Source organism: Cnephaeus nilssonii (assembly GCF_951640355.1).
Source record: "Cnephaeus nilssonii genome assembly, chromosome: X".
NCBI lineage: Eukaryota > Metazoa > Chordata > Mammalia > Chiroptera > Vespertilionidae > Cnephaeus > Cnephaeus nilssonii.
Window position 1 is genome coordinate 121,197,906 of NC_137071.1, and position 105,489 is coordinate 121,303,394.

The following is a 105,489-nucleotide window of genomic DNA, read 5'->3' on the forward strand; positions in this document are numbered from 1 at the left end:
TTACCACCTGCCTGCTTGCTCCTTACCGCTTGGCTCACAGCTCCTTAGCAGCAGGCTCCTTACCGCTCAGCTTGCCAGCCATGAGCCCAGCTTCTGAGTGGCGCTCCCCCTGTGGGAGGCACTGACCACCAGAGAGCAGCTCCTGAGTTGAGCATCTGCCCCCTGGTGGCCAGTGTGTGTCATAGTGACCGGTCGTTCTGGTCATTCCGCCATAATGGTCACTTAGGCTTTTATTATATAGGTGTGTGTGTGTGTGTGTGTGTGCGTGTGTGTGTGTGTATTTAAGAATGAAGTTCTGATCCATGCTACAACATGGGTGAACTGCAAAAACATGATGCTGATTGAGTGGGAGGAGCCAGTCACAAAAGACACCGACTGTATGAGTCCATTCATATGAAATATCCAGAATAGGCAAACCCACAGAGACAGAAAGGGGATCGGTGGCTGGCAGGGGCCTGAGAGGAGAGGAATGGAGAATGACTGCTAATAGGTACAAGGTTTCCTTTTGGGGTGATGAAAATATTCTGGAACAATAGAGGTGATGGTTGCACAATATTGTGAATGCACTAAATGCCACTGAATTGTGCACTTTGGAAGGAACAATTTTGTGTTATGTGAATGTCACCTCAAAAAATAGATTATATATTGATTGATGATAGAGGATAGATTGATACATGATAGACAGGAGAGAGAGGGGCATAGATGAGCGAACACACCACCTAAAGCAACCCAGACAAGACATGCTGAGGCCTGAAATCCTGGACAGATTAAAGAGAGATTAGAAGAAAGTCAACAGGCATGGGGGAGGGGGCAGGTCAGGCACTGGGGACAGGGCAGGGGAAAGTCAAGAGGACTCCTAGGTTCTGGCTTGGGTGGCCTGGTGGGTGACAGCACCCTTCACTGAGAGAGGGTCAGGTTGGGGAGTAGCTGTCACCCAGTTAGCACTTGCTGGGCCTGCGCCTGCAGCCCCCTGGGCAATGATGAGTAGGCAGCGGCCAGGGGAGTTTGCAGCTTGGGTGAACTCTAGCCTTGAGATCCTCCGAGGCATCCAGGCATCTGCAGGAAGGTGTTGGTTGAAGATCTGCATAGACAGCCTGGGGAAAGGGGGCTTGGTCTCATGGGGGGTGGGGAATGCGAGATAGACTGCATTTTATCCAAGTTTTGAGGTTAGGATTCGTTCCTGATTCCAGGGAAGTAGTAAATGAAAAGGTGGAGAGTTGTTGCCCAGCTCAGTGGTTGAGCATCAACTTATGACCCAGGAGGTCATGGTTCAATTCCCAGTCAGGCACATGCCTGGGTTGTGGGCTCAATCCCCAGTGTGGGGTGTGCAGGAGGCAGCCGATCAATGATTCTCTCTCATCACTGATGTTTCTCTCCCTCTCCCTCTCCCTTCCTCTCTGAAATCAATTTTTTCTAAAATTTTAAAGAAGGTGGGGAGTTGTTGAGTTGTTCCTTCATCTCTTCCCAAGATTGTGTAAGTCATCCCTACCTGAACATAAATCCTTAAAAAAAAACAAAAAACTTAAATAGCTAGAATGGTTCTGTGGTCTGCCACCAAATCCTAATTGATATGGATGAGAAGAGACAACCCAGCAAATACCATCCTAAAGGAAGTTAGTGAAGAGAAATTAATATCAGACAAAGTAGACCTCAGGGCACAAATATTTTTAGGAATTAAAGAGGTTGTTGCGTAATGATTAAATAAATAATTCATTTGCAGCATTAACCATTGTGAATGTGTGCGTACCTGCCTAATGACAGAGCCTCAAATGTATATCAAACAAAAAAGGAAAAGGAAAAATTTATAAATCAGTACATTCACCACAATAAATTATACCACCTCTCACTACAATTGGCAGCTCAAACAGACAAAACTAGTACGAATATAGGGGGAGGGAATGAACAAACTTGATGAATGGGCTTTCCAAAACTAGAGACTACACATTCTTATCAGTTCACCTCGAACATTTACTATAACTCACCATGTCCTGAGCCACAAAACAAATCTCAATAAATACTGAAAGAATTGGTATTGTCCAGATCATGTTCCCAAGCTGCGATAGGATAAACTCATAAATTGGTAACAATACTAAAATTAAGTCCTCCTAAATGTTTGGAAATTTAAATGTACATGGAAATCTAAAAACAGAACTGATCAACAATGAAAAAAACTACACATGAAAACTCATGGGATGTAGCCCTAGCAGTACTTAGGAGGAAATGTATAGCCTTAAAATGAGTAAGAGGAGCACCAACTCAGGAAGTGAGAAAAACCACAATAGAATAATCCAAAAGAAAGTAGAAGGAAGGACTCACACTTCCTGATTTCAAAACATATTACAAAACTATAGGAATTAAAACAGTGTGGTACTGGCATGAAGACAGACAAATAGACCAATGTGATGGAATAGAACCCAGAAAGAAATCCTCACCAGTATATAGTCAACTGATCTTCAACAATGGTGCCAAGACCATTCAATAGAGAGAAGACAGTGTCTTCAATAAATGGTGGTGGGAAAACTGAATAATCACATGCAAAAGAATGATGTTTGAGCCTGGCTGGTGTGGCTCAGTGGTTGAGCATTGACCTATGAACCAGGAGGTCACGGCTCAATTCCTGGTCAGGGCACATGCCCAGGTTGTGGGCTCGATCCCCAGTGTAGGGCATGCAGGAGGCAGCTGATCAATGATTCTCTCTAATCATTGATGTTTCTGACGCTCTCTCCCTCTCCCTTCCTCTCTGAAATCAATAAAAATATATTTATTTTTAAAATTATGTAAGTAAAAAAACAAAAAGAATTCACAAAGGGAATCCAGAAAGAATTATTAGACTTAATATAGGAGTTTACAAGGTTGTTTGATACAAAATCCATACACAGAAATTGTGTCTCTATATACCAGCAACACAATCAGAAGGTGAATTTAAAAGAAAATAGCATTTATAATGGCACAAAAAAACCAAGTCTCTAGTAATAAATCTAACAAATGATGTTCAGGTCCTTTCGGGGGAAATGTATTGAAAGGATCTTAATAACTAGAGAGATGTACTATGCTCATACAGGGGGAAACTCAATATTTTAGAGATAGTCTCCAAAGTGATTCAAAATTCAAAAAAATCCCACCGGAGTTTTCCCTGGAACTTGACAATCTGTTCCTTAACCTTCTAAGGGAAACTAGAGGTCCTAGGATAAATGAGATAATTGTGAAAGATGAGGAGGAGAAGGAGGAGGAGTAACAAATGAAGGAGGAGCACAAGGAAGAGAAAAAGAGAAAGAGAATAAAAAAGAAGATACTCCCAAGAATGAAGACTTGTTTAAAGCTCTAGTAAGTACAACAGGGTAGGTAAGTACACCCAATGAACAGAAGAAGCCATGCTCACATAGACATGGGACGTGACATATGACCAAGGGCTCACCACACATTTGTGCAGAAGCATGGGCTGACTAATGGGGTATGGACAATAGACACCTATATGGAAAAATATAAAACATGATCCCTACCTCACACCATATACAAACAAACCCATTCTACAGATTAAGGTCCTGAATATGAAAACCTAGAAACATATTCAGAAAAGAAACACGTGCCTGACTGGTTTGGCTGAGTGGATAGAGCGTCGGCTTGCGGACTGAAAGGTTTCAGGTTCGATTCCGGTCAAGGGCATGTACCTTGGTTGTGGGCACATCCCCGGTGGGGTGTGTGCAGGAGGCAGCTGATTGATGTTTCTCTCTCATTGATGTTTCTAGCTCTCTATCCCTTTCCCTTCCTCTCTGTAAAAAAAATCAATAAAATATATTTTTTTTAAATTAAAGAAAAGAAAACACATGAGGAAATCTCTATGCTCTTGGGTAGGGGAGGATTTCTTAAACAAGACAAAAATGACAAACCATAAAATAGAAGATCAATAAATGTAATTATATTCAAATTAATACTTCATCTAACGATGCTATAGGCAAACTGAGAAGACAAGTACTGGGCAGGGAGAAGACATAACAGACCAAGGACTGGTATCTAGAATATGTGAAGACTCTCTCAAAATACTAAGGAAAAGACAATTCATATAGAAAAATTGACAAAGATGTGATCAGGCATTTTGCAGAAGAGGAAACACAAAGAAGCTCAATATTACTAGTACTCAGGGAATGCCAATTAAAAGCCCAGCAAGCCCTGACCAGTGTGCTCGCTCAGTGGTTAGAGCATCGGCCCACCCACCAAAGGGTTGCGGGTTCAATTCCCAGTCAAGGGCACACATACCAGGTTCATTCCCCGCCAGGTACATGTGGAAGGCAACCAGTCAATGAATCTCACATCAATGTTTCTCTCTCTCTCTCTCTCTCTCTCTCTCTCTCTCTCTCTCTCTCCCCCCCCCCCGCCCCCTTCCTCCCTTCCACTCTGAAAAGCAATAGACAAAATATCCTCAGGTGAGGATTAATAACAACAACAAAAAAAACAACAAAAAATAAGCAGCAAGGCATAACCACTTCACATGCCTCATATTGACACTAAGTACTAAGTAATAGGTAAAAGTATTAAGTACAGGGTTGTAAAGTGTGAAGAAAAAGAAATGCACCAGATAAGTCCAAATTCTCCCTGATTTGCTGACCTCTGCACCCTCAAAGCCTACCCGACTAACCTTGTGCTCCAGGAACAGGGAAACACCCATGGGCATGTCACCTGCGGACAGCCTCAGCAGTCCCTATCTCTCCCCCTTCCAAAGCCTGCCACGTTCATGGTCTAGGGCCACGTGGCCTCATGGTTAAGTGCAGGGGCCCTGTAGTTGACTCTTAGACTTGCCACTTACTAGCTGTGTAACCTTTTTATTTATTTATTTTTAAATATATTTTATTGATTTTTTACAGAGAGGAAGAGAGAGGAAAAAAGAGTTAGAAACATCGATGAGAGAGAAACATCCATCAGCTGCCTCCTGCACACCTCCTACTGGGGATGTGCCCACAACCAAGGTACATGCCCTTGGCCGGAATCAAACCTGGGACGCTTCAGTCCACAGGCCGACGCTCTATCCACTGAGCCAAACCGGTTAGGGCCCTTTTTATTTTTAAAAATATATATTTTATTGATTTCAGAGAGGAAGGGAGCGGGAGAGAGAGATAGAAACATCAATGATGAGAGAGAATCACTGATTGGCTGCCTCCTACACGCCCCCTACTGGGGATAGAGCTCGCAACCCAGGCAGGTGCTCTTGGCCGGAATCGAACCTGGGACCCTTCAGTCTGCAGGCTGACGCTCTATCCATTGAGCCAAACCAGCTAAGGCTTTAATATATATATATTGATTGATTTCAGAGAGGAAAGGGGAGGGAAAGAGAGAATACATCAATGATGAGAAAGAATCATCGATCGGCTGCCTCCTGCACACTCCACACTAGGGGTCAAGCTGCCAACCCGGGCATGTGCCTTGACTGGGAATCGAACCGTGATCTCCTGGTTCATAGGTCGACGCTCAACTACTAAGTTATACCAGCTGGGCCTAGCTGTGCAACCTTGTGTAAGTTTCTTAACCTCTTATGGCTCAGTTTCCTCTCCTGTGAACTGGGGGAAATAGCTATACCCCCTTCTGGGGCCAGGAGAAGGACTGAATGAGTTAATATACCTGGAACACTTAGCCCAGTGGTTCCCATCCTTTCTTTGGCCATGCCCCACCTAAGCATCTCTGAAATCCTGATGCCCCCCTGTGACATATAATTCTTATTATTCAAAAAGTGAACTCCTAGTCACGTGGAAGAAGCCTAAAAGGCCATTCACTTGGTCTAAACAAGCTTCCAAAGAACATGGCATCCATGAAAGAGAAAAACAAAAGAATGAAAGGACAGTTGAAGTACTGAGGAAGAAATCACTAAGAAATTGTTTTTAAAAATGATAATAATAATAATATGAAGTGATATGAAAAAATAGCAAATAGTTTCAAAACATATAATAGAGAACTGAAACACATAAATATGTCACTATATATTTATACACTGAGTGGCCAGATTATTATGATCTCTGAACGCATAATAATCTGGCCACTCAGTGTATATCCTATATAATAAAAGGCTAATATGCAAATTGTCCCCTCGACCAGGAGTTCGACCAGCAGGCAGGCTGGCTAACCGCCCATGTCCCCTCCCCCTGGCCAGGCTGGCCAGACCCCACCCATGCACAAATTCATGCACCAGGCCTCTAATATATATATAACTCTCTATATATACTGAGTGGCCAGATTATTATGCATTCAGAGATCATGATAATCTGGCCACTCAGTCTATATTGTATATGAGGCCCCTAGAATATGAGGCCCATAGAAACAAAAGAAATACAAAAAATTCACTGTTAATAACTCATTCTCAAATTGCCCCCCTTAAAACTCAAATTGGCCCTGACTGGTTTGGCTCGGTGGATAGAGCGTCGGCCTGGGAACTGAAGGGTCCCAGGTTCGATTCCGGTCAAGGGCATGTACCTTGGTTGCGGGCACATCCCCAGCAGGAGGTGTGCAGGAGGCAGCTGATCAATGTTTCTCTCTCAGCGATGTTTCTAACTCTCTATCCCTCTCCCTTCCTCTATGTAAAAAAATCAATAAAATATATATTTTTAAAAAACTCAAATTGCCCCCTTGTGGGGCGTGTGCCCCACGTTGAGAACCACAGACTTAGCCCAGCCCCAGACCTCCTGAGGAGGGCCATAGTCACAGCACTGGTTTAAGGTTCGCTTAAACCTCACTTCCTCTTCCTGAGACCCTGAGTGCCTGTAATTGTGACTTCTCCTCCCTGTGCCTCAAGATGCCCTCCACAGATGGGCTTTTCTGGCTGTGGGGCCTTAACTATTGGCAAGTAGTTCTGCCTGAGACCCAGAAAACACTTGAGCATGTGGAAGTGGGTTTTGTCTCTGAACGGTGCCGATGCCAGGCTCGAGCCTGGCACCCAGAAGGCACTTCCTGGAAGGCTATGGAATGCTCCTCTGACAACTCAGTGGGAGGGTACCACCCGGTTCTCACCTGCTCCAGCCAGGTGCCCACAGCCTGCCCTCTGCCATGCCTATCAAGGCCAGCAGAGGGCAGCAGCAACCGCCCTGTGCTGTTGGGCAAAGGGGTGGATGGGGAGGGGCTGGGCTGCCTCATCCGCCAGGATGAGCCCGGTTGGGCACGATTGCATTGTGGGGAGGGAGGCCGGGGCTCCACGGAGACGCACTTCTGGCACCAGCTGCTCCTCAGCCCCTGCCCGCGGCCCACCCAGGTAGGCAAGAACCAGGGCTGGTGAGAGCAAGGGGTGCAGGGGCCTCTGGATTGGGGAGCACCACCTCGGGCTGTGCTGGGACCTGAGAGAAGCAAGGGGTCCACAGGGCCAACTAACTCTCATCCGGGGAAAGGCCTTCAGGGGCCAGCCCCGTGATGGTACCTCCTGATGCCTAAGGGGCACAGCGCCCCACAGGGAAGTAGGACCCCGAACTTCTGCCCCCAAATGGAAGAGCTGGCGCTGCCAAGGGCAGGGCACAGGGTAGGGAGGTGGCCCGCCTGGCTCCCTGCCCCCACAGCCACCCAACTGGCCCAGCCAGGTGGCAGCAAACCTGTTGCTGCCACCTTGCCCACAGCCTGCTGCTGCAGCGCACCGTGGCGAAGGTAGGGTCTCCAATCTCTGCACACCTGCCCCTGCGCCCTCGGGCACAGCCCTAGCTCTGCTGGCTTGGTGTGCACACGGTGCCCTGTGAGGGTGGCAAGGCAGCCAGCTGCCAATGGACACTCCTTTCCCCGCCCCATGCACGGAGGGGGATGTAGGCCCTTCCTGGGATGGTGTTTCCTTGGGGGAGGGGCAGGGGCACTGCCAGCGACCGGTTGCCATGCCTGAAGCTCAGGGTTGAGTTTCTGCGGGCCATGCCCCCCACCCCTTCCCGTGCACCCTCTGCTGGCACTGCGCACCACCACCAGGATGTACCTGGCACGACTTTGCCGGTCCCCCGAGGTGGGGCTGGATGGGCCAGTTCTTCTTCTGGGCCAAAGGGGTGGGGGTGTTGGGGGAGAAAGTGTCCTGGACGCCTTGCCTTTGTCAGCGTCTCCCCTGCCCCCAGTCCGGACAAAGGCAGGCATTGAGGGCCAGGGCTGGCACTGCAGCCAGGCACCAAGGCTACTAAGGCTGAGTCTGGCATTGCGGGGACTGAGCGCCCTGACCCTCCCGTGGGGGCTCCGGGGCCTCCCCTGAGCCGTTCACAAGGAGGAGCTCGCTGGCTGACACCACAGGGGTGGGGCCGGCTGTGTGGCTCTCAGTTTTCTGACTGGAGGAAACCCTGTCCCTTTGTCCCCAGATCCCAGGGGGTGTCTCTCTGAGGGTGGGGAGTGGCAGGGAGCCCCCTGGCCAGAACAGCCGGGGTGGGGTGCGGGGAGAGCACCAGATAGTGGGTCCCTGGCCTCTGGACAGAGGGGACATTGTTGAGGTGGAGGCAGGGCTCCCTCGGCCCGGCCACTATTGACAAAGCTGCCAGCTGTGGTGGAGCCTGGCCACTAGGCCCTTGCCCACCACCCCCCCCCAAACCTCCCTCCTCCCCCAGGGCCAGTGTGAATGGGGCCAAGCCTCAACTGTCTCCCTCCCACTCAGGGCAATGCCCCCCACAGCAGTCTTGTGCCTGTCACCACTGCCCTGGGGCAGCTGAAGTGAGGAGATGTGCTTTCCGCTGCTGCTCCCCTTCTCAACGGTGAGTGCCCGGGTCCCCAGCCCCCAGAGATGTCCCTGGGAGGGGTGGGCCAGCTGAAACAGCACCGGGGAGCCTGGGTGTGGGGCTCCGATGTACTGCACCTCCTGGCCACGGTCCCTCTAGCCCATCACCCACATGCCACGGACGCCACCGCTGATATCCCAGGTCTAGAGGAAACGGCCCTGCCTTTCAGCCAGGCCTGACCTTCCTGTCTGTGTGAGCGAGATAAAGAGCTCTGACGCAGCCACATGCCTGCGAGCCCGGGCGTGCGTCTCTGCTGGCGTCTCTGCTGGCGTCTCTGCTGGCGGGCATGGGACACTGAGCAACTGTGGGCCTGCCCCTGGCGCGCTCACATGCACAGTTATGCGGGATCCGGGCTCAGCTTGCCAGCCAGCTCTGTCCCCTTCTCTGTGGCTCTGGGCTTGGGGTCAGGAGGAGGGTGGAGCGAGAGTCCGCCAAGGCCCACAGGCTCTGCCCTGTTGGCATCTCTCTCTCTCTGTCTCTCTTGCCTGGTCACCGAGGCAGCCGCTGGGGCTGTTGGGCAGGGGCTGCTGCTCATGGCCCCCCGCCGGGAGGCAGCGATCAGGCTCCTGCCCCCAGCAGGCCCGTGGGAGCTACCTCCAGCCTGGGGTCCAAATGGCTCCAAATGGGTGAGGAGCTGCGCCTATGGCTTCTCTGTGTGGAGCTCCCTTCAAGCTCTTCGGCCTTCCTCCCCGCTACCCTCTCCTCACTCAAGCTCTCTTCCTGGCTGTCTTCTTCTCACTCCCCCCTTTTCTCTGTCCACATCCACACTCGGGGTGCCAGGCCCCAATGGACCCCGGCCGCTGGGGCCCACGAAGCAGGGGACAGACCTCCTGTACCCATGTTGTCTCTTGGTGACCTCCCCTCACCTCCCCCAGGCCCAGCTCCCCCCAACCTCTGCTCTGACCACCCCCTAGCCCTCTGTGGCATGACCCTGTTCTCATTGGCCCTGGCTTGCCCCCCCTCCTTGCCATCTTTGGGGAGAGCTGGAGTGGTGTCTCGGCCTGCATTCCTCCGACTGCCTCAGTTTCTCCCTGGCTCGTTCTCCTCTCTCTAACACCCCCTGTCCACGCTGGTGAAGGTCCCTCTTTGCCATTGACCCAGGGCCAGTTTCCCTATCGCTGATGGGGTCTCCCTGCTCTCGCCAACCCTCCCAGCTCTTGCCCCCATGCCACCTCTCTTGTCCGGGTGTCACTGTGTCCTATTTGTGTTCTTCAGGATCTGTCCCCATTCAACAATCTAAACACATACATTTAAAGTGGAAGATGAAAGAATTCTTTCCTTGTGACCCCCCCACCCCACCCCCCATCTCTTGGATACTCTCTTTGTCACTCTTTCTGTTCTCTTCTCTCTGTCCCCTTTCTGGCTCCTTCTGGCTCTGTCTCTGTCTCCATGTCTCTCTCTCTGCTCTCTCTCTTCTTTTAAAATATGTTTTTATTGATGTCAGAGAGGAAGGGAGAGGGAGAGAGAGATAGAAACATCAATGATGACAGAGCATCATGGATCGGCTGCCTCCTGCACGCCCCACACTGGGGATCGAGCCCACAACCCGGGCATGCGCCCTGACCAGGAATCGAACCGTGATCTCCTGGTTCACAGGTCAACACTCAACCACTGAGCCACACCGGCTGGGCTGTCTCTTCTTTTTGCTTCTCTCTGCTCTCTTTCCTTGTCCCTGCTTGATGGCTCCCTCTCTCTGCCTCTCTGTGCTTCTCTCCCTCTTTTTATCTCTCTTCTCAATTCTTCTCTCCCTCTGGTGCTCTTTCTCTACCCCCTCTTCCTCTGTCCCCCTCACCGCCCTGACTCATGCCGGCCAGGGGTGGGGAGGCAGTGCTCCCTCCCACTGGGCCTCAGGTGCTCGGCTCTCCCCCAGGCCCCTGTGATGGCTCCCTGGTCTCCCTTCGGCCCCCACCTCCTGCTCGTGCTGTTGCTGCTGTGCCCACCGCTGCCCCCGACTCAGGCCCATCGCTTCTCCGCACTCAACACTACCTTCAACCACTTGGCACTGGCGCCCGGCCGGGGCACAGTCTACGTGGGGGCGGTGAACCGCCTCTTCCAGCTCAGCCCGGAATTACAGCTTGAGGCTGTGGCTGTCACCGGCCCCATCTTCGACAGTCCCGACTGCGTGCCTTTCCGTGACCCGGCTGAGTGCCCGCAGGCCCAGCTCACTGATAACGCCAACCAGCTGCTTCTCGTGAGCAGCCGGGCCCGGGAGCTGGTGGCCTGCGGGCAGGTGCGGCAGGGCGTGTGCGAGAAGCGGCGCCTGGAGGACGTGTCTCAGCTTCTGTACCAGGCCGAGGACCCGGGCGATGGGCAGTTTGTGGCCGCCAATGCCCCAGGAGTGGCCACGGTGGGCCTGGTGGTGCCTGCACCAGGCCGGGACCTCCTGCTGGTGGCCAGAGGCCTGGCGGGCAAGCTGTCAGGAGGGGTGCCGCCCCTGACTGTCCGCCAGCTAGCTGGGCCGCAGCCCTTCTCCAGCGAGGGCCTGGGCCGCCTCGTGGTGGGAGACTTGTCTGACTACAACAACAGCTATGTGGCGGCCTTTGCCAACGCCCGCTCCGCCTACTTCGTCTTCCGCCGTCGTGGGGCCCGGGCACAGGCCGAATATCGCTCCTATGTTGCCCGAGTCTGCCTGGGGGATGCCAATCTTTACTCCTACGTGGAGGTACCCCTCCACTGCCATGGTCAGGGCCTCATCCAGGCTGCCTTCCTCGCCCCGGGCACCTTGCTGGGGGCCTTTGCCACAGGCCCTAAGGGGACACAGGCGGCCCTGTGCGCCTTCCCCCTGGCAGAGCTGGACGGCAGCATGGAGCAGGCCCGGCGCCTGTGCTACACAGCAGGCGGCCGGGGCCCCAGCGGCACGGAGGAAGCCACCGTGGAGTATGGCGTCACTTCACGCTGCGTCACCCTGCCCCCTGTAAGTGGCTGGGCCCGGGCCCCACTCTTGTCCTCTCACCTGAGGCTTTGCCCACCGTCTTTTGGTGGTGGCTCTGGTCTTCTCTCGCTGCCTCATCTGGCCTTGCCTGCCTCGCTGTCCCTGTCCCTCGTGGTCCTGCGGCATCTCTCAGCCCAGGGCAGGGGCTGCCATACGGAGTCCTGAGCAGCAGGCAGCTGGACACTCCCATGTGACAATTATCCATGGCCTCTTGGTTAGAGGATGTCACGAAGGGGCCGGCTTGGTCTCCAAGTCTCCTAGCTGGTCTTTCTCCCTCTCTGCGGTGGGCTTGGTCTCACCGCGGGGCTCCCTGGCCCTACCCTCCATCCTGCCTCGCTCTCTTCTCACTGGCCACCTGGCTGATCTCCTCTGACTAGCTCTGGGCCTGGGGAAGTACCTTCTGCCTTTTCTGAGAACTGATTGTGCCCTCCCCGCCTGTCCAGGACTCCCCTGAGTCGTACCCCTGTGGCGATGAGCACACCCCCAGCCCCATCGCTGGCCGCCAGCCCCTGGAGGCCAGGCCTCTGCTGCAGCTCGGGCAGCCCATCAGCGCCATCGCAGCCCTCCAGGCAGATGGGCACATGGTAGCCTTCCTGGGGGACACCCAGGGCCAGCTGCATAAGGTGAGGGCCTGTCATCTCCAGCCTCCCGGCCCTGCGGTCTTAACACTTCCGGGCCAGGCCCTGCAGCAGCTCAGGGCAGCCCCAGGTACCCTCCGCCTCAGCTTGTGTCCTGGCTGGCTGGGTGCCACCTGCCTGACGCCCAGAGACATGACCTAGGATGACTGCCCAGGTGCCTCCTAGGCAACCCCAACTTCTCCAGCCAATAGTGGGAGCGAACAGCCAAGGTGGATGAGGGTGGCATGGAGGCAGGGTGGACAGTGCCTGGCCCGCAGAGCCAGCCTAGCCCCAGAAGTCTCTCCGAGGCAAACTCTTGCCTTCTTGTGACCTGTTTGCCTCCCCACAACTGCCTTCCCGCCCCTGGGGCCCGAGGGCCTCACCTAGGGTGGCTCTGCCACTCTAGCTGGGTGATGCGGAATGGAGGATGCAACATGGGCAGAATGGACGCCCATGGGCCTTTCCCACCCTCTGTGGCCTGGGATCCCCAGTCTGGAAAAGAGCACATGCCCTGAACAGTCGACCTGGGGCCATCTGAGAGGGGGCCTTGGCTCAGCGGGCTAGCCCAGCCCTGTCCTTGTCATCCCCCAGGTCTTTCTCAATGGCTCCCAAAGCCAAGTGTATCACTCCCAGCAAGTGGGGCCTCCAGGCTCAGCGATCAGCCCCGACCTGCTGGTGGATAACAGCAGCAGCCACCTCTACGTCCTGACTGCCCAGCAGGTGAGGGGTGGCCCAGGGGTCTGGGTACATGAGGCCTGAGTGCCCGCACCCACTGCTTCTGTCCCTACTGCCCGTCCAGGTGGACCGGGTACCCGTGGCGGCCTGCCCCCAGTTCCCCGACTGCACCAGCTGCCTCCAGGCCCGGGACCCGCTGTGTGGCTGGTGCATCCTCCAGGGCAGGTGAGTGCAGCGCCTACGCCCAGGTGTCGGCTGACGGGTGGTACATGCTGGGAGGCCACACCTGGAAGCAGCTCTGGGCATGCCAGGAGGCCAGTTCGGCTCCCTGTGGTAAAACTTGGGCCGCGCCCGGCGTGGCTCAGTGTTTGAGCATTGACCAAGGAGTTCACGGTTCGATTCCCTGTCAGGGCACATGCCCAGGTTGTGGGCTCGCTCCTCAGTGTGGGGCGTGCAGGAGGCAACTGATTAGTGATTCTCTCTCATCATTGATGTCCCTATCTCTCTCTCCCTCTCCCTTCCTCTTTGAAATGAATAAAAAATATTAAAAATAAAAAAGACTCAGGCCACTACTGAGTTCCTCCATCCTGTCCCATCCCACCAAACCAGGACTCTGCTCGGCAGACCCTTCCCACCATGGCCGAACCTGCTCACTTCTCATTCTCCTACCTCTACCCTGGGCCAGGCCTCTGTCACCTCTCTCGGGTGTCCCCTCCAGCCCATGCTCTGCACGGCAGCCCCAGGAATCCCTCCGGCACCCCTAAGTCAGATGCGTGTGCCTTCCTTCAGCAGCATGGCCTCCTCTTACTGTCAAGGCCAAAGCCCATGCACTGACCACCGAGCCCTGGTGCTTGGCCCCTTCCTCTTACGGTGCTCCAGCTGGGCCATCCTTCCAACCCCTTTGCGGCCAGTCATCCAAATAGCCTGAGACCCATGCGGTGACCCAGTGGGCCCCTGCCCGCAGGTGTACCCGCAAGGGCCAATGTGCGAGGGCAGCCCAGCCCAACCAGTGGCTGTGGAGCTATGAGGAAGACAGTCGCTGCCTGCGTGTCCAGAGCTTGCTGCCGGCCCACCACCCCCGCCAGGAGCAGGGCCAGGTGAGGCTCCGGTACCACGTGCCTGTGAGGGATGCCCCCAGGCTGCACGCACCACCACCACCACCACCCGCGTCCTCCTCTCCTGCTGCCTCTACTCCCACTCACTGTACTCTGGCTTCATCTCTCTCAGCGAGTTGCCCTCCCCACCCCCACCCCCCAAGAAGCCCTTGCCTGCTCTGTTTTCCTTGCACATGCCCAGGTCACCTTGTCTGTCCCCCGGCTGCCCACCCTGGCTATGGATGAATACTTCCATTGTGCCTTTGGAGACTACGACAGCTTGGCTCAAGTGGAAGGGCCCCACGTGGCCTGTGTCACCCCTCCCCACGACCAGCTGCCACTTAACCCTCCAGGCACAGGTGAGGGGTCCCTGGGCTGGGTGGCCGGGGCAGGAGCTGGAGGGGCAGAGCCACATGACCTATTCTGCTACCACCGTCCCCTCCTAGACCACGTCACCTTGTCCCTGGCCTTGATGTTTGAGGATGTGGCCATCGCTGTCACCAACTTCTCCTTCTATGACTGCAGTGCTGTCCATGCCTTGGAGGTGGCTGCCCCGTGAGTGCTAGGCCTGGCTGCCGGGTAAGCGTGGCGATCCAGATAGTGCCCAGCCTGAGCAGCCCCCTGCCCCTCCAGGTGCCGTGCTTGTGTGAGCAGCCTCTGGCGATGCCACTGGTGCCCCCAGAGCAGCCGCTGTGTGTACGGAGAGCACTGCCCAGAGGGCGAGAGGACCATCTATAGCACCCAGGAGGTAGGTGGGCCCTGCCTGTTGGGCTCCCCTTCGCTGCTCAACCTCCCCCCACCCCAATGGCTGCAGGGCTGCGTGTGTGGGCCTCTGCCTTTACTGCCACTGCAGACCCACCTCACCCTGTGCCCTGCCCAGGTCCCTGAACTTCTGAAGGGCTAATGGATCTTCTTTCCCCAGGTGGATGTCCAGATGCGTGGCCCAGGGGTTTGTCCTCAGGTTGAGGGCCTGGCAGGTCCCCTCCTCGTGCCTGTGGGCTGGGAGAGCCGCTTGGCCCTGCGAGTTCGGAACCTTCAGCATTTCCGAGTAAGCCGTCCGGTGGGCAGGGAAGGGGGACAGAGTGGGAGGTGGCTGACCATGTCCAGGGTCCTGACAGTGTCTACCCCCAGGGTCTGCCTGCCTCCTACCACTGCTGGCTGGAGCTGCCCGGAGAACTACAGAGGCTGCCAGCCTCCCTGGAAGAGACGGCTGGGGATGCGGGCCTCGTCTACTGCCAGGCCCAGCAGGTGAGCAGCCATCCACAGCCTCCTCACCTGCCATTGGACGCCTTCTGCAGCCCTCCCAGCTGGTCCCATCCCTTCAGAGGCTCACGCTCTACATCCCTTTGTCACGAGGCCTGCTCTGTGTAGCAGGAACACCGTGCCCACAGCCACCCCCCCAGGCTTGCTGTCTGGTGGGAGATGTGGGCACTGAACAATGGCACCCATTCTGGGAGGAGTGTCCCAGAGGAGGCAAGGGTCAGCGGTGTCTTGAGTTGGGCTAGGCATGACCCACCCTCCACCCACAGTTCCACCCCCCCATGGCCCAGCGGGAGCTCCCGGTGCCCATCTACGTCACCCGGGGTGAGGGTCAGCGGCTGGACAATGCCCGTCCTCTTCATGGTGAGTTTGGAGGCGGCAGGGCAGGCCGGGCAGGGTGTGCAGCAAAGGGGAGGCGCCTCAGTGTGCTGCCTGACCTTCCCCAGTGACCCTGTACGACTGTGCCGTGGGCCACCCCGACTGCAGCCACTGCCAGGCAGCCAACGGGAGCCTGGGCTGCCTGTGGTGCAGCCACGGCCAGCCTGCCTGTCTCTATGGGCCACTGTGCCCACCTGGGGCCGTGGAGCTGCTGTGTCCAACACCCACCATCGACATGGTCAGCCCCCCAGCCCCAGCCCTGATCTCCACCCCCAACTCCTCCCCAATGGCCCAGTCCCTCTCCTCCTCCCCCCCCCCCCAGCCCTATCTGCCTTGCCGTGCCCCTCACTGTCCTAGCCTCACCCAGGTCAGAGGAGCTGCCTCCGGCTGGCCAGCTGGTCAGGCACGCCCCACTGCAGAGCAGGTGTGGCTTTGGGGATCCCATGGCCACCTTCCTTGCTGCAGATCGAGCCCCTGACTGGCCCCCCTGAGGGCGGCTTGGCCCTCACCATCCTGGGCTCCAATCTGGGCCGAGACTTTGCGGACGTGCAGGACGCCGTGAGCGTGGCCGGCCAGCCCTGCAACCCTGACCCTGCTCTCTACCGCACCTCAGCCCGGTGAGGCCTTCCGGGACTGGCCACCCAGAGATAAGGGAGGCTTGCAGCCAAGAAATGAGGGTCTGGGTCAGATGTGCCAAGGGAGGGGGCAGCTGGCAGTGAGAGGGGTGGAGGGGGTAGGCTTTAGGCAGTGGCTGGTGGGTGGCTCCCAGCTCCCACCAGGGAAGTGCCCAGCACATCAGGGCCCTGAGCAACTACCGGGCCTCTGCTCCCCAGGATTGTGTGTGTGACATCTCCGGCCCCCAAAGGCACCACAGGGCCAATCCAAGTGGCCATTAAGAGTCGGCCACCAGGCATCTCCATCCAACACTTCACCTACCAGGTCAGTGCCCAGCCTGAGTTGGTCTCCACGCAGGGGAAGTAGGAGGGAGGGGCAGAAAGGCAGGGACACCCAGGTGAGGCTTTCAAACTTGACCTCAGCGTAGCCGGGAGTGTTGCTGCATGTCCAGTAGGGAAGCTACAGGATCTGAGTGGAGGACGGGCTGGGACAATGGCGCCACAGTGCAGACACCGCTGGTAGCAGCTGTCCAGGAGGGAGGCGGGCAGCAGAAGCAATAAGAACAGAGGGTGGCCCTGACTGGGTTTGGCTCAGTGGATAGAGCGTCGGCCTGCAGACTGAAGGGTCCCAGGTTCGATTCCGGTCAAGGGCGTGCGCCTTGGTTGCAGGCACGTCCCCAGTGGGGGGTGTGCAGGAGGCAGCTGATTGATGTTTCTCTCCCATCGATGTTTCTAACTCTCTATCACTTTCCCTTCCTCTCCGTAAAAAATCAATAAAATATATTTAAAAAATAAATAAAAGAACAGAGGGTGGTGGGCCAGTGTGGGGCTCGGAGCTGTTGGGACTTGCTGCAGGCCAGGGGGCTGGGGGAGGGGGCAGGGACGCCTTCAAGTGTTAGCCTGAGCCTTAGGCACCTGCTGGGGCCATTTAGGGAGCCAAGAAGCCCAGGGCAGGAGCAGTGAGGGGCAGGGGCAGGTTAGCACCTGCTTGGCACATGCAGCATCTGAAGGAGGCAATTGGATCTCAGGGTTTACCACTCAGCGGGGGCCCGGGTGGTGCAAGCGATGGCAGAGGAGGCCATCTGGGAGGGGCAGACCCAATGAGAGAAGACCCCTCCCTCCCCATGGGGCAAGGCGGCTGAGAGGAGAGTTGTGGGGCTACGGAAGCTGAGCTTAGGGCTTCCAGGTGGGTGCTGTCGTCTGTAGCCCAGGAGACAGAGCTGAAAAGTGGGCCAGCACCCCACAGCCCAAGAGCTTTGGGGGCTGGAGCTGAGGCAAGAAAACGCCAGGAAGGGCTGCCATGCCTGCTGGTCTACCATGCCTGCCCCAGCCTGCCTTGTCCCCCAGGACCCCATCCTGCTGAGCCTGAGTCCCCAAAGAGGTCCCCAGGCAGGGGGCACCCAGCTCACCATCCATGGGCAACACCTCCAGACAGGAGGCAACATCAGTGCTTTTGTGGGCAGCCAATCCTGTCCTATGTGAGTATCTCTCTCCTCCCTATTCTGGCCGGGCTGCTGTCAGCTGGGGACATTCCCTGTGGGCCTCAGTGACCCCTTTTGTACAGCACAGGGGGTGGACTCAGGGCTCCCCAAGGCCCCCATGAAAGTTCAAGAGAAGCCTGGCCAGTGTGGCTCAGCGGTTGAGCGTCGACCTATGAACCAGGAGGTCATGGCTGGATCCCCGGTCAGGGCACATGTCCGGGATGCGGGCTCGATCCCCAAGTGGGGGGCGGGGGTGTGTGCAGGAGGCAGCCGAACAATGACTCTCTCATCACTGATGTTTCTATCACTCTCTCCTTCTCCTTTCCTCTCTGAGATCAACTGAAAAATATATTTAAAAAAAAAGAAAAAAGAAAGTCCAAGAGAAATGGTCACTGCGACCACCCTTGGTGGGCTCTGCCCTAGAGGGAGCCAGAGCGGGGCTCTTGTGGGGTGGCCAGGCTGAAGCTAGAGTCCAAGATGCCAGACCCCCTCCCCCCTGCAGCCAGGAGCCAGTGTGTCCTGAGGCCATTGTGTGCCACACCATGCCCCAGGCCGGCCCAGGAGAGGCTGTGGTTCGCGTGGTCTTTGGCCAGGCCCAGCGCACACTGGGAGCCAGCCCTTTCCGCTACACAGCCAACCCCCAGCTCACGGCGGCAGAGCCCAGCGTCAGCTTCCGAGGGTGAGGACCTGGGCCACCAGGGCGACCTGTGTGTCCTTCCTGGGAGGTCCGGAGGTGGGGAGGCAAGGCTGAGCTGGGCTGCCTGCTGCCCCCACCCCTGCTGACTACTCTCCTGGCACAGGGGCGGGCGGCTGATCCGAGTCAGGGGCCAGGATCTAGACGTGGTGCGGCAGCCGCTGCTGTCCGTGTGGCTGGAGACCGCGGCGGAGGCGCAGGCTACGGGGGCCCAGCCCCAGGACCTCCGGAGGGGCTGTGGGGCCCCTGCTGAACCCCCGCAGGCTTGTGTCCAGCTTGAGGGGGGTTTGCTGCAGGTGAGCCCCCACCGGCAATCATCGGGGCTGCCAGTGGGGCGGTGCCCAGTGAAGCGGGCAGGGCGGGTCACCCTGTTCCTGGGAGTGAGCGGGGGAAGCCCCCAGCTCATCCCACCTCGTCCTGGCCCCACAGTGCTCCACCGTCTGCTCCATCAACTCCTCCAGCCTCCTCCTGTGCCGGAGCCCCGCTGTGCCAGACGGTGCCCGCCCCCAGCGCGTCTTCTTCTCCCTAGACAACGTCCGCGTGGACTTCGCCAACGCCAGTGGGGGCCAGGACTTTCTGTACCAGCCCAACCCCCGGCTGGCCCCCCTCAGCCGCAAGGGGCCTGCCCGCCTCAAGCCAGGCAACGTCCTAGACGTGGAGGTGAGGGCTTCTGTTACCATTGATGCACAGCGGGGGGCTGTGGGCAGGGCTGGGCAGCCTGGCTCAGGCCCCTGGTCTGTCTCCCAGGGTGAGGGCCTCAACCTGGGGATCAGCAAGGAGGAGGTGCGCGTGCACATTGGCGATGGCGAGTGCCTGGTCAAGACGCTCACACTCACCCACCTGTACTGTGAGCCACCCCTGCGGGTCCCGCAGGCCGCCAACGGCTCCAGTGCGCTGCCGCAGTTTGTGGTAAGGCTGGGCCCTGGGTGCAGGGGCAGATGGCCAGTGGGGCAATAAAGGCCCACACTCAGGAGCCTTCCTCCTCACTCTCCCCCCTCCCCCGCCAGGTACAGATGGGCAACCTGCGGCTGGCCCTGGGCCCAGTGCAGTATGAGGCTGAGCCTGCACCGCCTGCCTTCCCCGTGGAAGCTCAGGTCGGCTTGGGCATGGGCGTTGCTGTGCTGACAGCCGCTGTGCTACTCCTGACTCTCATGTACAGGTAAGGTCCTCCGCCCCATCACCACCCCCTTGTGCACCTGCACGAACTTCCCTCTTCACTTTGCTTTGTTGTTGTTTTGAATATCTTTTTTATTGATTTCAGAGAGGAAGGGAGAGGGAGAGAGAGAGAGAGAGAGAGAGAGAGAGAGAGAGAGAGAGAGAAACACCAATGATGAGAGAGAATCATTGATCGACTGCCTCCTGCACGCCCCACACTGGGGATCGAGCCCGCAATTGGGAATCATACTGCAACCTCCTGGTTCATAGGTCGATGTTCAACCACTGAGCCACACCAGCCAGGCTCCTTCTTCACTTTGGGAAAGGGTGCCCCATGGCAGGCCTCCCAGCAGGCAGCTCTCCTGGCTTGGTGGCCTCTGTGCAGGCAGGCCTGGGTCCGTGGCTAACACCCGGTCTCTGGGCTGCAGGCACAAGAGCAAGCAGGCCCTGCGTGACTACCAGAAGGTTCTGGTGCAGCTGGAGAACCTGGAGATCGGTGTGGGTGACCAGTGCCGCAAGGAATTCACAGGTGAGGAGGGGGCGGTGGGGAGGGGGCAGAGGGCCCACTCGGGCCTGAGCCCACACCTTGGTGGCTCCCGGTCTGCAGACCTGATGACCGAGATGACTGACCTCAGCAGCGACCTGGAGGCCAGCGGGATCCCCTTCCTGGACTACCGCACCTACACCGAGCGCGTCTTCTTCCCGGGCCACGGCAGCTGCCCGCTGCAGCCCGTGTTCGAAGGGCCTGGGGAAGAGGGCCACCGTGTCCCCGTGCGCCAGGGCCTCACGCAGCTCTCCAATCTGCTCAACAGCAAGCTTTTTCTTCTCACAGTGAGGGCCACGAGGACGGGCCAGCGGCGGGGGGGGGGGGTCTCCTGAGGGGTGGGGGGCTGGGCTGGGTGGCAGGGACAGGCACAACGTGGGGGGCGGGGAGGACGCACGGGGTGAGGGGCTTCGCAGAGTGAGCAGCAGCTTCCCTGCCACCACCCAGCTCATCCACACGCTGGAGGAGCAGCCCAGCTTCTCCCAGCGAGACCGCTGCCACGTGGCCTCGCTGCTGTCCCTGGCGCTGCACAGCAAGCTGGAGTACCTGACTGACATCATGAAGACGCTGCTTGGTGACTTAGCCGCCCATTATGTGCACAAGAACCCCAAGCTCATGCTTCGAAGGTTGGCTTTGGCCTGACCTTGGTTGGGCCTGGCAGCAGGGATGGTGGCTCCCCCCTCCCCTCCCCTTCCCCCTCTGCTCTGTCCTGGGGTGGGCGGGGCCTGGAACACCCAGGAAGTGGGCTAGGACCTAAGCCACTGGTGAGGAAGGAGATGACACGGAGGGTGACAGGCGGAAAAGCTCTGCGTTGCCTCCAGTGCCGCCTGAGCTCGGGGACATGGCCCTGCAGCAACCTCTCTAACCCGAGGCCTGCTCCCTGCAGGACGGAGACCATGGTGGAGAAGCTGCTCACAAACTGGCTGTCCATCTGTCTCTACACCTTCCTGAGGGTGAGGGGCGCCCCAGACTGCACCTTCTCCCCTTGCTCCCTTGAGGGACTGTCGCCTCATTAACCTGCACCCCAATTCCCTCAGGGCCCAATGAGGGGATGGAAAGGGAAGGACTTTGACCCCCCCCTCCCCCCGCCCGCCTCCCAGGGCTGGATGTGAGGCAGAGGCCAGCTGTCATGATCCGCCCTCATTCTGTGCAGCTGGCTGCTCCTCCCCCCCCCACCCCCAAGCCCTCTGCACTTCCCACAGCCCACTGATGCTGGCTCGTCCTAACTGGTTGCAGGAGGTGGCTGGTGAGCCCCTGTATATGCTCCTCCGGGCCATCCAGTACCAGGTGGATAAGGGTCCTGTGGACGCCGTGACAGGCAAGGCTAAAAGGACCCTGAATGACAGTCGCCTGCTTCGGGAGGACATGGACTTCCGGCCCCTAACATTGATGGTGCTGGTGGGCCCTGGGGCCGGGGGGACCTCAGGGAGCAGCTCAGCGCAGCACGTGCCCACCCGGGTGCTCGACACAGACACCATCACTCAGGTCAAGGAGAAGGTGTTGGAGCAAGTCTACAAGGGTACCCCGTTCTCCCAGAGGCCCTCCGTGCACACCCTAGACCTCGGTGAGAGAGAGCCCGACCCCCCTCCCCTCCTGGGGCACCTGTAGAGGCTCAGCTCTGCCTGGCCCTGAATGGCAGACTTGGGGGACGGGCTGCAGGCTGATGGGCTTCCCGGGGTCTCCCCCTGGATCCCCCCAGAGTGGCGCTCGGGCCTGGCTGGTCACCTAACCTTATCGGATGAGGACCTGACCTCAGTGACCCAGAATCACTGGAAGAGACTCAACACCCTCCAGCACTACAAGGTTCGGGGTGGGCACGGGCTGGGGAGCAGGCCTCCTGCCTCTGGATCGGCCAGAGAAGAAACCCAGCCTCTGCTCCCCTCCCGTCCAGGTCCCAGATGGGGCCACAGTGAGGCTCATCCCCCAGCTGCACAATGGAGGCGCCGTCTCCCAGAGCCTGGCCCAGAGCTGCTCCTCCGGGGAGAGTGAGTCCCCAAACCCAGATGTGTGCGCATCTGTCCCCGGGAGCTTGAGGCGGCCAGGCAGGAGTCCTGGCCATACCATCACCTGGGGCTCCCCATGCCTTGCCAGCGGGACAGCCAAAACTTGAGGCTGAGCAAAGGGCCTGGGGCAGATGAGGGCAGCGGTGTGTCCCAGTCAGGGAGCTCCAGGGCTATGGGGTGTGGTCTGAACAAGCCCCTGGGGGGCACCCTCCTTTCCACATCATTACCATGGGCTCCTCCCAGCCTCTCCCACCTTGCCAAGCGGGGTGGGGTGGGCAGCAGGGCATAGGACTGAGGCCGGCACATGCGTGTCTCCAGACATCCCCATGCTGGAGGACGGCGAGGAGAGTGGGGTCCGCCTCTGGCACCTGGTGAAAGGCACCGAGGAGCCAGAAGGGAACAAGGTTCGGCGCAGCAGCCTGCGGGAGCGGGAGCGGGAGCGGGCACGGGCCAAAGCCATCCCGGAAATCTACCTCACCCGCCTGCTCTCCATGAAGGTCAGTGCAGCTGGGAGCTGGGAGCTGGGCCCCGGGGGAGCCAAGTGACAGGAAGGCTCACCCAGGGGCCCCTGACTGAGGTGGGGAGCGCGCATGCTCCTGAGAGGCTGAGGGGCAGCGCCACGCCCACTGATGGAGCCCGCTCCCCTGCCTTTCCAGGGCACCCTGCAGAAGTTCGTGGATGACACCTTCCAGGCCATCCTGAGCGTGAACCGGCCCGTGCCCATCGCTGTCAAGTACCTGTTCGACTTCCTGGATGAGCTGGCAGAGAAGCATGGCATCGAGGACCCAGAGACCTTGCACATCTGGAAGACTAACAGGTACCGTGCCGATGGGAGAGAGCAGAGCCAGCCCATGGCATCCCAGAGGGACAAGGACATGGCCATGATGAGGGCAGTGGGACCTGAACAGGAAGCCAGGCTCGATTTCTGGCCACCCCCCAGCATGGACTCACGGGACCGCTCCCCAGGGAGCCCAGGGCCGGGCCCAGGCTGGTGCGGTGTGCTGGGCTAGCCACGCCTCACACCCACGGCTGGCCCTGTGTCTCCAGCCTGCTGCTCCGATTCTGGGTGAACACGCTGAAGAACCCACAGCTCATCTTTGACATACGGGTGTCAGACAACGTGGATGCCATTCTTGCCGTCATCGCCCAGACCTTCATCGACTCCTGTACAGTCTCGGAGCACAAAGTGGGCCGGGTGAGAGCAGAGCCAGCCCATGGCGGGTGGGTACAGAGCCCTGGGTGGGGCTGGGAGGGATGGCGCACAGTGGGGACCAAGGGGAGGGGCATTGGTGGCGCGGTCAGGGTGACAGGGCCAGAGATTCCCCCACCTCCCCACTCACCGCCCCCCCCCCCCCCCCAATCCGGAGCAGGATTCCCCGGTGAACAAACTGCTCTATGCCCGGGAGATCCCTCGCTACAAGCAGATGGTGGAGAGGTAGGTGTCAGGGTGCACGGCGGGGGTGGGGGGGTGGGGGGGGGGATGGAGGCTGCCTGCCCCTAACTGTGTCCCCTCCTCCAGATACTACTCTGACATTCGCCAGAGCTCTCCGGCAAGCTACCAGGAAATGAATTCAGCTCTGGCCGAGCTCTCGGGGGTGAGGCAGGGCCCAGGGACGCACCTCTCGGCGTTTAGGGGACAGGGTGTAGGGGGAGGCTTGGGGCTGGAGGCCCCGGCTGGGGACTCACACCCTCCCCAATGTGCTGCCCCCCAGAACTACACCTCTGCTCCCCACTGTCTGGAAGCCCTGCAAGAACTCTATAACCACATCCACAGGTATTATGACCAGGTGAGGCCAGGGTGCTGCGGGGGAGGGGCACTCCCCTGGGGGTGGAGGAGGCGGCCAGGCCCACCCCTGCAGGCAGATGGGAGGAAGGGCTTGGTTTCTGTTTGTTTGTTTGTTTGTTTGTTTTTATTGATTTCAGAGAGGGAGAGAGAGATAGAAACATTAATGATGAGAGAAAATCATTGATCAGCTGCTTCCTACATGACCCACCCTGGGGATCCAGCCCACAGCCTGGGCATGTGCCCTGACCAGGAATTTGAACCGTGACCTCCAGGTTCATAGGTCGATGCTCAACCACTGAGCCACGCTGGCCGGGCTGGTTTCGGTTTAGATTCCCCAGGGAGGCCCGGGACAGCCCTGCTGAGATACAAGCAGGGCTGGGTAGCACTGGGTCAGTGGGCAGAGGGCTGGGGGCTCATGAGGGGTGCCCTCCTCTGCCCCGGGCAGATCATCAACGCCCTGGAGGAGGACCCTGTGGGCCAGAAGATGCAGCTGGCCTGCCGCCTGCAGCAGATCGCCGCCCTGGTGGAGAACAAGGTGACTGACCTGTGAGCTCAGGCCACAGTGGACGCCTGAGGCCCATCAGCTTGGAGGGAAGCCAGCAGGACCCACCACCACAGTGCCTTATGCCTTATGATTCCTGGACCAAGCAGAAGAGGGGCTGCAGAGAGTGGGGGGGGGGGGCAGGGGGAGGGTCCCTGCAACCTCTCCTCCCCCACCCTTCCTCCCTGCCCCGGGCTTTTTTCTAATTTATAGCAATCCTTCCCCCTCCTCCTCATTATATTTATTTGCTTGCTGGAAAGTTGCATCTGGAAATAAAATCTTTTTAGAAAAAGCACAGTCCCCGGCCCCTTCCTTCCTCTGGAGTCGACACAGCCCTCTCCTCGGTGCCATGGCTGTGACTTCCGTTGCCTGAGGAAAAGAGGGGTCATGGGGCATCCCCAGGCCTTGCTCTCCTCCCTCCCTTCGCCTCTACTGCCCTCTGCAGGAAAAGTGCCCCTGCCCTCCCACCCCCATCTATGCCCACCCCACCCTACCGTTCTTTCCTGGCACAGGGACACAGGACCAAGTGTCCCCGATCCTGGGCTAACCATAGTCACTGCTAAGCCCCCGTTTCATTCTGAGTCCTCAACAGTCCCCAGCTGCCGGCTCTACCTTAAAAACATTTTTTTAAAATATATATATCCTATATAATAAAAGCATAGTATGCAAATTGTCCCCTCGACCAGGAGGTCGTCTGGGAGTTCGACCAGGGGGCAGGGCCGGCCGGGGCAAGGGAGGGAGGCCCCAGCTGGCAGCTGGCAGCACTGGCGACCGGACTCCAGAGAGGAAGGAAGAAGGAGAGAGAGATCAAAACATCAATGATGAGAGAGAATCATTGATCAGCTGCCTCCTGCACACCCACACCAGGGGTTGAGCTGGGAACCCGGGCATGTGCCCTGACCGGGAATCGAACCGTGACCTCCTGGTTTATAGGTCGATGCTCAACCACTGAGCCACACCAGCCGGGCCGGCTCCACTCTTGCCCCCTCCCTTCCATCCTGGGAGCCGCCAGAGTGACCTTTCAAAAGTGCCCATCAGTCTGCCAGAAACCCATAATTGGCCACCCCAGGCCTCCCCTCCTCTCCCCCACCCCCAGCCACTCTGTGGCCAGGCCAGCCATGGAGGTCGCCAGCCCAGGAGGTTTCCAGCCCATCCTTTTGCCAGCCTTACCCCAACCAGGCCCTTTGTCACCCTGGAGACTTACCCTTCCGCCCCCTTTCTGAGGACCCGATTCTTCTTGGTCCCCTCGGATGCAGCTGCAAGGTCACAAGATCTGCCTCTGACCTGGACATCCCTTTGTCACCAGCCCGCTAGAGCCGTGGGCTTGCTTGCTCCCCACTAGAGGAGGACCCCTGAGGGCAGGGCCAGTGTGGACAGCTCCCTGTGCCTCCCACTCGGGCACATGGCACATGTGGGTGGAGACAATGAGCGGGGCCGGGAATGGCAGGCCTGAAACAGAGCCGGAAGGAGACTGCACAGGGTCTCGGTGCCAGAGGACTGGCTGGACAGGTTCCCAGGCTTCCATTCGGCCGGCACCTCGAGTGGGAGGAACCAGTTAGTTGCCTTCAGCTCATGTCCCTGACTCTTGCCACACCAGGGCCCCCAGTGAGCCACGTTCCGGAAAAGGAGGACATGGGGCTCCCACCTGTCTTAGGGGGTCAATGAGACACAGGAAAAGTGGGAACCCGGCTGAGAGTGGGCAGGGAATGTGGTGCCCATGGGACTATGAGGGGTCGCCTCTGGGAAGGCTCCCACAGGGCCAAGTGGGAAGGCAGAGAATGTCCCCAAAGGGTCAATGGTGCTAAGCATGGGGGTGGGGTGAGGGGGTGGGGAGTAGGGGCTGTTCTTGGCCTTAGAACTGGCTCTCCACTTCCACGGAGCCCTTGCCTGGCTGCCCCCCTCAGCTGGCTCTGGAATTCAAGAACTCAGCCTGGAGTCCGGTCGCCATGTCCCCTCATGGGTAACCCCCTTGGTCCTGAGGTGTCTGTGGGGCTGCTCAGTATGGAGGCTGGGTCACACCCTGTCCCCGCGGTGGCCCCTCTGCCAGCCCTGGGGCAGCAGCAGGAGGGGACTCATCCTGGGGGCCGGGCTCTCCCTGGCCGCTGTGGCCGCTGCACTGCCCCCTCCCCGCTGCATACCTTGCCCACAGCTGAGCAGCTGGGAGGCTATTTATAAAGGCGGGTGAGATCAGCGGCCGAGGCTATAAATTCGCAGGCCGAGACCGGGCCCCACAGGAGCAGCAGCTCAGGGCGCCAGAACTGCAGGCCCTAAGGCCGGGATGAGCGCCAGCACAGGCGGTGGCGGCGGGGACAGTGTCAGCAGCAGCAGCAGGTAGGGCTCAGCCCGGGCGCCTGAGGGGGGCGGGGGTGGCCCTGGCGCCTCATGTGCTCACTGCTCGCCTGCCCCGCTCGCAGCTCACAGGCCTCCTGCGGGCCCGAGTCCTCGGGCTCTGAACTAGCACCCGCTGCGCCCGCACCTCGGATGCTGCAGGGGCTGCTGGGCTCCGATGACGAGGAGCAGGAGGACCCCAAGGACTACTGCAAGGGTAAGGGTGAGGCCTGGCCTGGGGCACAGACTGCCAGGGGCTGCCGTGGGGGGCAGGGGAGGACAACCCAGGAGAAAGAGGGTGCTGGCACCAGCCCTCATGGGCCGGGGGCCACAATGGTGGTGCCCCCCCCCCCACACACACACACAAAGCTCTATCTGCTCCCTTCCCCAGGTGGCTACTACCCTGTGAAGATTGGTGATCTGTTCAATGGGCGGTACCACGTGGTGCGCAAGCTGGGCTGGGGCCACTTCTCTACCGTCTGGCTCTGCTGGGACATCCAGTGAGTGTCCCCGTTGCCCCCTGGGTCCCAGTGCCAGCTGGGATCCTGCCTCTCGGCTTGGTTGGGGCCACCGTGATGTTTGCATGGGTCTGGCTGGGGCTGGCAGCCAATGCGGGTCTCGGTGTTGCAGGCGCAAGCGCTTTGTGGCCCTAAAAGTGGTGAAGAGCGCAGGGCATTACACGGAGACAGCTGTGGATGAGATCAAGCTCCTGAAATGTGTGAGACACCTCCCCTACCAGCTCCCGGCTCCCCGTGAGCTGCCCAGGGCCTGGCAATGTGGGTGCAAGGCCTGCCGGGGCTCCTGGGGCAGGGCGGGACTCCCAGAGGCGCAGGCTCCCGCTGGCTCTACCCTCATGGGAGGGCCGGGAGGCGCTGTCGAGGGAGGGGGCCAGCAGCCTGGGTGGGAACGGGAGAGGGGCCACGGCTGCTGGGAGCAACTGGCGAGGGGCAGGTTGGAGCCATTCGTGGCTGCTTGCTTTTTGCTCCAGGTCCGAGACAGTGATCCCAGTGACCCCAAAAGAGAGACCATTGTCCAGCTCATTGATGACTTCAGGATCTCAGGGGTTAATGGAGTCCGTATCCTCTGTAGGCTGAGCAAAGCGCTGTGGCAGTGCCGGGGCCAGCTTGTTGCCTTCCCAGCTACGAGGGCCTCCGTTTGCAAATCTGCATGATGGGGGTTTATGCCTTCCGGGGACACTTGTCTTCTAAAAACCCTCACTACTTTTTCATGCGGGGGAGTGGGTACTCAGGTGGCTGAGTTATCCCCAAATAGCCGGGGCTGCCTCTGTGGCACACCTGGGCACAGGAGGGGGGCGGGTCTGAGAGGCCTGTGTCTGCTCAAGTGCCCTCTCTCTAGGATGACCACAGAATGTACCATCCCAACTGGCACATCCTAGGGACACTATGACCCTGGGACAGCGGTGATCACCAGGACCACCCAGGCCCGGCTCTGCACTGCCTGAGCCTCATTGCTCCCCCATCCCAGCTGAGGTTGCCTGGGGCCTGTGATCCAGCTGTGTGCCCGCCAGCTATCCTTCACTCCCAGCCCCAGATGTGTGCATGGTGCTGGAGGTCCTGGGCCACCAGCTCCTCAAGTGGATCATCAAGTCCAACTACCAGGGCCTGCCCGTGCCCTGCGTGAAGAGCATTGTGAGACAGGTGGGCATCCGGGGCCCCCGTGTGAACAGCACTGGGCAGCCTGGGCAGGGCTGGCGGTGCTCAGGAGTGGCTCCCCCCAGGTGCTGCATGGCCTGGACTACCTCCACACCAAATGCAAGATCATCCACACAGACATCAAGCCGGAGAACATCCTGCTGTGTGTGGGTGACACCTACATCAGGCGCCTGGCTGCTGAGGCCACAGAGTGGCAGCAGTCAGGGGCCTCGCCCCCATCCCGCTCCACAGGTACGAGCCTGTGTGGGGCTGGGGCTGGGCCTGTGGGCCTCACCCCTGCCTGAGTCTCTGTTCCTTTCTCCCTCCCCCCCATGCCCCTCCTCCCCCACAGTGAGCACTGCCCCCCAGGAGGCCACGGTAAGTTGGGGCACCCCTTTTCCTGTGCATCTCCCCAAGTCCTCAAAGCTTGTCTCCTCAGCCTCCCCACTCTCCCCAGCACTCCTGCAGTGGCATTTCCAAAGGCTGTTGGCTCGGATGAGGGTGATACACAGGGTGGGTCACGTGTCCCCTGGGTCACGTGGGTCACGTGCTACTGTGCTCAGGGGAAATACCCCACATCTTGGGCCAGGAGGGTCCAAGGCTTCCCCCAGGGGAGGCAGGCCCATCAGCTCCTCCTCAACCTTGAGCTTTGAGGAGGGAAGGCAGAGATGGGCAAGAGGCTGGTGCCAAGGGGTGGGCTGGAGGGGGGTCGTGCCATGTTCTAATGTCCTCAGAAGCCCAGGGGCCGGAAGGTCTGGTCCCCTATGGGGTGTGTGAGCCACAGACAGAGGTCTGGGATGGTCAAGGGACAGGGAACAGGAACCCTGGGGTGACCCTGGCTCTAACGGCAGCCGGGTAAGCTGTCGAAAAACAAGAAAAAGAAGATGCGGCGCAAAAGGAAACAGCAGAAGTGGCTGCTGGAGGAGCGGCTGCGTGACCTGCAGAGGCTGGAGGCCTTGGAGGCAGCGGCCCAAGCTGAGGGTGAGGAGCTGAAGGCACTGGAGGGGCCCGGGGGCTGCCAAGCATGGCCACCAGGTCTTCGGCTCTCATACCTCCTCTGCCCATGTCCCCAGACTCTGGCTCAAGACTAGAGGGGGGCAGCGGCTCCACCTCTTCTTCTGGCTGCCACCCTGGGGGGGCCAGGACCGGCCCCTCCCCAGCTTCCTCCTCCCCGGCCCCAGGTGGCAACCGCAGCCTCAGCCCAGGCTCCCAGACTTCAGGCTTCTCCGGCTCCCTTTTCTCTCCTGCCTCGTGCTCCATCCTCTCAGGCTCATCCAATCAGCGGGAGACTGGGGGCCTCCTGTCACCCAGCAGTAAGCCGGGCAGGGCCAGTGGGTAGTGGGGCAGGTAGGGTGGGCAGGGCCAGGCCAGCTCAGCCTCTCCCTTCTCGTCTTCCTCAGCACCATTTGGTGCCTCGAACCTCCTGGTGAACCCCCTGGAACCTCAAAATGCAGACAAGATCAAGATCAAGATCGCAGACCTGGGCAACGCCTGCTGGGTGGTATGAGTATGGCTTGGAGAGCAGAGCTGGGTGCCCTGCTGTGAGGGTAGAGGGACAGGCCCACTTCTGGGGAGCCCCAACTCGGGCCTGTGGGGCAATTGATCATTTGTTCAGCAAGGGCTCACCCAGCAGCACATTTGACTAGACCCCACGGTCTGCCTGGCACAGCAGATCCAGGGCAGACCCTACAGTCCTGCCCAGGCAGAACTGGGCCCATGGCAAGGGGCGGGAGCCACTGGGAAGGGCTGGCCTCTGCCTCAGATCATCCGGCCAGTTCCTCCTGGGACTTTTGGGAACCCCGAGGCTCACAGTGAGCCCCACCGAGCTCCTTGGGTACGTGGCCCAGAGGAGGTGGGAGATGAGAGAGGCTGGCGGGGGCAGGCCAGCTGTGGCCCCAGCTCCTCCCCAGGGCTCCCCTTTGCCTCCAGCACAAGCACTTCACTGAGGACATACAGACGCGGCAGTACCGGGCCCTGGAAGTGTTGATTGGTGCCGAGTACGGGCCCCCGGCCGACATCTGGAGCACAGCGTGCATGGTAGGCCTGGGCTGTCCCCACCAGGGGCCAGCCTGCTGGCCCGCAGCCTCAACCTCTCCCTCTTCCAGGCCTTTGAGCTAGCCACCGGCGACTACTTGTTCGAGCCCCACTCTGGAGAAGACTATAGTCGTGATGAGGGTAGGGGAGGCATGCCTGGGCTCGGCCTCGGGGCCTTGGGGCTTCGCGGCTGCCTCCCAACCTTATCTCTGTCCACAGACCACATCGCCCACATCGTGGAGCTCCTGGGAGACATCCCCCCAGCCTTCGCCCTCTCCGGCCGCTACTCCCGGGAGTTCTTCAACCGGAGAGGTGGGGCCCCACAGGCTCAAGCCACCTGGGTTGGGGGTGGGGGGTGGGGAGGGGGGCAGGAACCTTGGGTTCTGAAAGAGGGGAGACAGGCCCCAGAACAAAGGCTATGCTGGCAGAGCCTGACCTGAGTCCCACGCCCGCCCCAGGAGAGCTGCGGCACATCCACAACCTCAAGCGCTGGGGCCTGTATGAGGTGCTCATGGAGAAGTATGAGTGGCCGCTGGAGCAGGCCACGCAGTTCAGTGCCTTCCTGCTGCCCATGATGGAGTACATCCCCGAAAAGCGGGCCAGTGCAGCCGACTGCCTCCAGCACCCTTGGCTCAACCCCTAGACCCCGCCAGCTCCTGCCCCAACCCTCACCTGTCAGTGCCTTTAGGGAAAGTGAGACAACTCACTGCCTCCCAACTAGAGCTGCCCTCGCCTACCCCAAGGGCACAAGCTCTCACAACCCCCCCATAGCAGAGCAGACATGCTGGGGACAGGCTCACCTTTGAGAATGTGTTCTGCCCCTGACCCTCCCCCCACCCAAGGGCCCTGAGTGCGAAATGTGCGCGTTTCTTTTCTTAATAAAGTGTGAACTGAAGCACCGGCGTCCTGGAGTGACAGAAGCACAAGGCCGAGGGCTAGGGCAGAAGCCAGTTTATTCTGGATCTGCCGTATAAGCCAGCTGGGGTGCTGGGGTTGGGAGGGGGACAGCCTAGGCCTCCACAGCCCGGCCGTTGATGATGCGGATATGGCGGATGATGTCCTGGATGGCTTGCGACGTAGTGCCCTGGCCCCCAATGTCTGGGGTGTGCATCTGCGGGACAAGGTAGCGGTACCAGCTAAGGCCCAGAGCCTTACCCTACTTGGTACCACCTTCCACTTGGGGGCAGCAGGAAGTGCCAGGTCACCACCCCTGGCCCCTCGGGCATCACACCAGCTCAACCCAAGCTAGAGGAAGGGTTTTGGGGTGAGGGAAGGCAGGAGAGGGGGAAAAGGGGAGCCTCACGTTTTCATTGTCCATGGATGCCAAGACAGCCTTGCGGATGGAGGTGGCGTAGGAGTGGAGCCTAAGGAGGGAGAGCAGCCTTCAGTCCTCAGGACCGAAGGGGCCGGTTAGGAGGCTGATGGCCGGGCATGGAGAAGCCACTTACTTTAGGTGGTCGAGCATCATGCAACTGGCCAGCAGCGTAGCCGTGGGGTTGGCAATGTTCTTATTGGCAATACTCTTGCCTGTGTTCCTTGTAGCCTGGAAGAGCCAAGATGACAAAGGGGGTAGCAAATGTGAGAATGTAGGGAGTCTGTTTCTCTTCGTGTGAAGCATCCAGACAGGCAAATGCATAGAGGCAGAAAGCAGATCAGTGGGTGCCAGGGGCCGGGAGGGGGAATGAGGAATGCCTGCTCATGGGGACAGGGTCTCCTTTTGCGGTGATGGAAATGTTCTGGAACTGGACAGAAGTGATGCACAACACTATGGGTGTACTTAATAGCCCTGAGTTATTTACTTTTAAATGGTTTCACTATGTTATGCGAATTTTATCTCAATTTTTTTAAAAAAGGAAACCAACAAATGGGTCAATAAAACGTGGTTTATCTATATAATGAACTATTATTGAGCCATGAAAAGGAATGAAATGCTGACAGTCTACAAATAGATAAACCTTGAAAACATTATGCTAAAGGAAAAAAAAACATTCATAAAAGGCCACATATTATATGATTCCATTTATAGGAAATGTCTAGAACAGGCAAATCCCTGAGACAGAAATCAGATCAGTGGATGCCAGTGGCAAGGATGGGGGGTTGGAAAGCAACAGCTGACAAGTATGGGGTTTCTTTTTGGGGTGATAAAAATGTTCTGGAATTAGCCCAGCTGGTGTGGCTCAGTGGTTGAGCATTGACCTATGAACCAAGAGGTCCCCAGTTCGATTCCCAGTCAGGGCACATACCCGGAGTTGCGGGCTCGATCCCCAATGCAGGGCATGGAGGAGGCAGTCAATGGATGTGTGTCTCTCATCAATGTTTCTATTTCTCTCTCTCCTTCTCCCTTCTGCTCTCTCTAAAATCAATAAAAACATTTAAAAAAATGTTCTGCTAGCAGTTAACAGCTGTGCGTCACTACAGGTTGCCCAGGACCAAACCAGAGAGGGTCAGACCAGCATTACCACCATTTGTCCACCATCCAGAACTGAAATGTCATGGCTGACGTGTACACATAAGGAACTGTGTGACATTAAAATTGGGTCTCAAAAGAACTGTTGGCCCAGAAAGAAACTCACTACAGACTGATTCATTTGCCTGTCAGCATAACCATTATTGCTTGTCTCATTTTCGGTTCTTATAAGTGTATTTCTAATAGCACATGATCTCACTCATCTAGGGGAAATAATGAACAACATAGACTGATGAACAAGAACAGACCCAGAAACAAGGAGGCATGGATCAGACTGTCGGGCCTCAGAGGGAGGGGAGGGGAGGGGAGGGTGGGGGTAAAGGGGAGAGATCAACCAAAGGACTTGTGTGCATGCATATGAGCCTAACCAGCGGTTAAGGACAACAGGGGGGTGGGGGCATGTGTGGGGAGGGGTGTGGGCTGGGAATGGGGGGATGAGGACAAATATGTGATACCTTAATCAATAAAGAAATTTAAAAAAATAAAATAAATAAAAATAAAAAATGTTCGGGAATTAGATAGTGGTGAACTGTGAATATTCTAAAAACCACTGAATTGTACACTCTCAATGGGTGAAGTGGATGGTACATGAGCTATGACTCAAAAAGGCCAGCAGCTCTGGCACCACCAGCAGTACTCACCGTCTCAAACACAGCGTACACATGGCCATAGTTGGCTCCAGCCACAAGGCCAGGGCCCCCGACCAGCCCTGCGCAGACGTTGTTGACAATGTTCCCGTAGAGATTGGGCATCACCATGACATCGAACTGCTGGGGCCGGGACACCAGCTACAGGGCACGGAGGGGGGCAGAGAAAAGCTTGAGCATGAGAAGCCCGGGGGGCCTAGAGCAGGAGGCCCTGGAGCCCAGTGGCCAATTACCTGCATGGTGGTGTTGTCCACAATCATATTCTCAAAGGTGATCTGGGGGTAGCGGGCTGCCACCTCCTTGCAGCACTGGAGGAAGAGACCATCGCCCAGTTTCCTGTGGGGGACACAGGACACCAGCTTGGCCACTGCAATGGTCAGCTAGAAGGACAGGGTGTGCAGATGACCACGGAAGGCTGGGTTCTAACCTCTAGCCAGTCCCCCTTCTGCAAAATGGGCAGAATCCTACTCCACCTCCCCCAAGTGTGCACTGGGGTGAGGACATAGGCAACAGGGAACAACCCTAGGCATGGCCCCTTAGTAGGTGGCCCCGAGTCCATGAGACCAGGCTGAGCAGGCTGCTCGTTTCAGCTGCTTCAGGACAATTAGCAGAATGGGCAGCAGCATGGCAAGGCAAGGGCGGGGAGAGCATACATAATGTTGGCCTTGTGCACGGCTGTCACTTTCTTGCGCCCAGTCTCATGGGCCAGTTTGAAGGCGTATTCAGCAATGCGCAGGGACTTGGTCTTGGTGATGATCTTCAGGCTCTCCACCACTCCTGCCACACTCTGAGAAGGGGCGGAGAGAAGAGACCCGGGTCCTATGGGATCCTGCTCCTAGCACAAGCTTCTCCTTGGGCACAGCCTTCCTTACCGCTGACACTCACTGGGCTCTTCCCCGTGACCCAAGAGGACAAGGGGGCGGCCTGGTTCTCACTCACCTCGTGCTCCAGGCTGCTGTACTCGCCTTCTGTGTTTTCCCGGACAATGAGGATATCGATGTCCCTGTGCCGGGTCACCACTCCTGGCAGGCTCTTGCAGTGGATGACGTTGGCATAGAGGTCTAGGCTGGTGCTGGGGGCAGAGAGAGAGAGAGGCAGCTGGCCAGTGCCACCACTCTCTGCTGGCACAGCCCATACTACCCTTGTGGAGCCCCCACCACATGTACTTGGCTCTCACCGAAGGATGTTGTTGCGGGATTTGTAGGATGGTGGCAGGTTATGGTTTGTTTCAATATTGCCTGCAGGACAGAAACAAGACAGGCAGTCTGAAGAGGGGACCCCCAGGCTCAGTTGTGCCACCATATTCTCCATCCTGACCCAGGGGATGCACACCAAAAGCAGCTCCAAACAGAGAAGATGGCTTTCGGCAACAGAAAGACTTCACATAAAACTAGAGTGTAACTGCATACATGAGCCCCATGAGGGCAGAAGGGAGTGTGTGTGTTCACTTGGCTGATGGGTTCTGCGGACCTATAGCAGCACCCGGCCCATACCAGACACTCAATAAGTACTTACTGAGTGAATACACGGACAAGGCTTGGCAGCTAACCAGGTCTTTCCAGACCCTAAGAGGAAAATGGCAAGACCAGGGTCTGGCTGGATAGAAAGTGACCACTCCTGCTTACTAACAGGCTAGTGGGCCAGGCTGGTGCCAGCAAGGTGACCTTGGCCAAGGTTACTGCTGGGCCCTGCATCAAGGTGCCACAGAAGCCCCACCTCCGGGGCAGGAAGGAGCTGCCTGGAAAAGACCATGGCTTGGCCGTGGCTGGACTGAGGGCACCCCGAGCAGCGGGGGCAGCAGCCATTGGGAAAAGGCAGTCAGAGGGTGCCAAGTAGAAGAGGCCTTTCTCAGGGCCCATGAGGGCCACCGGCCCCTCTGAGTCACGCTCTGCCTGTACTGCCTTCACCCAGAGTGCCTCGGGCACCCTGTGGCTGGCATGTTAGCCCCTCCATTTGACTGCCAGGGCCTTGGCCTCTACTCCGGTTCACCTTTGCTCACACACTCCTCACACCAAGCAGTGATGGATTAAGAATCTGGACCAAACCAAGGCAAACTCAGGAGGGCTAGAATTTGTGTCTGTAACATCCATAGCTGTGCCAGCTGGAGCCAAGGTGGCAGGCAGAGGTTGAGAAATGCATCTCTGTGACATTTGGTTTGTAAAGACAGACTCTGAGGGTCAAATCTGACCACAAGAGAGAAGGTTGCCTCAAGAGGGAAGAAGTCAGCCCAGCCGGTGTGGTTCAGTGATTGAGCATCAACCAAGGAACCAAGAGGTCCCCGGGTTGATTCCTCGTCAGGGCGCATGCCCAGGTCACGGGCATGATCTCCAGTAGGGGATGTGCAGGAGGCAGCCGATTGATGATGTTTCTCTCTCATCATTGATGTCTCTATCTCTCTATCCCTCTCCCTTCCTCTCTCTCACACAAAATCAATGAAAACATATTTTAAAAAAAAAGAGGGAAGAAGTGGGTGGGAGGCAGCCCATCACCCACACAAACTAGTGCCACTAAGATCTCAGAATCGTGGCACGGACAGGCCCCTAGAAACTTCCATGCACTCTCCAAGCACAACGGTCCCCTCTAGCCAGAAAAGCCCGAAAGTCAGAGCTATGGGGCCCCAGGGACAAGTATCAGCTCAGAGGTGAAATAATCACGCACAGCACCCCACCCTGGCCCCCAAGCTCACCCTTCAGGGCCACGCGGTTCCGGCGGATGGCCATGATGGCGTTGCGGATGTCCTCTTCGTCAGCATTGGAGCTCACGTGCACTTCTTCAAAGTCCACCGGCACACACGCGTGCCTGGGGCAAAACAGGGTCAGGGCAGCTGGCCTGGGCCCCTCCACACCTCTTCTAAGCCTGTCTGGACCCCTGGCTGCAGGGGCCTCTCGCCCGCTGCCGCCCACCCTGACCTGGCTCTGGCTGACAGGAGACTGGGTCCACCGGCCACAACTGATGGGGGCTTGCTTGAACTCCACAACACAGTTAGCAGAACTGGTGCTACCTTCCCCAGCCCAGACCGGCCTGCTGGGATCGCCAGCACCGGATGAGAGGCCTGGGCTTACAGCCCTCCTGCCACTGGTGCACTGAGTGCTTGGGCAAAGTCCCAGCCAGTAGGGCTTCTGGGCTTACAGCCCCTCTGGCACAATGTTGTCAGGGTACCTCCAGGCTGAGCCTGGAGCACAACCTTCGCTAAGGGGACACGTACCGGGGAGGGGCCTGGGGGCTCCATACCTGAACACAGACTTGACGTGCAACATGAGCTCCGGCCCAATGCCATCGCCTGGGATCATGGTCACCGTGTGCCGCCCGCCATACTTAGCAGATGGAGGCTGGATGGAGAGGGAGGATGAAGGCAGGCCCTTAAGTTCCCTTCCTCCTACCAGCACTGACCTGGTGGGCCAGCCAATCGTGAGGGGCCAGCTTGGCATACCTTAGCGCTGCACCCCACCCCATCCCGGACAGGGCTGCTCACGGGGACTCCTGGGTCAGGAGGAAGCAGGAGAAGGAGTCCCTGCCCCCACCTGGACTTCGGTCAACCCCAAAGCAACGAAAAGCCCCAAATCTAATAGGCAGATGATAAGAATACTCACAATTGTTTGTTGCTAGAGGGGAGATAGAAGGAAGAAGACTCAGATTAGCCAAGGTTGGAGAACAAGGCTCTGTCTTTTCCCTGGGGATGCTGTCTAACTAGCATAGCGCAGGTAAGGAGGTAAGGAGGGTGGGTGACCTCTGGAGACCATGCCTTGGAGGGAAAGGACAGAAGGGAGCAAAGAGGCACAACACACACAGGAGCACATGCACACATCTACACATACACACACACACATGAACACAAATATACATACGTGCAAGCATGCACATGCACACACACCCAGGCAAGTACTTACTGAGATGCTCCTCCGGGGGGCCTCGTTGGCACCCAGAACCTGGCAAAGAGAAACCAGATGCCAGAAAGTCAATTTGGCACAGGAGAGAGACTTAACCCACGAACACTGTCCGGTGAGCAACAGCACACAGCACATGCCCAGACAAATGGCTCCAGAGCCATTTCCCAGGGACCAGCCTGCTGAAGCACCACGGAGGGTGGTCCTAATCCTTTATGCCTCCTTCAGCTGCATGGTCAGTTTTTCTTTTTTTGTTGTTCATCCTCCCCCGAGGGTATTTTTCCATTGATTTTTGGAGAGAGTGGAAGGGAGGGGGAGAGACACAGAGAGAGAGAAACATCAATGTGAGAGAGACACATTGATTGGTTGCCTCCTGCACATGCCCCGGCCAGGGCCGGGATGGAGCCTGCAACCAAGAAAAGTGCCCTTGACTGGGAATCGAACCCACGACCCTTCAGTCCGCAGGTGACGCTCTATCCACTGAGCCAAACCAGCTAGGGCTGCATGGTCAGTTTTGAAAAAAAAATCTGTCTCCTTCCCCCCCTTAGGTTGTTTCTGATTCCTTTTTGGACAATTATTACTGTTCAGTGATGTCTGTAACATGGAAAAGTTGGCACACTAAACATGGTACAATAAGGAAATCACTATAACAAAACGGAGGGCCACCACAATGATCATTTGATCTTTATTTCTTATTACAAAAGTAGAACACGGAGAAAATCTAGAACGTGGAGATATGGGGAACAGAAGAAAAAGAGCTCCCAGCACCCCCTCCAGAGACAAGCACTGCCAGGAATTGCCCTCCAGAATCAGAAATCCAAATTCAACCATATTTATACTAGAGGCCCAGTGCACGAAATTCATGCACAGGTAGGATCCCTAGGCCTGGCCTGCTATCAGGGCCAATCAGGTTCCCTGCCTCCCAGCCTCCCCGGCTCCTTCCCTCGCTCTGCTCTGCCTCAGCCGCTGGTCGCCTGCCATGTTCCGCGCCGCCCCCTGGTGATCAGTGCATGTCATAGCGAGCAAGCGAACTCCCTGTCTCCTGGTTGAATTCCTGAGGGGACAATTTGCATATTAGTCTTTTATTATATAGGATATGGGGGGGGTTAAATTTTCATTCGAGGATATTTTTTCCATTGATTTTTTAGAGAAAGTGGAAGGGACAGGGAGAGCAGAGAGAGAAACATCAATGTGAGAGAGACTCATCGATTGGTTGCTTCCTGTATGCACTCTGACCAGGGCTGGGGATCGAACCTGCAATCGAGGCACGTGCCCTTATTGTTAAGCTGATTGACTGGAATTGAACCTGCAACCCTTCAGTCTGCGGGCCGATGCTCTAACCACTGAGCAAAACCAGGTAGGGCTCAGCCATTTATAGAAGAATAACAGACACCAATCTTTTGGAAGGCTTTCATAAAGGATTGCAAAACTGCTTCACGGCTTACATGGATGGCAAATGTCCCCAACTCTGACTCAGAGGAGCCATGTTTGGCCACATCAGTGCCATGCTTGACAGCTCCAGAGCAAAAGCCACCAAGCCAAATAGGACAGGTGCTGAGAAGTGACCAATCTGGAGTCCCCACATTGACCTGGAGGAAGAAACCCTCATCCAAGGTCCCCCGGCAGGGTGGCCACAGGCCCACACACTTTCCTCCCTGCTGTGCCCCACCTGGGCACACACCCGGGTGTCCCTCAATCCACAGAGGCAGGGACAGGGCCGAGGTCCTCCTTGTCACTTGGGGATGCCCTGCCACTTGCCTGGGGAGCAGCAGCAGAGCATTCCAGTCAACAGCAGAGTCACCATGGCCATTTCTCCAAGAGCCGTGCCTTCCTGCTAGAAATCTGGAAAGCTCAAGCAGAGGCTGACCATCCCCACCCGAGTCTCCTAGCCAGTATTCACAAGGCACCCACATGCAGGAGCTCTGAAAGCAAGGGTGTGCCACTCACCCACCCAAGCCAGGGGCTAAGGGGGAGGAGGGGTGACTGCTAGGACAAGATGCTCTGGGGGTATCTGCTGATTCATGTGGCCCCTGGATCTGTAGCCACAGACATATTCAGAGCATTTCTGTCTTCCTTCTAGTACCTGTCAGTATTTGGATTCATCTTGTTTTATAGGCTCTCGTGCAACCTTGTGAAAGGACACTTAAATTGCTCTTCCCCCAGGAAGCCTTCTCGAGTGCCCTGAGGGTGTTGAGCTATTGGTACCCACCCCCACCCCGGGCCTCCCAAAGCCCTACCTCAATTCCTCCCCCTCCAAGCACAATCTTCTAGAAGGCTGTCTCTGCCTCGCTCCTTCCCCAAACCCTAAGTCCCTGAAAGTGGAGGCCAAGTCTGTCCTGGCCCCTACTGTCACCCCAAGACCCAGCAGAATGCCTTGCCCAGAGCTAGGACACAGAAACATTTCCTGAGTGAATGAGCACATCAGAAAACGAAGGAAGAGATGGAGGGCTCTGGGGGCTAGTGAGACCTCAGTTCAAATCCACATCCACTACTCTGGGCAGCAAACACCTTAACCTTGTTCAGCTTCCCGTCCTCGCCTGAAACCCCCAGAACAGAGGTGCTTACTTATGTGACTACTGAAGGATTGGCCAAGAGGAGGTATGCGAGGTGTTCAGTGCCTAGCTGGGCACACAGAGCTGTGCAAAAGCATACCTGCCCCTTTACCCCAACAGCCCCTCAGGCCAGTGGTGTCCAATGGGGGGGGGATGCTGGGCTGACCCCTGTAGTCCTGACAGTAATTCCTCCTGGGCTTCAATCCTCTGAAATCCACTGGACAGGTAACTCAGGTGTGGTGGTGAGTCATCCCTAGCACCAGGCCTGGCTCTGCTTCTGTGCAACTCCCCTCCCCCACCTTGATCACATCACCATCGGGGTTGCACCTCTTCCTCACCTGGTCCCTCTGCTAGATGTTCCTTCTGCTTTGGCCAAAGACTCAGGGGGCGCTCAGGATAGAGACTTCCCGAACCTGGCTCTGACAGATGCAGGCACCTTCCTTCAGGGTTAAGGAGGTACTGCCTCACATCCAGGTCCAGTGAAGCTACCCATCAAAGGAGCTTGGTATGCAGCAGGATGGGATATACGCACAGGCTTCCTGCTCATTCCTCGAGTGTGTGTGTGTGTGGGGGGGTGTGGACTGTCAGCCCTCGTTCATTTTTTAAAAAACATATATTTTTTTTATTTTAGAGAGGAAGTGAGAAAGAGAAACATCAATGATGAGAGAGAATCATTGATCGGCTGCCTCCTGCACGCCCCACACTGGTGATCGAGCCCGCAACCTGGGCATGTGCCTTGATGAGGAATCAAACCGTGACCTCCTGTTCATAGGTCGACACTCAACCACTGAGCCACGCCGGGCTAGACTCAGCCTTCGTTCTTTAATGGTGCTATAAAAAGAAAGGAGTCCAGGGTGATATGTGTTCCCACCAAAGGGCCCCCACACTCCACAGCTTACTGAGGCTTCTCTCTTCAACATGTTTGTTGGATTAAGGGTCAATGGTGGCTACATGTTTTCCCACAGGATTCCATTAGTGGGAGCAAAACTCTGGGGTTAATTTCTAAAGGTTCCCATACCCAGGACAACCAGTCTCAGGGCAATGCACTACCCGGATTGTTCAACAGCCCCCCATGCCCACCCCACATGGACACAAGCACACACACACAAAGGAGGTCAGGGAGGAGACAAATGTCTTCACCAAGACCCTGTGGGAGCCTAGCTGCCAGAATCGTCAGGGCCTCTGGAAAGTCTCTCAGGTGGGAGGAGTCAGCTTTTTAAACAGCATTTCGTAAAGGGTATGCTGTTACAGGGCCGTGTTCCCGAGGGGCCAGAGAGGGAAAGCATGACAGGGGATGTGTCCACAAGGGTGTCAGCAAAGTCGCAGGGTTCTGGAAGGTCAAAGTTGGCTGGATCCTTTGAGACAGAGGCGAAATTGAAGCCCAGATAGAGGAGGGGCCTGGCCTAAGGCCACACAGTGGGTCAGTGGGGTAGCCAGGCCTAGAGATCATAACTTTTGTCCTCCAGGCCAGTCCAGGCTCGCTGATGCTTCACGCAGGGATTTAATGATCCTCATTTACGTGTGTAAAGAGAGAGGAATCAGACCAGAATCCTAAAGGAAGGATTCCGTTAGCGAAGCCCCAGAGGCCTCCCACCCAGCCAGCCTCACAAACCCTAGCTCCTTCCTATTCCAAGCACCTGCGGTGGGGAGAACTGGGGCTATAAGAATGTCAGGAGGAGGGTTGGGGGTCCTGGCAAGTCCATTTCTCCATCTCCACTGGAACATGTGGCAAAATAGTCCACAAGAAGAGAAACCCCAGGAACGTTGGCAGGTGACGGATTTCCAAGGCAGCAACAACAAGGCAGGCCCAGATTCGTGACTGCCTCATGTGGGGTCCCACAAAGGCACTAGGGAGGTGATACTCGGGCCAAGGCCCACTCTTCCCACCTGTCTGGAGCACCCCCACCACAAGATGCAGAAACCAGGGGAAGCCGGACCAACATCACTGACAACCGAGGCGGCCAATCAACTCCGGCGCGCAGCCCTCTCCCCGCCCCCAGATCCAGTCCCACCGAGGGGCAAGCACCCCCAGCGAGCGCTGCGACTGTCCCTGCCGCCCGCTCCCCCGTCTCACCTCCCAAGGACGGCAGAGAAGGGCCGGCCTGAGCACTGCCTTCGCAGGGCCGCCAACAGCCATTGCCACCTTCAGCGCCATGACGGAAAGTGAGAGCAACAGCACGCCCCTGCAGGCAGACACGGCTCTCACGAGAGTTCGGAGGGTTGCAAATCCGCGGAGTGGGCGTGCCCTTATAGCGCGCATGCGCACGACTTGCCGGTTCCCACGCCCTTTTCCGGTGCCGAGAGCGCAGCCGCCGCCGCCGCCATCTTTGGGGGGCACCCAGCTGGGCCACAGGTCCAGTGAGGGGACACGTCAGTGCCGCCAGCAACGTCACAGGCCCGCCCGGCCTGCCGGCGTCTGATTGGCTGCCGCGTCCTCTTACGTGTCGCGCTTCCTTGTCTGCCCCTCGTGCTCAGTGGAGTCGCTCTCTTTTTACCTCGGCATAGAAGAGGCGATGGTGGCGCTGGCATCTCTCGGCGCCCTGGCGCTCCTCCTGCTGTCGGGCCTCTCCTGCTGCTCAGGTAGCGGCATGGCAGGAGCTCGTTTCTGGCGAGCTTCTCTTCCACTACTGGTGGTGCGTGGCGGGGAGGAGGGGTGCGGGGGAAGCGGGGTACTACTGGGCCTTCTTCCTCTGAGAGGCAGGTCGCCTCGGGGCGCGACGACCAAGGCCACCAAGCGCTCCTGCACCACACATGTTTACCCAGCAGCCAGGCTGCCGGAAGAAACAAACAAACCTTTCTCCTTTCTGCTCCTGCGAGGAAGAGTTTCAGAGGCTCTCCCGTGCACCCGGCCCCCTCTCCAGCAGGGAAAGTGACACAAGACTCTGCTCCCTCTCCCAGAGTTCCTGGTCTCGGAGGAGGGTCGTACAGGAGCAAAGCTCTAGCGCAGGGTGATCAGGGGGAGAAAATGGGCTGGAGAAGAGGAGCCACCTGACTGGGCGCGGTGGGGCCAGGCCTCCCCAGGAAGGGAGCTCTTAAGTGAAGAGGGAGAAGGGACCGACCAGGCAGAGTGGCCATGAACATGGGCGAGTTAGATCTGAGCTGAAGAGGTTAAGGTAAGCGGGAGCTTGGGTGTCAAGCCAGACTGTTGACTTGAGTTTTTACCTGAGGCCCTGATGTAACTTTATAAAGTAAAGGGCTTTTCAGCAGAGCAGAACCACAGTCAGATCAATTGGCGTTCTTGAGAGATTAACACCTAGTGGCAGGGTTGAGCTCAGTCTGGAGTCCGGAAGTGTGCTGAGGAGGATGTCCTTGCAGGAGCCGGAGCCTCCTGGGGGCTGGGCTGGGGAGGGGTCGCTTTCTGTGCATTCACTTTACCGGCCCTCCTTCAGACCAGCGCCCTTGGTGTCTGCACCAGCCTAACTGGCCTCCTGCCTGCACCCTTCTCACTTATCTCTCAGGAGTTCCCCATGTTGTAGCCAGAGAGGTCTGGAAAGGACATATCTGGCTGTAACACGTTTTGGTGCCAAGCTTAGCAGGGCACAGAAGGATCTTCGGGATGTGGCTCCTAAGAACTGCCCCACCAGTGTTCCCAGGCATCTTCCCGATGTCCAGACCCCAAATCTTCCTTGATTGCCTCAACCTAAGGCAGAGACACCACATTCAGAGAGCAGTTGGCTGAGAACTTGACCATTGGTAGCATTTGCTTGGCGCCCTTTGACTTCGGTGGCACCCTTTTTTCTCTAGCTTCTAGCCATGCGGAGATGGCTAAGGCAGCATTCTTTCTCAGGGCAGCCCTGTTCAAGGGGACCATTTGTGCATCTGGATCCAGAACCTCTCCCATTTCCTTCCCTCGGGAAACATTGGGGCTACCGTTGGCCTTGTGTCAACAGTAGCTGGAGGCAGAGACCCCCTCCATCTCGAAAGCCCACGTGCTTTGCCAGCAGCACCACGTTGGGTGTCTGTGGAGGACACTTTGAATAAACTGCCCAGGGTTCTTCATGGCTCTGAACTGAGGTCAGCTTAGCGCCCCCCCCCCCCCCCCGGGCTTCTAGAGAGTGCTACAGGCCAAAGGCAGGCTGTAGCCCCAAACCTTTGCATGGCTTCCCTATCCGAAGGTCTACGGACAGATACGAGTTGTGCAGTGAATCCATTCAGCCCCCTCCCCCCACTCACCTGCTCTTTTGCCCTTACATTGAGGTTCCACCTGTACAAAGCCTTCCCATTCCCCACCCCCCTTGCCATTGCACTTCTGACTTATTTAGACCTGTTTCCCATATCCTACCTGGCAGGGTCCAAAGGATTCCATGTGTCCTTAGCTGATGAGGTGTGATAATTGGGGTCAGGGTGGTCCCTCTGTCCTCCAGCCCAGCATGCACAAGCTAGGCCTTACCCAGGCCTTCTCTGCCTTCTCCCCACAGCAGAGGCCTGCATGGAGCCCCAAATCACCCCTTCCTACTACACAACTTCTGATGCCGTCATTTCCACTGAGACTGTCTTCATTGTGGAGATTTCCTTGACATGCAAGAACAGGGTCCAGGTAAGGGAGGCAGGGGGGTTCAGCCAGGAGGGTACTGGGGTGAGAAACGGGTAGTGAGCCTGGGACCTTGGGCGTTAGCGACTCAACTTGCAGACCCGGGGACCCATGTGGACTTCGATTCACTAAGGTCAAATTCTAGCAGGTGCTCAAGGAACATTCTCCTAAGCTACCTGGTTTTGCCTAGGTGCAGTAATGTAGGTAGACACTTTGCTGTGTCTTAAGAGAATGTACGTGGTCCAGCCAGTGTGCCTCAGTGGTTGAGCATCAACCCATGAACCAGCAGTTCACGGTCAGGGCACATGCCCGATTTTCGGGCTCAATCCCCAGTCTGGGGCGTGCGGGAGGCAGCTGATCAATGATTCTCTCTCATCACTGATGTTTCTCTCTCTCTCTCTCCCTCTCCCTTCCTCTCTCTGAAACCAATAAAAACATTTAAAAAATAATAATAATGTACGTGGAAGTGAGAAACAGCCAGGGGTCAGTCCCTCAGGCTCCTGCATCCTTTTCTGGTTGCTCTTTGCCAAGGTATATGTCCATGTGGGTGTTCCATAATTTTAAGACTGAACAGACCTGGCTTCAGCCCCTGACCTTAACCAGCATCCCAAAGGCCCGAAGAAGGAAGTTGGGCCTTTTGGGGTACAACATTTCTTTGGACAGCTCATTGGGTACCCCTTGGCCCCAGCATCCCCTTACAGGCTCAGAAATAATAAGGACATGTCAATCATCTCATGCTGATCACAGTTAACAGGCTTGCTGTGGGTTAGAGGGGCCAGGCCAAAAAAAGGAATGTACCTTCCCCCCAGAATTGAGGAACCAGAGAAGTAGTGGCAGTTATCTGTGGGTGTTGGCTTCCTGGCGAGGCTCTGGGTTGTGCCAGGGCTACCTCCATGATTCTCACATGGTATCCCCTGCCCATAGGCCACAGGTGCCGCTGTGGGCAGCACAGTGGGGCCTCTACCAACAGCCATATAGGGGAGCAAATGACTCGCCCCTTGTCTTCCCCCCAGAACATGGCTCTTTATGCTGACGTCAGTGGAAAGCAATTTCCTGTCACCCGGGGCCAGGATGTGGGACGTTATCAGGTAAGGGATACTTTGGTTGTCATCTTGTGACCGGAAGCCCTCGAGGTGGCCTGGTCAAGCAGGGTCAGAGTTCTTTGTCTTGGGCCGCTGGCGGTGGTGCTGTGTTAGCACTGGCAGCGGGACCCTGATGTGTTCATTGTGCCTACCCTGTGCCAATCACCCAACCCAGGTGTCCTGGAGCCTAGATCACAAAAATGCCCATGCAGGTACCTATGAGGTCAGATTCTTCGATGAGGAGTCCTACAGCCTGCTGAGGAAGGTGAGTGCCACCTGCGGCTCCTCCCCGGCCTGCCGGAGGGCGGGCACACCCTCCCTCCACAGCCCCTCCACCCTCCAGCCCCTCTTCCAGGAGCTCTGGGGCCACTAGGGGCCTTGCTTACAGGGAGCAGGATGGCTGGGTGGGGTGCCTTCCTATACACCTGCTCCGCCTGTGCTTAGACCTTGTGTTTTTCCCTTAACCCGTCTCTCTCCTCCCCTCTTCCCTGACTCAAGCCAGTGCTCCCATCTCTCATACCCCACCCCACCCGGCAGCACCCCTAACCCCAGCACCTCCCTTGCAGGCTCAGAGAAACAACGAAGACATTTCTATCATCGCACCCCTGTTCACAGTCAGCGTAGACCATCGGGTGAGTGGGCTGAAGAGGCTGGCCTGGGCTTGGGAAACAGCAAGCACACAGCAAGCCTCATACTTTCGGGGTGTGGGGGGCGGGCAGGGGATGGGCCGCTCGCCTATCCCTCCCCTGAGCTTGCTTTGCTCTCTTTTCTTGCAGGGCACTTGGAACGGGCCCTGGGTTTCCACCGAGGTATTGGCCGCAGTCATCGGAATAGTGATCTACTACCTGGCCTTCAACGCCAAGAGCCACATCCAGGCCTGAGGGCAGTGCCCTCAGCCCCCCGTGCTTCTTTCAATAAACAGTTAGAGGCCCCTCACTTGCGTCGCTGCACCTTGCCTTCCACACAGATCAGGGCTGGGCAGCCAGCATCCCCTGGGCCACACGACAATGCAGCGCTGAGCGGGGACTGGGCTGAAACTCCCGTCTCATGGGTTTGCTTTGCTCTTTGGTATTGCAGGCTTGCCTTCCCCAGCCCCCCAGCTAAGCCTTCCCTGCCTGGCGCCCCGGTGACTAGCATCTACCTGCTGTCTCCTGGTTGCCTGCATGGGTTTGCCCCTCCTCCCAGCACATGTGGTCTGGCAGAGGACTGCCTTGTTCTCTCCTGCCCCTCAGTCCCTCCGGCCTGCCCAGGGTAGGGCCTCTGACCGCCTGCCATTTGGACAGCAACTGCCTGGCTTCCCCCAAACCCAGCAGTCAGCAACACATGGAGACAGCCCTACACGGCCTGCAATGGTTCCTGTGTTTGCAGCCCTGGGCATGCGCCACACACTGAAGTACTCTCCGTGCTTACATTGTGAGTGGCCATTTCACTGATACAGTTGAAGCCAATCAACCTGGCAGCAGTCTGGGGTGTAAGCATTCTAAGCGCCACACCCCACCTTCTCCATGTTGCCTCTCAATGTGCTCCCACTTCATGGTGTCGGGTGGGACACACAGAAGGCACAGAAACAACCAATGGCCTGGACCCCTACTTCTGAGGAGCCATTGCCATCGGACACCAGGCATCATGCTCCAGGTCAACCTTCAGCTCTCCTGCCCAGCCAAGGGAGTTTCACCGGTGTCACCCATGGCTGCAGAAGTGCGCAGAGCCCCGGGGTCCAAAGGGGCTAGATGGCAAGTCCTAGGGTATCCTTCCCACGTACATGTCTCCTATGGGATCTTGGTGAGGGGTCTTTGAGCCCATCTGGCAAACCCTTGGCACCCTGGTGCTTGATCACCATTGCCTGTTCCAGAAAAGAAATGGCAACAGTACCAGCCTCCAAAGAGGCTGCACTCTCAAAGGAAGGTAGGCCCCAAACTTCCCTGGGGGGAGGGCAGGGGCTCAGTGCCTGGGCTCTGTCCTCCATAGCAGTAGGAAGGGCTGGGGGCATGGAGAGCAAGTGGCTTGTGACCTAGAACTACCTGGGGACCTCCTCCAGACACCAGCCTCTCCCTACTCGGGATGGGAGTGACTGGAAGGAATGGGGAGGCTCTCAAGAAGAGCTGGGTCCTCACTCCCAAAAACAGTACAGCTGAGTCCCTTGAGGGCCAAGCCAGGCTAGGGTTGCTGGCTGCTAGGGTTGCTGGATTCCATAGAAAGACCAGCAGAGGGAGCTTAAGGGGCACCTGCTGGAGGTGGTGGGTGCTGGCGAGGCAGGCAAGGTAGACCGTGGCAGCTATGTGCCACCCAGGGGCACTTTTGGATCCTGGCTCCACTACCCTGCCTGATGGCAATAGGACCCAGATGTGAAGTCACTGTTCCAGGGTGTCAGAAGCCAAGGGCTGGCACCACCTCCAAGAATCAGTGAGAGCGGAGCCACAGCGCGGGCTTTCAGGGACTCCAGGTCCCAGGCCTGTCTTGGCCCACATCCCCTGAGTCCTAGGCCTCCATGCAAATCCTAGCTGAAACAATGGGGAACCTCTGGAGCCATTAAAGTGGCCGCCCAACAGTTGGAGAGCTGCGCCCAGGGAATGGTTGGCTTCTGTCTCCCGCTCCCCCCCCCCCCCCCCGGCCCGTTTTCTGTGGCAGGAGAGCCCCATCCTCCTCTAAGGGGTCATGTTCCCTCCAGAGAAACAGGGTCACAAGAATCTACGTACCTAGTCCTCAGCAATAGGTCTTGAAGGGCTGGGCTGTGAAGGGAGCATCTCATGCCCTTACCCTTCTGCTCCCTTCACTTCTTTTCACCAAGCCCTATACTCCCTCCCCCTTGATGGCGTTCCAGTCTGCAGTGTGACGTTGGACCTTCCCTCCCAGCTGCTCAGCACAGTAGCCGGACAGATGTGGCCCACTTGGGAACCTGCCTTCCCAGCAGGGGAATGGGCTCAGAATCTGGGAACGTGGACTCCGATTCCTCACTCATGCCCATCTCAGCCAATTGGCAGAGTTAATAAGAGGTCTACATCATTTTTTAAGAGAATTTAAGTGTGTCCTTGCCCACTTCAGCTGCTGGCAGCAGCCAGTCTGTTCAGAAGCTTCCTTCATGGCCACACTGCCCACTCCAAGGAGCGTCACGCACAGAGCAGGCCACACCTGGAGATGGCCTTCAGGGCCCTGGCTCCTGCCCAGCATGTAGCATACCAGTGGTTTGCTGCACTGAATGGAACATCTGGCTGCACCTCTGGAAGTCTAAGAGCCAGAAGGGCCCTGTGGCCACCCAGGTATTCATCCACCTCATGGCCTAGACCAGGGGTCCTCAAACTACGGCCCGCCGAGGACATTTATCCGGCCCGCTGGGTGTGTTTGCCGCCGCTGCCTGTCCTGCTTAGCAGCCGACTTAGCAGTGTGCATAGGAATTTGTTCATAGTTGTTGTTTTTTTTAAACTATAGTCCGGCCCTCCAACGGTCTGAGGGACAGTGAACTGGCCCCCTGTTTAAAAAGTTTGAGGACCCCTGGCCTAGACTTTTACTCAGCATCATCTACGTGCTAGGCACTGGGGTCCCCAAATAGGGAAGGTAGTTTGTGCCTTTGAGAAGCTCCCAGCTCCTTGCCCCTGCTCCAGTTCTTCTGGAGCAGGGGGAGGGGGTAGGGTGGAGCCCACTTCTCTCAGGTTCCAGAGATGAAGAAGTGTTGGCCTCATTCAGTCCTGAGCCAAGCCTGTCATCCTGCATCTGTGCACCACCCCTGAGGCCATGTCACACCCTTGAAATGATTTAAGTGACCCTGTCATACCTCCTGTCAGGTAGAGGACACTGACATCAAAAGATCTTGCTGTTTCCCAGCCGGCGTGGCTCAGTGATTGAGCGATGACCTATGAACCAGGAGGTGACAGTTCTATTCCCAGTCAGGGCACATGCCTGGGTTGTGGGCTCGATCCAAGTGGGGTGTATGCAGGAGGCAGCCGATCAATGATTCTCATCATTGATGTTTCTCTCTCTCCCTCTGAAATAATGGGGGCTGGGAGGAGGGGGGGGAGAAGGGGGGGTAAATGGGAAATATCTGTAATACTATCAACAATAAAAAATATATTAAACAAACAAAACCTTGCTGTTCCTCAGTGATATGCCACGAAAGCTGAGAGACAGCTTTCAATTGGCCCCAGTCCTCACCTGCCCTGCCCTTCACCCCCCCCCCCACACACACACACACACACGCCCCTCTCCCACCCAAGCTCGATCGATGAGAATAAACACAGGGAGGCCCAGAGTCACCATAAAAAGGCAGCTTGCTTTATTGTGATGCCAGTGGGGGGCAGGGATGGGCAATCTGTCTGCCTCCAATCTGAGGCTCTCTGAGGCTGAGGGGCCCTGGAGAACTGCCCAGTCCACACCTGCAAAGTGGGGTGCAGGACATCTCCCCCAGTCAGCCCAGCTGGCCTGGCACGGCTCTCGCTGGGCTCCAGGCAGCTCCCTCAATTCCATGTGGGTCTTGTCACAAAGCTCTTTTGCTATTACTCGTGGGCCTTGGCTTCTGGACCCCTCACGACCCTCAGAAGAGAAGCCACACGCCACATGGAGGCAGGCACAGCCCTGGGCTCAGGTATTTCTTCTTGGATGGATACTGGCCCCTCAGGCCCCAGTCTCGGCTCTACCTTGGTCACAGAGGAGGTAGCCTCCGGGGTGAGCCTTGAAAAGCCCTTGTCCCCACACCTCAGAGCGGAGGCCAGCAGGAAAGCTGCTTCCCATTCTTCCCTTCCTTCCCATCCCTTCCCTCCCATCCCTACCCTCCCTCTCTCTTACTCCCCTCCCACCCCCCTCCTTCCCAGCCCTCACTAGGGGGGGTTCCACCTTTGTCAGGCTGCCTGAAGGAGCTGCTAGCCCCCAGGGCAGGTGCACAAAACAGAAAAACAATTGGCAAGCACAGAAAGGGAGAAAAACCACAAAAACAGGGTCGCCTTTGTCTACAAATAGTGGAGGCTCCCAGCATGGGGGAGAGACGGCTCAGCTCAGGAGCTGGACATTCTCTTGTGCTTAGGACAATCCTCTTTACCTCTCCTTTTCAGCTCAACACACTGAGAGAGAGCTGGGGGGGGCGGGGAGGGGGGGAGTGTGTGCACGTGCATGTGCCTGGGCTAGTGTTGCACACACAAACACGCGCACACACACAATGGAAGAGGTGCCCATTCTCCTTGGGGGCTTCTCTCTGGTAACAAAGTCCTGTGCACAAATACAAAGACAGGTGTGTGCACACCTGTGCACAAAGACACACACTAGATTCTACGGGAGAGGAGGGGGGTGGGATTCCTGGAGGCTCACTGGACCTGGGCAGGGGCAGGGGGCCCGCCCTGTATCGCAGCTGGCTCCCACCTGGGCAGCTCAGACGGTGGTGACGGAGAGCAGAGGGTTATAGACTCGCTTGCCGTCAGCTGAGCGAGTGCCATGGGCCAGCATCTCCTGGATGGTGATCCAGTTGTCTAGAATCTTCTTATTCCGCTTCTTCATGGTCTTGCGGTGGCTCAAGGCGATGATGTTGAGCTCAGCCTTGCTGTCGCCATTCTGCTGTTCCCTCAGGCACTCCAACCGGCTCTGCATCATGAACTCACGGCGCTTGCGCTGCTCCCGGGCCCGGATCAGGTGCTGCTTCCGCTCCTCCTTGCTCCAATAGCGGCCCATCTTCATCTCGCTGACCGCATCGTCGTCCGTGGTCATGCCACTGCGCTCCTCGCGGATCTTCAGGGCCCGGGCTTTTAGGAGGCGATCACGCACGGGCCGCTTGGCCACATAGCGGGTTCCATCGCTGCGCACCTTGACCTTCCACTCCATGCGGGGCCCTTCACTGGCTGCGGCCACAGCTCCGCCCACCCGAGGGCCACCAGCCAAACTCAAGGGGCCGTGGCCCAGATCCTCCAGGCAGCGCGGAGGGGCCAGCTGCAGACAGCTTTGGTAGTGCTCGCCCTCCTGGCCCTGGCCTCGGTGGCGCCTGGAGAGGTAAGGGCTGCCCTCGGGGCCCACGCGCTCCAGGGTGACCCCCATCTTGGGGCTGCGGCGGACGCGCTCCTCTGAGTGCTGTCTCCGGCCCACCTCGGGATCCCGGGAGAGGGATCGGAACTTGCCGGGGCTCCCCTGTGGAGGAGCTGCCTTGGGGTGGGTGGCGACAGGGGGGCTCGAGGGGGTCCGATTCAAGTTGGAGTTGCCAGCAGCGGCCCGCCTCAGGGGGCTCTCCTGCAGCGGCTCGGTGAGCAGTGGGGTGCTGCGGCAGCTCTCCCCCGTGTTGTAGGCACTGGTGCTGTCCTTGTCAGACTTCTCGGGCAGCTCAGAGATGTCGGGCAGCTCGCGCTTCTTGGGCTCGCTGGCGCCCAGTTCGTAGACGCTCTCCTCCTCCAGCAGCCAGGCCTTCATGCAGCGCTCCCGCAGCTGCTGCATCTTCTGCGCCCGCAAGATGTTGCGGCACTTGAATTCCAGGTGCCGCAGCTCCTCCTCCAGCATGGCCATCTCGTGGCCCAGGCTCTCGTTGCGGTTGACATCCAGGGCGCTGTTGCCACCGGAGGCGCGGGCGAAGAGGAGGCCCAGCTGGTTGCCATTCTCCAGGTGGCACTTGATCTCCAGCAGCTCCCGGTAGCGCTCATACTCCTCATCGGTGAGGCCCGGGACCTCAGCACCCCCCAGCCCAGCCCCCTCAGCCAGCAGGGAGTCCATGCTGAAGTGGAAGTCGCGGCTCTGCAGGGCGTCCCCTTGCAGGCCAAACTTGCGCAGGGTGCCGGGCGTGTTGGTGGTGCTCAGGGGCTCATCCCCCAGCAGGTCGTGCTCAGAGCTCTCCTCATTGCGGGTGCTCTCGTCAGTCCGACCCACCCCACTGTCCAGCTCCTGGCTGTTGCTCAGGCCTGGGCCCACATCCGGGGCTCCTGGCTCCTCTTCTTTTCCGAGCTGGGGTAGAAAGATGAACCCTACTCAGTCTGGGTCCCATTAGCAGGGGCGCCAAAAGAGGATGGGGTGATCAGAGGGGCTTTGGGGTCCAGCCCACCTCCCACACCCCCCCCCCGGCCCCTCCTCACCCTCCCTTCCTGCTGGCCCTCCCCATGACCTTGCCCTTCCTCCTTCCTCACCTGCTGGGCAGGGGGGGATTTCAACTTCCCCTCATTCTCTGAGCCCAAGACATCCAGGAAGTCATCACGGTCACTGTCCTTCATTCGCTTTGCCAGCTGCAGAGACAGGTCCATGATGTCCCTACTGTCTTAAGAACCTCCCCAGCCACCCCTCCAGATGCCTCAAGGTTCCATACCCAATAGAGTTAACCCTTTGCACTCGCTTTTTTCTCAATTCCTTTATTCTAATGCTAACCGTGTCGAGTCACACTCGACATCTGAGTGCAAAAGTTTAAAAACCCCAGAAAGGGGGTGGTCCTGGCCATCACAGGCCAAAAGGGAAAACACGCCCTGGGACACTGCCAGCCCGCTATCAGTGCCAGGCTGTTGGCATGTCTGTGCCCCCGACACAGATCAGCAGATTCCAAGACAGAACGCCCAATGGGAGGGGACCCAGAACACCCTGCTAGACACACACCTGGCTCTCAGGCCGGGCCACCAGCAGGGAGATGTTGGTGTTCTCCTCTTGGCTCAGGATTGCCACGGCCTCTTCCCGGTTCTGGACGTCCACACCGTTTATCTGTGGTGGGTGAGGAACAATCAGCAGGGATGCCAGAGCTGGCTGAGGGGCGGGCCCTGGGTGAGCACCCTGGGCTGGAACAGGCTCCCCAAAAGCTTTGGCAGGATGGAGACAAGTGGGAGGTGCCTCAGGAGAGGACAGCCTGGCCTGTGCAAAGGCACATGTGCTCACAGGACAACGTAGGACAGATGTGCTCACATCTGGGGGGCAGAGGGGAGAGAGGCTAGCAAGGTGCCAGAGCAGATCCCACGGGCACACGGGAGTCACCCAGGGCAGCTGTGCAGAGAGAGGAGACCCAGCCCAGTTTTAGGCTGCCTGGCACCAAGCTGAGCTCTTAGGACAGAGCTGGGATCAGCTAAGAAGTGGTAGGGCAGCCCGGCCGGTGTGGCTCAGTGATTGGGTGTCGACCTATGAACCAGGAGGTCATGGTTCGATTCCCGGTCAGGGCACATGCCTAGGTGGCAAGCTCGATCCCCCAGTAAGGGGTGTGCAGGAAGCAGCCGACCAATGATTCTCTCTCATCGTGGATGTTTCTATCTCTCTCCCTCTCTCTTCCTCTCTGAAATCAATAAAAGTATTTTTTAAAGAAGAAGAAGAAGAAGAAGAAGAAGAAGAAGAAGAAGAAGAAGAAGAAGAAGAAGAAGAGGAGGAGGAGGAGGAGGAGGAGGAGGAGGAGGAGGAGGAGGAGGAGGAGGAGGAGGAGGAGGAGGAGGAGGAGGAGGGGGAGGAGGAGGAGGATGAGGAGGAGGAGGAGAGGCAGCTGGCACAGTGGAGCCTGGAGTCAGGCATGCTTGCCCTGCTCACCTGGACAATTCGATCTCCCTCTCGGATCCGGCCATCTTTGGCTGCAATGCTGTTGGGATTCACCTGCAAGGCACACACATCCTGGGTGGGGACTTGGCACGTCTGCTAAGGTGCCCTCTCAGTAGAACAGGTCAGCCTCACCTTGGGAGCCCCCAAAGCCAACCTAAGGCTCCTTGCTCGCTCCCTCTTCAGCTCAGACCAGGAGTTCCCAAGCTCCAGGAGGCAGGGACAGAACAGTGGGCCTGGGGCTAGTCACCTCTCCCTAGCACGAGCCACCAACTTACTGACCCGAACCTTCCAGCCCCTTCCAACACCCCCTCATGCCCATGTGCTGGCTGGCAACCTTACACTCTTTTGCATGAAAGCCTGTTCTTTTTTGTGTCAGAGGCTAGGATACTTTCCCATACTCAAAAAATAGCAGTGGGATAGTCATCCCCCCTCCTGCGGACACAGACAGGTGGAGGAGAATGACCCCATGAGTGCCAGGAGGGCGGCTGGGACCTCCGCCTGCCTAAGCCTTGCCCACTGTCCCACCCTGGCAACGTACGCTGGGGGAGGGCTGTCAGGCTGGGCATTCACTGACTATTGATGCAAACAGGCCTTATCCCTGGCAGCTGGGTCCTTGTGGGCAGCCTGAGCACCCTGGGCAGTGTGCAAAGGCCAAGGAGTTGGATGCTATGCGGATTCTCTGTGTGCCAGGCCCTGCCTCACTACCCACCACCATGGTGCCCGTTTCCCTCACTGGTGCAGTACAGATGGGCATCATCGAAGTCCAGCTTTGAGGTCCTAGCACACCAAGGACAGCATGAGGCTCTGCTGCCTTCTAGAAGACTCCACTGCCATATCCCCACCTTCATACCTCTCCAACGTAGATGCCCAGGTCCTCCTCATCATCGGTGCGGTAGCAAACCATCAGGCCCAGCTTGTCCCGGTGGCTGGCTTTATACAGTTCCACCTCCTGCCACAAGGGGGCGTGGGGGAAGCAGAGGAAGAAAGCCCCGGAAATACGTGAGCAAGGACCCATGCCGTGGTGGTGGGCACGGCCCAGCCCGGATCCCCAGCAGCACTTCACCTGAGCTGAGCCTCCAGATTCGGAGGATCCTTCTTACCATCCCCAAATGGCGCATGTGTTTCCTACCAGGAAATGCCCAAGACATACGCACGAGACGCACAGGACGCATAGGACACAGACATGTATGTGCGGGACACAAGACTCACTGACAGAAACCAACCGTGTGACCTCACCCGTGCCCTCCCCAACTCAGCCAGACTTGGTGGGTGAGCCTGAGTAACCAGCCACATCCCGGGAAGGACCACAAGGCCCAGCCGCCTGGAAGCAGCAGGAGCCAGGCCTGAGATGGGCTGTAGACAGCCATCCTGGGACTGGCTCCTGAGGCTGGCTGCGGGCCCTGCCCTGGCCGCCTGGCTCACCTCATACTCCAGCTCGTCCACACGGTCTGCCTCCTGCGGGCCGCCCTCCATGAACTCCGCTGGGTCATAATACTCATGGCTGATGGGGGGGCTGCCCAGGAGAAGGGGGGGGGATCAGGCTGGCCATCTGCTCCTCTCATGCCCTTGCCCCAGCCCCAGCTCCCGAGCTGGCACTCAGCATGGAGCCCTGCTTCTGGGTACACCCTCAGGGAAGATGGTCAGACTATTCTTCCAGAACTCCCTCCTTCTGAGCTACATGCATCCATGCATAGACCAGGAGGGTGCAGGGGTCCGCACTGAGGATGCAGGCATGCCTAGACCCCTAAGCCTGTCCCGCACCGTCCCCCAGCTCAGACTCCTCAAACCATGCCAGCTGGCAGTGACTTCTCCAAACTGTGGGTATCCTTCCCGCCCAGCACTGACCCCACTCATGCAACGCCCCCAGGAGTTATCCAGGCCCCGGAGGACTGCTGGGGGGCAGAGAAGGACCCACTCTCCCTCCAAGGGTGGCCCTTGTTGCCCCGAAGCTAAGCTTGGCAGCCGGCAGCCCTGGGCCTACCTCTCTGCGAGGGGATCCCGGGACCACCTCCCTGCAGTCGGGGTTTAGACTAGCAGAATGAGTCAGTGCTCACACAGTCATGAGCCACCAGGCCTGGGTGAGAGGCCCTTCTTCTGAGGGGGCCAAAGCCAAAGAAAGAAGCCGAAGAGATGGAAGAAGTTCAGAGCAGGGAGAGAGATGGGACAGACAAGGATGCAAGAAGATTCAAGGGGTGATGCTTGTGAGGCAGAAGACGATGGGACGGCAGAGGAGAGAGGATGGAGGAGGAGCTGAGGACCTCAACCTTCCAGCAGCAAGATCCCAGGATGGTCCTCCCTTGGCCCTGGGGGTAGATACAATGAGGAGCCTGTGTGTCAACCTCCCCCGGCCCCTTCCCCGGCTGGTGTTCAGCCTGAGGCTAGAGGCCTGGAGATTTCTGAGCCCTGGGGTGCCACAGTCAACTCTGGAGGCCAAGGAGCCTGCTTCCCGCCTGAGAGGACAAGCCAGTCGGGGGTCTCCCCGCCATGCCCAGAGCTGCAGCAACACAGCCTCTGGATGGGGTGGGGATGGCTGCCCCTGATGGCGTGCCCTCTCTGGAGGCAGGGCCCGGGGCCCTCCTGAGGGCGACTCACAGCTCAGACAGGACGTACGGCTCCAGGATGACCATGGGTGGGGTGGGCGGGCGCAGCTTGCCCAGCGCCATGATATGCTCGAAGGTGATGTCAGTCTGAGTGCCACTGTCCACCAGCTGCAGGTCGTGACAGGAGCTGTCCCCCCGGAGGCGGGGGCTGCGTCTCAACACCTGTATCACCAGGGGCTCCTTGGAGGAACGCAGGGCCTCCAGGGTTTGCTCCTGAGACAGCTTGGAGAGCTCCTTCCCGTTCACCTGCGGCAGAGACATGCCCCCGTGAGAACCCACTGACCAGTGCCCCAATCTGCGCAACCAAGAAATCTGCTGCCCGGCCTGCGTGGCTCATCCTATGAACCAGGAGGTCACGGTTCCATTCTTGGTCAGGGCGCATGCCCGGGTTGCGGGCTCGATCCCCAGTATGGGGTGTGCAGGAGGCAGCCGATCAAAGATTCTCTCTCATCATTGATGTTTCTCTCTCTCTCTCCCTCTCCCTTCCTCTCTGAAATCAATATATATTTTTTAAAAAAAGAAATCTGCTCTGCTTACCCATAGCGCCCTCATTTCCAGGCGAACCCCACTTCTCAGCCCTGTCCCCACGCAGTGCTGTCTGGGGATGCTGGGCCATGCCCCGGAGGCCAGGGAGCCCCAGTGACTACGCACTAGGACATCCTTCAGCCCTCCCCCGGGGGGCCCCCACCCTTCTGCGCCCTCACTCCAACCCTGCCTCTCCTTCAGGCAGCGGAGGCCGGAGTGAGCAACTGAAAGACTGCGGAGCCCCCCTTGGCAATAAGTGAGCATTTGTTGTGTGAGAGGAAGACCCGTGACGGGTTCGGGCGGGAGGGTCAGGGAAGAGCAAGACGATGCAAAGGACAGGGTCTCTGTCCTCAAGGTAGTGAGGGACTCGCCAAAGAGAAAAGGCCAACACACACAGAGCCTGGTGGCATCGCAAGGCAGTCTAAGGCCGAGGAAGTGGCCCTTATCCAACCACCACCGTTGCTTGGGCGCCTGACGTGCCCAAATCTGAAGCTGACCTATTTGGCAGATGAGGGACCAAGGCTCAGCAAGACGAAGGGGGTGAGTCAAGGTCATGAGCCAGGCCAGGATGCGCGCAGTGGTCAGAGTGGGGTGAGCAGGGGAGGAGGAGGCCGTGGCAGGCTCTGGGGCCAAGAAGAAGGTGGGGCTGGAGCAGGCTCTAGGGAAAAGCAGGCTGATACCGGCTGGGGGACAGAGGGCCTTCCGGGAGATGGAGCTCCAGGGCAGGGTCTCAGCTGGGTAGAGCAAGTTGCCCTAAAGGTAACTTGGGGATAGAAGTCCCTAATTTCCCCGCAGTAGCCTGTGCGCCTTGGGCTCTGGGATGGTCCCTTTCCAGCTAGTGGAGCCCGCAGCATACGCTGCAGCCTCAAGGCCCTGCTTGGCAGGGAGGTAAGAAGACTAATGACCAAACAAACAGCCAGCACCTGCCATGGGGCCAGGCCCTGGAGCAGGGGGGGGGGGGGGGGGGGGAAAGGCAGGGTCTTCAATTTACACAGCAGCTTGTGGAAGGGCTGTTCTGGGCCTGGGGAGGCCACCCACTAGCAGTGACGCCCCAAATGGCTACAGCCAGCAGGGAAGTGCGAAGACAGACCTTTGGGGGCTGCCATGGAAGCTCAGGGCCAGCCTGGGGAGCGGGGGAGCGGGGGGTAAGGGAAGGCTCCCTGAGCAGGTGCTACCTGCCCTGAATCAGGGGAAGCGACGGGGAGGCTGGTTTGCAGGTGGAAGCCAAGTCCCTGACAGCCAGCATGGGGAGTGGGGGTCCCGGGGACCCAGTGTGCACCCATGGACAGGGCCCCACATGGGCCAAGGCCCCCGGCTTCTCTGCTTGGCTGTGCTGTCCCCGTCTTCTCATTCTCACACACAGTGCCACCTTCCTCCGGAATGTCTCAGGGGGATGTGGTTCCTCATAGAGATGCCCCACCCAACCGGAACACCATGTCTTCCCAGATGCAACGTGACAGACCAGCCCCTGGTGTCCTAGGAAAGCTCGGGTGTCAGGGACCCCTGGCCGCCCGCGGCTCCTGGGTACTTCATTCCCTTTTTGCTAGGTGATTATGTCCTTGTAGATAATCTCCGGCTTTCTGTCTCCCCCCTCTCCAAACAGTCCATGGTCAGAAAAGATCATGTTTTCGCCAATTCTGTCTAATTATGAAAGAAACACGGGCTCATTGCAGAACAGTTGAAAAATACAGAAAACCGTCGGGTGCCTACGGAGTTCAGAGTTCCTGAGTTTCGGAAGAACAGCTGGAGGGGCCCTGAGGAGCCACAGCATCTCCGGCCTGGTGGGGGGCAGCGTGGGGCTGGGGGCTCAGGGAATGGGGAGTGGGCTCAGTGGGACAGTTGGGAGAAGCCCCCTCTTGCTTTATGTAGTAGGGGCTGGGGGGGTATAGGAGGTGGGTCCCCGTGTGGTGTATGAATGGCAGTGGGGGTGGAGATAGGGTGTGGGGATATAGGTAGGGTTCTGGCTGAGATGGGGAGGCCTAGGGGCAGGTGTGTGGGTAGGCAGAGTGTGCGCAGGGGTGGGTGTTTATGAATTGGGTGGGTGTGGTCTGGGTAGGGCTGTGAGTGGGGGTGTGGGGGCCTGGGTGCGAATGGATTGTGTGGGTGAGGAACCGGGGTTTAGACTAGCAGAGGGTGGGTGAATGACCGTGTTGAACCCTCTTCTCCTCCAGAAGCTCTTTGCTTCCCCTCCCCCCACTTCTGCCACCTCCCCACTCAGCACTAAGTGTCAGCCTGTGTCATTATCCTCCTTTGTCTCCATCCTAACCTTTTGGTAAATTATTCATCTGGGGGGCGGGGGGGGGGGAAGGCGGGGATGGGGGGGGCTCTCCATTGCCTTTTTACCCATTGCACAGCTGCCACTCTTTCCTGTCCCTTCACGCATCCTTCTTTCTGGGGACTAGAGCAATAGGAACGGGGGTCCTGGGCACCTGCTCATCACTTCCTGCCCCCTCCTGTCTCATATAGCCACTCAAGGCCAGGTACCTGTGTGTCCATCCCGATGGAAGAACCACTCGCTGGGTAGCAGACCCTCGCCGAGGCTCTGCCCAAACACCGGGGCATGGCAGCCCAGGAAGGCTGCTGAGCATGCTAAGCGCGCGGCACAGGCTGGACCCCGGTAAACCTAACACGTGGATGAGGCTTCACAGCCGCGTGACTTGGTTCCCATCAGACTCTCGGGAACTCACAGAATACACTCCCACCACACCTCGATTTCTGACCTGAGGGGGCCCACCGGGAGTCCAAGGCTAGGATGGGCATGGGGAGGCCCAGGCTAGGCCAGAGCAGACAGAGAGTCCTCAGGTCACCCTCAGATCAGAGAGGAAGCCAGGCCCCAAGGAGCCCCACGCAGCCTTCCCAGGAGTTTCCCACGTGGACCCGGGGTGGTCAGCTGCGCCGGAAGCGCCCATTGTCGGAAAACGCACGCTGCGCTTGCCTTGCCTGAGACTTCATGCTCTCTCCTCGGGGCCTCTCCGCACACGGCTGATTCCTGCTGCTGGAAATCACTTCACTTCCACCAGGAAGAGAGGACCGGGGCCTTAGGGGCACCCCTTTGCCCAAATGTGACCCAGGAGGCCGTCACAGCTTTCAGACAGCCTGGTTCCTGCTGACACACTGACAGAGCACTCACTGCCCCGTCACCACACAGGTCCCGAGGGCAGTAGCCACCTCCAGGCCCCATGGCACTCCGCACCCCCTCATCCTGGCTGAGCCCGTCACCCGATCACACACTCAGTCTGGTCCTTACCCCAGAGTGTACAATGGTTATCTTCCTGAAGGACTATGTCAATTAAGTTTGAAAATGTCCGTCATACCCTCTGATCCAGTAAATTTGCTCTAAAGAATAGATCCTAAAATGATGACAAATGGCATGCAAATTGCAAGGACGTTAAGAGCAGCATTATTTTTTACTGTGGTAAAATATACCTAACACAAAATTCACCATCTTAACCATTTGAAAATGTACAGTTCGGTGGCATTTAGTAGTGTATTCGCATTGTGCAGCCATCACCTCGATCTAATTCCAGAACATCTTCATCAACGGGGACGGAGGAGAGCAACGCAGGACGCTCAGGGGGCAGTCGCGATTGGGCAGGGGCCTGGATTGGGCAGGGGCCTGGTGCAGGCGAGGGAGGGCAGCCACAGCCGCTGCAGCTGCCCCCAACCCGTCCCCCTGCCCCTTGGCGGTGCAAGAGCGGCCAGTGGCGGAGGGCGGGGCCCTAGGCGCGCTCGCCCCGCCCCCTCCCAGCCCAGAGCCTCAGACAAAGAGCCTGTCTCTCCCGTGTTATCTCCCTTCTCTCCCTCTTCCCAAATGCTCTGATGAGGGATCTGCGCAGGGCAGGAGGAGGGAAAAGGAGGCCAGGTTTTCCGGGGGTCCCAGGGGGACTCCCTGGGAAGCCCCGGGAAGGCCCTTTCACTCTCAGTAAGGCCTCAGGGATGTGTTTAATTACATAATTGCTATTATGACTCAACTAACTCCACTCTGATTAGGAAACTGGGGCTAGGAGAAAATAGAAACCAGAACTACCCTCTGCCCTGGCGCGGGGAGCTCTGATGGACCAGCTGGCGCTCAGCTCTGCAGTCCGGAGTGTCCAGAGGACACCGGACACAGCTGTGTCTCTGGCTTCCCCAGCCCAGACAAGTGCTACGGGGACTTCCAAGGCAACAGAGCACTGGCCTAGACAGAAGCCTCTGCGGAGAATGGCCGTCTGAGCCAGGGACAGGTTCTCTGCATTTTTTAAAAATATACTCTTATTGATTTCAGAGAGGAAGGGAGGGAGATAGATAGAAACATAGAAACATCAATGATGAGAATCATTGATCAGCTGCCTCCTGCGCGCCCCACACTGGGGACTGAGCCCACAACCCGGGCATCTGCCCTGACTGAGCCCACAACCCGGGCATCTGCCCTGATGGGGAATCAAACTGGGACCTCCTGGGTCATAGGTCCATGCTCAACCACGGAGCCACACTGGCCAGGCTGCACTTCTGTCTTTTCAGTGGCCCAACAGAAATAAGTCCTCCTTCAGGTCTTCCCAACGCTGGATTTTGAAAATTTGTCAATCCACAGGAACTTTGGAACATCTGATAGTGGACATCAGCTGCCCCTGATGCCTCCTTTCTGCACATACACTCCCCACAGTAAGATGCACCCTGCCATTTCCCGGGGAAACCACAACACCCTTAACATGCTCATGGATTTAGCTCTGATATAGCCACCTCCCCATCTCTCCAACTACACCACTAATGCCCTTACAGCTTTCTTTTTTTTTGGAACCAGGATTCAATCAAGCACCACACACATTACATTGGTTTATGTCTCTATTCTCCTCTAATCTAGAACAATTTACCCTTTTTAAATTTTCATGACATTGACTTCTTAGAAGAGTCCAGGGCAGCTGCCTTACAAAATGTCCCAGAGTCCTAGCTGGTTTGCCTCAGTGTATAGAGAGTGTCAGCCTATGGACTGAGGGGTCCCAGGTTCAATTCCGGTCAAGGGCACATGCCCGGGTTGCAGGCTTGATCCCCAGTGTGGGGCATGCAGGAGGCAGCCGATCAATGATTCTCTCTCATCATTGATTGATGTTTCTCTCCCTCCCTCTCCCTTCCTCTCTGAAATCAATAAAAATATCTATTTTTAAATATATTTTATTAATTTTTTACAGAGAGGGAGAGGGATAGAGTTAGAAACATCAATGAGAGAGAAACACCAATCAGCTGCCTCTTGCACACTCCCTACTGGGGATGTGCCCAAAACCAAGGTACATGCCCTTGACCAGAATCGAACCTGGGACCCTTGAGTCCGCAGGCCGACGCTCTATCCACTGAGCCAAACCAGTTAGGGCAATAAAAATATATTTTAAAAATAAAATGTCCAAGTCTGGAATTGCCCTCATTAGATTCAGCTTAAGCACTTTGACAAGTTGCTGTATCCTTATCCTTTTTATTAAAAAAAAAATGTTTATTGATTTCAGAGAGGGAGAGATAGAAACATCAATGATGAGAATCATTGATCGGCTGCCTCCTGCACACCCCCTACTGGGTATCGAGCCCGCAACCCAGGCATGTGTCCTTGACCAGAATCGAACCCGGGACCCTTCAGTCCATAGGCCGACGCTCCTTATCCTTGTCCCCCCCTACCCCTCCCCCCAATCCGGAGGGGCTGGGGTCAGGTTGTCCTACTACTGGGGAGCCTTGGTTGGTTTGATCATGTAGTCATGGTGGAGGCTGCCAGGGCTATCGGTGGCAAAGTTGCATTTTCCCTGCCTAATTCACAAGAAATTTGGGGTAATGCCTTGAGACCCTGTGAAGATCCTGTTCTCCACCAACCTTTATCTAATGGTGTTACCATCCAAGAATGATTCTTGCCTGAATAAATTGTATTGTGGCTACACAATGCCTTAATTTGTATTTTCTAAAATATTTTTTTTTATTTCAGAGAGGAAGGGAGAGATAGAAACATCAATGATGAGAGAATCATTGATTGGCTGCCTCCTGCATGCCGTACACTGGGGATCAAGCCCACAACCTGGACATGTGCCCTGACCGGGAATCGAAACGTGACCTCCCAGTTCACAGGTCGATGCTCAACCACTGAGCCACACCAGCCGGGCCACTTAATTTGTAAAAATTCTAGCAAGGCCCTAGCCAGTTTGGCTCAGTGGATAGAGCATCGGCCTGGGGACTGAAAGGTCCCAGGTTTGGCCCTGGCCCAGGTTGTGTGTTCAATCCCCAGTAGGGAGCGTGCAGGAGGCAGCCAATCAATGATTCTCTCTCATCATTGATGTTTTTATCTCTCTCTCCCTCTCCCTTCCTCTCTGAAATCAATAAAAAAATATTAAATGCCTAACCGGTTTGGCTCAGTGGATAGAGCGTCAGCCTGCGGACTGAGGGGTCCCAGGTTCGATTCCGGTCAAGGGCATGTACCTTGGTTGCAGGCACATCCCCAGTGGGGAGTGTGCGGGAGGCAGCTGATCGATGTTTCTCTCTCATCAATGTTTCTAACTCTCTATTCCACTCTGTAAAAAGTCAATAAAATATATATTTTTTAAAATATATATATATGTATATTAAAAAATAATTCTAGCAAGGACACATCAGTACACTCCATCACCATGTAACTGGCCCAGTGAATGGTGTGCTCCCAGCTGAGGCTCCCTGGATAAGCTGTACCATCCCACTCCCATAACAACCCCAAGACCTTCCTGCTCTGGGACAACTGCATGAAAAGGAAGCATGAGAGGCCTTCACCTCCACGGAGGGTGGTGTGTGCGCTTGGGTGCCCATGTGAGCTGCCTGGATGTTGGTAAGGCTGTTGGGTGATGGGAAAGGAGGATCAGTTCCCACACCTGACTTGGAAAAACAGATTAGTTCTTTGGGACCCACCTTGGGCAACGACCCCTGGAAATTGATTTGATAGGTCTGAGGTGAAGCCTCGATTCTTATTTGTAACAAACTCACGTGCTAAGTGATGTTGGTGTGATTTGGGGCTTCACTGATTTAATCCAAGTTCCTACCTGAGGTTCTCACTACTCAGCGTGCGGCCCAAGGACCAGGAGCATGGACATCGCCTGGGGGTTTGTGAGAAATTCAGAACCCCAGGCCCCACCCTGGACCTGTTCATTCAGATCCAAAATTTTAACAAAGGCCCCACGGTGGAGTCAGCTGTCCCAGAGCGCCCTCTTGAGGAACCAGGAGGGACTTGCACACACCTGAACAGAGTTCAGGCGCCAATCAAGTGCTTCGAAAGGCCTGTCTTCTCTCTCCTCTCCCCTCCTCCTCCCTCCCCAAAGCTGCTGAGTGGGTGGGTGGTGCCCAAACATGCTGGGCTGAAATCTGACCCATCTGCCCTGCCCATGCTTTCCCAGGGAAAGCAGGCCTCTCAGGAACCTCAGAAATCCTGTTTGGAAAAGAGCAGCAGGCACAACAGCTGAAAACACCCTCCCACCCACCCACTTCTGGACTAACCTGGCTGGCCCCTGTCTAGCAGTAATCAAAATGGTATTCTCTATGGAGTCCTTTTCATTTCCTCTGCTCAAAGCAAGCCTGAGGAAGAGGTAGATTGCACTATGAAGAGGAGGGATGCCTGTGACACCCCAAAGCCACCCCCAAGCCCCAGCTTCTCAGTCTTTCCTCCTTTGGCTGGACTCCTGAGCAAAGGGACCAAATCTGCGCATTGCTTTTACATCAGGAGACCCTCAGAATAATATCGGACGTTCTTCTGTCACTGGACATTAACTGTGACATGGCCAGGAGGAGTAAGGCCTTCTCCAGCCAATTTCAACATGTTAACAACCGACCTAACGGCTTGATGGCAGCAACCCCACCCCTCCACCCCCACCCAAATGAGATCCCAGGGGATCCAGTGCCAAGGCAACGACCCCCCAGGAGGCGGGCACTCTTTATTCCCATTTAGCAGCTGAGGAAAGGCACTGAGCAAGTATCAGCACACCACCCTGTGTTACCTGGCAGGGACCTGAGATAGAAGGAAGGAAAGACCCCACTCAGCCCTACTAGGACTCGGGCTGGGCTAAGCGCTCTCACCTGCTTTTTGTCCTTTGGTGTGTGTGTGTGTGTGTGTGTGTGTGTGTGTGTGTGTTCACATGTATTTCTTGTTTTTATTTATTTTTTATTTTTTATTGATTTTGAGAAGGAAGGAGAGATACAAAAACATCAATGATGAGAGCGGATCATTGATTAGCCATGCAATCAATGATCCTGCACGTCCCACACTGGGGATCGAGCCTGCAACCCAGGCATGTGCCCTGACCAGGAATCGAACTGTGATCTCCTGGTTCACAGGCTGAAGCTCAACCACTGAGCCACGCTGGCCAGGCTATTTTTTGTTTTTAAAGCTTTACGGAGGAATAATTGCCATACTATCAACTGTACATATTTAGAGCATATAATTTATAAAGTTTTGATGTTATACACACGCACGCACACACACGTGTGTAATTAAGATAGTGAGCACTATTATCATCACCAAGTGCCTCATGCCCTTTGTCATTCCTCCCTTCCAACCATCCCTGCAAATGCTGCTCTTCTTTCTGTCACTATAGATTTGCATTTTCTAGAATTTTCTATCAATTGTTCAGCCAGTCCTCAGAAATGAGGTAAGGAAAAAAGGGCATTTTAAGCCCTGACCGGTGTGGCTCAGTGGATAGAGTGTCGGCCTGCGGACTGAAGGGTTCCAGGTTCGATTCTGGTCAAGGGCATGTGCCTTGGTTGTGGGCACATCCCCAGTGGGGAGTGTGCAGGAGGCAGCTGATTGATGTTTCTCTCTCATCGGTGTTTCTGACTCTATCCCTCTCCCTTCCTCTCTGTAAAAAAAAAAAAAAAAAAAAAAAATCAATAAAATATATATATATTTTTAAAAAGGGCATTTTAAAAGCTTGGATCAAATAACTTTCCATATAAAATGAAACCTTTATAACTAAAATAAAATAAATTTTGGGTCAAGCCCAGCCGGTGTGGCTCAGTGCTTGAATATCAACCTATGACCCAATCCAGGAGGTCACCAGTTCGATTCCCAGTCAGGGCACATGCCCAGGTTGGGGGCTTAATCGCCAGTAGGAGGTGTGCAGGAGGCTCTCGATCAATGATTCTCTCTCATCATTGATGTTTCTATCTCTCTCTCCCTCTCCCTTCCTCTCTCTGAAGTCAATAAAAATTTTTTAAATAAAATAAAATCTTGGGTCAATGATAAAGCAAGGTGAGCCCATGCACATGATGGCTATCGGGATTCAGTGCCCCATTCATGCCCTCCACAGGATTTCCAGGGGACCTACTTCACAAGGACAGAACTAAAGCCCTGCCCAAGCGAGGTGGGGGAGCACATCAGGTGGGGAGAGGTGCCATGGAAGATAAATATGTCGCCCAGCTGTCCTCTGCTTCATGCTTGCTCAGTTTGATCCCCAGTCAGGGCACATGCCCAGGTTTCGGCTCGATCCCCAGTAGGGGGCATGCAGGAGGCAGCCAATTGATGATTCTCATCATTGATGTTTCTCTCTCCCTCTCCCTTTCTCTCTGAAATCAATAAAAATATTTTTTTTTAAAAAAAAGATAAATATGTCTCGGAGAGAGGGGATAGGCATGGGCCCACTGCCCTGCACCCTGCTCTCAGCAGAGACTGGTCCTTCTCTCCCCCACCATTGAGCCTCTTTGTTCATGCTCAGTACCCCTCCCCATTGTAAAAAGGCCCCGGGGGTGGGGTGGGGGGGTTGTGGTGTTCCAAGCTGAATGAATCCTTAGCACAGAGGATGGTGGCTGGCACAGAGGGGGCTCAGCGAGCAGGTGTTGGACAAAAGGCGGCCTGGGAGACTACCAGAAGAACTGGGAGTTGTCCTTTGGCCTCTCCTGATGTGGCCAGAGGGGCGAAGACAGGCGGTGGACTCGCTGGTCCTAGACGCTGAGAGAAGAACAGAGGTGGCTGGGCCCTTCAGGGAATGGGTGGAGTGGGCTGGCTGTTTCCTTTATCACCTGAGCCTCCTATGCCAGGCCTGCCAGCCAGCCAGCACACGATGGTGTCCGAGAAGGAGTCAAGAGACAAGCTCAACAGAGTGGAGTGTGATTCGACCCGCCAGAGAGAAGGACACAGGACCAGCAAGCAGGGGCACATGGAAGGCATTTATTTTGTGCCTGGGCTCTAGATGGTGCTAGGTCAGAGATCGGCAAACTGCGGCTCGCGAGCCACACGCGGCTCTTTGGCCCCTTGAGTGTGGCTCTTCCACAAAATACCACGGCCTGGCGAGTCTATTTTGAAGAAGTGGCATTAGAAGAAGTTTAAGTTTAAAAAATTTGGCTCTCCAAAGAAATTTCGATCGTTGTACTGTTGATATTTGGCTCTGTTGACTAATGAGTTTGCCGACCACTGTGCTAGGTGATGCTGCTTCCTCCCTTTCCACCCTTTGCAACCTGGCTCCTTCGGATTCTAACTCAACAAACATTCCACCTCCACCCCCACCTCCACCCCCATCCCCACCCCGGCCTCTGCTACGGGTCCTTTCTAGATGTTTCAAGCTCACCTCCCCACTCCGCCTGCCACCCCAGCATCCACCCTTGGAGGACATGACTGGAATAACAGAAATAGAGCTGGAGTTCTGACATGCTGCATTTAAAATACTGCGATAGCCCGGCCAGTGTGGCTCAATGGTTGAGCATCAACCTATGAACTAGATCACAGTTCGATTCCCAGTCAGAGCACATGCCCGGGCTTTGGATTCAATCCCCAGTGTGGGGTGTGCAGGAGGTGGCCGATCAATGATTCTCTCTCATCATTGATCGGCCTCTCCCTCTCCCTTCCTCTCTGAAATCAATTTAAAATATATATATATAAATAGTACTGCAATAGCTCGGCCAGCATGGTTCAGTGGTTGAGCATCAACCAGGAGGTCACTGTTCGATTGCCGGTCAGGGCACATGCCCATGTTTCGGGCTCGATCCCCAGACGATCAATGGTTCTCTCTCATCATCAATGTTTCTCTCTCCTTACCTCTCTGAAATCAATAAAAAAATATATTTTTTAAAAAGTACTGCAATAGACCATATCAGTAGAATACAGGGCCAAAGTCACGTCAACATCTCAACAGCCAGAGGAAAGGCATTTGACAAAATCTAATGACCCTTCATGAGAAGAACACTCAGACTAGGAATAGAAGGGGACTTAACCTGATAAGGATCATCTAGGAGAAAGCCACGGCTAACCTCATACTCATAGGTGAAAGACTGGAAGCTTTCCCTTAGATCAGAAACAAAGCAAAGATGCCCACTTCTATTCAACATTCTACTGGAAATAGAATAGGTGAGAAAAAGAAATAAAAGGCATCCAGGTAGGAAAGAAAGTAAAACTATATCTATTTGCACATCACATGACCCCCATATATAGAAAATCCTGAAGAATCCACTAAAAACTATTAAAGCTCATAAATGAAGTTTAGTAAGGTTGCAAGATACAGGATCAATATACAAAAATCTTATATTTCAATACAATGGCAATGAGAAAGATGAAAAGGAAATTGAGAAAACAATTTCACAATGGCATCATAAAAAATAAAATGTACAGGAATAAATTTAAGAAAAGTACAAAACTTTGGTGAAGGAAATTCAAGACCCAAATGTAAAGACATCTGGCCATCTGGCCAGGTAGCTCAGTTGGTTCGAGTGTCGTCCCAATATACCAGGATTTTGGGTTTGATCCCCAATCAGGGCACATACAAGAATCAAACAATGAAAGCATAAATAAGTGGAACAACAAATCAATGTTGCTCTCTCTTATCTCTCCTATCTTTCTCTATTAAAAAATAAATAATTTTTAAAATTGACATCCCATGTTCATGGGTAATAACTACTCACCCAAATTGATCTACAAATTCAATGCAGTTCCCATAAAATCAGCTGGTTTCTTTTCAGAAGTTGACAGGTTGATCCTAAAATTCCTATGGAAACTCAAGGGACCCAGAATAGCGAAAACAATCTTGAAGAGTACAAAGTTCGAGGACTCACACTTGCTGGTTTCAAATGTTACTTGCAAAGCTAAAATAAAAGCAATGTGGTACTGGCAAAGAGAGACATTTCTACCAAAAGGATACGCAAATGACCAATAAATAGCACAAGAAAAGATGCTCAACATCATTAGCCATCAAGAAATGCAAATCAAAACCACAATGAGCTACCACCTCACACACAGTAGGATGGCTATTACCAAAAACATGTGTTGGACCCTAGGCGTCCTCCAGTGCACTGAGGTGTTGCCAGTTGGATTCCAGGTTAGGGTACTTGCCTGGGTTGTGGGCTTGATCCCCGGTGGGAGGCGAGCAGGAGGCGGGAGGCCAGCAGGGGGCGGGAGGGGTGCCGGGGGCGGGAGGGATGCAGGAGGCGGGAGGTGAGCAGGAGGCGGGAGGTGAGCAGGAGGCGGGAGGAGTGCAGGGGGCGGGAGGAGTGCAGGGGGAGGGAGGAGTGCAGGGGGAGGGAGGAGTGCAGGGGGAGGGAGGAGTGCAGGGGGCGGGAGGCGAGCAGGGGGCAGGAAGGGTGAAGGAGGCGGGAGGGGTGCAGGGGGCGGGAGGGGTGCAGAGGGCGGGAGGAGTGCAGGGGGAGGGAGGGGTGCAGGGGGCGGGAGGCGAGCAGGGAGCGGGAGGCCAGCAGGGGGCGGGAGGGGTGCAGGGGGAGGGAGGAGTGCAGGGGGCGGGAAGCGTGCAGGGGGCGGGAGGCGTGCAGGCAGGGGGAGGAGAGAGGGAGGCGGGAGGCGTGCCTGAGTCCCGAGGCGTGCAGGAGCGGGAAGGCGAGTAGCAGACGGGAGGCGTGCAGGAGCCGGTACGCTAGCTGGAGGCCAGAGGCGTGCAGGATAGATGTCTCTCTCTCCCTGTCCCTTCCTCTCTCTCTAAGAAAGAAACAAAGAAAGAAAAATCAATTAAAACTCTTTTAACAACTTAATTCATTAATTTAAAAAACCGTGTTGGGGAAGATGTGCAGAAATCGAACCCTCTTACATTGTTGGTGGGAATGCAAAATGGTTAAGCCTCACTGGAAAAAGTTAAGCAGCTCCTCAAAAGTCAAACAGAGTTGCCCTATGATCCAGCAAGTCCATTTCTGGGCATACACCTAATAAAACTGAAAGTACGTGGGAACTCAAACAGACGTTTGTACAGCCGCGGCATGATTCACAACTGTCAAAAGATGGAAGCAACCCAAACAGCCATCAACAGATGAATGGATAACTATTATGTGGGATAGCCGTACAAGGGAATATTACTCAGCAATAAAAAAATTAATAGTAAAAAAGAAAATTAGTAGTAACACATGCTACAAGATGGTAAATGAATGAAGCCAGACACAGAGTCACATATCGTATGGTTCCATTTAAAACCATTTTTAAAAATCTGGAAAAGGCAAATCTACAAAGACAGAAAGTAAATTAGTAGGTTCCAGGGGCCGGGAGGTATGGGGGAGGGGGGGAAATGGGTACGGGGTTTCTTTTTAAGGTGACGAAAATGTTCTGGAATTAGAGGTCATAATTGCACAACTCTCTGAATAGACTAAAACCCTCTAATTTGTACACTGTAAGGGTACGCGAATCCTCTCAATAAAGCTGTCGTGTTGTTTTGTTTTTTAAGTGCCCGAGTCATCAGGCGAAAAAGGCCTGGCACTCAAGGCTAGGAGAGACTCAAGTCTCCCTTAACCTGGGGGTCAGAGACCTCTAAAGATCGAGGAAGAGGATCCGGGGAGCCCTTGCCGAGGAAGTCACGTGGCAAGTGATGCAGGTGGACAAGTGCATTTCTCTGGGCAGCACCGTGTCTCGGTGGTGTCCCTTACTGTGGGGTAAGGTGCGGGGGTCACAGGCAGGTAGGGAGGAGGCAGGGGGAAGTGCCACCGAAGCTGGGGGAACACCAGTGTTTCGGAAGCACTGGGGCCAGAGGCAAGGGGTCCCAGAAGCTAGCTGGTCTTTGGGGACAAAAGCTTCCTTGCTTGAGAAGAGGCTCCGGGCAAAAGTTCTCCCTTCTCTGCCTGAGACTCCAGCCCCCCCAAAATGGGCTCATCTGAGATAGCGAATGGCTTTCTCTGCTTTCCAGATTTTACACATTCAATTCTCTCTTGTCTTCCCTTAACTTAAAGGACGGTTCCTCTTTTACAACGGCACCCAGCCCCCGCTTGCTTCTGTCCAAACTTTCGCAGGAGCTGTAAAAGGGAGCGGCGTTCCCAGGGACTCAGTCAGGGAGGGCTGTAGCCCAGACCAGGAAACAGCATTGGGGTGAGGGGGGGTGACTAGCCTTTGCAGGACCCCCATGCTGAAGGCCTACTTGCCCAGGACTTGGGGTTCTCTCTCAAGGTGGAAAGCCTGGCCCTGGAATTGATTCAGACATGGAGATTCCTGAAGGCAGTCCCAGCCCAACCTGAGGCGCCTCCTCCCACTGCCATGCGGACTGCCCCCCACCCCAAGGGTTACCACAGTGCCTCCCCAGCCAAGTCCAGAGCCCACCACTTTGGAACCGCTTGCCTTTTTTAAAAAAATTTTTATTTTTTATTGAATTGATTGGGGTGACACTGGTTCGCAAAACCATACAGGTTTCAAGTATACAACTCAAATAAAACATCATCTGCACACTGCAGAGAGCGCCCATCGCCCCAAGCAAAGTCGCTAGGGAACCGCTTGCCTTTTGATAAAATGATTCCAAGAAAGGAAGCAGTGAGGATGGGATTCCTGGGCCGCATGGACCAACCTGCGCAGCCCACCTCCCTCTGGTAGCCCAGGTGCCCGTCACTGGGATTCCACAGGACTGCCTCTAGGTCCCAACCTGGGTCATTCCCTAACCCGATCCCAGGAGGAGGCAAAAGCAATGAATAGCAAGGAACGGGATTGGGGGAGTAGGGAGCGTGAAAAGCGGAGACCTTCGGGTAGAGAGCGGAGGAGTGTCTCCAGGCTAGGGCAAGATCGCCCTCCTGCCCGCCCGCCCGCCCCCCTTCATGGGGGCCAGAAGAACTAGGCTCCCAGCACAAATGCTGGGCTTTCCCGGCCTCCCCAACCCCCTGAGGCACTGATTCTTCCCACTTCCCGAGACCCCGCTGATACCTGTAGGGGTTCCCCCTATTCTTCTAAGGGGACCCCATTTCCCCCAGCCAGCACTGCTCCTGCCTGCATTTATTCCCCAGTCCTGACCAACGAACACGGAGTTGAAGAGCATTATCTGTCTGTGTCGGTTTGCCCCTGGGTCTCCACTCCCTCTGACCTTGAACTCACTCCACTTAGTCCTGGGGGGGGGGGGGGGGGCGTCTCAGGCCACACCATCTGGGACATTTCTCTAGACAGCTCTCAGGGCGCACACAGAAAGTACACACACGCGGGGGCCGCAGGAGCCCCCACGCACATATAGATGGGGCACAGGTACGCACTCACGAAATAACGCCACGCACAGGCAAGGAAGCCCCGCTCCCAGCCCCGGAGCTGGAGTCCGGGCCGGAGCGCGCAGCTCGGTGTCTTCTTCCCAGCCACACACCGCCCGGTCCACACCCCTCGAGGACCAGAGAGAGAGAGAGAGAGAGAGAGAGAGAGAGAGCAGGCTGGGCACTCTCCGGAAGCACCCAAGGTCTGGGAGCCCACCGTTTGGGCAGGGCCGGAGCGGAGAGTGAGTGCTGGGGTAGGCATCCCCGACGGGGCCAAGCATCTGCGGGGCCTCCGGTTGCCCGCGCGCTCCTGCGCCCCTGTCCCGACGAGACCTGGATTTGGTGGTCCTCCGTCGCGGGGCGCCAACCTCCCTGTCCTGCTCTGGGTCCAGCACCGCAAGCGTGCGCTGGGTGAAGAAGCTCGTTGCTATGCAACCTCTACCCAGCACCGGCGCCCTCAGCATCCCGCCTCCCAGCTCCCAAACGCACCGGAATCGGACCGAGCCCAACTTCCCGACCCGGTCCGACCTGAACCCGATGTTCGCCGTCCCAATCTACAACCAGAGCCCAGAGGATGCGCCCCCCCGCACCCCCTCCCCACGCAGCTTCCCCCCTCTGTCTGTGACTGGTTCCCATGAGCGCCAACACCCAGCAGCTGCAGAAATTGAGGGCGAGGATGGCTCCCTACCTCTCCCTCTAGAACCCTCCGGCCCTCCCTCCCACATCTGCCACCCCGGCTCCACCAGGCCTCACCCCCGGGCCGGCTTCCTCCCCAGGTGGCGCCCACGCCTCCCCACCCCAGCGGCCCAGCCACCCTACCTGAAGCATTACTTTGTACTGCTCCTCCGGTTTCTGGACCACGCACATATTACATCCCATGGTGCTGGCCGGCGAGGGAGAGGGCAGAATGGGGTAAACGCCTTTCACTGGCCCTTGCGCGGGACCTCGGGTCCCGGGCCAGGGCCCGGAGCCATACCCTAGAGCAGGGGGCGGGCCGCCTAGCGGGGGAGGGGGGCACGCCCCCGAGGGGGGGGCAGCTCCACGCCCCTCGGGTTAACTCTTGGTTGGCTGAGGCCAGGGGCCAGCATGCTCCCTCGCACCCGGCCAGGGGAAAAAAAAGGGAAGCGGGGGGATGGGCGGGCGCGCCGGGCGTTGCTTGGCTACAGCCCCCCAGGAGGCGCGGGGGCGCGCCGGGCCGCCGGGGGCGTCAGGGGCCGTGGGCCACGCGCCTCCCCACCCGCGGGGCCCGCCACTGCCGCTGCCGCTGCCTCCTCCGGCTCCCGCCCATGGCCGCCGGCCCGGGGAGCCTGGCCCTCGCGCTCAGCGCCGCGGCCCGGCCCGCCGACTCGGGGGGCGGCGGCGCGGCAGCGACCCCCGCTCGCGGCCAGACCCGCGCCCGAGCTCCTGCCTCGCCCGGCCGCGCTCCCCGCGCTCCTGGAGCCCGTTCTCCGGACCCCAGCTGGCCCCGCTATCTCCAGCTCCCGCCCGAGACGACGGGCACGCGCGCGCGGCCGCGGTGGCGGCGGGGGAGGGGCGCGGGGACGGGGCGCACGCGCGCGGGGGAGGAGAGCGGGGCTGGGTGGGAGCGCGAGCGGCAGGAGGCCTCGGGAGCTGGCGCGGGAAGCCAGGGGCGGGGCCTGGATACGAACCTTGAAGGGGGGCGACCCCTGGCTCCCTGCCACCCCAGGCGTGGAGCCCCGGGGTGCCCAGCACTGGACGTACCGCCTGTGCGGGGCCGGCCTGGGAGACGGGGGATCCCGTTTGGAGAAACGCCTCCCCGGGATCTCTGAGAGAGCTTAGGGCCTCCGAGGGGGACGCAATTTCAGCCCCTTTGCCAGGTCCTTCACGCAGCAGCCCGAATGCCTCTACCCCTCCCTCCTTTCCCCCCCCCCCCCCCCCCCCCCGTTAATGAGGGCCTCTCTCGTTTAACTCGGCCTTTCGTTCGCTGTTGTTGAAATGGACACCTTTGTTTTTTGGTGTTTCTTTTAAGAATAAAAAGGAAAAAAAGCTTGAGATGGCGTGGATCCTGGTGAGAGCCTGCCAAGCCTCTTGGGATGCCCCGGAGCCCTCGCGTGAGCACAGGTCGGCCTGGGTCTGCTGCCTGCCTACCTACCTGTGTCTCTAATCCCCAGCTCAAGCTTAGGCACAGAGCTTTAACATTCCCTCCATCTCTTCCTCTTCTCTCCCACAGCCTGTCCTTTCTTCTCGGACAAGCCTAGAGAGAGAGAAGGCCTTTGCCTGGAAAGCTCATCCCGTGGGTGCCCGGCAGAGCTGCTGAGCTCAAGCTCCCTGGCTTGCACGCCTTATTTCCAGGCTTTGGCAAGTGACAAAATCATTAACCACACAGGGCCCTTTAATTACACCCCCACGGTGTGGGAAGGACCTTCCAAAGCCCTTCTTTCCTCCCTGACTCCTGATTTATAGGACTCTGGAGAAAGGATGTGAGTGTCCCCAAAAGCAGACCTTGAGACAAGGTCTGGTGGGCAGATTGTTTGTGTTGGAAAGTGAGCTCAGGATGAAAGCCAGGGTGCCCTCTCATGTTGGCGGGCACTGGGAGCTGCTGGCACTTGACCTTGCTAGGAGCTGGATAGAGTGCATCTCAGAACTGTCTGTCCCAGACCTGAAGAGGGGACTCCCAAACCTGGTGGCTTAAAACCGCAGAAATGTATTCTGTTACAGTTCTGGAGGCTTCACGACCAAAATGAAGGTGTTGGCAGGGGCATGCTCCCTCTTATGGCTCTAAGAGAGTGTCCTTCTTTGTCTCTTCCTAGCTTCTTGGGGGCGCCCAGCAATCTGTATTGTTCCTTGGCTTGTGGCTGCATCACTCTGTTTTAAAAATATATTTTTTTATTGAGAGGAAGGGAGGGAGAGAGAGAGATAGGAACATCAATGATGAGAGAGGATCATCGATCACCTGCCTCCTGAACTCCCCCCACTGAGGATCAAGCTGGCAACCTGGGCATGTGTCCTGACCGGGAATCTAACTGTGACCTCCTGGTTCATAGGTCAACCCTCAACCACTGAGCCACACCAGCGGCGCCATCACTCTATTTTTCACCTCGGTCTTTACACGACCTCTTCCCCGAGTGGGACTGTAGTGAGGCTATAGTGAGATGCCCATCCATGAATCAGGTCTGAGTGTTTCCCCCTCATCAGTCAGTCATAGGGAACCTCCTGCTATAAGTCCAAAGGTGTGAGCTGAGGGAGAGTACCATTGTGATAGAGGCAAGGGATCTGGGGTCTAGACTACCTGTCCATATCCCTGACTTGAGCATCTGGCCCCAGTTCGACTTGGACCTGAAGGTGCCATCTCCACTGGATTGCTGCTCTGCCTGCTTGGCTCTGCTGGTACTCAGCTCATGACAGGCAGCTCCAGTCAATAGGCACGTGACGGCCTATGGTCAGGCTCTAAGTCTGTACCACAGCCCAGTAGCATGATAGCAGCTGCGTTCTGGGTGGTGAGTAGGCTCTGCCACAGAAGAAACGGCCTTGCTCCCAACCTTTATGAGTCGGTGCTGAGATCTTTCTACGGAGGCTTTCCGCAGACTGCAAGGCACAGTGTCTACCATGGACAGATCCCTCTATTGCACCTTTGGTTGGTTGGGGTTGCATCATGGCTCTAGCGGCAGAGCAACTTGCACTGCAGCCCAGGCCTTAATAGGTCATACCTGTGTGTCCCAAGACCTGTTTGATCAGACATTCCACCAGTTTGGTGATCTATCCAGCATCATGCCGAATAAATCTATTTTCTTGCTTTTTTCTTCCTTCAATCAGAAAATCCTAATCAATATGAAGACCTCTGAGAGTATGGGAAGGAAGGAGCTCAGAAACAGTTGATCCAGGGGCAGCTACTTGGAGGAAGAGGGTGGAGGGACATCCCAGCATGGCAGGAGGGTGGCAGGTGTGGTGGGCAGCCTGTCTGGAGCCGAACGAGGTGTTCAAGAGACAGAATGGGCCGGCTGGTGTGGCTCAGTGGTTGTGTCGACCTATGAACCAGGAGGTCACGGTTCGATTCCTCATCAGGGCACATGCCCAGGTTGCGGGCTCGATCCCCAGTGTGGGGCGTGCAGGAGGCAGCTGATCAATGACTCTCTCTCATCATTGATGTTTCTATCCCTTATCCCCCTCTCCCTCTCCCTTCCTCTCTAAAATCAATAACAATATATATATATATATATATATATATATATATATATTTTTTTTTTTTTTTTTAGTTTTTTTTTTATCCTCACCCGAGGATATTTTCCCATTGATTTTTAGAGAGAGGGAAAGAGAGAAATATCAATGTGAGAGAAGCACATTGATTGGTTGCCTCTTACATGCGCCCTGACCAGGGCCTGGGCCAGGAGGAGCCAGCAACCCAACAGAGAGGTACATGCCCTTGACCAGACTCGAACCGAGGACCCTTTGTTCCACAGGCCGATGTTCTATCCACTGAGCCAAACCATCTAGGGCAAAAATATTTTTTTAAAGAGAGAGAGACAGCCGAAACCGGTTTGGCTCAGTGGATAGAGCGTCGGCCTGCAGACTCAAGGGTCCCAGGTTCGATTCCGGTCAAGGGCATGTACCTTGGTTGCGGGCACATCCTCAGTGGGGGGTGTGCAGGAGGCAGCTGATCGATGTTTCTCTCTCATCGATGTTTCTAACTATCCCTCTCTCTTCCTCTCTGTAAAAAATCAATAAAATATATTTTTTAAAAAAAGAGAGAAACAGACAGACAGACAGACATAGTGAGGGCTGTCACCACTACGATCCCTGTGACCACTGTAGCATTCTTTAATATGAAGACCAAATACCAAGATGAGCCTGGCCCGGGATCTTCTGAACTGACCCTGTTCTGATGCCCTGAAGCTTGGATCTGCTGAGGGCATTAGGTCACCTCACAGAATGGTTCTACTGCAACCCACCCCTGATTGCTGAGAAGAGGGCACTTCTCTTATTTTTCCATTGGCCATGAGGTCTCTGGTCTCCATTCTAGCCCTGCCAGATGCGGGAGTGGGGAGTCCTGCTTCTCAGTACTTGCTTGTGACCTTGCCCACTGGCTCCCCCACAAGGGAACTCCCAGGGACACTGAGGCCAGATCATGACCCGAAAACTCTGTTCAGCGTCTCTTCTCTGGGGAACCTTGACTCTTCATCTTCTGTCATTCCAGAGTGGTAAGGTTGCCCACTCCTAATGGGGCTCTAAGCCTTGTGCGTGCCATGCCATCTTTCATGGGGTATGCCTTTGACATATCCAAAGAAGTCATCACCAAACCGAAGATTTCCCTTAGGTCCTCATGTTCTAGGATTTTACAGTTTTGCATTTTACATTTAGGTCTACGATCCATTTTGAGTTAATTTTTTTTAAAGTTTACTCTGAAAGAAGCAAAGCTTTTTTTCCACCCTTTTTATATATTTTTATTGATTTCAGAGAGGAAGGGAGAGGGAGAGAAAGATAGAAACATCCATGATGAGAGAGAATCATTGATCAGTTGCCTCCTGCACACCCTACACTGGGGATCAAGACCGCAACTCAGGCATGTGCCCTGACTGAGAATCAAACCGTGAGCTTCTGGTTCATAGCTTGACGCTCAACCACTGAGCCATGCCAGCCAGGCATTGAGTTAATTTTTGTGTGAAGGATATAAGATCTCTCTAGATACTTTTTTTGTTTTTGGCATATGGCCATCCAGTTGTTCCAGCACCATTTTTTGAAAAGATTATCCTTTCTCCATTGAGATCAGTTGACAGTATTGTAAGGGTCTATTTCTGCTACTCCATTTTGCAAAACTGAAAAGAAACCCTGTTGATGGCAGGGAATAAGCAAACGGGAGGCCCAGGGGACTTCTCATGTTCTATATGAGAACATGTTCTGACTCATGGGAACATGGGTATTTGCTTTTCTAGTGTGTTTTTTTTTTTAATTCAGATGCACAGAATCAGATTACTCACTATCCATCAAATTAGTCCATTCAAGGCCTTCTTTCATTTTATTTGAAAAATAAACCCATTAACACCTGTGAAGCAACGACTCAACCCTGGCACAGTACCATTACCAGGAACTTACATATACTTTCCTGACCCCCTACTTCCTCCAAACCCCACAGTGACCAATAGCCTGCATTTGGATTTATCATTTTCTTGCTTTTAAAATTTGTGGTAGAATATGTATAACCCAAACTCTGCTGTTTTAACTATTTTTAAGTACAATTCAGAGGTATTTGTTACATTCACACTATTCAACCATCACCATCATTTCCAAAAACTTTTAATCAGCCCAAACAGGAACTCTGTACCCATTAAACAATAGCTCCCTATTCTCCTCTCTTGGGCTCTGGTAACCTCTATCTACTTTCTGTCTATGGATTTGCCCACTCTAGATATTTTATATAAGTGAAATTGTATAATATTTGTCACTTTATGACTGGCTTATATCACTTAGCGTAATGTTTTCAAGGTTCATCCATGCGATAACGTGTGTCAGAATTTTATTACTTTTTAAAAAATATTTTATTGATTTTTTACAGAGTGGAAGAGAGAAGGATAGAGAGTTAGAAACATCAATGAGAGAGAAACATCGATCAGCTGCCTCCTGCACACCTCCTACTGGGGATGTGCCCGCAACCAAGGTACATGCCCTTGACCGGAACCGAACCTGGGACCGTTCAGTCCGCAGGCCGACGCTCTATCCACTGAGCCAAACTGGTTAGGGCAGAATTTTATTACTTAAAAAAAAATTTTTTTTAATGTATACCCAAACATTTTTTAAAATCTATTTTTTATTTTTAAAAAAATCTATTTTTTATTGATTTCAGAGAGGAAGGGAGAGGGAGAGAGAGAGATAGAAACATCAATGATGAAAGAGAATCATTGATCAGCTGCCTCCTACACGCCGCCTCCCTACCTGGGCATATGCCCTTGACCAGAATCGAACAGGGGACCCTTCAGTCCTAAGTCTGACGCTCTAGCCACTGAGCCAAACCAGCTAGAGCTAAAATATATTTTTATTTATCTCATTCAGAGAGGAAGCACACACGAGAGAAAAATAAAACCATCAATGATGAGAGATAATCATTGATTGGCTGCCTACTGCACACCCCACACTGTGGATGGAGCCTGCAACCCGGGCATGTGCCCTGACTGAGAATCGAACCATGACCTCCTGGTTCATAGGTAGATGCTCAACTGCTGAGCCACACCAGCTTGGCAGAATTTTATTTCTTTTTTTAAAATATATTTTATTGATTTTTTACAGAGAGGAAGGGAGAGAGATAGAGAGCCAGAAACATCGATGAGAGAGAAACATCGATCAGCTGCCTCCTGCACACCCCCTACTGGGGATGTGCCCGCAACCAAGGTACATGCCCTTGACCGGAATCGAACCCGGGACCTTTCAGTCCGCAGGCTGATGCTCTATCCATTGAGCCAAACCAGTTTCGGCAGAATTTTATTTCTTTTTATGGCTGAACAGCATTCCATTGTATGAATAGGCCATATTTGTTTATTCAGCCATCTGTCAATGGACACTTGGGTTGCTTCCCTCTTTTTTAATATAGTTTTATTATATATCTATGTATGTCTAAAATTATGTGTTTTTGGTGTAGCATATTTTTAACTCTATGTAAAAAGTATCCTGTCTGCAGTCTTCTGGGACTTGCTTTTCTCTCCTCAACATTATATAACCAAGTTTTTTTCCCCCATGATGTGATTTCCATGAAGGGAATTTCAGTTGATTCCAGTTTATTGTTATGAACTTTTGTGTGCATGCCTCCCAGTGCAACATATGGAAGTTCCTCTTGCCCCGCTGGCGTGACTCAGTGGTTGAGCATCGACCTATGAACCAGGAGGTCACGGTTCGATTCCTGGTCAGGGCACATGCCCTGGTTTCGGGCTCCATCCCCAGTAGGGGGTGTGCAGGAGGCAGCCGATCAATGATTCTCTCTCATCATGGATGTTTCTCTCTCTCTCTCTCTCCCTCCCCCTTCCTCTCTGAAATCAATAAAAAAAAAAATTTTTTTTAAAGAAATTCCTTTTGCCTACTAGTACTGTATGTGCCCAAGAGTGGAAGATACGCACGTGTTCACCTTGACAGGGAAAGGCCCAATTGTTTCCCAAAATGATCCTACCAATTTACACTCCCACTCACAATATAAGTGGCCCTTCAGTACTACCCACAGGTTTAGTCATCCACTGGGGGGTCTTGGAGCATATTCCCTGCGGATAAGCGGGGACTACTGGATATTTCCTTCACCACTTGTTGAATAATTCCCTCTTTCTTTTCTCATCTGCCCCCTGTGTCACATATTAAAGGAAAGTCTTGTCTTTGAGAAGTCTGTTTAGGGCTCTCTGTTCCATCCCACCGGCCAGTTTGTCTACCCTTGTACTGATGTCAGGCTTTGTTCGTTGTTACAGCTTTATAATAAGTCTTGTTATCTGCTAGGCAAGCCCCTGCTCATTCATCTCCTTCGAGGGTGTGTTACTTGATCTTGACCTTTACTCTTCCATACAGCCGACAATAAAACTAATACCTAAACGTACTAAAGAGAGTACAGAACAAAACCTATGGACGACTCTCACTTTTTCTTAAAGTCTTTACTGTTGAAAGTATTACATATGTCTCCTTTTCCCCCCATTAACCTCTCCCTGCCCACTCCCACTCCCCACCCCCAGGCCCAAGCCCTCGACTCTCACTTTTTAAAAAAATATATTTTATTGATTTTTTACAGAGAAGAAGGGAAAGGAATAGAGAGTTAGAAACATCGATGAGAGAGAAACATCAATCAGCTGCCTCCTGCACACCCCCTACTGGGGATGTGCCTGCAACCAAGGTACATGCCCTTGACCGGAATAGAACCTGGGACCCTTCAGTCCACAGGCCAACGCTCTATCCACTGAGCCAAACCAGTTAGGGCTCGACTCTCACTTTGTAAAAATTATTTTAAAAATTGATTTCAGAGAGGAAAGGAGAGATAGAAACATCAATGATGAGAGAGATCATTCATCAGCTGCCTCCTGCACGCCCCACACTGGGAAATCAAGCCCACAACCCGGGCCTGTGCCCTGACCTGCTGGGAATTGAACCGTGACCTCCTGGTTCATAGATCATAGGTCAGTGCTCAACCACTGAGCCATGCCAGCTGGGCGACTCTCACTTTTGAATAAAAATGCAATCATTCTAAGGAAAAGATAAGCGAGTGGACTCCAGCGATATAACAAAAGAATAAAACAATATGTCTGACCAAGTAGGATCTAGTCCCAGAATACAAGAGTGATTCAACATCAGGAAATCTTTTCACGGAAGTCACTACTCAGCAAATTATAAGAAACTGCTTGATCACATCAGTAGGGTTTGTAAGGCATTTGATAGAATTCAATATTCATGCCTTTGAAAGAGTCTGGACATAGGAGCCTGGCTGTGACTGTTCTGCTGAGCTCACCAAAGCAAGGTGTGGGGGCTTCCCCAGGCAGTAGGATTCTCAGGGAAGCTACAGGGGACGGGTGTGCAGAGTAAATAGTGACCTGGCCCATGCTCTCATATGCCAAATAAGAGTGATGCACGTTGTCTAAGTACGGGGTTCATTCTAAAGTGGGACACGCCCAGCGGTGTGGCACTCAGTGGTTGAGCGTGGACCTATGAACCAGGGGGGCACGGTTCGATTCCCCGTCAGGGCACATGCCCAGGTGCACACTTGATCTCCAGTGGGGGCATGCAGGGAGGCAGCCGATCCATGATTCTCTCTCATCATTGGTGTTACCGTCCCTCTCCCTGCTCCCTTCCTCTCTCTCTCTCTCTCTCTCTCTTTTTTTTGGTTTAAATACACTCTATTTTATTTTTGTCTTAAAATAGTTTAACCTTTATGCTACAGACTTATTTAAAAAAAAAACCAGAAAATCTTATCTTGCACCAAATATATATATATATATATATCACTCTGTTTTATTATTTTTTTCTCCAAAGACCATTAAATATTAAATGAAAACAAAAACTAAATAATGAATGTAAAGAAGAACCAAATTTTGTTTTAAGAACTAGAGTTGCACATTTTAAAAGATAATTCTAAGCAATGATTTGTCGTCACTGCATCAAGTCTACACTCACACTTCCCTTCCTCTCTTGAAATCAATAAAAACATACTTTTAAATAATAATAAAGTGGGCCACCTATATCCCTGCGCACAGCAAGAGCTACAGGACCTGGGGAACGTGGAGAGGGGATATGTGCAATTAAAAGGCAGCAAGCAAAGCACAGCAGCCAATGGCAGCACATCTCAGAAAACACTGGAAACAAAGTACACTTCCGGAGGTAAGGGACTCATCCTGAAGTAGTTAATCCTACATGCTTTGCATAAAACAGGAGTTTAGAGATCAGGGTAAAAACAATGGAGACAGAGCAGGAGCCACACTGGGGGTGGAGTGGGGGAGGGGCAGTGAAGATAGGTGAAGAAGAACAGATTGGCTTAGTAATGGCAGAGCTCAGGAAACACCAAGTTCCCAATATTTCCCCTATGGTTAGTGCTTTTTGCGTCCTGCTTAAGAAATCCTTCCCCAAGACAAAAGAATACTGAATGTCAACTGTACTAGTAATTGAACAATAAAAGTTTTTTAAAAAAGTAATCAGAAAATAAAATAAAATTGAAAAGGAAAAGAAGTCTTTCCCAACTCCGAGATCATGACGTTGTCCTCCTGTTGGCTTTTTTGATTTGCCTTTTATTTTTAGATTTATACTACAGCTGGAATTGATTTTTGTGTCTAGCGTCAAGCGTGGTCAAGATTTTTTTTTTCCTAAAAAAAAAAAAAATGACTCTTCCAGGTTGGAGATGCTCAGGAACGCTTTCTAGGGTCTTATTACGAGGTCCAGGTTGGGTTTTTTTTGAATGCTGCTTTTAACAATGCCAGGAAGCCTACCAAAGTACTCCCTTCCTTTAAAAAGTACATTGCATTGAGGTGCAAGTCCCTTTGAGGGCGGGACATTGGCTTATACATATTAGGTTGTAAAAAAATAATGATATAAATGGAGCCACTCTAAAACGGAGCCGGAGCTGCCACGCCAGAGGAGTTGCCTTGCAGGTCTTACTCCTCAAACCTTTAGGATATGAAAACAGGACAAGCTGAGACCGGTTTGGCTCAGTGGATAGAGCGTCGGCCTGCAGACTCAAGGGTCCCAGGTTCGATTCCAGTCAAGGGCATATACCTTGGTTGCGGGCACATCCCCAGTGGGGGTTGTGCAGGAGGCAGCTGATCGATGTTTCTCTCTCATCGATGTTTCTGGCTCTCTATCCCTCTCTCTTCCTCTCTGTAAAAAATCAATAAAATATATATTTAAAAAAAAAAAAAAAAACAGGACAAAATAGCCCGGCCGGCGTGGCTCAGTAGTTGAGCATGGATCTATGAACCAGGAGGTCACGGTTGGATTCCAGGTCAGGGCACATGCCTGGGTTGCGGACTCGATCCCCAGTGTGGGGCGTGCAGGAGGCAGCTGATCAATGATTCTCTTTCATCATGGATGTTTCTGTCTCTCTCTCCCTCTCCCTTCCTCTCTGAAACCAATAAAAATATTTCTTTAAAAAAACAGGACAAAATAACCTCTAGACTGGGGCCTAAGACAACCTTGTGTCCCAAAGAACTGTTTGCGAGCGTAACAAGAAAGCAGGTATTATGATCACTGGACTGAAAATTTAAAACACTGTTTAGAATTAACGTCGCTACATTATGTCATCTGCATCAATAGACATGCCTTCCTTCTGTGGATGTAATTGTCCCCCTTCCCCATCTCATAAATACCCATCGCCTTTGTCGCCTCATCCATCGGAACACTATTTGGGTTTCTGCCAGAATCAGTGTCCCGAATTCATGCTTGTTGCCTCTCACTCTGGCCTTTTGATTTTAGACTTAACAGGGTCTTTCTTGGGCACTTTTAAATTTTAAGGGAAGCCCTTGGAAATTCTTAGGATCAGATCCTAATTCTTAGGAGGGGATATTATCAGCATTCTCAACGTTTGCAACTGTCCTCTTCTCTACAAACTAAGGCCCATCGAAATGCAAGTCCCTTTGAGGGAGAGGGGCCTGCCAATTTTATCTATCTATCTATCTATCTATCTATCTATCTATCTATCTATCTATCATCTATCTATCTATCATCTATCTATCTATCTATCCATCTATCATCTATCTATCTATCATCTATCTATCTATCTATCTATCTATCTATCTATCTATCATTTGCCACTTTTAAATTGTAAGAGGACCACTGGAAATCTTTGTAGCCAGATCACAATTCCCAAATTAATTAATCTGTGATTTCCTGGGGAGGGAATTAACCCCCTCCTCTCCTTCTGCCTTGAATCCCACCATCTCTGGCACTGATCTGGGCTGTAGTCTCCAACTGTCTGTCTTTGGTTTCTGTTTGTCACCCCCCCACCCCCCCCACCCCGACCCCGAGCAGCTTTTGCAAATGAATCTCTCTGTCCTTGGGAAGGGGTGTAGGGGGAATAATATCTTCTTTGGGTCTCTCAATGGCTGGGCCTATGAATTAATCTGACATAAGACATATTAACTGGAGGAAAGCAGACACGTGTTAGTAAATGTTCACATGCCCATGACAGCCTTCAGAAGAGAATGGGGACCCAAAGGCGCAAGCAGAGCTGGAAGCTTTTATACCTTTCAGACAAAGAAATGGTGCATTTGTGAAGAATTGTCAAGACAAAGGGGTCTGGGCTAGGGGTAGTCCACGGTGAAGTGACTAGGAGCGTAAGGCTGAGTTTAACAAGGTTTGTTTCTCCAGACAGGGAGCGCACCTTTCACTGGGGAGTTTTAGCTCCTGCTTTCAGGGAGAAAAAGGGGGGTCAGAGGGCCCTTCTTGCACCTGCTGCATCTTAGGTGCCTTTGCTTCAAAATAGTCAATATGGCAAGGTGGCCAATGTGGGGTGACATGCTCTGGTTTGCTTCTGGGGCTGCCTGGGCATTGCCTTGGGTTCTTGGTTACATGGATGTGTCCCCTTTATGCGTATCCATCAAGCTGTAGATTTACGGTTTGGGGCTTTTCCGTCTGTAGGCTATACTTGTGTAAGAGTTCGCTTGGATCTTTTCCCTCCATCTGGATATTCAGTTGCTACAGCTCCAATGAATGAAAAGTAGCCCTTTCCCCGTTGCTGTGAAGTGTGTCGGGGAAATATGATGTAAAACAAAAACCTCCCAACCCAGAACAAAAGCAGAAAAGCCAACGAATGCATAAATCAGTGGAACAGCAAATTGATCTCTCTCTCTCTCTCTCTCTCTCTCTCTCTCTCTCTCTCTCTCAAATCAATACAAATTTTTACAAATAAAATAAAAGCAAGCAAGAAAGAAACCATTGTCACATTGAATAAGCAGGAAAGCAGAACCTGGTGCGCATGGCAGGCCACCCCCTGCAGGGGTGCAGACAGAAGAAATTCTCACCCTCCACAGAGAGGGGCGGGGAGCAGGGGGATACTTGTCATTCCAATAGGGATGTTTTGCCATTTGGAGCCTGGCGTCAGCTGAACTCAAACCCATCTCCTCCCAGGAAACTGGGCGTCCGGAGGTATCTTCCTTGATTACATTTCAAAAGATGGTCCCAGGCCCTTGAGGGGGAAGAAACATTCCTGAATCGTGAGAATGGCCTAGAGCTTATTTACCGTTTAAAAGATTTATATACATTTGAAAAGACAAGGGAAGAAATTCTGAATGAAAAGATTGGAGGGGTGTGTGTGTGTGGGGGGGGGGGGGGTGGCCTCCGGCCTTCTTTTCTTTTCTCCTCCCCCCCCCCCCCCGGCCTTATTTTCTACAGGGAGAATTAAGGCTCCCATTTTTAATGTGCATTTGCCTTTACAATCACTGCCCTGTATCCCTATGAAACAGTCACTGGACAATATGAATTCTCTCCTTTATTGTTGTCACCTTTTTTTCTGGGCAAGTTGCAGACGCTTAAATCGCCAGCAAGTAAACTACAAAGCAAAACAACCAGCAGAATTACAATAAGATGAATCTTCAAATTCGGTATGACATTTGCTTTGGGAGAATAACCTTTAAATACATGATACTTCGGTTGAGGCTTAAATCAGATTCTTGGTAAGCAACTTGTGAACATTTCTCTTCGTCATACATGAAATTTACTATCTGTTGTGACATTCCCCAAGCTTTCAAGCGCTTAACTATTTGAGTGTTATTTTTAAGTTCTATCCAATCCAAATCTAAAGAGTAGCTTCACTCTGAAGTTTTGTCATTAAAATTTTCTTTTTTTATATATATATATATTTTATTGATTTTTTACAGAGAGGAAGGGAGAGGGATAGAGAACTAGAAACATCGACCAGCTGCCTCCTGCACACCCCGCACCGGGGATGTGCCCGCAACCAATGTACATGCCCTTGACCGGAATCGAACCTGGGACCTTTCAGTCCGCAAACCGACACTCTATCCACTGAGCCAAACCGGTTTCGGCTGTCATTAAAATTTTCAAGAGTCTTTCTTGGGAGGCCCAATACACGTTTTCTGAGTTTTCATCAAATATATAAGTAGCATCATCTTTTTTTAAATATATTTTATTAATTTTTACAGAGAGGAAAGGAGAAGAATAGAGAGTTAGAAACATCAATGAGAGAGACTCATTGATCAGCTGCCTCCTGCACACCCCTCACTGGGGATGTGCCCGCAACCAAGGTACATGCCCTTCACCGGAATCGAACCTGGGACCCTTCAGTCCGCAGGCCGATGCTCTATCCACTGAGCCAAACTGGTTAGGGCTAAGTAGCATCATCTTTACATGATCATTTAGGCCCTTCAGTAATTGTCCCATTTACTCAAATAATGTGTCTCAGGTGTGACATACAAAGACACTTAAAGGGAAAACCATGAGCCCCAAATGGCGTCCCTCGTGCTAAAAGCCCATGATACCAAACCTAGTTTTGATACTTGATCTAATTGCAGTTTCAACCTCTCCAAGAAACATAATCTTAATCAAGCAGTCTGGAATTTACTGGTCAAGCACCAGTTGGGTAGTCTTTTCACGTGGGCTCTCCATTCCCCATAGAAGAGGGCCTAGAGGGCATTATGCTAAGTGAAATAAGTCAGAGATGACAAATACCATCTGACCTCATTTATATGTGGAAGCTAAAAAAAAAATAAATGAATGAATGAATGAACAAAACGAAACAGACCCAAAGGCAAAGAGAACAAGTTGACAGTTGCCAAAGGGGAATGGGAATGTTCTTTAAATTAAAACAAGTAAGTAAATAAGAAAAGTAAAAGAAAGCTAAAAAAAAAAAAACAACCTGAAGTAAGTAATAAATATAGAGTAACACATTTATTCTCTATATATCCATATAGCAACGAAATAAGATGCAATTTTAAATGTAATCCCAGGAAACCACCTATTAAAATTTACTGTTCATCATATTAGGATAAAAGGAAAAACTCAAATATGTGCTCTTTAGAAGAAGCGCACTTAAAAGCAACAGGGAAAATAAAAGCAATGGGTAAATTCAACACATGCAAACCTAAGAACACAAGAGAGGTCATATTCATATCCGATATTAGTATCAAGTAATGTGGAATTTAGGATTAAAACACACACACCACCCAGAATAAAAGGAGGTACTCCATAATGATAAAATACACAACTGATGAAAAAGAATGGTCAGAAAGATATGGGCACCAAACTTCCTAACAGCTACAGCCATAAATCCAAAATAAAAGAAAAAGAAAATTTTATTTGGAAAAAAAAAAGAAGGAAAGAAGAGGCAATCTGCATGATAAAAACCCTTGCCTTTCCTTTCCCCCAAAAAAGAACATATCCGGGCCCCCAAATAATCCCTTCTTTTCTTTTGTTAATAGCTCCCTAGCCCCAATCTCCTTCCTACAACATCCTTCCATTTTGTACCCCCCAGAGTGCCCTAATAGTCGCTGAGTAGGATGCTGCCTGGTTCCAGAATTGCTTAAGAAAGCCATTAGATCTTCATGTTTACTCTGTTGAATTTTTTAAAAACAAAACCCATAGCCATCATCTAGTCGTAGGCACAGATAGAACTTCCGTGGTCATATTTGTCTTTAGTCTCAGACAAACCCATCCTATGGGCCATTTCTTTTCTTGCATCATTCCAAAATCCATAGTCATATCATTATAACGTTAAGTCAATTACATTTCTCTGAATAACAGCCAACCTTTGTCTATCTATCTATATTGGGATGGGGGAACTTGTGTCCTAACGTTAATCAAGGGACATTAGACCTGTGGTCTGCAGTATCAATCTGTAAGTGCCAGATTTCTGTTTGTCTGTTAATGAGATGCTTTTCTTCTCTACACCATCCTTTAATCTCTTCCGGAAGTCATGGCTACATATACCTAATTGTTTCCTTAAATTCCAACAGTCCTGTAACTTTATTTATTTTTTTAATATATTTTATTGATTTTTTTTTACAGAGAGGAAGGGAGAGGGAGGGATAGAGAGTTAGAAACATCAGTGAGAAAGAAACATCAATCAGCTGCCTCCTGCACACCTCCTACTGGGGATGTGCCCGCAACCAAGGTACATGCCCTTGACCGGAATCGAACCTAGGACCCTTGAGTCCACAGGCCGATGCTCTATCCACTGAGCCAAACCGGTCAGGGCCAGTCCTGTAACTTTAATAAGGATATCATACAGCTCTTACAGCTGATGGATGCTGGACTCAGAGGGCCTTTGAGAGCTTGGTGGAATGATTTTGTTCTCAGCATTAAACTATCCCAAGCAGTCCAATTTCAATTTTTAACCAAGTACATATTTGTTAGTAAATGCATTTCTTTTTTTTTTTTTTATAAATATATTTTATTGATTTTTTACAGAGAGGAAGAGATAGGGATAGAGAGTTAGAAACATCGATGAGAGAGAAACATCGATCAGCTGCCTCTTGCACACCCCCCACTGGGGATGTGCCCGCAACCAAGGCATATGCCCTTGACCAGAATCTAACCTGGGACCCTTGAGTCCGCAGGCCGACGCTCTATCCACTGAGCCAAACCGGTTTCGGCCATTTCTTTTTTTTTTTTTTCTTTTTTTTTTTTTTTTAATTGGTTTCAGAGAGTAAGGGAAAGGGAGAGAGAGATAGAAACATCAATGATGATAGAGCATCATTGATCGGCTGCCTCCTGCACGCCCCATACAGGGGATCGAGCCTGCAACCCAGACATGTGCCCTGACCAGGAATTGAAACTGTGATCTCCTGGTTCATAGGTCAATGCTCAACCACTGAGCCACGCTGGCCGGGCTGGAAGAATACTTTTATATCACTAAGAAATGTGTATATGCAATTCTTAAAGTGACTCCAATACCCAGCTACTGTGAATAGGGCAGTCTGCCCCACTATGAGAACAGGCCTACGATGAGTGCCAATATCAGGTACTCTATGTTAGGGTCGCTGAAGGAGGAACATACATGGTCGAAAGTGGTAAAGAATTATAAATTTATTAAATCATCTGGAAACCAGATGGGCTGAGCCTCTAAATGCTGCCAGCACCCAGGGACAGGGAGTCAAAAATTTTATTATTCATTCATTCATTCATTTTTATAGCAAGGGTGGAAATTTATTGAAGAACAAGTACAGACTCCCACGTGGGGATGGGGAAAAGAGTTCCCGAGTCAAAGACTTTAAAGGCCTCTAGGCAGGCCTTTTCGGAGGGGAATTCTCTGGGCGGATCCGGATCCTGGGCAAGTCCAGGGGGAAAGTGACTGGTCTTTGCAAATGGAATGTGGTCTAAGCGAAAGGGAATGTCAGTTGCGAAATGATAGAAGGGTCTGTTTCCCAGGGGAGGGGATATCAATTCGATTATTTGCTCACACCTAACACTCCAGAAAAGTCCTCCGTGGGAACTGCAGTCCAGTACTCCTGGAGGGCTGGCTTTACGTGGGCAGCCTGGATCCAGCTGCGTGTTTCTTTTCTATATATATATATATATATATATATATATATATATATATATATATATATATATATATATTTGACTTTTTACAGAGAGGAAGAGAGAGGGATAGAGAGTTAGAAACATCGATGAGAGAGAAACATCGATCCACTGCCTCTGCACATCCCCCACTGGTTAGAGCGTCTCTCAGTCAATTGGGATAGCAAATTTATTTGGAGTGATCCTTCTGGGTCCTTCTAACTTTATTTATTTTTTATTTTTAAAAATATATTTCTTTATTGATTTCAGAGAGGAAGGGAGAAGGAGAGAGAGAGATAGAAACATCAATGATGAGAGAGAATCATTGATCGGCTGCCTCCTACACACCCCCTACTGGGGATCGAGCCTGCAACCCAGGCATGTGCCCTTGGCCAGAATCGAACCTGGGACCCTTCAGTCCACAGACTGACGCTCTATCCACTGAGCCAAGCCGGCTAGCATTTTATTTATTTTTTAAAATATATTTTTATTGATTTCAGAGAGGAAGGGAGAGGGAGAGAGAAATAGAAAGAAACATCAATGAGAATCATTGACCGGCTGCCTCCTGCACACCCCCTACTGAGGATGGAGGCCGCAACCTGGGTATGTGCCCTGACCTGGACTCTCGACCCGGTAGACCGCCTATGTTCATAGGTCGATGCTCAACCATGAAGCCAAACCAGCCAGGCTCATTCTAATTTTTCACAAGGTGTTCGGCCAAGCTGAAGGCCATAGTAGGTTGCAGAACTTTGGCCAATGAGTATTTTAGAGTTCGGGTGGTTAAATCCTGGAAGAAAGTAGGAATAAAATTCCTTTTTCTGTCTGATTCAAATGCTCTGGAATGCCAGAAGTCGTGTTTATCATGAGAATCTACCATTGCATGAGCAGTGGCTTTTATTTATTTATTTATTTTTAAATCTATTTTTATTGATTTCAGAGAGGAAGGGAGAGGGAGAGAGAAATAGAAAGAAACATCAGTGATGAGAGAGAATCATTGATTGGCTGCCTCCTGTACGGCCCCTATTGGGGATCTAACCCGCAACCCAGCATGTGTCCTTGACTGGAATCGAACCCGGGACCGTTCAGTCCGCAGGTGGACGCTCTAACCACTGAAACAAACCAGCGAGGGCATGAGCAGTGGATTTTAAAGAGAGCAAGGCTTCAGGCCATCATGGCGCAACACACACCATAGCTACGCAGAATCTCTTCGCTTTTACAAGCATTATTATTAGTTCTATGAAATTCTGCTGCCACCAGGTTTCCAGTAAAGTTGGTCAGGGAAAATGCCCTGTGCTTCCCTTGGCAGTGGCCTATAGAGAAATCTGCGGATAAATGGCACACCTCTTTGTTATTCCAAGATGAGACAGAGGGCCGAAGACCAGGACTACAGGCTTTATTAGAGGAGAAGGACCCTGCCGGGCTGCCTTGCAAAGGAAGAGAGCACATGTGCAGGGGTGAAGGCGCCTTTTGAGGGGAGGAAAGGGAAGGGATGGGGCTTAGGGTACCCGGCACGCGCTGATTGGTGGTTTCATATAAGGCACATGATTAGGCACTTAGGTACTTAGGAATCGGGGGCTTAGGGTATTTGGCAGGTGCTGATTGGTGGTTCAATGTACAGTCCATATAAGGTGCCTGGTTAGGTGCTCAGGAATGTCCAGGCTGCAGGTACAGTTGACGTCATACTCCGTCCATCAGTTGGGGGAAGGGAGGATCTATCAGTTATGTTCTGAATAATTTCATTTATTTAGTGGGTGTCTAGTAAGAATCTAGGGCCTTTAAAATTCCTCTCACCCTAGCCAGTTTGGCTCAGCAGCATTGGCCTGCAGACCGAAGGGTCCCGGGTTTGATTCCTGTCAAGGGCAGGTACCTTGTTTGCAGACTCTTCCCCAGCCCAGGCCCTGGTGGTGGTGGTGGGGCGGGGGGGGGGGGGGGGGGGGGGAGGCATGCAAGAGGCAACCAATCGATGTGTTTCTCTCACATTGATGTTTCTCTTTGTCTTTCCCTCTCTCTTCCACTCTCTCTACAAATCAATGGGAAAATATCCTCGGGTGAGGATTAACAAATAATAATAATAAAATAAAATCAATTCCTCTCTTACTCAGATGATTTTTACACAACAATACTAACCAGTGTTGTAGGCAGCAGGGAACAGCACCAGGTGTCTAACCGGTGGAGTCAGACTAAAGTATGGTAGCAACCATACTTAGGTAAAAACTGCTGTTTGAATTTTAACCCTGCTATTCTGGCTTCTGTACACACTTGCTTGCTTGGACAATAGGGTGGTTACCTCAGCTTCCAGACTGAGACCTGGAGACACAGAGGTAATTTTCCTGTGCCTGTGGACCAGGACTACAGGAGATTGATTCCCATTGACTCAGTAGCTCCAGGAGTAGAAACTGTAGATAACCTTTAGAGATTACTGACTCCGCTTGGGTCTGCTTCTGTAAAAACCTGCTTTCCCAAGATAGGGCCACATTCCAATAATGTCCAGCAGGGGCTGGGAACCCCCCTGCAGGCTGTTCCCAGCCTTTAGAATTTAGAATTTAGAACAAAGGAAAATTTTTGTGGTTTGGACCTTTAAAAGGACTGCCTACACCTGGGACAGCGCGGTCTTGTGGACTCCACCTGCATGTGGTGCTCTCGCGGCCGTCCTGGCCAGTTCAATAAATCCTTGCCTGCTTTTTTTAATCAATCAGCAGCCTCCGGTGGTCTTATTTTTGACTCCAGGGTTCGACCCCACAACAAGACTAAACCTGGGTTCAGCAACCTCGGTTCTTGGGTCCTGGCTAAGAAAGAATTCAGAGCAAGACCCCAACTGTGAGAGAACGTTTCTTGGGTAAATTATAGAGGCAGAATAGTAAATCCTAGACCAGTGGTCGGCAAACTCATTAGTCAACAGAGCCAAATATCAACAGTACAACGATTGAAATTTCTTTTGAGAGCCAAAAACCGACTTCTGCGCATGGGCCACGAAGTTTCAATTGCACTGTACGTGCGTGCCCGCACGTGGTATTTTGTGGAAGAGCCACACTCAAGGGGCCAAAGAGCCACATGGGCTTGCGAGCTACAGTTTGCCGACCACTGTCCTAGATGAAATGGGCTTAGGAAACAAGGTATGACGGTAAAGGAAGGACCCTTGGAGCTTGGGAGTGAGAAAGCTAATGACAGGTGGGGGTAAGGAAGGGGGGAGGAGCACACTGGGTCCTCCATCCTAAGGGTTTTAGGGGCGGAGATTTTAGGGGCGGTCCCAGGGGAAGATCTCAATAGAATATCCAGCAGTTTTCCAGGTGAGTCCTTTCAGGGTTGTGGTCCCCACTGATTGATTGGCCGGCACCAGGGCAGGGGCCATGATTCCATGCAGCTGGTCCTGAGGTCACAGGTTTGGGCGCTTATCTAGGCCTGGAGCTGAAATGCAACTGAGGCCTGGATGTCATCTCTAGGGAGGAAAGGCCAGGGGCTCCAAACCACTGGACCAGCATCTGCTAGGGGAGGGAAGGTCACCCTGGGGGTGGGGCGAGGTCCCACCCCACCATTGATTGTCCATTGTCTATGAACCAGGAGGTAACAGTTTCATTCCCAATCAGGGCACATGCCTGGGTTGCAGGCTCGATCCCCAGTGGGAGGCATGCAGGAGGCAGCCAATCAATGATTCTCTCTCATCATTGATGTTTCTATTTCTCTCTCCCTCCCTTCATCTCTGAAGTCAATAGAAATATATATTAAAATGCAATATCATTTACAAGAGCTCAAAGAAATGAAACACTTAGGTGCAAATCTAACGAAACATGTATAGGACCTGTTTGATGAAAATTACAAAAAGCTCATGAGAGAGCAAATAAAAGGAGAGACATAACCTGTTCATGGATTGGAAGACTCAACATAGCAAAGATATAAATTCTCCCAAAATTGACATGCAGATGTAATGCAATTCCTACAAAAATCCCTGCAAGATTTCTTGTAGATATAGACAATATTATTCTGAAGTTCATATTGAAAGACAAAGGAATTAGAATAGCTACAAAATCTATATATTTAAAAGGCTAATATGCTAAGTGTCCGACCATCTGACCTGTCACTATGATGCACACTGACCACCAGGGGGCAGACCCTCAACACAGGAGCTGCCGTGATGCGCACTGGCCATTTACAAAGAAACAGTACCATGGACCTGGTGCCCACAAAGCAACACTCGGCTTCCCCCAAGTGGGACACAGGCCCCACCACCACCCTAGAGCAACAGCCCACCAAATCTTAGCCGACACTGCCAAGACCCCATGGCGCAAAATGCAGCCCACAGCCCAGCCCAGCTCAGAAGCAGTGGCTGTGGGTAATGATGTCACGTAGCAATGCCCAGCTTCCTCTCCCTAGCGACTAACCTCCTTGGAGTTTCTTCAGCCCAGGAAGATTACTTGTTTTATAGCCAGGTGGAAACATTTTACACTTTAACCAAATGTCTGTGAAGCGTTTTCGCATGCCTCATCTCATTTGATCCTCACAGAAGTCCTGGAGTAGGTAGATAGGAGACTCGGTGGAATCCTATTTTCTTTTCATTAGCCAGAAAACGGAGATTTAGAAAGCTTAGAAACTTGACCCAACTGAAAAGAAGTAAGAAATGGTGGACCTTGAAAATGACTTCAGGTTTTCTCACTGCACAGAATATACTCAAACACTGCTGCAGTTGAATATTTTACCCTTTGTTCTCCCTGCGTGATCTACAATAATAATTTGCTTCGTGTTGATATTTACTGCTGTGTTGCTGACAATTACCTGAAAGAGAAGTTGGGGTGCTTCACTGGACTGGAAACAGTTTAGCTAAATCAGAGAGCAGGTCTAATTAAGCAAGTTTATTCTATATACTAGTATATAAAAGGCTAAGTTGACTTGCACATGTGTGATATATATAAAGCTCTTGCTGGCACCAATCTCATGCGTGTGTTTCGATCTGTCATTGTCGATCGTGAATTTAGTTGACATTTCTATTATAAAGGCAAATAGCAATATTGAAATATTTCTTCTAATTAATTTCCTTTCAATGTGCACGAATCCGTGCACTGGGCCACTAGTATATCTATATATATAAAACGCCAGTGACCAGAATGCTGTAACAACCAGAACGACCAGAGTCCAGAAGACCACACCCATCTCCCAGGCTGGCCCTGCCCCACAGGGAGTGTTTAGGGGTGCCCCTAGGCCAGTGGTCGGCAAACTGTGGCTCACGAGCCACATGCGGCTCTCGAGCCACGGTTTGCCGCTCTGTTGACTAATGAGTTTGCCGACCACTGCCCTAGGCAATGCAATAGGGTGCGAGTTTGATGGGAGAAAGTCGCAGAAATAAGGGGGAAGGTCTTAAAGGTCTGTGGGGTTGGGGTGGTGGGCCCAGAGTAGGTTTGGAGTGTGCTGGGGAAGGAAGAGGAAGATCCGATTGGAAAAGGCTCAGCACAGTACCTTTCTCATTGCGAACCAGGACGGTGCCAGCAGTGGACTGAATGGGTGGTTGTTTCATGAGTGTGCTTGGGACTGACATGTTCATGGCAGCGGCAGTACTCCCGAAACTCTACTGATTCCAAATAGTAAACAGCTATCAATGCCAAAGAACAGAAAAATCTTCTCCAACTAGATAGAGGCCCTGGACATCGCAAGGCAACTGAAGGAAACACCACTTAAGGAAGAGCTAGAAAAACCAGAGGATTGTAGGATTGTGGAGGATGCCTGGGCACCTACCACTAGACCATGAGCCTGTTACTGCACATGTGCATAGTCAGCCCTATAGTCCTCAGTCTCGCAGTATTTGGACGTGACTTCTGGCGGGAAATTATTTTGATTGAGGTTTGCTGTTCCCTTGTGGCGAGGAAGATCAGAATTAAAGGTTTCACCGAAACCAGTTTGGCTCAGTGGATAGAGCGTCGGCCTGCGGACTGAGGGGTCCCGGGTTCGATTCCGGTCGAGGGCATGTACATTGGTTGCGAGCACATCCCTGGTGGGGGGTGTGCAGGAGGCAGCTGGTTGATGTTTCTCTCTCATCGATGTTTCTAGCTCTCTATCCCTCTCCCTTCCTCTCTGTAAGAAATCAATAAAATATATTAAAAAAAAAAAGTTTCGTCTGTTACCTTGGTTTGAAGCGGAGGAAAATGGGATAGTGACGAATAAGAAACTTTGGAGATAGTGAAGGGCAGTTTGTCCAGACTGTTAAGAGCTCAGAATTAGAGTTTAATTGGGATAGAAATCCTGCCAATAGCACCTGATGCCTGAAATCTGAGCACTTTACTCTTAGGTTTTCCAGTTCAAGTTTTTGGAGACTGCCTATTAAAACATTCCTGGTTGGCCGAAACCGGTTTGGCTCAATGGATAGAGCATCGGTCTGCAGACTGAAGGGTCCCAGGTTCGATTCCGGTCAAGGGCATGTACATTGGCAGCGGGCACATCCCTGGTGGGGGGTGTGCAGGAGGCAGCTGGTCGATGATTCTCTCTCATCGATGTTTCTAACTCTCTATCCCTCTCCCTTCCTCTCTGTAAAAAATCAATAAAATATATTAAAAAAAAACATTCCTGGTTGGAAAGTGTTTGTATAGAAGCCCCTAAGTATTAAGTATTTGCTGTGTTTACCATGCTTAGCTCTCTGTAAGGAATGTGAAATAATGTTAAATGCCTCATGTTCTCAAGAAGCTTGAATTTTAAAATAAAAAATAAAGAATAAATATAAATATTAAAAATAAAAAAAGAAGAAGCTTGAGTTTTAGAGGCAAAATCAGGCAGGGAGGCGAGCGGTTAGGAGCCAGTGGTCCCAGATTGCGAGAGGGATGTCCAAAAGGTCCTGGATTGCGAGAGGATGCAGGCTGGGCTGAGGCCCCCCTGCCACACACACACACACACCGTGCCTGAATTTCATGCACCAGGCCTCTAGTATATATATAGTACTGATTTTTTTTTGAGAGAGAGAGAGGGAGAGTAAGTGAGAGGGATAGAGAGATAGAAACAACAATGATGAGAGAGGAACATCGTGGATCGGCTGCCTTCTGCATGCGCCTTACTGGGAATCAAGCCTGCAACCTGGGCATGTGCCCTGACCGGGAATCGAACCAGTGACTTCCTGGTTCGTAGGTCGACACTCAACCACTGAACCACACCAGCCAGGCTCTGTTTCTTCTTTCTCTCAGATCTTTGCCTTGTAATTTTTCATTACCTGTTATCACTTGGATATTTTCAAGCAAATGTTTTTCATAGTTTGTTGAGCTCATCTGGTTGTTCTCTATGAGTACTACGGTTCAGATTACTTACTCTGTCATTACTGGCCACAGAAGTCATTCAACATCATGCTTATAGGCTTTCTTTATTTTATTATTATTATTTTTTTTGATTGATGAGCAGAGAGAGAGAAACGCTGATCTGTTTTTCCATTCATTCATGCATTCATTGGTTGGTTCTTGTATATGCCTTCACTGGGGATCAAACCCACAACCTTGGCGTATGGGGCTACCCTCCCAGGGCTAGGCCCTCTTTATATTGCTGGGTATATATACATATTTTTAAAAATATATTTTATTGATTTTTTTACAGAGAGGAAGGGAGAGGGATAGAGAGTTAGAAACATCGATGAGAGAGAAACATCGATCAGCTGCCTCCTGCACACCCCCTACTGGGGATGTGCCCTCAACCAAGTTACATGCCCTTGACCGGAATCGAACCTGGGACCCTTCAGTCTGCAGGCCGACGCTCTATCCACTGAGCCAAATCAGCTAGGGCTATATACGTATTTTTAATTATCACCCAAGGATATGTCTTTTTTTGATTTTAGAGAGAGAGGGAGAGAGAGAAAGAAGCATCAATGTGAGAGAGAAACATCGATTGGTTGCCTCCCCTATGGATCCTGACCAGGGATCAAACCGGAAACATTTTGGTGCATGGGACAGCGTTCCAACCAACTGAGGCACCTGGCCAGGGCTCTACATATAATCTTGCTGGCAAATACTGCACAGTGGTCCCTAATGTTTTATCTGCTTCCTCAGTGATGAATGTCCAGATTCTCTGTAGTGCCAGTCACTACAAATAAAGCTTCAATAAGCTTTGTCGCATATGCCACCTTGCTCCTTGCATAAGATTTTCTTTGTGATGTATGCCTAAAAGCAGAATTACAGGGACTAGGCTAGGTATACTTAATTAAACTAGATACTGAGGCCTAGCTAGCTTGGCTCAGTGGATAGAGCATCAGCCTATGGACCAAAGTGTTCCCGGTTCAATTCTGGTCAAGGGCAAGTACCTTGGTTGCAGGCTTCTCCCTGGCCTGGGCCCTGGTTGGGGCTGGTGCAGGAGGCAACAATTGATCTGTTTCTCTCACATTGATGTTTCTCTTTGTCTTTCCCTCTCTCTTCCACTCTCTCTAAAAATCAATGAAAAAAAAATGTCCTTGAGTGAGGATTAAAAAAAATATATATATAAAAGCCCAAGCAACCATTGCAACTGAAACAACTGAATGGACGACCAAACAGGCTGTGTGGGGCGACCAAATGACTGAGCAGCAGGCTGTGTGGGGCGACCAGGCTGGCGGGGGGGTTAGTTAGGGGTGATCAGGCAGGTAGGTAGGTGAGCAGTTAGGAGCCAGTGGTCCCAGATTGGAGAGGGTGCAGGCAGGGCTGAGGGGACACCACCCCCCTGTGCATGAATTTCGTGCACCGGGACTCTAGTAAATAAATAAAAGGGACACAATAATAAAGTCAATTAAAAAAACAACAACAACTAGATACTGACACATTGTTCTCCAGAATGGCTGTGCCTATATTCCCAGAAGCAGTACACAGGGGTCCTATGTCCCTATATCCCTACATCGGTATCAGCATTTGGTATTACCTGTGTATCTAAGCGTGTGTGGCTGTGTGTGTATGTTTTTGCTGATCTAATGGGTGTAAAGTGACATGTCGTTGTTTTAATTTGCTTTTCTCTGATAATCAATGGGTTTGAACAACTTTTTATGCCTCTTAGCATGTTGGGGTTTTCTTCTATAAACTCCCTATTCATATGTTTTGCCCACTTATTTTTATTTTTCCAGCTTTATTGAGCTATAATGACAAATAACCATTTAAGGACGCTAGAAGTCAGAATCCAGCCAGGAAAACAAACTACACACAGTATGTCAGCAGAGAGGATTGCATAGAGAGAATTGATTAAGCAGGTAGTGGAAGGAAGACAGTGGAGGAACTGAGATAGCACAGAGGTAATAACTGTAGGAAGCAGCTCCCATTTGCAGGGCTAGGAGGAGAAGAGGGAGAGGTGGATTTCATGAGTTTATTTTTATCTTTTTAAATATATATTTTTTATTGATTTCAGGGAGGAAAGGAGAGGGAGAGAGAAAGAAACATTAATGATGAGAGAAAATCATTGATTGGCTGCTTCCTGCATGCCCTACACTGGGGATTGAGCCAGAAACTCAGGCATGTGCCCTTGACAGGAATTGAACCTGAGACCTTTCAGTCAGCAGGCTGATGCTCTATCCACCGAGCCAAACTGGCTAGGGCTAATGAATTTATTTTTTACAGAATATTTTTATTGCCCTAGCCAGTTTGGCTCAGTAGATAGAGTCAACCCATGGCCTAAAGGGTCCCGGGTTCACTTCCGGTCAAGGGCACATACCTTGGTTGCAGGCTTGATCCCCGGCTCTGGTCGCGGGTATGCAGGAGGCTTCCAATTGATGTGTCTCTCTCACATCAATGTTTCTCTCTCTCTCCCCCACCCCATTCCACTCTCTCTAAAAATCAATGGCAAAATATCTTCAGGTGAGGATTAACAACAAGAATAATAAAAATAAATTTTTATTGATTTTTTTTAGAGAGAGAGGAAGGGGAGAGAGAGAAACATCGATGGGAGAGCGAAACATTTACTGCCTCATGCACACCCCCAACCAGGGATCAAGTCCAGAACCCAGGCACTGGAGGACATCCAACCAACTGAGTCACAGAGGCCAGGGCATGACTTTCTAAGCTCAGAGGAGGGGCCCTACAGAGTTGGAAATCAGACTCTGAGGAGAGGGTGCTAAAAGGCTGTGGCCGAAACTACTAAGGCTTAGGAGGGGGGGGCCACATAGATCCGGACTCCATCTTCTGAAGGGGGTGTTCCCTGACTGGTTCTGAGCTGGAGATGGAAATCAATTGACATTGGCAGGCTGAGGGCCAAGGCTGGGTGACAGCAATAGGAACAGAAAGCAAACAGCAAGGAGCAAGACCCGTGTTCCCTTCTCCAGCCTTGCAGTCTTTCTCTAGTGTCGCTCCTGGGGGAACCTAACAGAGAGCCAATAGACAAAGAAGAAATGTGGCTGTGGAGTCCCCACGTGCCAGTATCACAAAGCCAGATGTGGCATAATCCTCCCCCCCCCCCACCCCTTTGGCTTCGCAGCATCAATATGTATTTGAACTTCCATCAGCAATGCTGACAACTTGATGCTTCTGCCTGACAAAATGCCAGCATCCTTCAGAAAAATATGCTCCCACCTTCTCCCCAAAGGGGAGAGACACAAAGTCCCAACAGCCTTTGTAATCTTCTCCCAATGACAGCCACAGTATTAAGGAGGTTAATTTCTCCTCTAAATAAGTCATCATCCCACTTGAATATTCTGTGACCCAGAGACTAAATTGTAAAGTTTCCTGTTAAAACAATTGCTGTAGCCCGGTCGGTGAGGCTCAATGGTTGAGCATCGACCTATGAATCAGGAGGTCACGGTTCGATTCCCAGTCAGGGCACATGCCTGATTGCGGTCTGGATCCCTTGTGTGTGGGGCATGTAGGAGGCAGTCGATCAATGATTCTCTCTCATCATATAATGTTTCCCTCCCTTCCTCTCTGAAACCAATAAAAATGTATTTTTTAAAACACACAATTGCAGCCGGGACCGGTTTGGCTCAGTGGATAGAGCGTCGGCCTGCAGACTGAGGGGTCCCAGGTTCGATTCCGGTTAAGTGCATGTGCCTTGGTTGCGGGCACATCCCCAGTGGGGGGTGTGCAGGAGGCGGCTGATCGATGTTTCTCTCTCATCGATGTTTCTGGCTCTCTATCCCTCTCCCTTCCTCTCTGTGGAGTATCAATAAAATATATCTAAAAAAACAAAACAGCAACAAAAAAAACCCCACACAATTGCTATGTAAAGTAATAAGGGGAAAGGAGAAAAAGCAGAAAAGAAAATAGTAATATACACCGAGTGGCCAGATTATTATGACCACCCCATCAGTACTTCGTTGGGCCACCTTTTGCCTTCAATACTGCGGCGATTCTTGGCATTGACTCCACGAGATGTTGAAAGGTGATGTGAGGAATCTGACCCCATGCCTGATGAATAGCACTGTCCAGTTCTGTGAGATTTGATGGTTGTGGAACCAGCTGCCTGATGGCTCTTTTAACTTCGTCCCACAAATGCTCAATTGAATTGAGATCTGGTGATTGTGGGGGCCACCTAAGCAAGGTAAAGTCTCCCTCATGTTCTTGAAACCACTCCTGCACAATGCGAACACCGTGGCATGGCGCATTGTCTTGTTGGAAGAAGCCATCTCCATTGGGATACGCCATCAACATGATAGGATGAACTTGATCAGCAATGATACTTAGGTATGTTGTGCTATTCAGACGTTGTTCCACACGAATTAAAGGACCCAAATCATGCCAGGAAAACACGCCCCAAACCATAACACTGTTTGGTTTCCCCACCAGCTTGAAGGGTTGTACTCATGCATGTGGGGTGCATGCTTTCATGCTGTTTCCGCAAAATTCTCACTCTGCCATCTGCATGATGCAACTGGAAACGTGATTCATTGGACCACATGACTTTTTTCCAGTGCTCGGCTGTCCAATCCTTGTGTTCCTGTGCGAATTGGAGATGTGTTATCTTGGTAACTGCAGACAGCGAAGGTGTTCGAACAGGCCTTCGTCTTCCATATCCCATACGATGCAGTGTACAGCTAATTTGCCTACAAACGTCAGGTGGTCATAATAATCTGGTCACTCAGTGTGTATAATCAACTAACATATTTAAGGAATAAATTATACATGGCTCTGTAACACTCATTTCTATACCTGGTCAAGAGACCAAAATTTATTTTTATAATTTCCTTCTATTATCTATATAGATGAAAACCTAATATGCAAAGTGTCCCCTCGGAAGTTCGAGAGACCAGGAGTTTGATTGCTTGCTATGACGTGCACTGACCAGTAGGGGGGCGGCACGGAATGAACTAAGGCCCCAGCCAGCAGCCACTAGAGACCGAATTTCGTGCACTGGGCCTCTAGTCTTTTTTTTTTTTTTTAATATATTTTATTGACTTTTTACAGAGAGGAAGGGAGAGGGACAGAGAGCTAGAAACATCGATCAGCTGCCTCCTGCACACTCCCCACCTGGGATGTGCCCACAACCAAGGTACATGCCTTGACCGGAATCGAACCTGGGACCCTTCAGTCCGCAGGCTGACGCTCTATCCATTGAGCCAAACCGGTCAGGGCTGGGCCTCTAGTCTTTTCCGTATTTCTCTTGCTCTCAGCCAGCATCCTGGCTGGTTGGGGTTCTACACCTGCTGGAGTTTCTCAAACTTTCACTCCTGGAGGGTATGGGTCCTCAGTAGCACACCTTTCACATGATTGGCTGTCTCCACTGGAGGCTGGCTAGACCCAGGGGAGTGGGCAGCAAGATTCTCTGCTGTTGGCGAATTTGGCCCTTAGAGGCAGCCAGGGCCAGGTTGGGCGTGGCGAGAGGCAGTCTATGCTGCTGAGCCCATGCATAACCCACCTTTGCCACCATGGCCACTTTGTTCATGGACCCATCGAACAAGCACTGGGGTGGCTGGGAAAGAAGCTGACTGGCATCCACAGGGCACAGCATTTTGTCCACCTGGATAGCAAGTTTCCTTTCCAGTGGCCGCCCTTCCGGGATTTCCATCCACATCCCTCTTCCCCAAACCTCTGTAACCCCAACCCTGTTCTTTCCAAGTCATGAGCATTCAGCCAAATCACTAGCAGTTTCCTATGAAACAACATAGATCCATACTCCTGGCCCTCTCTCAGGCCTGTCAGAATGGGCAATGACCTACATCACTTTATTTATTTTTATTTTATTTTTTATATATTTTTATTGATATTTTACAGAGAGGAAGGGAGAGGGATAGAGAGTTAGAAACATCGATGAGAGAGAAACATGGATCAGCTGCCTCCTGCACACCTCCCACTGGGGATGTGCCCACAACCAAGGTACATGCCCTTGACCGGAATCGAACCTGGGACCCTTCAGTCCGCAGGCTGACGCTCTATCCACTGAGCCAAACCGGTCAGGGCCACTTTATTTATTTTTATTTTAAAAAAATATTTTTTTATTGATTTCAGAGAGGAAAGGAGGAGAGAGAGAGAGATAGGAACATAAAAACAACATAAAAACATCAATGAGACACATGATCGGCTGCCTCCTGCACACCCCCTACTGTGGATCAAACTTACAACCCGGGCACATGATCTAACTGGGAATCGAACCCAGGACCTCTTGGTCCATGGGACGACGCTCAATCCACTGAGCTACACCACCTGGGCAAACTACATCACTTTAAATAGCTTCTGCACAGCCAAGGAAACCATTGACACAATGAAAATGCAACTTATTGAACGGAAGAAAATATTTGTAAACGAGATATCAGACAAGGGGTTATTATCCAAGATATATAAGGCACTTCTACAATTCAATAGCAAACAAAACAAAAAACCCCAAATAATCCAATTAAAATGTGTAAAGGACCTGAATAGACATTTTCCCAAAGAAGATATACGAAGGGTCAACAGGCACATGCAAAGGTGCTCAACATCACTAATCACCAGGGAAATGCAAGTCAAAACCACAATGAGGTATCACCTCCCATCTGTTAGAATGATTATCATAAAAAAGACAAGAGATACATGTTGGTGAAGATATGGAGAAGGGAACCCTTGTTCACTGTTGGTGGAAATGTAAATTCGTGCAGCCACTGTGGAAAACAGTATGGAGGACACTCAAAAAATTAGAAATAGAATTATCATATGATCCAGCAATCCCACTTCTGAGAATGTATCCAAAGGAAATGAAAACAGTATATTTAAAAGATATCTGCACCCCCATGTTCATTGCAGCATTATTTACAACTAGAGGCCTGGTGCACGAAATTCATGCTTGGGTAGGGTCCCTAGGTATTGCCAGCAATTAGGGCCAATCAGGTTCCCCGCCTCCCCACCTCCCTACCTCCTCCTTCCCTCGCTCCCTCAGTGCCCTCCTGCAACTACTGGTCAACCGGCATGTTCTGCGCCACCCCCTGGTGGTCATCACACGTCATAGCAAGCGATTGAACTCCTGTTCTCCTGGTCGAAGTCCTGAGGGGACACTTTGCATATTAGCTATATATATATATATATATATATATTTATATATAGATAGCCAAGACATGGAAATAGCCTAAGTGCCTGTGAGTGGATGAATGGATAAAAGAAATGTACATGTATACAATGGAATTTTATTCAACCATAAGAAGGAAATCCTACCACTTGTGACACTATGGATAGACCTTGGGGGCACTGTGCTACTAAGCGAAATAAGCCAGTCAGAGAAAGACAAATGCTGCAATGATCTCACTTATATATGAAACCTAAAAACATTGAACTTGCCCTAGCCGGTTTGGTTCAGTGGATAGAGTGTCGGCCTGCCGACTGAAGGGTCCCAGGTTAGATTCTGGTCAAGGGCACATGCCTGGGTTGCGGGCTCCATCCCCAGTAGGGGGCGTGCAGGAGGCAGCCAATCAATGATTCCCTCTCATCATTGATGTTTCTGTCTCTCTCTCCCTCTTGCTTCCTCTCTGCAATAAAAAAATATATATTAAAAAAAAACACAACACCAGCCCTAGCCGGTTTGGCTCAGTGGATAGAGCGTCAGCCTTCGGACTCAAGGGTTCCAGGTTCGATTCCAGTCAAGGGCATGTACCTTGGTTGCGGGCACATCCC

At 53.4% G+C, this 105,489-nt stretch overlaps 5 protein-coding genes across 8 annotated transcripts; 3 read left to right on the forward strand and 2 right to left on the reverse strand.

Annotated features, from left to right (window-relative positions):
* The first annotated feature begins 7,122 nt into the window (after positions 1–7,122).
* Positions 7,123–24,760, forward strand: PLXNB3 (plexin B3). Of its 2 annotated transcripts, XM_079765316.1 has the most exons (36): positions 7,123–7,228; positions 8,582–8,678; positions 10,573–11,616; positions 12,078–12,257; positions 12,843–12,971; positions 13,051–13,151; positions 13,891–14,023; positions 14,223–14,379; positions 14,467–14,575; positions 14,654–14,768; positions 14,943–15,068; positions 15,152–15,268; positions 15,550–15,643; positions 15,727–15,896; positions 16,124–16,275; positions 16,492–16,597; positions 17,620–17,750; positions 18,256–18,432; positions 18,554–18,743; positions 18,877–19,107; positions 19,195–19,356; positions 19,455–19,606; positions 20,031–20,131; positions 20,210–20,433; positions 20,594–20,772; positions 21,033–21,099; positions 21,383–21,710; positions 21,846–21,949; positions 22,038–22,131; positions 22,468–22,646; positions 22,806–22,966; positions 23,197–23,344; positions 23,520–23,584; positions 23,669–23,744; positions 23,862–23,936; positions 24,381–24,760. In XM_079765316.1, the coding sequence occupies exons 2-36, from the start codon at positions 8,646–8,648 to the stop codon at positions 24,483–24,485; spliced, it is 5,715 nt and encodes a 1,904-aa protein (XP_079621442.1). In that variant the 5' UTR covers positions 7,123–7,228; positions 8,582–8,645; the 3' UTR covers positions 24,486–24,760. The 2 variants fall into 2 exon arrangements, with proteins under 2 accessions (XP_079621442.1, XP_079621441.1); XM_079765315.1 differs by lacking the exons at positions 7,123–7,228; positions 8,582–8,678 and adding an exon at positions 8,692–9,328.
* Positions 24,761–26,397: 1,637 nt separating this feature from the next.
* SRPK3 (SRSF protein kinase 3) lies at positions 26,398–31,133 on the forward strand (the record flags this gene model as incomplete). The annotated part of the gene is made up of 15 exons (XM_079765321.1): positions 26,398–26,807; positions 26,891–27,021; positions 27,196–27,304; positions 27,435–27,522; positions 27,793–27,880; positions 28,356–28,462; positions 28,543–28,708; positions 28,809–28,834; positions 29,308–29,437; positions 29,530–29,769; positions 29,857–29,957; positions 30,386–30,493; positions 30,562–30,631; positions 30,710–30,802; positions 30,949–31,133. Exons 1-15 carry the CDS (start codon positions 26,755–26,757, stop codon positions 31,131–31,133), a joined length of 1,695 nt encoding a protein of 564 aa, XP_079621447.1. The 5' UTR covers positions 26,398–26,754.
* IDH3G (isocitrate dehydrogenase (NAD(+)) 3 non-catalytic subunit gamma) lies at positions 31,066–42,283 on the reverse strand. 2 transcript variants are annotated; one of them, XM_079765322.1, is made up of 12 exons: positions 42,115–42,279; positions 37,492–37,530; positions 36,836–36,933; positions 36,291–36,403; positions 34,782–34,842; positions 34,544–34,676; positions 34,258–34,391; positions 33,838–33,940; positions 33,599–33,745; positions 31,939–32,033; positions 31,794–31,854; positions 31,431–31,601 (listed from the first exon to the last, which is right to left on the reverse strand). In XM_079765322.1, exons 1-12 carry the CDS (start codon positions 42,193–42,195, stop codon positions 31,500–31,502), a joined length of 1,167 nt encoding a protein of 388 aa, XP_079621448.1. In that variant the 5' UTR covers positions 42,196–42,279; the 3' UTR covers positions 31,431–31,499. The 2 variants fall into 2 exon arrangements, with proteins under 2 accessions (XP_079621449.1, XP_079621448.1); XM_079765323.1 differs by lacking the exon at positions 31,794–31,854 and having other exon boundaries at positions 31,066–31,601; positions 42,115–42,283.
* A 110-nt stretch (positions 42,284–42,393) lies between these two features.
* Positions 42,394–46,589, forward strand: SSR4 (signal sequence receptor subunit 4). 2 transcript variants are annotated; one of them, XM_079765190.1, is made up of 6 exons: positions 42,394–42,620; positions 44,462–44,577; positions 45,585–45,659; positions 45,829–45,918; positions 46,220–46,285; positions 46,430–46,589. In XM_079765190.1, the coding sequence occupies exons 1-6, from the start codon at positions 42,554–42,556 to the stop codon at positions 46,532–46,534; spliced, it is 519 nt and encodes a 172-aa protein (XP_079621316.1). In that variant the 5' UTR covers positions 42,394–42,553; the 3' UTR covers positions 46,535–46,589. The 2 variants fall into 2 exon arrangements, with proteins under 2 accessions (XP_079621316.1, XP_079621315.1); XM_079765189.1 differs by having other exon boundaries at positions 42,405–42,620; positions 44,459–44,577.
* Positions 46,590–50,668: 4,079 nt separating this feature from the next.
* Positions 50,669–74,094, reverse strand: PDZD4 (PDZ domain containing 4). Its single transcript, XM_079765837.1, has 8 exons — positions 73,424–74,094; positions 56,697–56,950; positions 55,527–55,617; positions 54,955–55,053; positions 54,096–54,158; positions 53,190–53,291; positions 52,733–52,828; positions 50,669–52,553 (listed from the first exon to the last, which is right to left on the reverse strand). Exons 1-8 carry the CDS (start codon positions 73,481–73,483, stop codon positions 51,006–51,008), a joined length of 2,313 nt encoding a protein of 770 aa, XP_079621963.1. The 5' UTR covers positions 73,484–74,094; the 3' UTR covers positions 50,669–51,005.
* Between the last annotated feature and the right edge of the window lie 31,395 nt (positions 74,095–105,489).

Excerpts from the sequence above, each read along its gene's own strand:
- PDZD4 (XM_079765837.1), bottom strand. The coding sequence starts at position 73,483 with ATGGGATGTAATATGTGCGTGGTCCAGAAACCGGAGGAGCAGTACAAA. Across the intron at positions 52,829-53,189 it reads TGGCCCGGCCTGAGAGCCAG|CTGGCAAAGCGAATGAAGGA; the intron begins GTGTGTGTCTAG and ends CTGTCTCTGCAG. Across the intron at positions 52,554-52,732 it reads AATCCCCCCCTGCCCAGCAG|CTCGGAAAAGAAGAGGAGCC; the intron begins GTGAGGAAGGAG and ends TTTCTACCCCAG.
- SSR4 (XM_079765189.1), top strand. The coding sequence starts at position 42,554 with ATGGTGGCGCTGGCATCTCTCGGCGCCCTGGCGCTCCTCCTGCTGTCG. Across the intron at positions 44,578-45,584 it reads CATGCAAGAACAGGGTCCAG|AACATGGCTCTTTATGCTGA; the intron begins GTAAGGGAGGCA and ends TCTTCCCCCCAG. Across the intron at positions 45,919-46,219 it reads CCTACAGCCTGCTGAGGAAG|GCTCAGAGAAACAACGAAGA; the intron begins GTGAGTGCCACC and ends CCTCCCTTGCAG.
- IDH3G (XM_079765323.1), bottom strand. The coding sequence starts at position 42,195 with ATGGCGCTGAAGGTGGCAATGGCTGTTGGCGGCCCTGCGAAGGCAGTG. Across the intron at positions 36,934-37,491 it reads CCCCCCGGAGGAGCATCTCA|CCTCCATCTGCTAAGTATGG; the intron begins GTAAGTACTTGC and ends CTCTCCATCCAG. Across the intron at positions 34,392-34,543 it reads ACAGCAGCCTGGAGCACGAG|AGTGTGGCAGGAGTGGTGGA; the intron begins GTGAGTGAGAAC and ends GCCCCTTCTCAG.
- PLXNB3 (XM_079765315.1), top strand. The coding sequence starts at position 8,927 with ATGCCTGCGAGCCCGGGCGTGCGTCTCTGCTGGCGTCTCTGCTGGCGT. Across the intron at positions 14,769-14,942 it reads CCATCTATAGCACCCAGGAG|GTGGATGTCCAGATGCGTGG; the intron begins GTAGGTGGGCCC and ends TTCTTTCCCCAG. Across the intron at positions 22,132-22,467 it reads GAGCTGCTCCTCCGGGGAGA|ACATCCCCATGCTGGAGGAC; the intron begins GTGAGTCCCCAA and ends GCGTGTCTCCAG.